The 144,179-nt window shown below is 41.8% G+C and overlaps 2 protein-coding genes across 9 annotated transcripts; both read right to left on the bottom strand.

Annotated features, from left to right (window-relative positions):
* Window positions 1–34,610: 34,610 nt before the first annotated feature.
* On the bottom strand, window positions 34,611–56,665 carry MELK (maternal embryonic leucine zipper kinase). 2 transcript variants are annotated; one of them, XM_034073281.1, is made up of 18 exons: window positions 56,604–56,665; window positions 56,133–56,234; window positions 55,757–55,842; window positions 54,925–55,041; window positions 54,230–54,373; window positions 52,572–52,640; window positions 51,254–51,346; window positions 50,060–50,158; window positions 46,410–46,484; window positions 45,788–45,886; window positions 44,814–44,900; window positions 43,397–43,525; window positions 41,056–41,202; window positions 40,120–40,345; window positions 38,287–38,380; window positions 37,678–37,846; window positions 36,135–36,238; window positions 34,611–35,027 (listed from the first exon to the last, which is right to left on the bottom strand). In XM_034073281.1, the coding sequence occupies exons 2-18, from the start codon at window positions 56,194–56,196 to the stop codon at window positions 34,850–34,852; spliced, it is 1,980 nt and encodes a 659-aa protein (XP_033929172.1). In that variant the 5' UTR covers window positions 56,197–56,234; window positions 56,604–56,665; the 3' UTR covers window positions 34,611–34,849. The 2 variants fall into 2 exon arrangements, with proteins under 2 accessions (XP_033929172.1, XP_033929173.1); XM_034073282.1 differs by having other exon boundaries at window positions 46,416–46,484.
* Window positions 56,666–58,025: 1,360 nt separating this feature from the next.
* On the bottom strand, window positions 58,026–121,193 carry CAST (calpastatin). Of its 7 annotated transcripts, none has more exons than XM_034072576.1 (29): window positions 121,123–121,193; window positions 115,431–115,496; window positions 105,927–105,998; window positions 88,930–88,989; window positions 84,002–84,052; window positions 81,102–81,206; window positions 79,429–79,524; window positions 78,835–78,933; window positions 77,983–78,063; window positions 77,833–77,886; window positions 77,172–77,264; window positions 76,935–77,030; window positions 75,854–75,949; window positions 74,636–74,719; window positions 73,011–73,058; window positions 71,387–71,491; window positions 70,988–71,095; window positions 70,196–70,297; window positions 69,078–69,161; window positions 68,297–68,344; window positions 68,039–68,134; window positions 67,374–67,472; window positions 64,390–64,482; window positions 63,865–63,918; window positions 63,331–63,420; window positions 61,964–62,071; window positions 61,506–61,574; window positions 60,317–60,383; window positions 58,026–59,253 (listed from the first exon to the last, which is right to left on the bottom strand). In XM_034072576.1, the coding sequence occupies exons 1-28, from the start codon at window positions 121,123–121,125 to the stop codon at window positions 60,333–60,335; spliced, it is 2,211 nt and encodes a 736-aa protein (XP_033928467.1). In that variant the 5' UTR covers window positions 121,126–121,193; the 3' UTR covers window positions 58,026–59,253; window positions 60,317–60,332. The 7 variants fall into 7 exon arrangements, with proteins under 7 accessions (XP_033928467.1, XP_033928465.1, XP_033928466.1 ...); XM_034072574.1 differs by lacking the exon at window positions 121,123–121,193 and adding an exon at window positions 120,723–120,906; XM_034072575.1 differs by lacking the exon at window positions 121,123–121,193 and adding an exon at window positions 120,419–120,504.
* Window positions 121,194–144,179: the final 22,986 nt, after the last annotated feature.

Genomic DNA, 144,179 nt, shown 5'->3' with positions numbered 1-144,179 from the left:
TCCTCTCTCCCACCTCACTGGGACTGCCATCAATTTCTTCCCATCAGCAGCAGTTACAGTAAATAGATTCATTTGTGGGCAATGGAAGCTGAGAGACAAAGGTGACAATATAATTAAGGTTTTTAATTCTATGCCTGAACAGTTAAGTCCAGAACTCATGATAATTAGCTGGCTGCAATGAAAGATCTTTAGTTTTTATCTTCCCTCTGTTTCATATAATTGTTCACTTTGGTCAGTTACATTTGTCCTTTAATCTGAATCCTTGCTCAATGAACTCTGCCTTTCCATCTATTCCCTGGGGCTGCAGGAAGCACATTAGTAGTGCAAGAATGTGTGACTAAAGAACATGGACACCAGGTAGCATCCCTGGCCACACACTGAAGCTGGTGTGTCTTGCACACATGCAGGGGAAGAAGCACTGCCAGAACAAGTTGGCCACATTGCTGGAGTGGCTGAGGAGTGAGAGGATGGAGAAACAGGGAAGAAGGAAGAAGGGAAAGCTCCTGATACCACAGCACCTAAAACAAAGCAGGTGCTGGTTTCAACACCATGGACCTGCATTTGCCTAGTGTGTAGCCCTCAGTTGCTTTAGTACTCATAGAGAAATGATTATCACAAAGCATCAGACATACTTCCTCACTTTATTGTTTTTCCTTTAAAATACTAACAGAAGTGGTAATTGCCTGGTTAGTCTGCTTGCTATTTTTATGCATTTGCATTCCATAACACAAACAATATATGTGGTTGAGCCACCACACTGCATGTACAAAGCAGCCTCATCAGTGCTGATGCCACAAGAAGGTTGTTTTTGAGGGCAAGGAGGTCAAAAACCTCTCCAACAATATCTCCATTAAAAGGAAGAAGGAGAAAATGCCCAAAGTATGCTTTTTAATACTGGGTAATAAAGATCTCTCAAGGCCTGACTTCTCCTCACTGGTTACACCACTGAGTCCTAACACTGCCCACAGAAAACCTTCATGCCTGTCTTCGACCTTGCAGAACCAGACTGCAAGGGCTACCACCACACACTGGATCAACCTTCATCCAGGATAAATCAGCCCAGTGGCCTGCAACATGGTACTTACAAATGCACAGGGGTATTCCCCAACATCTTCATGTTTAGTCTTGGCTTTTTGGTGTATGGGATCTGCACCTGTGGGAGACCTTACCCTTTCCTGCAGAGTCAAGTCCTAAGCCCTCCATTGAGAATTCTAGAGAAGGGTATTGCAGGCTCCAGACTTTAAGGTACTTTGCTCAGTATTAGTCAAAATATCTCATTCTTTTTAGGTGTTTAAGAGTTAGTTTTTCCTATCCACAGATCTAAAGAGCCATGTATTCAGTGAGTGTAAGCAAGAGCTCTTCTACTGAACCTGTGTTTAGTTACAAGTCAGAGGAGTACCAAGTGAAAGCAGGCATGTGTTGGGAGAAAACAGGAAAAAGAAGCAGGAATCAGTGAGCAAAAGCTAACATGCATTTGGAAAGTTTCAGCAGAAATAAGACAGTGGCAGCACTGCAGAAAGTGAATAATTCTATGCATTGCAGAAACAGTTACAAGAAGTACTGGGAGAATGTTATGCAACGCTAACTTTGACTTATCACATAACTTAGCACATAACACCAATAAGACCCTGCAGAGAGACTATTTTGGCAAGTAATTTGCCCTCTCTGACCTGCCTGTAATCCGTGATAGCACTCTCATTGCTTTAGCGCTGAGTGGACTGGAAAAGAGACAGAAAAGAATGTCTTCTGAAAAAAAGAAAAAGGGAAAAGTCATCCCTACAAAGGAAAATCAAACACTGACAAGTCACATAATGAGTAAGTAGAAAAGTTTCTGTCTACCTGCTCCTTTGTTATCTCTGGGTATGGCTTTTCCCCTGGACCCCTTTGCACCAATTCCTTTGCTTTTGGATAAAGTTTCAGCCAGGGGCACTGAGCAGTGTTTCAGAGGAGTTTCTAGTTTGGTTGCCTCCTTGTCCTAGGGGTTATGCAAAGGTTTTCCTGAACCTCAGAAGCGTGTCTTGGATGAGCTGGACAATATCTGTCACATAGGGGCAGGTCATCAGGGATCCAATTTCACAGTCATGCCAAAAACCAATTCAGACCTATGCTGACTATGGATAAATGAGCTGCCTAGGAATAAGAATATTGCTTTCTGTGAGAAGGAATATTTGCATATGGAGAATTAGCCAGTGGCAACTGGTCTGGCCATGTCTGTAGCTTTGTGTCCTACTCAGAGGTTGGATTCGAAGAGGAAAAACCTAAGGAATCTGAGCAACTCCAGCTTTCCACACCAAAACAACTTTTAAAATCTGTAAAGGTCTGCCTCAACATGCCAAAAATATATTTTTAGTCCTCATCTCCTTTTTTCCTTCTCCTCAGTAGCATTTTTAGGGAAGAGAGCATCTCCTAGGAAAATGTGTGCTCTCATTAAGATAAATTTGTTCTGATTCGGAGGCTCAGCCCAGCTTTTGTGACAGATCTCACCTCAGATCAGTGCAACTTATTCCTCTAAGATGGGATGGCACATCTGCCTATGGATTGTGAGCCCTTGGACGGACTGTGGCCAGTACTTGGGCTGGCAATTTCTTTCCTGTTGAGTTTTTATCAGGGGAACCTTACAAGCTCTATGCAGACACACAGAACAATGAACTGAAGTCTTTGACCAATGAAAAGGAGGGTGACACAAAAGGAACTGCAGAAAGCCTTCCTCCCTGAACTTTATGAACCACTCAGACCACTGGCAGCATCCAAATGCATTGCATGCAGCTCTGGCACACAGCTTGCCTCCTAGTTGCTGAGATGGGTTTCATTTTCCCTACGGCATTGCATCCACAAAAACAAGGTTTCTAATACTGTATGAATTAGGAGTGCCTGGTGTATAGGTTGGACACCTATCAAGCAGTAGCACAGAACACATGCCACACACCCTATTTCTAGAGGAATTCACCTGCTTTAGTTGCTGTCATACTGCTCCCCAGCTCTGCCAGGCACTCCTCTGCATCAACTGCTGTCTGCCAGCCCTTGTAGGGCTGGGATATGCTCCCAGACCAGTATTTCAAACCACTGATGCTCAGGAGACACAGGCATGTGCACACCGTCTCCTCAGAGTTTTCATCCCAAATGCTTGCTTATGCCTTCCTTTTTTCCCATCTCCTGGGCACATTCTTGAATCCTGCAGCAGGAGCTCATGTGTGCGTTCCCGTGCCCTTGAATCCATTAACTGTAGCAAAGTGATTAATTATTTTAGCCTCTTTATGGCATCACTGTTAACTTACTGCACGTTGATACTTCCAGTCATATAAATGATAATCTTAAAATAAGGACCTGTTATTGAACTATTTATAGTCAGAGCTGTATGGAGCAGAAAAAGATCCAAATGGGCATAAGAAAGCAACAAAAGTTAATGATTCAGAGACAAAATACTATATTTTAATCTACAGGGTGTGTGACAAACCCAAGTAATTAGAAGCTAAAAGGGTACAGGACCAAGACAAGAGCCTCAGGACGTGCCTTCAAACGCTGTAAAATTAGCACTGTCTCAGAGGGAGCTTTGCTATTGCTGAAACACACAAGTGAAAATGTGAAGACTCACCCTGCCCATACCCACAGCATTTATTTTCACAGGAGTCTCGGGGGAGGGAAGTGGGGAGGGGATGAGGAGATAGCTGCCCCTGCAGCTGAGAGGGGGCACGCCTGCCCAGGGTCCTCCCTACCTGGCCATGGAGATGGGGCTGCCCCACAGGCCTCGACACCCCAGGGGGAGTGCCGATTAATCCAGTCCTTGAGGGCTGTGCTTTGGCCAGGGGCTTTCCTCCTGGTCCTGCAAGCTGTCAGGTTAACCTGTGGGGGTTTTCTTCCCCCATTCTATCTCCACCTGTCTACACTGAACTGACAAACTTGATGGCAATGAAGGTTATACATACAAAATATTTATATATACTCTGTGCACCTTTCTACTGGCACATCTTCCTCCCACACAATGTTACTGAACACTCATACAAGGAGGTCTCCTAGAAACCTGCACATCCTCTCCTTACCTGTAACCATGTCTGCTTCTCTCCACAAATTGCTTAGACCAGGACCCTCTCTCCTGCATTGGCACACAGCTGTAGTGGGACACTTCTGCATGAAGCTGCCAGGACCAGAGGCCATACATGTAGTCCTCTCCTCCTGCCGTATTCACCCCATCCCCTCCTTGTATTTTGAGTTTGGGAATCATTCGTATGCAGAGAACCATCCAGCTGCTCAACTCTTCACTGCCCATAGCTCAGCAGGGGTCAGTGAGCGAACTCTGTGCTGTGGGACCCACAAGGGCACAACACAAAAGTCAAGCAAAACAAGCGCCTGTTTAGGAAAGATAGCTCAGAGGTTTTCACCCCATGATTCATTCAGCCTTATTCAGGTTATTTCCACTCACTAATGAGAGGGAAATGTGAGCGAGGACTGAGAACAATTAAAGCTTGAGCAGCTGTAAAGTGTTACACTAAGAGCAAGATATCTACTTTTTTTCAGTAATTAATTTCTAATTTTAAAATGTTGATTTCATATTCAGAACAGAATAGCATAGACTAGGCTAGGCTAGACTAGACCAGACGAGACTAGAAAAGAAGAACAGAACAAACAGAACACTTCTTTTTACCAACACTGCACTGTGACTAAGTGACATTTATTTAATTGCCTTCTTTTACTCTCAAAGTAGCTGAACCACTTCAGGGCATTGTAAGGCTAAATATATCTGGATTTCTTAGTTCATGTCTTCTCAACTAATGGAAAAATGCATAGTATTTTCATTTCTCCTTTTTCTTTTTTTCCCCTGGACTCCACTTAAACAAAACTGAAGTTCTGTAATACAATTGTTAAATACAGGTAAACCGTAAGAAATTAGTTGTACTTTATATGTACTACATGATATAACCAATGAAAAATTAATTACTGGAGTAAAACTAATGAGTGCTCTACACAAAACACAGGTCTTGAGCTGCACACTGGCTGGAACTGCTAATAAAGACCTCTCCAGGTCTTCCAAGGCAGCACTAGGTCTTCATACGTGGGGATCTGGCAGCATTGATGGGTAAGTTCCTCCCTAGGAGGGTGGTGGCGTGGCTTATGACATGCAGTGAGGATGCTTGCCACCAGGCCACTGAAAGTGCTGGTTTCCCCCACAAGGGGCTGGGGAAAGGAGTAAACACAAGTCAAGGAAGAGGAAAAAGAGTAAGGAAAAGGAGGGAAAGGAATGCTTTGAGTTGAGTTAGCTGAGTTCCTTTAACTGAGCTTTTTTGACTGGGTGGTTTTGCTTAGCATGAATAGTGTCTGAGCATGGGAAGCTGAAACTGCTGGAGCCTTAGACTAGTCAAGCAGCTAGCTCCACCTAGATAAAGCTGAACTTAATTTGAAGCCTTTGCTTAGTTATGTAAATTAAGACCTTGAAATCAGTGCAAACTGGAAGATGAAGGAACTGCATCCCTTAGCAAGGAACATTAAGCGGGAAAGTTAGGTAGGAATTTTGCAGCACCAAAGAAAGAACCCAGCAATGGACAAGCAGACTATTTGCACCAGAATTCAACACTGGATGAATGGTCTGGAGCCTGGAAGGTCAGAGTATAAAAACCCAGGGATTTCCTTGCTCTGGGTCCCTCTCCAAAGGCAACCAGCTTGAGCTGCTTCTATTCCTGTGGTACCTGCGAGCAGGGTATACTGCCAGGCAAGTTACCCTACATTTATGATGAACCTAGAGCTGCCTTTTGGCAGGAACCCAGTAGGAAAATCTGGAAAAGAGCCTACCAGTGGGGCTTTGCTGTGGGTGCAATGGAAAGACTGGCCGTGTGTTTTGGTCATTCTCCCGTCATACTAATTTCTCCCTTAATAAGTTCATGAAGGTGTCAAACCTGAGATCAAATGCAGCAGAAGTCACGCTAAAATTACTGGCTATGAACAAAGGCACAGCCTGGTTCAAGCCAGAGGACAAAGTGGGTCTATGTCTTGCTGAGCATCATGTTTCATGATATTTTGCTGCACTGCTCATAAAGTTTGAAAGCTGCATTTTTCTTCTGTGGAGATTTCAATTTCTTAAAAGCCTACCATTTTACCTGAATCCTAGATGCCTTTAAAGTTGAATTGTACTAAATAAATGACACCTGATCCCCACTGCCCCCCTTCAAAAAAAAAAAGAAAAAAAGAAAAAAAAAGGTAGACTGTAAAAATGTGTTTTGTTCTCTTTGGCTTGGGTCAGTGAAGGCATTTCTGATTAATTAGGGAGTTGATGTTCCCAATTTGCGAAAGGACACAAACCCACAAAAGTAAATGGAGAATGATAGCTGAAGTGAAAAGTGCTTCTTGGGCAGTTGTTCTTAGTTATCTTTTCACCACTTCAATTTGGGGAAGATTTTGACAAGCTGATGAGCAATTAATGCACAGGCAAAAGACACATATGTGTCATAAAAAGTATCTGTGAGTCTACAAGCATCCTCACCTCTGCACAGCAAAGTAATGTTCCCTTAATTGTCTTGAAACATCAGCTCCATAATTAGAGCAGAGGAACAACATGTGCAACAGGAAAGTACTAACTAGTATGTATGAGGTGTTTAGGGTTTAGGTGTGCACACAGTTGCTCCAGTCTGAGGTGGTGCAGAGCTGTAGCACAGACACTCACACCCTCCCACACAGGCAGCTCAGCATCCCTTCACCACAGCAGGGTGTTCTGCACCATGCACCAGACTGCAGAGCACACCATCACTACTCTGGGGTGCATAGGAAATGAGACCCATGTAGGTCCAGGCTGCACATCCGATACAACCCCACAAGCACCACCAGTGTCCCTGTACAATCCCAACAGAACACACCTAACTGTAATGTACACAAGTGTGAGAGGAGTAAAATCTTGCAAAGTCTGCCAAACATTGCAGGGTCACTTATCCAAGCCCTTTGTGCAAGAGGTAGACACAAACAGAAAATGGGATCTGAGGGAGCAGAAGCAAGGCGGTACTGGCTGGCTTACACTATGCAGGTCCATGCTCTCTAAACCTCAGAACTGTGAAAAGAGTACTCCTGGGCTTCTACTGTAAATCACAGTTTCTAGATGTCACTCAGATCCTTCAGAATTGAATTTTCATTTGATATTAGTTGAACTTCCCATCAGTCTGCCTGTACTTTGAATTCTGTCACTTGTAGTGTTTTGTCTGCTGTTTGTAGAGTTTGCTGTTCACAATTTAGTTGGAAGTCCTATCAATGCGATGAACACTACTGTTTTCTGAGATTTATATTGCTACCTTGTTCAAATGTATTACTTGAGCAACTACCCAGTACTAGCACAAGATTCACTTGCTGTGAGCACAGGAGATGAAGTCAGGAATGTACTCCAAGAAGTTGCTTTCTGCTGTGGCAGCAGCTGTAAAAAGGTTCTGTATAAACTTCAGATGTAAACTGCAGGCAAACCATACTCTTGTAATCAGCATGTGCATCACATCATAAAACTTTAAAAAAGTGCAGTGATGCTGCTTTCAAGAACAGTTCAAACAGAAGAATCTTTTCAGTGTAAACAGAAATACTAATCCAGTAATGATAAAAAATGTCTCCTTGATCAAAAGATGGAACTGGCTACTAGAAGTAGAAAGAGCAAGTTTGTTCCTGGGAGGTTCTCTAGCAAATGGAGAGAAAAGAGTCATTAATCCTGTTTAATTTTGTAGGAGTCCTGTACACATACACATATTATCGAGAACCACTTATGTTTTTCTTTAAAGAACCAGGAAGCAAAACATTGCAAATTGGCATTCCAAAATGAAATAGTTACTTCATTGGCCATTATTGGCACATATTGGGCTTCTGATCTATTCAGGAAGATACCAAATTCATACATTTGGTTTGTGATTATTGAGCAGAAATTGTATAAAGTGATGCAGGGTTTGGATTTATTCTAAGGAACATTTTGGTTTTGTTTCAATGAAAGCAATTTTATTTTTTCTGAGTTATGTAATGTTTTCTAGGCAGATGTTTCTACATAATTTGTACCCCAGATTTATCTACTGGACACAGAAAAATTGCATACCTGGTGTCCTGTCTACACAGTCATACATAATAAATGTCTCTATTTGAATACTTAATAGACACAGAGGGCAAGAGAGCAAGACTGTTCCTAGTTTTCAGGGTATAACAGAAGTGCCTTGCTCTGATTCCCCCTATCTTGCAGCAGGGCTGGAAACAGTGATTTCTGCAACCCGGTGTCACAGTCTCAGTCCAGCCTCCTCCCTTTGCACAGACACTTACTTGCAGCTATTGCATGTTCTGTCTCAGGTAGATACTGTGAAAACATTAAAGGATAAAACAAATTTGTGACAGAGACACTCATCACATAAGAAGGAAAAGTATGAAATCAGCATGGTTTAATTTGTTTGGTTTAATGATCCTATTTCTTCTTAGAGCAGTTGGGGTCCCCTCTTTCTGTTCAAAGCCTGACCCCTGTCCTCTGCTGCTCAGAGCGGGTCCCGGTTTGCTCTCCTGGTGCTGCCTGTCCTGCCCACTGGAGGAAGCCAGGCAAGGAGCTGACAGCAGGGCCGGCTGTCGATACTCAGGGGCTGTGGGTTTCTGGGGGCAGCAAGGGATTTCAAGGTGCACAGCAAGTTGCCGCTGGAGGGACGCAGTGAGTTCCTTTGCCCTGAGACAGTCTGAGGCTGGGTGCCCGTCCTTGAAGGTAGCTCTTGGCCCTTGGTGCCCACGTGTGCCTGGTGTGCCCCAGCCTTTCACACGCTTAAATCCTCCCAGTATGCTCAGCTCGTACAGCTTCAAAGTATCCATACTGCAGTCCAGCCCCCACCGACAGGTAACTGATTGGATTAGGAGTCCTGGCTGACAGCATGTCTGCTCAGCTGTGCGGGCTCATCAACCTCCCCATTCTGCTTGCTAATAAATCTGGCACCAGGGACCATTCCGCTTGATGATCTATCCTTGGGGAATTTTTAAGGATTCACTCTGAGGAAACTACTTGGAGTCTATTAAAATTGAAGCTCTGCTATTGTCGTGTTGTCCTAGAGAGTCACAGGAGGGGCTTGTCCTCCAGGTGGAGGTAGCTATTACATACTCAAGTGAAAAAATAGACCCTGCTTTTGGAAGACAGGCATCCCCACCTGCAAACGGAATGGAAGAACCCATGCTTATCTCCCAGCCTGTCACGTTAAGGCACGAGCCTGAGGAAAGAACACGATGCTGTATCACAGGCACTGCACTGTGGCTCTGCTGCTGAAGATATGTGCAATGCCTTTGCTGAAAGGATTAAACAAAAGGCTAACTATCATATCTGGGTTCTCAGTCATCAGCACAGCTCTGCCATTTATGCTCCTCAAATACGCATATTGCCAGAGAGCTTTCCAGGCTGCAGGAACCCAGCCTACTTCCCCAACCTGCTACAGGCCCTGCCTTCACTAAGGCTTCATGACTCAACCATGCCAGAGTTTGTATTGCTCTGCTTGCAGGGTGGGCTTCTGCTTTAATACATCTACTTGTAATCAGCTTGTAAAGGACACTACCTGAATGAACAGGAAGACAGCAGTTGTGGCATCTGTAATACCTGTATAGGAGATGTACAAATAAATTGGAGTTTTCATTCTTTTCTTGGACTTGCTTTTGGAGAACTAAAGGGAAGCAACCTGAGAAGCGCTGAATGCAGCAAACAATGGAAAATCTTCCAGGTTGTTAAGCTGCTGCAGCTTTTGACTCAACCTCCACATCAAAGTTCCATAAAATCCAATTTCCTTTGTTGTTTAAAGTTAATGAATGCAGAGTCACAGGCTGAGTTGTTGCAAAATATTACTGTGAGGTTTTAGCATTTGTTTTCACCAAGTAGCCTGCAGAAGCAAAGTCTGAATCCATGACAGGCTTGGGAGAACCTTACAGCATCCCTGTATCAATGAACCACCTGAAGCATTCAGGCTATTCAAATATCTGGCACATTGGTAATGCATTTGTAAATAACTCAGAAGGAAGGAAAAGTGTGTTTGATTAACCAGATTAGATTGTATAAATACTAAATAATTTAAAATTATGGACAGTCTTAATAACTAGAGAGAACTGTTCTTCCCTGAGCAAAGATCCATTTCTTTCTGAAGCTGAGCCACCCTCACGGAGGTTTCCTCAAATGCTTGGTGCTGTCTAGAGATTTGAGTTTGTGCCTGGATGCTGTCCCCGTGTCTCTGTCTCCCATTGAAGAGAGGCTTGAGTACTGGGGCTCTAGGAGGTTCTGAGCATGGGGTGGGGGCTCAAAGCAAGGGAAGCTGGTCTTTCTAAACACCTTGACATGAGTTGTGCCTCTAGATAGGAGGAATGAAGAAAGGAGAAACAGCAGAGGCGTTTTCTGTATCTAGAGAGCTTCTCTCCATGCTGTAGGCTTGGGACAACTGGGTCTTTTCCACTGGTAGGCCCTCTGCTGTTCTACTGTAGCTTCTTTCCTACCTGCTTCTTTTTTGGTAGATAGAAACTGAAAGCCCTTTTATTTATCAAGATGCCAATAACAGCTCTGCTCACTACAGTTTAAATTCCTGTGGATGCTCATGACAGCTATTACCTCCACAAACACAGGCATCTGTCTTCCAGAGTGCTTGGTGTGCTGAATGAAAACTCACTTTCTCTTAGTTTACTACAGTGGCAGAAAGAAGTCCCAGAAAATGTCCATGCTGTTGGGTTTTAGAAGTTCTGGAATAGCAATGGAAAACAACAAATATATGATAAGTTTTTTGCATATCACTTTATAAACTTCTTCTTAGATACTTAGAGCAGAAATCCAAAAGCCAAGGACTGCCTGTCATTGCATTATTTCAACTTTTCATCAGTTCAGCTGTGAGGAGCATACTAAGCTCAGCCTCCTTGCAGTGTGGGTGCAAATCTTGTCTGCTCACTGTGCATAGCTCAGCCTGAATTTAAAGTTTAGGTCCTTTTGCATATTGCAGCTAATCCCCGATAGAGCTGAATCTGGCCAGGGGCATCAAAGACAGCAAGAAGGGCTTTTATAAGTATATAGGAGACAAAAGGCAGACCAGGGAAAATGTGGGCCCATTGCTCAATGATATGGGAGACCTGGTTACACAGACATGGAAAAGGCTAAGGCACTGAATGCCTTCTTTGTCTCAGCCTTTACTAGCAAGACCAGCCTTCAGGAATTCCAGATCCCAGAAACCTGGTCAGGGTATGGAATACTTTAAGCAGACTGAACATACATAAGTCAAGTGTTGATATGTGCTGGTGTGGAGGGAGCTGGCAGATGTCATTGCAAGGCCACTCTCTTTTGTGCAAGGCCACATAATCTTTTGTCAATCACGGAGATGGGGAACATTGCTGTGGAGACTAGAGGAGTGCAAATGTCACTCCTGTCTTCAAGAAGGATGACCCAGGGAACCATGGGCTTATCAGCCTTACACTGATCCGTGGGAAAGTGATGGAGCAACTAACCTTGGAACACTGGACATTACAGGCAAAAACCCTCATCAGGAGTAGTCAGCATAGCTTCACCAAGGGGAGAAGAAGTGATTGGCTTGGTAGATAAATGGAGAGCAGTGGCTACTGTATACCTGGACTACAGTAAGGCCTTTGACACTGTTTCCAATAAGAAGTAGGAGCTGGCTGAGCAGTGTGTAGGGTTGAAAACTGGTTGACAGGCCAGGTCCAAAGGGTGGTAATCAATGGCATAAAATCTACTTGGAGTCCGTTATGTAACAATCTACCCAGGGGCCAATACTGGGTCCACTCCTGGTTAACATCTTCATTAGTGTTCTGGATGAGGAGGCAGAGCGTATTCTCAGCAAGTTTGCAGATGACACCAAACTGGGAGGAGTAGCTGATTTGTCAGCGAGTCATGCTGCCATCAAGAGGAACCTCAACAGGCTGGAAAAATGGGCACTCAAAAATCATGAAGTTCAGCAAGGGGAAGTGCAAAGTCCTGCACCTGAGGAGTAACATTTGCAGCCACTTGAATGGCAGGCACCTGCCTGGTGATGATTTCAGCAGGGAGGCAAGTGATCCACTGTGTATGCAGACATGTCATACTTAACAATTTGAAGACTCGGGTGAAGCTTGTATTGGGCAGGAAGAACCAAGACACTGCAAGAGGAGAACCATTTTATGAAGTTTTGATAGAAAATTTTGGGTCAGAGAAGCAGACTTGGGAGTAACAGGAAAGGGACCTGTGTGGGGTCCTTGGCATCTTCTTCATTTGAACACTCAGATACCTCAGGGAGGCACCAGAAGCACAACAGCAGGGTGCTCTCCAACAGGTTACAGAGAGACCCCTTGTGCAGCTTGTTTCATGGCTTTTGTTGCACTGGTGTCTCCAGAGTGGGCACAGGACAGTCAGGGCTGATCCTTCTTTTCCCATGCCCCCTGTGCTCTGCCTTCTCCTCTTGGTTCATCCTGTGATGGTCCATCTCAGCCTGCTCAGCACTGGGGTGGCTGGAGTCCCCTTTTCTTCCTCGGCACCCTTTGTGGCAGTGGGTGGGCTGCATACCAGTGGGATGCTGACTTCAGGGTGCAGGCAAGCTGCTAATGCCATGGCACTTCCGAGGTGCTTCAGCATGAGAAAGAGCTTCAGCCTCAGCCCAGGCACTGCCCAGTGCTTTACACAAGGCTGGTCTGTTGGGTGCATGCACACACATTCCCCATGTATATTCCTATCCAATGCCTTGTGCAAAACAACCCCGAATAGCATGTGACAGCTGAACCCACAGAGGGATGCTCACAGGTGTGGTTACAGGCAGGTGATGCCCACAGCATACATCCCATGCTGTGGCTGAAGTGGCTTTGGAAGGTAACTCAGGTGGTGATGGACAAACTGAGATGCCAGCCTATGCAAGACAGTCACCATGCCTTCTGAGCAGGACAAAGGAGAGAAGGAAATTCGCAAACACAGCACCTGAATAGAGTATGAGAGTATGAGGCTGCTGGAGTCTGGAACTGGAGTGCTTGCTTAATGTATGTATATAGTGATTAACCAATTAAAATGCATGCTGGTGAATGGTAACTGATAGAGAAAAAACTGGTGCCTTATATGAAGCTTTGAATCAGCTACTCACTGGGGTGAGGACAGCTGGGACTGCATCCAGAAAGCTGAAAAGCTGCTCCCCAGACCACTGTCTGGTCACCCACAAACTGCTTCTTTTCCCAACACCCTGTGGGTAGGTAGGAGTAAAGGATACCTTAGTGAAAATTCAATGTCAGAACAGGCCTGGTCAAGTGAGAGGAAGGCTGGAAAAAGCAAGGTTGTTTTTTTTTTGGTTGTTTTTTCTTTGTGGGTTTTTTTTTTGCCAGTAGCTTTTCTGCTACACCCTTGGAGGTGGTATCTGATAGCATCCTGGAGAGGCAGGTGCTGATGGGAAGTGTTCTTGGGGCTGTGTTTCAAAGGCCTCACTACAGGGGAAATAAATTGCACAGCATTTCAATGTGAGGGCTGTAGAAAGGCTGTTGAGCATTTTGGATGCCCCACAGAAAAAGCAAACCATCTGCTGGTGCACAGCCAGATATGGGAACATTCCCCGGCTGCTCTGGCTCTGGCTTGCCAAAGGCAGCTTCACTGGCGTGTCACACCCAAGCTGATCTGCATATGTGCAAATGCCTCCACAAATGTGTCATCAGCACAAGTCACTTAAAAAGTTTCTAATGGGTACCTGATATAAGTCTGGTATTGGTTTTAATTACTAAGTATGTAAAAGCTTCAGATGGAAACGGCATTCCTGAAAGACTGAAAATGAACTGTTTCACAGCTGAGCACACACCAGCTACTTGGCAGCAAACTGAGCAGAAGATGCAAGTAGAACTGCATTTTTTCTTTTGTGAAGACCTCCGCAGTAGCATCTGGTGCCTTATTACTAGGGGTGCACTTTATGAACAGCCTGGGCAGGATAGGCACAGCAATGTTAGCATCCTGTTCTTCCCTTGTTATGAGCAGCAGCAGCATGGGCACTCTGTGCTAATGAGCACAAAGAGAATTGGGTGGCTGATGGGGAACCACTGCCTTTGCCATTTGTTGTCACAGCAGGCTGACCAGACCACATGTCCTGTGGTGTGTCCTGGTGAGTGGTAAGAGCATGCACCTTTGACAGCAAGCACTGTGCACGGGGCTTGCATGATCCCTTCCTGATTTCATGGCTGCAGGTGCAATGCAGCAGTAGCAGCTCCACGCCTTGCGTCCATGGGGACTTGGTGCCTTGCTGTCCCTCCATGATGCTGAGATCCCTCCATGATCCACTGGCCTGGGATGGGGACCTATTTCAGACAGGAAAGTTACACTCTGTATTCTGCTAACCTGACCTTGCATAACCTGGATCCTGAAAGGAACAGAACCTTTCACAGAAGGAGCTTTGCAAAATTTATTTCTAAGACCAGTATTTTAGAGGAAGGGGGGAGGAGTTTCCATCTTTTGGTGCTGCTGTGTGCAGGTCCCAGGGAAGAAGCTTGGCATTGTGCCCCATTGCTGGGTTTGCTAAAAATGGGCATTAATTTTTGCAAAATTTGCAGCTTCCTTCAAACCCACCAGCATCTCTGGTATTTTTAAAGAGGAGCATGTAGTGACTGAAGTCAGGACATGAATGGTAAATGCCATGGCTGAGTGCAGGGTGCCTTGCCTGACTCAGGCTTCAAAGAAGAGAAATGCCCCTTCACACTTGTCCTGTCCAAGCCACCTGAGGAGATGATGCTGCCATTTGTTGCTGATGGCTCTGCTCAGTTACCACAGCTGCTGTTGGGGACGTGATGAGGATCATGCAGCACAAGGCCAACATGCAGAAGATGCACAGACAGACTTGCTACAGTGCCATCCATCACTCTAGCTCATTGGAGCAGGAAGGAAAAGGTGGCTTAATTTCATACCATTTCCCTCCCTGGAGTAATGAAGTCCAGCATTAAGAGGAAACCTGGGTATTATCAAGTGAACGTGAGACATGGAGCAAGTAAAACTCTGCCGCTGCACATTGTTTTTTTGGCTTTGAACCAGAGGAAGGGGAGAGCCAGCATAAATATAAGACACGCTGAGAATGAAAAGGCATGTGTTCCAAATCATATAGAGTGGTTTAGGTTGGAGAGGACCTTAAGATCACCAAGTTCCAACCCCCTGCCATGGGCAGTAACAGCTCGCACTAGAACATGTTGTGCAAGGCCCTGTCCAGGCTGGCCTTGAGCACTGCCAGAGGTGGAGCATTCACCACTTCTCTCAGCAGCCTGTTCCAGTGCCTCACCACCTTCACAGTAAAGAATTTTTTCATTATATCTAACCTAAATCTCCCCTGATTGAATTTGAACCCATTGCCCCTGGATAAATAGTTCAGTGCATACTTGTGCTGGCCTGCTTATGTCTGAGGGGCCCTCTTCTGGAGAACCAAGTATGTCCTGAAGAGGAAGAACAAAGTGCAAACTTTCTGTGCTCAGCTATTGCATGAAAGTCTTTTTCTCTCTGCTGTTGATAAGCCTGTAGTGGGGCAGGGGAGAGGAGAGGGAAAGGCTTGGAGAGGAAGGGGGTCTCCTGGATGTGATGGATCTTCTGCTGAGCACTGGAAACAGGTTGGGGTACTTAATGTCATACTGCAGCTTCCAGTCTTTAGCACTGAAGTTACACAGACAGGTCAGTGCTCAGCTTGCAGTGCTAGGCTGATAAGTTACTGAGATTTATATCTGAAAAAGAAATATGCACAAGTGTTTCTTCACTTGCTGTAATGCTGATCAGGATCAGATCTCATCCCCTTTAATTTTCTCACCTATCCTGAAACTTAAACCATTGCTGGAATAAAGCTGATGTATTTTCTCTGCAAAGTACCTTGGGAATGGAGGCCATGTCTCCTATGTCTTTTTCAGTGCATGTGTTAGCAGTTTTTTTCCAAGGAGAAAACGTTGGAAATCTGTCCTGTCAAAGCTGTCAGCGATACAGATGAGTACCTGCAGACCTCATGGCTGTCAGGTTGGCCTTGCCCTGTTCTCCCTCCTTCTTCTTCTTGCAGGATGCTCAGAGCTCACCTCCTGCCCTTGGGGCTGGTCAGGCACAGGAGACCACTGGCTCTGCTGCCACAGTCTGCACCACACGTAGGTATGCTCAGCAGGTCACCCTCAAGTGCATGTTCTGCTGTGCCTTGTACAACCTTTCTGCCCTACTCTTAAACAAGTCACTTATCTTCATTTACTCTTTCCAAGCTGATACCCATTTTGCTGATTTTACACCTTAAATTGGTCATTTTGGCCCAAATGGTTCTGGCACACTGCAACTCCCTTTTGGACTCTTTCCCCAGAGGGGAGATCCCCCTGCCACCCTTGCACTCTCCATTAGGCCCATCAGTTTCTCCTGGTTTTTCCTTGCTAGTTTAGCCTGTGGCTGGTGCAGGACAACCTTTCCCACTTCCACTGTCTACAAAGTCCAGTGGTTTCTTGCAGCATCACCTAGTTTAATCTCAGGATTCATGTGAAAAAAAGCATATGAGAGAAAGTTACAAGATCCCTAACCAAGTACTTGTTATTTAACATAAATATTTATGGCTTATAAATAATTTATGCTACTAGAATATCAAATACATAAATATACATTTATATAAATATTTGTATTTTAATATTTTTGTGTGTTTTTTCCAGTGCAGACACTATATGCATTCTCCTTTTGTTAACATCATTTTGATAATCAGTACCCTATGCTGTTCTTGTTTCATATAATGAAAATTTCTAACGCACTCACTGCTTGCTAAAAACCCCTGGAACTGGCAGTGCATGCTACCATGTCTACCTGCATTCCCTGTCCCTTAGTCTGCCACAGGCAGAGATAAGTTGCCTACAGGGCAGCTCTTAGAAGGCACTTCAGCTACCTCTATACGGCTCTGAAGCAAGCCCAGACCTCTGCTACAGCTGGGAAAAAGGCTCCTTGCTACTTAGACCTGACAGTATGCTTTGTTCATCCATGGTGACAAATCCTGGTCCAGCCACAGCTCACTGCTGGGACTGAACCTGACAGGAAAGGGCAGTCTGGGCACATGGGAGAGATTTTGCTGTTAATGAGAGTTGCTAAGGTTGTTCTCCAGGAATGCTGATGGGAGAAGAGGTCTCATAGCAGAGATGGTGGGGAAATTGTTTCTGTGGGACAAAATCTGAATCACCGCAAACAGCCTCCTTTCCCTGGAGCCTCTCTGTGTCCCAGTTCCCTGGCCACATCTATTGCCTGCCTGCCTCCTGGTCTGTCTCCAGGTTGAAGGCAGCACTAGCTACCCTCTCTTCTTCCACCATCCTCTGCAAGGAGTGGGATATGGCTCCTGGGCTGTGTGAGGGTCCCAAGTACCTGAGGCATGTGCAGAGGCTCCTGGGACCTGGCCACCATCGGAGCTCCTGACCGGTCATCCAGCATGGACCCTCCATGCCAGGAAGCTGCTGGCTTCCGGGGAGCTACCTACTGCCTGTAGGTCTGGAGCTTTTATCATGCACACCAAGAGGAGACATAATCAATTCCCCAGTTGGCACTTTGCACTGAATACCCACTTTTTCAGTCTGATAGCAGGACTAAATTAGTTATTTAGCAATGAGACCCTAATTTAAAGTGAGCAACTGCCCTGACAAGGATCATTGTTCAAGGCCATCCCCCCTTTGATTTCAGATGAGAGGCCCACCAATCCCTGGAAGGTGATAAATAGACAATTAGAAAATAGATATATTTTGTTAGTTGTACAAAGCTCCCTGGTGCTGTCAGGCTCACAACAAAGGGGGCTCCAGTAAATTGGTGGGCAATGAAAGCCAGCTGTATGGTCATCACTCCTACAGACACAAAGCCATATGTGGCCATTTACAGGATGTCCCTGAGAATAGATAGAGCCAGCAAGACCAGAGGGAACTAAAAATACTTGACAAACTTGGCTGCTCTTCATTTAACAAGAATAAAATATCTAATGGAGTGTAATAGAAGCCATCAATCACCCCTCTGTAAAGCGCAGCTTTAATACTCTACCTTTAACTATTAATGCAAGTTTTTATTCATCTGTAATAAGTCAGAAATTAGTATCTCCTGTGTGAAGCATGTGATGTTGTTCAAGGGCTCACAAATGGCACTGCTGCAAAGCAGATCCAGACCTAAAAACTGGGATGGAGAACACAAACAAAGAGGACCTAAGGCAAGAGCAGACAGCTCTTCAAAGATAATGGGAGATCCACAAGCCCTGCCTCGGAAATTTTCCATTTAGGGTTGCAAGTAAGTTGGCATTTCTTCGTTTTGCTTATCAGGCTCTTTCTAGGCAAGGGGATAGGAGTAGGTGTCAGGCAAAGTCCTTCAGTTGCCTGCTCATTAGGAAAAAATACTTGAAGTGCTTCTCCTGAAGGGAACAATCAGAAAGTTGGAAGCTCCTGGCATCTCCCCAGTTCCGCAAAGTGGGACTGTAGTGCAGAACTTAACTCTGGACCTGCATAACATCACGTGGATGTTGAGCATGAAATGGAGCCTGGTCACACCAGAGTGTTTGCTTCAAGCCATTCATCGCATGGGCATACCACTAATTCGGTAATCACAGCTATTTTAAGAAATTATTTCCTAATGCAAGCTATTGTTCAACCAAATGCCAGACTCCATTGTTGGGGGTCGAGCATGGGCGCTTTAACAGGCTTGCAGCAAGCTGTGAGAAAGTGAGCCTCTGACCCCAGGCTGGAAGAGGAAGCATCAAGGTCAGCAAAACAGGAGAGCAATAACAAGATGCCAGAAGCATGATGTAACGCTAAGCTGAAGCGAAGGTGTGAAACCAATCAGGAGAGGCAAAGTGGAGCGTGTACCTCTCGCGGGCAGAGTGAAGTAGCCAATCAAGTAGTGCGTGATTGCGTGTGGGACAGTATATTAAGAGCAGCCTTGTAATCAATAAACGGAGCATTTCGTGAACCTACATCGTGTCGGTGTTTTCTCCCCTCCACCTGGCCGCGGCACTCCATCAAAATAAAACTAAAAAAGCTTTCCTTGCATAAACCAGGAAAAATATAAAACAGGACCGATCGCTCCATCTCTCATTCTTATAGAATCACAGAATGGTTCAGGTTGGAAAGGACCTTAGGATCATCTAGTTCCAAACCCCCTGCCATGCACAGGTATGCCCCATACTAAACTATGTTGCCCAAGGCTCTGTCCAATCTGGCCTTGAACACTGACAAGGATGGAACATTCACAGCTTCCCTGGGCAACCCATTCCTGTGCCTCACCACCCTCATAGTAATGCACTTCTTCCTTACATCTAACCTGAACTTCTCCTGCCTAAGTTTAAACCCATTCTCCTTTGTCCTATTGCTACAGTCCCTAAAGCCAGTTCCTGTTCAGTTTCTCATTGATAACACAGGGCTACTCTTAATCACTTCTCCACCCAACCTGGGACCTTGCACTTTGCTTTGTTGAACTTCATGAGGTTGGCACTGGCCACCTCTCAAGCATGTCAAGGTCCCTCTGGATCCCATTCCTTTCCTTCAGTGTATCAACAAAACCACTCAGCTTAGTACCATCGGCAAATGTTGACCACGACTCTCTGTGTGTGGCCATCCAGCCAATTCTTGTGCAAGAGGTAGGCAGACAAAACTGTTACAAGGTGTGGAAAGTGGTATTCATTAAACAAAGAGCTATGGTCCCCTCATGAGATAAAAGCATACATCAGCAAGTCAGAACACGCTGGCTGTAGACATGAGTGTTCACACTCCCACCCCCATAAAGTCTTTGCCTGCATTTAAGGATGGCATATGCTGCAAGGTAACTGTCTGCTCTCTCTTGCCTATTTTTAGCTGCTTTCACAGGACAAGAATTGTAATTTATTTTGTAGAACACCAAATGTCACATCCTATGAGTACTTTGTTATACAAAATGCAATATAGTAGCTGGAGAAAAGTGACCTTCCATAATGGAAGTGTCCTATAGAACTAATAGAAAATGATAACCAATAGGTTTTACCAGATAATTATATCCCTCTTCTAGAACAGTTTTAAAAGCCAAGGACATCTCTTCTTCATAACATTGTACAGTTCAGGCTTGTTTGGTGTGGGATTTTTTTCACTCTTTCAATTTCATTAGAACTGAATTAATTTAATCTCCGGCCACATCTAAGAAAATCCGCACTGGTGGTGTCAGGAATGCAAGGCTTTTTCAAAAGAATACAGCCCTTTGACTCTGACTGACCAACCCATCCTTTCTGCATGTATCACAAGCTGACAACAACTACACCATCTTCCAAGTCTAGCTTAAACGATCTTAAATTGTTTTTATTTTCATGGGAATTGCTGACCAGGTAACAAATACACATTTCTTTATATGTGGCTACAGCCACACATGGATGCAGACTGTATCTCCTTTATTGCTGAACAATAACTGAACTGAACAATTGCTGAACATCCTGAACTGAAGCATCTTTTGTGAAGTTTATTTAGTCTGTTTTTTTGACAGATTTTAGTAGCTGCATGTGGTGATAATGCTGACTGAATCCTGACACAGGATTATCCGTGTCAGAGCAGACTAATAATTTATTCTCCAGGAATGTAAAAAACATTTTTAGGGAAAAACCCACCCTTTAATACACATCCACTATCCAGTCCTGCTACATCTTACTGAGATAACAAACATGGCTTTTTGTTGCAGCAGAATGAGGACAAAAAAAATTAATGCCCTCGTGGCATTGTGACAGAAATGGACAACCTTGCTTCAAGAAGTTTAGCTGGGGGATAGAAACAAATTCCCATCTAGACCTCACTGAAAGTGTTTTAGCAGCTTCCAAATAAGGGCCAGAATAATAACACATGTCAACATGTGTCAACAGTCCAGCACAAATAAGTGGATGTCCAGAACATGGAGCAGATCCTGGTTTGTGTCCCAGATTTTAAAGTTTTTAATGGTACTTAGTAATAATTTGTTTTGCGAGAAAAAACATTGCTTTCCTGTAGCTACCAAGTGCTGTATGGATATGCTTTTGATCAGCAGTCTCAGTCACCCACAAGCTCCTCTGTCAAGGTTTTTCTATTGCATAAGAAATCCCAGATGTGTTATCACCTTCTTGTAGAAGAAAGTATAAGTTCCTTTAAGTTGCTCTTTCCATGAAAATCCAGGGCAGGATCTCATAACACTGGAGGCTGGAAGGGACTCCTGGAGGTTGTCCAGTTTGGCTGCCTGCACAATCAGGGTCATCCAGAGCTGGTGACTAGGACCATGGCCAGTTGGGTTTTGGACATCTCAAAGGATGGAGACTCCACAACCTCCCTGGATCACTGCTCTGTCACCCTCAGTGTGAAAAAGTGTTTCTGATGTTCAGGAGGAACCTCTTGTGTTTCCTCATGTGCCCATTGCCTGTGGCCTTGTCACTGGCACCACTGAAAGGAGCCTGCTCCCTCATCTTCAAGCCTTCCATCACATATTTGTAGACATGGGCAAAGTCTGCCTGAGTCTTCACTTCTCCAGGCAGAATAGTCCCAGTTTTCTCAATATGTCCTCATAGGAGAGATGCTCCAGTCCCTTCATCACGTCTGTAGTTCTGGGAGGCCCTGCGTTGAACACAAAATTCCAGACGTGTCTCACCAGGATTAGTATAATGGAGGGCTCACCCCCCTCAGCCTTCTAGGGTGCTGCTGGCTTTCTTTGCTGGCTTATAGTCAACATTGAATTCATCAGGACTACCAGGGCTATTGCTGCTACCTCCCTTCCAGATGGGTGGTCACAGATGTTGCTCCTGCAACATCATCATATACTAGGATATCCCAGGGTTGCTCCTTCCTGGCAGCAGTACTTGACACTTATTGAACTTCATGAGGTTCCTTTTGTGCAGCTTGTTGACATCTAAACAGAGTGATAAAAAAAGAAAAAAATCTCTAGAGAAGTGTTTCATAACTGGACCTTGTGTTTGCAGCAGTCTGTAGTGTAGTAAGACCACACAGAGATGGTCTTACCTAAGGTGCAACTCTTGTAGGGATGGGACAACAAAAGTCAGTTTGCAAACACAGAAAAACACACACTGAGCATGTACTTGTATGTGCCTGTATGGACAGCATACAGTAAGAGCCTTGTGACAGCCCCTCACTGGGCCCACTGTGGTACCTGTTCCATCTGTATGCATAGTGACCTCTACTGAATAGCAACTGAGCTGGACTTGTTCTGTGTCAGGCAGAGGTGGGAGACATTGCTGGAAGTGGAGCCAAGGCTGGGGTGTTGGAAGGAGTCCCGCTGATGGCCCAGGATATAAAGCAGAACCCAGGTCTACTCTTCTGGCACAGGTGTGAAACAGGCAGCTTGGGCATTTTTCTACACTTTTCACACAGATGGGTCCCAGATCTTTGTGTTTCACAACAACCAACGTGTCTGGAGAAGAGGCCTATCCCAAACGGACCTTAGCTGGGGTCTTCATTCACAGACATGGGCTCAAATCCTCTGCTTTGCCTGCTTCAAAGCTAAAACCTGGTGCCAGGAAATGCTAAGAAAGCTGGTCTTTCAGGACTGGTCCAAGAGAAGCTCTTACCAGTCCCTAGTAACTACCAGAGGAACAGAGATATTTAGAAATAGGAGTAGTTTGCAAAGGAGGAAGGAGTTGCATTGTCTTTCAGATTCTGGCTCCTAGAAGCAAGAGATCATTGCAAACCCTTCACATGGAGTAAAACTGCATCTTCTGCCCTTCTGACAGCTGTGTGCATTTCCAGACTTGTCCTACCAACCTCCAGCCAACACTCAGGAGGGAAGCAGAGACAGGGACCTGCCTGGCTCCATGCAAAGGGTGAAATGGGACGGTGCTCCAGAGAGCTTCATGCAGCAAGCAGAGGGGAGACGCCTGTGAAGGAGAGCACTGAGACCAAAGGTGAAAGGAAGGGAAAAGCAAGATGTAATACAGACAGGAGTATTGCTCCAAAAGGGAACCTTGCACACATGTGGTCGTGCACACAGGAAAGCTCAGTGTCAGGGCCCTGAGGGCACTCGCAATCTCCTAAGCAGCTCCCCTGAAACTCAGCCCTGCCTGTGAACTGAATTCAGCTCCCTGAGCCATCTGCCTCTACCCCAGAGGCCATGTGGCGACCCTGCCTGGTGCTGCGCCGTCAGTCCTGGGAGCAATCACAAGCCATGGGCTGCTGGGAGATGTTAGAAAAGAGCCAGTGGTGACAGATGTGCTGTAAGGAGGACCACAGACAGGAAGGTGATGAAGGCCTATGGCAGAAGCAGGAGGCTTATGTGGTCATCTCTCATTGCCTTGCACATCATGGTGATCCCTAGGTGACCAGGTATTGCTCCAGCCTCAAGCTTTGCCAGGTCCTACTCAGCAGGGAGAAGGCCACAGTAGAGGACAGGGGTATCTCACACCTCCAAGGCAGCGTGCTCTGACCAGCCGTGAAAGGGCAGAGCTCATGAAGATGCTGATTTGCTCTTCCTAAAAGTGCAAAACCCTATGGAAAATGGAAATCCATTGGAGCTTCAAATGTGACAACACCTCTTTTCAGCAGAGGGCTCAACGATGATATTAGAGAAGATACATTCAAACCAATATTCAGATCACTTATTGCACAAAATACAACATAGTGCTCAGCATCCTGTGGGGGCAAGTTTTGCACACTGTTGGTAAATGGAGTTCTACTAATTATTTACAGGGCATCTCCTTAAAGATTTGTTGTATGATTAAATTAACATAAAATGTATTAATACACGAAAATCACCAAACAGGATGTATTTGCAAGAGAGTTTTTAAATTTTATTTACATTCGATAAGACATAATAAGGCCATCTTGGTGTTAATTGTGTTTCTGCTAGAGACATGATTCAAGAGCACAAACTACCATTGTGAATGAAATTGCCCGGAAAAAGTAATTGCTTTTGAGAATGAGCTTCTGCTCATTTGTATGATTATGATTTGTTGATTAACTTTTTTTTCTTTCTTTCTGTTCTGTGCATTGTAAGGAGGATCTTCTCCTCTTGTAACTCGATCATTTTAATAAACCTTGGCATGTCAGCAGCAACTGAGAGATCACCATGACCTGCACATCACCACCTGGGCCCTTCTTAATCAATTGAACTTATTTACCTTACACAACCCTTGCTATCAAGTTTATTCAGTTCCATTTGACACACCAAAAACTGACTGGCCACTCTTGTCGGGGAGTTGTAACAGCTTTTGAGTTTGTCTTTTTAGCAGAAATTAGTTTTTTTTTTTTTGTAAGAAAAACCTTTGCTAAGTGAAACCATGTACACGAAAAGTAGTTAGAACAACCTCTGTCAGCAAAGACAAAAAATAAAGGCAGCCATTCAGGTCCATTCAGGTCACTGTCTGTGACCAGTATAGGACATCCAGGGAAGAGTATAGCAAGACAGCAATCAATTTATGAAGATTTTACCTGAATATTCTCACATTAAGTAATGACTTACAGCTCATAAATCTCAGACACCTCATTTTCAGTGAATTTTCAGTCCAGCTTAGAAACAGGAGAAGGGGGTGGAGTACCCCACTGGTCCTCCAGTTTATTATAAATTGGTTGCAGGAAAATTACAGGGACAGGGAAAAAAAAGAAAATAAAAGAAGAAGAAAAGCTGAGTATAGATGACTGTACAACTTAAAGCCTGTCTAGAACTGAAGAGTCACAGCACACTGGAAAAAGCCACACACAAGGGGATGCAGGACTTGCAAGTAACTTGGACAACCAAGGCACCATCCCTAGCAGCCTGTGACACACTGGCTCCAAAGGTGTCACAGAAGTATCTCCAAGAGGGAGATTGCAGCTCTCCCTGGAGCTGATGCAGTTGCTCTGTTGCAGATGGATTAACCTCTGCAACAAACATAACCAAAATATTGGGGTGGTTTAACTTTTGTGGGTTTTTAAAATCAGCTGCGGCAGGTGTACTGAAATGACTTCTTTCCCCTTGCTACTGCATCAGCACCTTTCTGAGGGAGATCTATCTGCCTTGAAGTCAAGATATGCATTTTGCTTTAGCTTGAAAAAACATCTCTCCTGACCCTGAAAACATAAGTCAGGAAAAAACATGTTCTGCTTGCACCCAGAATTATGTGTGGTGGCTTCTGGCTAGCTTTTTATGGGGAAGGAAGACCAGCAGACAAAGCTGCTCTCGGGTCAGCTACGTGGAGCTGCTCCTGCCTCTGCGAGGACAGCTGTGCTCTTCAGCAGGGCACAGGAAAAACCCTTGCCAAGGAGTGAGTGCTGGCACCAGAGGAGCCCAGCGATCTGCAAATCTGCTCACGTTGCTTGGTCACCCCCCCCCACATCCCACCAGAATCCAAGTGACCAGTTTGCAGGCACCATCCCCTGCTGCTGTCGCCAACCTCATGACCAGCAGGGACCGGTCCAAACCCAGTGTTAATAACCACCCACCTGACACCTCACACATACACTTATCAGCTCTGCTGCTGGCAGCCCATTCATTGGTATGGCTGGGGGTGGCCACGGGCTCACAGATTTGGGAGCCAAGGGTTTTGGGGTTGGGGATACTTAAAAGAACTACTCAGAACCTTCAGTTCATGTGCAGGTTTTTCCCCAGTCTCCCAATTCACAGGCTGGAGACTACTGAACATGCAATTTGAACTGAGCCCCAGCCCTGAGGACCACTCATATAGTGCTGTCCTCAAGTGTAACTACTGCCAGCTCTGCCGCTGAGCCAGCAACACATCTTCTCCACAGCCCTGGGTACCGCCAGCAGTCCGGCTACCCACAGTAACAGCACAAACCTTTTTCTGCTGAGTCAGCACCTGCAATGGAGTAGAGCAGAGGGTCATGCACAGCACCAGAAAGCAGCAAGGCAGGGGCCTGCTTCCAGCTGCAGGGCACCCCCTTCTCCCCCCACCTTTCCTAAAATGCCTGTCAGCCTCACTGCAAAGAGGAAGCCTCCAAAACCCCCTTTTTTTAGCAGGAGCTCCCACAAGGAGAAGATCTTTGCTGCCACCCCTGGGTTCAGCATTCTCCATCAGACCACGTGCCTCACTACTGTAGTGGCTGCCCTTCGGGGGTCTGCATCTGAGACTGCTCATCTGATCCTGTGCCAGCACTCCACCAGGCCCTTTTGTAGTATGGTTTCCCTTTCCTTTCTATAAATACCCAGCAGTCACCTCTCATGGGCCTTTTTCTCTAAAATTGAGCATGTGTGCATAGTGTCATCGTATTGTTGTGGTTATTTTTGCTTTACAGTTTTGTCAAGTAGGTGTGTACTGAATAGGATTTTATCCAAGTAGACCAGATCCTAAGGTTAAACCTCCTTTTTATCACACAAATTAAACAAAACTGAAGATCTATTACTACATAATTAATTAAAAATGGATGAGTTTCTAACTGCTGAGTTTTAATGAAAAGAAAGCCTGTATTACCCTGAACATTTACATTAGGAGGCTGTAAAGTATCTCTGCACAGCTGATACTGAGAGTCTGGAAGATTTCACTGCAGATTTCCACTTTTCAAAATGAAGATGCTGCTACCAACAGCAGGAAATCACTTTGCTGTTCCTCATTTGGAAGCTTTGCTTTATCATATTTAAATCTCCCCTTGCTGGCACTGAAGGCCAACACATCCAGCAACTCGGTTGCATTTTCGCATCTGGCCTGTGAAGCTGTGAAAACGAATACTGGAGCAAGAATGAATAGTTGCTTGATAGTGAGCATGTTTTGAGGGTGTTTTTGTTCAAGGCCTTTGTTTTTGTTCAAGTGCCTTTTGTTCAAAGCACGTGCTCTGCCGGGGAGGAGGGGAGGCCGGGAGGAAGGAGAGACAGGACACCTGACCCAGGCTAGCCGATGAGGTATTCCATACCATAGCACGTGATGCCCAGGATGCAACTGGGAGAGAGGGAGGAGGAGGGGTAGAGCTCAGGAGGAAAATGGAGGAGGGAGCACGCGGTGCTCGGCCGGGCAGGGTGGAGTGAGTTATGGGTCGGTGGCTGGTGGGGTGTTGTATTCTTTTCGCTTGTTACTGGCTTTATCATTATTATTGTGTTATGCCTTAGCTATTAAACCGTTCTTATCTCAATCCGTGGGGGCTACATTCTTTGGATTCTCCTTCCTAACTCTCTGGGAGTTGGGGGACTTGGTTTAAACCACGACAGGTGGCAGTAACTTCAGAGGACTCAAGCCTGGACCAGGGGTGTGGGCAAGGGAGAAGGGGAGTCCAGGAAACTGAAATCTGTGAGGAGCAACAGAGTACCCAGAAGGGAGGTGGGATGTAAAGAGTACCTGGAGAAGGGAGGCTACAAGCCTACTTTGTGGGAAGGATTAGGATAGGAGGCAAAGGAGCTCAGAGCTGCCACAGACTGAGAACATCAAAGACTTCTGGAAGAAAGGGAGAACTGGTGGAGCAGGGAGAGAGAAGGAGGAAGAAGGTCATGCAGATGAGAAGGGTCTCAAGAGTGTGGGGCAGGATGTGTGTAGAAGGAAAACTTGCTACTGGTAAAAAAATCGTGTTTGAAGTGAACCAGCGCAGCTCTCTCAGCCTGTCTCCAGAGCAGAGCTGCTCCAGCCCTCCCAGCATCTCCATGGCCTCCTCTGGACTCACTCCAACAGCTCCACGTCCCTCTTGTGTTGTTGCCCCAGAGCTGGACACAGGACTGCAGGGGGGTTCTCCCCAGAGTGCAGCAGAGGGGGAGAATCCAGTCCCTCAGCCTGCTGCTCATGCTCTGGGGATGCAGCCCAGTACGTGAGGGGGTTCTGGGCTCAAGCACGCACTGAAGCTGGGTACTGGGGAGCTTCTCATCAACCAGCATCCCCAAGTCCTTCTCTTCAGGGCTGCTCCATCCAGCCTCTGCCCAGCCTGTCCCTCAGGGGGCAGCTGAAATAAAATTAGAACATGGGTGGTGCAAGAGACAAACTACTCGATTGCTTTTGGGGTCTTACTGAGCAAAAATTTATTTTATGTCACAATGGCTCAAGGCAATAGGAAGGCCTAAAGGAGAGTTCTTGTTAAAGCACAATTATAGCTCATCTGCTGTGGAATTACAATGAAATCTGCCCATTACTCTCAGTAAAATGTTTTTTTCCTTTCCTTCTGCAAAAGGAAGTCCCTTGAATTAACTTCATCTCAAAATATAAACATACTTTATTTTCCCAACACTTGAATAAACTTATTGTTTCCACCATTAATTTTTAACATTAAAATTTAATCGTTGTTAACCATAAAAAAATATTAAATGAGTACAGAACATTAAAAAAATTGGTAAGCATTTCAGAATGAGCACTTGAAAAGAAAATCTATGCATAGAAACAATGGAGAATTACAATTAAGAGCTCTAGGGATCTGTGAATGATTTGTCCAGCCATTACACAGTCATTTCAATTTAAACTAAAACTGTAACTATTTTCTAGTCTACTAAAAATATGTGGTGTCACATTAAGAGTTTTAATGGAGATCTCTCTACCGAATTTAGAAAAGCTGGTTAGTAGCACATAAATAACTAAATATTGGAAACTGAATAAATTCTCTGCGAAAGCCCCCTAATACTATAAAAACAGAAATGACAGAAGATTATTCTATTTTCTCTAAAAAAGCCCATCTCTCATGTTAAAACAAAAAAAGAGTTCACAGGGTGTCTGAGTCTACGTGATTTTGGCAGGTCTGACTGACAAAAATAAAAGAGATGTCTGCCCGATAAACATTTTCTTGCCTTGACAAACCCTTGTGTAAATTATGCTGTACATATGTACATATGCACATTACGTGGACATTGTTCACAAACCATGACAGTGTTATTGACCAGTACAAGCTTTATTTAAGTCTTCTTCAACATGAACATCCAACCAAACAAAACACAACCATAGAATCAGCTGGGGTGGAAAAGACCTTTAGGATCATCAACCTCAACCTTTACCTCAGCACTGCCAAGGCCACCACTAAACCATGTCACTAAGGCCCTCATCTATATAGTTTGTGAACACTTCCAGGGATGACGATTCCACCACTGCCCTGGGCAGCCTGTTCCAATGCCTGATGACCCTCTCAGGGAAGAAATTGTTCCTAACATTCAGTCTAAACCTCCCCTGGTACAGCTTGAGGCCATTTACTCTTGTCCTGTTGCTTGTAACTTGGGAAAAGAGACTGATCCCTACCTCACTACAACATCCTGATGTCAGAAAGTGGTTGGAAACAGCCAAGTGTTGCCAAATGTTATGGAAACAGAGCTCCCACACGCCCATGGAGCTTGGTGGGAAGAGCTAAAGGGGGTTGGTTGGTGACCTGAATATTGGTGATGGCTGAATGGAGTAGAAGTGAGCAATGTCATGTCCCTGTGCTCCTCCAGGCCTGGGGGTGCACTGGTTCCCAAGCCAGGAGATCCTGATTCTTCCACAGCCTCTGTTAACCCCCAACCTAACTAAAGCAGTTACCCCAAGTCAAATCAGCTTTCATGTGCACATGGATGGCCTTTGTAATTCAGAGGGTACCTGAGATCTGGAGTGCAAGCTGCTGTGCTGGAAGAAAAAGACAGGTTTCATAAAGAACAGAACAACATGTTTTGCCTGCTATGCTCAGCAGCTCCACACCTGTATTTCAAAGCAACACAAGGACTCTGCAGCTGGGATGGTCTGATCCCCAGTGCTCGAGGTGGGTTGGTGAGGTGTATCTCCTTGTACCATTATTAGCAGTTTGTTGTGGATCACAAACAAGCACCATCAAGTCCCATGGAATATCTGCACCTACATGAGCTTGTGGTGTGCTATGGGGGATGGATGGTAAATCCCATCTGAGCATGTGTGGAGGTATTTTGAGGTTGTGGAAAACATCTCCCAGGTGTTAAGCTCTGGAGACAGAACAGCATAATGCACAGTGTTTTAGAAGACAGTTTACTATTAGAGATCTCAAGCACTCAGAAATTAATGGTTTAGGGACTGGCGGCTACAATCAAATATGCTATAATGAAGCAACTAAAATTTTGTTTTGTTTCTCCCAACAAAGCCTGATGGCATTTAGATATTTTATAAGCTTTCCAAATGACATTCCTGCTTGTTCTTTTGAACTCTTCATTGTTGTAATAAATTACAGATGTCAGAACAGTAATTCCCTTAGTTAATATACTGACCTTAATCAACTAAAATACAGGGTTGGCAATTAGACTAATAGCCTCAACACAAAGTATGGAAAGCAAGTCTGTGTGGTCTTTCCTTGTTTCATGTCTATACCAACTCTCACTATATAGTCTTAATAACTAGCTTGGCTTCAATATGTAAACATCCATTGATTTTTCCTTCTCCTCAAAGTTTAATTTCATTTTTGCCTGCTCGTATAACATACATCTGTTTTAATCTTAACACAAGCCAGTTACAATTTCTGTCAGTTTCTTATTACCCTCGCACACGATCTGTCTACCTGCCTGCTCCTCCACAAAACCATCGACTGAACAAGTTCTAAATAAAAGAGGCAGAGAGAAGAAAAGCACTGAGAAGGTGATATTCAGTTTCTTCCATTATATTCAGTATCTTCCATGTTATAAATCTAAATTAGGGGCTTTAAAAAGTACTTTTACATCAAGCTTTGAATGGAAAAATAATTTAAACGTGAACAGATGGGCTGCAGGGGTAAAACAGGAAGGGCTCACTGCTTCTGTTCTTCAAAACCAAACCAACATGCACCATAGTTTTATTAAAATATCAAAACTAGTCCAGTCATTCTTTGGGGACTGGTTTTCTAAACAATATAAGGCAGAATTGATCTGCATTTCAGAAGGGTATTTCATACTGCAGCAGATAGGAAATACAATTACACTGGGAAGGATAGGGAATACTCCATGAATTACAAAGATAAAGGAGTCAAAGAGATGAAAGTTAATCTGCTGAAGATGGGAGAGCTACTAGTTGGTTTTCAGGCATTGGTCTGGGACTGCTGTTGTTGAGTATCATTATTCATGGCCTGGACACGAATGGTAGGTGTTACAGAAATTTGCTGATAGCACTAAGTTAGAGATCAGCAGAGGAACAGAAAGGAGGAACTGAGAACATGTGCAGTGGAAGGAATATGACTATCACAGGACAAAGTAATAGAAGCAGTAGTTCTGGTAGAAAGAGGACAAGGAGTGTTGCTATTACATGGAGTCTACATAGGGTCTTACAAGGCCAGGGGCCATTTGACCACCCGTTTTCAAAGAAAGATGAATAAAGGTCAGCCAGGGAAGTACTCAACGTGAGGATGATGAAATGAGAGCTAAGAGGATGCCCTAAGAGCTTCAATGTCACAGAACACACTTAGGTAAATCACAGTTACTCATATATTTGCACAAGTGGTAGCAAAGTGGTAAGGCTTAAACTTAGTGGTAATGCCAAGAGCATGTTCATGTACAATTGCCTGGCTACTAAGACCCACCCAGCTGCTCACTGACTCCTCTCAGTGTTAAAAGTGAGAAAACTTGTTTTCTGAGATAAAGGCAGTTCAATACATATAGCAAAAACTGTGCATGCAAGCAAAACAAAGAATCCATTCACCACTTCTCATTATCACATAGGTAGCTTTCAGCCACCTCTAAGCAGGGTTCCATCATTTGTAACAGTGCCATCACTCCAAATGTCCCCTTCTTCCTTCTCCTTCCCCAGCTTTATATGCTGAGCATAATGCTACATATATGGTCTCGAGTATCCCTTGGGTCAGGTGGGGCCAGCAGTCCTGATTGTGTCCTTTTCCAGCTCCTTGTGCACCCCCAGCCTGCTCGCTGGTGAGGGGTGTGAGAACCTGAAGAGTCCTTGAAGGACTACTTCAAGGACTACTTGGAAGAGAATTAACTCTGTCCCAGCTGAAACCAGGGCAACAGAGAAGATAAGTTTAGACTCTAAAAGTGGTTCCTAGAGAAGGGAGTAAAGTTAGGACAACCTTCTAGGTGTAGCATGCCAGTTGACTTCAAGAGTGACACATATGCATAACTTTATACAATCTGACTGCCTGCAAAAGGTGTAATCTGAACTCAGGGAAGCAAGACAAGCCTTCCAGTCCTGTGTTCTTCCCCAAGCTTGGCACGCAACCCATGGTCCTTGATATGCACACAGGTCCTTTATTTGTCAACCCTTGGTTTTGCCTTCTCTGAGTTCCACCTGAGATCCGCTGGAATGAATTTCCAGCAAACTCAGTAAAAATACCTATTGATAGTGTAGCAGCAGTTTGATTCAAAAAAAGCACAAACGAGTCTTGCTTCTTGCCCATTCTGATTCTGATCACCAAACAAACATCATTCACACCCAGCAAGGAATATTAGCAAAAAAAGTCAGGATGGTATCCTATGAGGAGGAACCTTATTTCACACATCAGAGGTTGTAAGACAACTTGAATTAATTATCTCCCAGTTGTTCTTAGCTTAAAAAGAAGGAAGGAACGAGACATCTTAATTACTGTTTGTCCTTTCATAACATTAGTCTTGTCACCACAGGGAGGAAATAGTTACACAGAATGGGCTTCTAAACAGTGGCAGTTCAGGTACTTCAGGGTACTTCTGTACTCATTCCTGAAATTAAAATTCCTTGAGTCAAGAACGTGAAAGCAAGTGAGCATTTCAATTTTTTGGTTCTTGGGCTTTGCGGTTGTGATTGGTGATCTAAAACACCTATGGTGTTATTCATTAGACAGACTGTTATCAATATGTTTCATTCAATCAGCCCTGTCATATTCTACTCCTGTTTCAATTCAGGTCAAGTTGCAAGCAAAAACCAAATTCTTTCTGAAAAGTTTGTATTCAAACAGCAAGCAAGCAAGCAAAAACCAGAGCTCACACAATACTGCAGTGCCTAGATATGTATCAGCTATAGCCCTCGGCAGCACTGCTGGCAATCTTTACTGCTTTCCAACTGATATTTAGCAGACTCAAATTTCAACATCCAAAATCTAAACAAGAGCCTAATACTGCAGCAGAAAGAGTCAGGTACAGAAAGTATTTAAGCACTGATATGAAGCTTTGAGCACTGATTTGTTAGAACAGTAAGTTAGGTATGCTTTTATCAACACAAACCCTTGATTCCTGTGCCAGTCATATACCACTTGTAAGATGTGCACTGTGGGCATCACCATTGAAATTTCTTTATTGGCAATTAAGGGATGCCAAGAACGTGGCTGCTTCATCCCATATGGGTCCCCCCAGTGCCATCACAGCCATTCTGCCACCTTGGCACCCCTGCCCATACCCCAGCCATCTGATGCTACAATGGGTCCCCCTCAGTGCTTGCTGCAAACATGCAGCAAACACACTCTCACTCCACCAGCACCCTAAACTCAGCACGGACCCTCTGCCCACCTCACACCCCTGCCCAGACTGGGGTCTCCTGCTCACCTCTGGCCCAGCTGCAGGTTTGCTGGTGAATACACGCGCACCCCACACACCCCTGCCCTGGGGAGGACACAGACATTCACCTCCCGCCCTGCAGCTGGCACCAGCCTGTGACCCCTCTGTGTCCTCCCATCAACTGGTACCATCCCACTGACCCCACCAGCACCCCAGACCCCCATGGGGCTGCCAGGCTCCCCAGATCCCACCTGCTGCTGCTACTGACCAGGTTTGCTTGCTGTTTTCCTGTCTGTCAGATGTGTATCCCTATATCTCTTAGTTCTGACTTCCCCTTTCCTTAGCATCCCATTTGACAAGGTCCCTAATCAAATGACCTTCCCAAAGTGAACATTACCACATTCCACACACCCTTATTAGTATAACTGACCAAGTCTGATTCTCATTACCGTCCCTTTTAGCAAAGGAACAACAAAGCAGCAAAGGAACAACTTGGCATTGGACGAAAATGATGGGACACTTCTACCTTGGTTAGTAATTTCTTTAATAAAGAGATCCTGAATGGAGGGTTTTGGATACTAAGTGGAGCTTTTATTAGCAGCCATCTCTCTTGTCTGTTCCTGTAAGGCTCCAACACACAACTATTCACCTACCCACCCCTCAATGGATAAGCCTCAAGCTCTATTTAAGGGGCAATAACATGGCATTCACATACAGCATATGCTACTGGTGCTTTAATGAGAAACACACTACCTTGTCTGGATAGTACTGGGCATCTTTGCACAGAGAAAGGCTTCAACATACACCTTCCCACTGCTGCTGCTGGGATTTACTCCAGCAAGGATAAAGGCATGAACACTGCTATGTGACAACACAAGTGCTTTGATCACGGTTAGGGTCTTTCTAAGTTGACACCCTAAAACCCCAACCAACCCCTGTCTGTACTTACTAGTTCTGCACATTTGAAATTTATTTCTGATACATTCTGTACCTGGTACAGTTAAAGGTGTCACTCTGAATTCCTTGTATATAGTGGGGGTTACAAATGCCTTGTCCATCCATAAGTGGGTTAAAGGTGGTATTGCTCTGAATAGCATGACAATCTGATGATCACTTAGAAGAAGAGCATCAGACAGTGCATATGCTTGTTAAGTATCACCAAGGTGTAGTAATGGAATACAGTAATGTTTTATATGGGATCACATTTTAAATCCTAGCACTCTTGACTTCACAGTTGTTGAAGACAGTCCTATTTTTTACAACACTGAGCATATAGTGTAACTCTGGGAACCACAGTTGTGACTTAATTAATGATCTCAATAAATCCTACTTAAGCAGAGACAAGGAAAGAATTATGCAAATGACTATTTTTGTAGCACATGTACTTGATAGCTAAATACATACCGAAATAAGCTTCTGCATACAAATACCAATACTTTTTAACCCACATATGTGAAAAATACACAAGAAGGGGAACAGCGTACAGAATTTTATTTCGAAGAATTGGAGCTGCAGAACATTTGTTACAAACTTGAACATACAGAAGGCATAACATACAAATAGGGGTGGTTAAAAACCCAAGAAAGGTAGCAGATTTTTGAAATACAGCTATGAATGTGACAAAGAATTACTTTTCTGAACACACCTATCTAAAACATTATGATTCAAGCCTCAGTCCAAAACTGCTGCTTTCCCAGCACATGCATCAGGCAGTCATACTTGGCAGCTGGACAAGATGTCTTCCATCAGTCTCTTGTAGACCCAAACATCCCCTTTAAGCCGCTGTCGCCGGATACCCACTACTTCAGGTCTGCTGAGCTGACACACTTCTAACACAAACTCCATAGTTACTTTGCCAACATGCGACCGTGTTTGACATTTGAGGGTATAACTGTACAAAACAAAGGAAACAAAATAATCATTGAAATATTTAATGTTTGTTTTGTAACACAATTTTGAATTAATAAAAGCACGTTATAGAAATTGTGCTATTGCTATTCAGACTGTAAGGAAACAACCCAGAATTCAGTCAACTGAGAGCTTTGAATACTGTAGTCCAAGAACACTATCTTTATGCCAAGTACCAGTGTGTGGCACCAATGTCCTACCCAGCCATATGAGCACCACTAGCCACAGACCCCCATTCTCAGAGTGCAGAGCTGGAAGGATGGTGACACTCCCCACTGTTTTTCCTGGACAAGACCACTCTCCTCTGCAGAAACACTGCTGCGAAGAGGCTGGTTACAGCTCAGCTAGTGTGAAAAGTGGGAAAACTGAATGGGAAGTATAACCATGACAATGGCAGAAGGTGCTTCAGTACAATTCAGTATCCTTCCAGATGCAGAGCTTGGAAAGGCATCAGCGGTTGAAGTATTATCTGATGTTCTACAATGACTATAATTTAAATATTGGAGACCTTCAGAAAATGTGTGTTATTAAGCACATTCTTTTCATGCACTGGGAAATCAGGAACCATGCATTCAGCTTTGGTCCAAACTAGGAATCAATCCTACTCTCAGTACCTTAATCTAGTTAGTCAATCCTACAAATTAAAATACAAATCCTACAAATTAAAACAAACCACACACAGGTGCATGAATTCTGTGCAGCTTTTAAAATATACTGATCTGGATAAAAAACGATGTCTTAACTGCCAAGAATGAGGGTTTAAAAGGTGCCCACATTATCTCCCAAAACTGCCTGATTGAGTCATGTGACTGTACCCTACACAGTTTCACAAAAGAGATCAAATTCACATCACCCTCCAAGAACTTCCTCACTATTCTCAGTTCATATCTATCAAAGAACTCTATTAGAACTCACTTAACCTTGCTTTGCAATGGGTAGACAAGTTTTCTTGCACACATTCATTTAGTGCTCTGTACACTTTTGATAAAATTACGCAGGGCTGAGAAAGTAAATTTAAATATTTTGCTTTATCAAGGATGTCTAAATATTTAGACAAATACAAGTTAAAGTCATCATACTTTACACTTACCCCTTCTGAACATATGCCACATGCTTCTTTGAAAGAACAGTGATTATTTCATTCAAAAGCTGGTCTGGATTCAGTAGCTGAGTGGAGGTAACATTGTAGTGTGCCTAAAAGTTAAAAAAGAAAATAATAAAAACTTCTGAAAAGTTTTCTTAAAGAACAGCTAACCGTAGTGAAAAATGCTCCAACTTGCCAATACTATTATAATGAACCCATTGTGGTAGCAACAGGAGTACTAAACAACTGCCGGACAATTAATACCAAAGCACATCCAAGCTAGAAAGCATCCTAAAATCCAATGGAGCAGTGATAGGCCAGGGTGACTGTCAGAAGTCTTGTACATAACCAGAGGTGGTTCCTGGAGCGGCCTAATGAATACAGCTATTTGGCTGTGCTTACAGCTCCCTGCAGCACATGCAACAGCCCTGAGATCACCTACAGTGTCCTCCCTCACTGAAGCTGAGTGCTCCTCATACCAAGGAACAGGCAAGGCACTATGCAGCTCTTCTAGGACTGAAGCACCAAAATGTTTAAAGAAAAATGGTAAATCACAACTCAAACATATCGCACCTAACACATCATATAATGCACTTGGCTTGTAAGTGACTTCTTGAACAACTTTCAGGCACCCATATGTAATGAAAAGTGCATGCCAACTATAACATGACAAACGCTCTATCCAGCTTCTGAAGTCTCAGAAGCAGCTGAGAGAAAATAATAAAATAGCTTGAGAAATGAACACAGGTTGAAGATGCAAGGTCAGTTTAAAACAGTGGTTCTTACAGTTCTCATTCAGCCTAAAATATGTGTAATGGCCTACCATTAACTGCTGTAACACTGTGAAATAAAGTTCTAACTTTCCCTGTTGTACTCCAGTGTCCCTAGACATGCATCAGTAATTTTGCACATACTATTGACAAAGCAAACTGGTGCAGAAGGATAAAAACTTTTAGAGACAGAAAGTTTAGCTTTTGTTTCCATTGCCCTGGTCCCTGAATTATTTGCAAAGTCTGGACTCCTGTCCAACGAGTTGGTCAGGTTTGTAGGCCAACATACGTCCTGAACTTGTAAGAGTGACACTTGCTCTCACAAGTGCCTCTTGGAAAAGCTGCCAACAACAGTAGCTGAATTACATTTACACAGGTTGCAAAACATAAAATGGTCCTTCTACTGACAGACAGCTCTTACTGTACATCAGGTGTCTTAAGAGCTGCAGCTCGAGGAGCCAGTCAGCTGAAAATATACATCACATTTTTATGGAACTGTTTACACCTCAGTAACAGTCTTGCCTCTTTCATGTTAATCATGTTTTTCAAACATGTCATCTACAGATGCAAGTATAAATTCCTCCTTAAGTTCTGAAGTATGTCAGTTGCTGTTTGTGAGGTGTACAATTCTGTTCAGCACACTAGTATCACACCAATGCATAAGAGCAACTGCACTTTACTGTACAATGCCAGCAAGTGACATCACAGAAGGTTTCAGTTCACTTACAGACCATTTCTAAAGGTATTTGATGTTTTCAATCACACTTCCAGCAGCATACCTTAAGTTTCCTTGGGTGATCTCTAGTGGATCGTTTCTTTTTGCTTGGTGTGAGCATTGTGATCACTTTATCTAGGCTTCTTTCAAGACTTCCAAATATTTTGGTTTTTCTCTTCTTTTGGCTGCTACCCACATGAGTTAGGTCCATATCTAATTCCACAGAGTGACATCTGTTACATGAATGAATTAATGTTATTCTTTGTCAGTATTTTAGACATCAGTTACTTCAGATACATCACTAAATTATTCCAGACTTGACTGAATGAAGAAAACTAAAGCAAGTGTAGTGTATTATGAGAATTCTTGTTGGAAAGGCAGTTGGGATCTAAACCCAGAGATGTATATAGAAACTGCAGCTTTCTGGGGAACTGGAGTAAGAAGGAACTTACACTATGAGGACAGGAATATATTCTGCAGATAACTGAGTAATAAAGTCTTAAAACTTTTCTCTGCCATCAGTGTTTTCTAGTGAATGTAGAAAAAGGTTTTAGGAAGTGTTATACCAAGACAATGGAAATAACAGCTTACTGTTGTAACAATGCTTCCTAGGCAGTACATGGATTAAGGTAGCCTTCTTCTAAATCAGAAGTGCCCACAACCAGACATTCACCTTTTTTTTGGAAGCACCTCAGCTGCTGTCAATTCATCTGTGTTTGTCAGGTTTCTGGTTTTCTCAGCTGGGGTGACTGCAGTGAACTGATTTTCTGGAAGAAAGCATCCAAGCCAAAGCAGGTATGTTTTTGCATAAAGGATTTACTTTTCTTCAGAAAGGATTTTTTTGTGATTAATACTTTATTTCTAAAACCAGCCTCTAACTCAGGTCTGTATCTTTGGAATGATAAAATAAGTTTTTAATATCAGAATAACACTACTCCTACTTTAGAAGTTCTACAAGTAAAACTGCAAATGTTTTCCCCAGGGCTCTACAAGTCAAAGCCTAGAGTGAACAATTCAGTTCACTATTAGAAATTTGGAAAGGAAGAGGATTAGCTTTGTTGCTCTGCCACTGGAACCAGAATAAAAACTCAGCAAATTACTGTGTCCAATTGTTGCATTCTTTACCAAGCCATTTTCCTTATATGAAGAGTGTAAGTTCATATAGCCACGTTTAGCAGTGCACACTACATAATGGCCTAAAAAGTTCTACTACTCACACATTGACAGAGATCTGCAGAGCATGGTTTTGAATGTGCAGAAGCAAACACCAAGTGCAACAGTGAGCAAGTGAGTTTTTACAATTAAACCTGACTTCAGCGTTCAAAATTTCAGCTCTCTACAGAATTGCACCTGGCCCCAAATAATGCTGATCCAAGTTCCAATGGATACTTGCTATTAGTATTAATACTAACTGCCTTGAATCAAAGATCTTTCAATGAAACAAAGAATGAGCTTTTAATTGTTTAATCCTCAGAAATATCTCACTAAAATGAGCTGAAACAGCGTTTCTGCGTTTCCCACTTCAGAAAGAATACCTACTTTTGCTTTCTAAGCTCGCCATGAAGACAAACTTCTTAAGTCACTACATACAATCTTAAGAGGGGGGGGGGAATAAAATAAAAATTCAAGCTCATAAGTAACCTGGTGTTCTAGTGAACTTTCTTAAAGCCTTTACAAAGGATGTCATTGAACAGCAGTTCTTCCAAGATTCTATATAACTTGAATCAGCCTGCAAAGACTGCTTCTTAACAACATTCCTTAGCATCTAGAACATAAGAGTCTCCTATTGTAAGGAGTCCTTGGCATTTGAAGGAGAGTTTGCATTTACAGTATCAACACCAAAACTTTTACGTTGAACAGAATGGCACTGTACATACAGGAGCCCTGATTTTTCATAAGAATTGACTAGTCAGGCTGAGGACAAAGTTTCTGGTAACTCAGAAAAGGTGACAATTTAGACAAATTAGTTGTGTATCACATTACTGTAAGATCTACATCACCGTTAACACTGTTACATATATAAGTATTTTCACTGGCACATAGGACTGGTTACTGTGAAAATGTTAATATGATACCATCAGAAATGCAAGTTAGATTTCTCTTAGAAGTACCAATAAAAGCATACTTAACTAAAAGTATACCTTTATTTTCACTTAAGGTAATAACAAAGAAAAAGTGTTAAGGAACTTGTGTTCTCAGCCTTCACAGAAAAGTGGAACCAGATGGAATTTCAAGAACACGGAACTTAGCTCCATGTCCGAGCATGCCAAAAGGCATGCATGTGTGACTTTAAGCAACAATGACTTCTGTAATTAACATAAAAGTAACATGCCCTGATGTATGCTTAAGCCTCTTGGAGCACCTTACCAGAGTTACTAGAACAACCAGGCTGGTGAATAAAGGAAAAAAAGTCTTCCAGAAACAAGCATTGTGTTCATATTTGAATTTACACTAATTCCTAAGCAATACGTATGTTCTAAGTTTTCATTAGTTAAATGCAATGTACCTTTGAATGCAGGTGCCTGAAAGGGTACAGTTTGTAACTGTGTCTCAATCTGATGCTTCGCAAATGGAGTGTTTGGAGCACGAAGTGCAAATATGCTCTCAATACTTAAAGGTGATGCTGTACCAACATTCTCTTTGTTTTCATGCTTCTTTGATGCCATTTTCCTTGTAACTGGAGTTGACAGTGTGAATTCTGTACCATCCAGCTGAGCATGAAGCCTTGAATGCTACAAGAGATGCAACAAAAAAAATCCAAAGATATTCTTTGCTGTATTCCAATCACATTCAGAAAGGTAACAGACAAGGCAATTCTAAAATTGGAGCAGGTTAAAAATACCATGCAGTGCTTGCCTAATGAGCAAAATAGATAAAAACTCTTCAATACTTCTGATTAGCTCAGTAACTTGAGATGTTTATTAGTAATTTGCCATTTGTTTATCTGCTCTTCTAAATTCTTTAGCTTGTGCATCTAAGACTATTCCTTACCAACTCATCTAAACACAGCTAAGAATTTTCATTTAGTTTAACTGTATAATTCCAATTGTTTCATCATATTTTCTTGTCCAATACAGGTTGAAGTTTTTCAAAGACGTGTACAACTCTAGCCTAGCTCTGAGATCTTGTGTGCTGTACCTTATTGTTTTCCCATCCATTTTAAAATTTTCATTGCCTCATTTATTCATTCCTTAAGCGCTATTTTTATGCAAATCAAATGTCAAAGCTCAAGTTCTCATCAAATGAATCATGACCTACAGCTAGAGAAGTCACAATTTGTGTTCAGTTATGTATTTAAAACATTTCTTCACTCTGTTTGTAACTCCCCTTGGCCAGGGTCCACCAAACATTTAAATACATAGCAAGCTTTATGTACATTGACAGTAGGATTTTTTTGATTAAGAATTTTTTTTTAAGGAACTAGTATTTATTCTTCAAAAACCTGCTTTATTCTGTGAGTATTCAGAATAGATTCTTCTAATGGAGACTCTTCAAGCAATGAAGCTGCATTAGAAAATTCCATGGATCCAGATGCATATGGCACTTCACTGCAGTTTGGAGTATCTTCATATATCGTAGTGTTTTCAGACTGAAAAGAAAGATTCAGTTGAGACTCCACTTCATGACTGTACGTAAGATTTCATCAAAAAAGTGTCACTAAAATATAAATCTTATAGTTAGAAACTTAAAAACGGTAAACAGCTAATGGAAGTTGAGTTAATGGAAGCCAAATCTTTTAATATGACTTTCATATTGTCATTGTGGATTTGTCATTTTTGTCAAAAGCAGATGTGAAATTATTCTCAAAGCACCATTATTACCAAGTCATCTGTCATGACCTGTGTCAAGAGAAGTAACTAGCAAAAACCCCTGCCTTTGATTTCAAGACTTGGATCACAAGCTCTTTTCACTGGAAGCCAAACAATACGCTGGAAAGTACCCAATAAAAGAATGCAGTAAAGTCTGAAAGGGGGCTTGATAAAGGTAAATACATTAAATCCAAAACATACAACTCTAGAATCTGCAACAGTATTTGAACTAGCACCCATAAACCTTCACCTAATTGCTAGACCTGAAAAAAAAGTAGTTGTCTATTAAATCACAGGATTTGTTACTTCAGCCAAGATTGCTAACCTTCGTGGCCATATCACACATAGTCAAGATGTGTATCACAGCCAAGAAGCTAAAAGCCCAATATTGTACCTGAATCATGTTTCATTACAACATGAATGCCTGAATAGAATTCCTTGCCTACCATGCTTCAGATGAAATTCATGTCATGGTGAATTTTCTGGAATACTTTTCTCCATCAAATTGCTTGAAATAAGGCAGTATTATGTACAAGCTTGTGCCACCCAATTCAGAAACTAAGTTATAAGTTAAAGGTTCCCTTTTGCTTGGTTGTCTTCACATTAGACTAGCTCTAGCTAGAGAACTTTGTTAGTTGGGTACTTCAAATTCACTTGACATTCACTCACAGTAGATACATGCAGGTAAACTAAATATGTTCCCAGTGCTTTAGAAAGACTATGGATTGTTGTCTTCTATAAGACATTATTTTCACAATCAGCTGGGAAGGCATAATGCATATGCTAAACTCGAAATCTGACATTAACCAGATCAGTTTACCTAGGACACCACTAGAGATGAAGTAACTTCACAGCATCAGCACTGCTAAACCTAGAGAAACTCTACCTTAAAATCATCTGAGTGTAGAAGACTAACCCACTGTGATCATGAAAATCACATTATACATTCAGCAAGTTATGATTTGTGATCTGTTACACAGTGTTGGTAATCCTAAAATTGTCATCTGTGTTTTAAAGCAGTTGTACAAGTGAACTGAAATTATTTACATGCCATTGAATCAGCTACATAAGTATTCACTCTGAGTGCTTGTCTCTCTGCAGAGAACAGCACATTTGGACAGCTAGCTAACAATTTTTTACAGACGCCTACTGTTCAAGGGATAACGGCTAATATGAAGCCTGACAGTTTACTGAATGCTTTGAGTTTGTCAAACACAGATGAGTATCACCAACATCACATATAGCTGCACATTGTATATTATATTGCAAGCAATTTAGCAACTTTAGACAAGTTCTGAAGTGCCCTATTTGCACTTTGCTACAAAACCACAGGAACAGAAATTACCATGAGATAAACAGTCCTTTCTGAGATTCTGTTTTGAACAGATGAGGAAGGAAAAGGTCCCTCCACTTTAACCACCACCTTATGTAGTGTCCATGTCATCTCAGCATAGGCTGCCCATGTCCATGTCCTGATACGCCAGGACACTGGACTTGATGACCTTTGAAGGTCCCTTCCAACCCAAACTATTCAATGATTCTATGATGTTTCAGAAGACTTCCCTTACTAGACTACGCTAAATGCAGCTAGCAAGGTACAAAAATATTTAGACAAATGTGAAACAGTGCAGTAAGAAGTTAGGCATCATAGAGGAAAATCTGTAATGATCACACAGGCCAGAGAATGGGCAATTTTAGTCCATTTTCATGAGTAACCAAGAGGAGATCCTGTGCGGTTCTCATAATGCACCATGTCCTCCCAGGCAGAATTCCAGTAATATCAATTCACAGAAGCAGCCCAGAGTTATAAATATTTTAATGAGGAGACGGAACTGTTTAATGACCAAGACTTTGGCTGTCTTCACAAATGCTTGCTTACCGATGTTTAGATCACCAGTCTGTTCTCTCAGGCAGGGTTTTGTCAATGCAGAGCATTTTAGTCAGTATTTTGTCCTGCTGAATTAAAAAACTTACCTCAAGGCCTGCCAATTGTGTTCTACTTGCATGCCCCATCGGACATGGAACCCTTAAGGAAATATGCTTGCCACGAGCCTTCTTTGATTGAAGCAAGAGATATGTTGCTGATATTTGGTCATATTTCCACTGGGAGAGAAGAAAAAAAAAAAAGAATAAAGACTATTTCAGTTTCCTCTTAGGAAACACTTTAACTACAAACCATGGTTAGCCTTCAAAAATTTCTGTGTGTTGCAAGTTTTTCTACCTGATGTGCATCCCTAATGTTTGATCACCTATGTGTAATTTCAGACTTCAGTTGATTCACATTATGTGTTCAAGATCAAGAAGCATTCTGTGGTGTTTGTCTTTTGTTACTTAATCTGTAGTGCATGCACTGGGGTGAAAACTGATGCTAGGACCACAATCTTTCTACAGAAGTGAATGGGAAATCAATACAGTTTGTAAAATACTTCAACCAGAGTCTCCATTTTTTGGAAGCTGTTGTTCCTGCCTCCACTCCTGCCCAAGCAGAAGCAACAAAAAATGGCATGTTTTTCAGCAACAGTCTACTCGTAACATGGGTGCAACACCAGACTGGTTTGCAGCATAGTACAATTAGTTTCAATTATTTATAAGAGATTAAAAGTCCTCCAGTAAAGGACCATGCAAACACCACAAAAAAAAAGTTAAAGCTGGAGTATGCATCATGTTTAAATCATGGCTTTAAATCATGTTTAAATACAGACTACAATGTCATTGCTAACATACGTGCAATTCTTCTGGAAAGCTGATTCAACTTTTGTCATTTGTATTCAAAAATTACTAAACATATTCATATTTTTAAAATGTGTGAAGAGTAACTCCAAAAAAATGTATAGTCTGTCTGGGTGATGCTCTCATTTTTATCTTACCTCTTACTTATTGAACCATGTCAAAGCAAACAGCTAATCCAGCAGATATCATCTGTTGTTTAAATTTCTGTCTAGTTGTGGCTACCCCATCCCTGGCAGTGTTTAAGGCCAGGTTGGACAGGGCTTGAGTCAAGCTGCTCTAGTGGAAGGTCTCCCTGCCCCTTGCAGGGGGTTGGAATTGGATGAGCTTCAAGATCCCTTCCAAGCAAAATCATTCTATGATACTGTAATACTATTTTGGTTTTAAGAGATTTAGAATGATTTTACCGTGATGGGAAATAACAGTAAGGTTCAAGAAACATCATGAACGCAACTGAAGGAGGAAAAGGGGAGAAAAAAAAATTGACATTTAGAGATGTATTTATAAGTTACATACAGATTCTGGAGTTCTGTAGTGGGTCCTTTAATCTAGTATTAAAAATATCATAGTTGAGAATAAATGAGCATTAGTCTGATAATACAGTAAGTTTATTTACTATATAATTGTGTTTCATTACTGCTAAATACTGATGTATACTTCTTACCTCTGATATTAATTCCAAAATGCTCTCCCTGCTCTGTTTATGAAACACAGAAAGCTCTGTAACGCAATCTTCATCAAGATGTCCCAGCTGCAAGAAAATAACAGATAATGAAGCATGAGACATTCAAGTTATTTCATAATTCATATCTTACTGTGACACTGTCATGAAACCCAGTGGGTTGAGTCAATAATCAACCAAGATTTTAGATCCTATATTTTAAATAATTAGCATTAGAGTGAAATATTGTAGGGAGCAGACTGAAAATATCATATGAATTCAACAACATCACAGTCTGGCCCCTCCTTTGTGAGAGGTTGTGAATTCAAACAAGAAATCCTGAAAGTAGATGAAATTTTTATGAGAATGGCAGCTACACTTTCATCTCTCCATAAGTATCCAAAGCTATCAGACATGCACGTCTTTTCTACAGCCAGTTAGAACTGAGATGCTCACATAGTAAAGCTGCTCTTTACCTAGAGAAACAGTGGCATCCAGTGGCCAAGGTAAAGCACTGGCTGATAATGTGTAGGAACTTCTCAGTATTACTGACAGCTAGATTGTTTGGTTTTTTACTTGTTTGGGGTTTTCCCCACATACTGCCTTACTCTTACAGTAAAACAAGCATCAGAGAGACAGGACAAACATGTTATTCAAACTAGCAATTTTCAGTGAGGACTAGATACAAGATAAACCATACCACATCTAACATGCTTTTCAGAACATTTGCATTTTGCACCTTAAATTATTTACCAAGCAGCCTGGGGAATCAGCCAGTCATTAGTACATGCAAATTAAGCATCAGCTTAAGATAAAGTAATAACATTTTGACAGCAAGAAGAATCAGAAAAGAACCATGGCCCTCTCAAAAGTTCATCCCCAGAGAAATGTCTTCACACCTCCGTAATGTAAGGAAGGTAGTAAGCCAGTAAAGATTACATTAAATACTTCAGTATTCATCTGAGAAGTGTACTTACTGGGTAGTTACTTTGCCACTGAACAGCATCAGAATAACCTTGCATGAGCCAAGGGTGACTTAATAGATGTTTAACTGTAATCCGCTTCTTTGGGTCCACCTAGTGGGCAATAAAAATCAAACTGATATATGGAGAACAACTTAAGAAACTATGCCTTCTACATGGAATTTTAGGGTGGTTAAGAAGCACAGTTTGAGCTTCATAGCTCCACCAAAAGGAAGGACAAATATATGAGCTGTAAAAAGCTGTTATTGCAAGTGTAGGTTACAATATTTTCGAGGAATGTTTAGCATTGGCTAGTTGCTTAGATGTAGCCCAAATGCATACACCGTATGTCTGGCTTCATTACTAAAAAAAAACCATGCTATTCAACTGCTATACATAGACCAGTTAAGAACAACCAAATCCAGGCTGCTTGAAGACTTGGTTCAACATTGCAGAGTTGTTTCTGTATCAAACCATTCTCAGAATTTTCAGCAGAAGACAATATTAATATTTCTCTCAAAAATGTGTGAGATTAAACATCTTGTTTAAAACTGAGTATTTTTTAAGTATTTCACCAATGTAAAGTTTTGACCTATGCAGTCATACTTTATACAGACTTACTGAACAGAAACGATACCTTTACCTGCAGCATTTGGTTAAGTAGTAGCGTACTGCTAGGAGAAAGCCATTTTGGAATACTGTATTTTCCCCTCTGCAGAAAAGAAGAGAGGTTTAGAATGAACCTTGAACACCTAGCTCAAAAGAAACTGCTAACTTACTTGGATGACAGCGACATCTGTATTTGGTCAAAAAGGAAAAATAGCAGGCACATGCAAATTTAGCTTTACAAATGACTTGAATAAATGGTGGTCTTAAAACCCCATGGCATTAGTACAGAAAATCCTGTGTTTGAATTATTGGCTGCAGTTTTCACCCACTCAGCTTATGTGACATTTCAATTTCAGTCCACTTTTGCAGCTAATTTACTCTTTATATATTGAATTGTTTCATCAAATCAACTTGATATTGAGTTGGAGCCTGAATGACTAATACTAGCACTTTGAAATGTGAATATTCATTGAAATCATTACTTTTCAGACACTAAAAACCAAAATTATACTCATCATTTAGCTATTCTTTTCTTTTTAAACAGGTTATATCTCATGCTAGAGTTTCAATAACTACCCAAACTACAGAGAAGAAAATGGTTACAGATCTAGCAGGTTAAGTTTTTTTCAATCAAATTATTTAGTGTGCATGGGTAATGCTTGATTAGCAGAAAACTGACAGTGGCTTTCAGATTCAAGGTACAAAAACAGTAGATAAAAACCAAACCAAATACACCAAGAATAATTTACTTCTCAATGAAAATTGAAAAAAGAACAGAAATCAGTAAACAAGCTATTGTTTATAATAATCATAATAATCAATTTGTCATGGCAATTTTCTTTCTACAAATAAATACCTCAATAACAAACCAGCTAGTATTATACACAGCACACATTTCTAAGCTGAGTATGTGTTGCTTTAACATCACAGGTTAAAAATTTGAGTTATTTATTTACAGACAGTATTAATGAGCTATTTTAAATAGTCTGTAGGCTGTTTCACAATGCAGTTTTACTCTGAAACCAAGTCAAGTCAAGTAACACATGCAGTCTGCATTTTGTTTTTAACACATCGCTACAGAACACGAGACATGGAAAACCAGAAGTAGCATCTGCTGGACTGATGGCAATGCTAGAAGATAAATGGCTTGCAAAAACTACCAGATGCATAAGATCACACCAGAAATAAGTTTTGTTTTTTTTTTTTTTTAATCTGTCACATGTTTGATTTTTCATTCAAAAAGTAAAAGCATTTATTCGTGTGTTCCCAAATGAAGAGATGTGGAACATTCCAGGGAAAGAAACATTGTAAGTAAATCATACAATCCTAATTAGCTTCAAGCAGCAGATTATTACACTGACTTGGAACAACAGTTCTGACTTGACATTGCAATAGATTTTATTATCTATAATGTGTGACATTATATTCCACCATAGTGTTTAGTATGATCAGAAGGCTGGCACAGCTCTGCTCTGGAAACAGGTTGAGGGAGCTGGGCTTGCTCAGTCTGAAAAAGAGAAGGCTCCACGGAGACCTTAAAGCAGCTTCCAGCACCAAAAGGGCCAACAAGAAAGCTGGACAAGGGGTTTTGAAAAAGGCAGGTAAGGATAGAATAAGGAGAAATGGCTTTAAACTGATAAGGGGGGAGATTCAGATTAGTTATTAAGAAAAGTTCTTCCCTTTGAGGGTGCTGAGGCCCTAGCACAGGATGCCCACAGAAGCTGTGGCTGCCCCATTCCCAGCAGTGTTCAAGGCCAGGCTGCACAGGGCATGGACCAACCTGGTCTAGTGGAATATGTCCCTGCACGTGGCAAGCGGCTAGACCTAGATGGTCCTTAAGGTCCCTCCCAATGCAAACCAGTCTAAGATTCTGTGGTCCTCATTTCAAGCAATTTTCAGTTTGCAGTCACATAAAATTAAAACAAATTCAGAGCAGAAATAACAAGCCTACATCTTAACACACGTGTGACATTATTGGTTTTTGACTGCACCAAGAGTAACTTTTAGAACTTGGTCATCTCAGTTCAACTAAAAAATTTTCACTGGCCAACTTCCTCTCATCCAAACAACTCAGCACCCAGATCCTGTGCATGTTAGACAACTGTAGCTATGCAGAAACCATCTGTGATGATCTTAAGGTCTCTATTCCACATCTAAGCTCTCTGTTCACGCTTCGACTATTGACAAGTTCGCCAGTTATATTGTACACCTTGGTGTAAAGACCAGCATAAAGGATTTGTTGTTCTACAGATAGACAACTCCTTATTGTATACTAACCTTATAGGCATACAACACAATTCACACCACAAGCAGATAAGGTAGCTCAAGTCTGACAATCTAGGTGATTCACCCTAAACAGTGATTTTACTGAGAAACTGCAAGTGTTGCTAACATTACCTGGACAACACTAAGACATTATGGTTTAGTTTCAGGTAGTACTGTGAGAAGGGAGTTGTAATCAATGATCCTCATGGGTCCCCTTCCAACTCAAGATATTCTTTGATCATGCAAGTAAGAAATTTGTATCATTTTAGTGATGACTTACCTAAATATCATCACCTTTACACGATCTCTTTACATCAGTTAGCCACTGGGTTTTTTTGTTTTTGTTGTTTTCTTTTTTTAAAGAAGTTCTTTAAAACAGCTTAAACTGAGCTTCCTACAGATCTCCTGTCAAGGTACCCAAGTCCACTCTCCAATTCCAGACTAACAAGTCATACTGTGTGCTGAGCTAATCCTACGTTTTATAGAGCTCTGACAGCTACACACCCCAGAAACACTCCTGGTGTAGACCAACTGTCAGCTGCTTCCTACCAGAGTAGTACCTGAACATTCTTGAATTTTTTGGGGGCGCTGTTTCAGGGTTTTCTTTTTGCTGTTTTTTTTTTTTTTAGTTTGGTTGGTTTTGTTGGGAGCTTTTTTATGGTCTGTTTGTTGTTTTTTGTCTGTTTGTTTTTTAGACAAAGGACACTCTGGGAAAGAGAAGGAGAAAGAAGTAGAGGTAGCCAAAATCCTTAACTAACACTGCTACTCCTCACCCCACTCACTTTACTGGAAGCTTTATCAACATAAATTTTATGGCAGCTTAAAAGTGCTTGATAGAGGTGCACATATGATGTGGAACAGCAGCTGCTTAGTTGAATCAAGAGGAACTTACAGGGAAACAGAACCAACTACTAAATTATATTACTTATTATTTATTATCTTTTTTCTCTGCTGATTATGGTGTGTTACGTTTCCTCCTCACTTTGGAGGAGGAAAGCATAACAGCAGATGCAGAATCCCACTTTTCCAAGACATGAGAATAGTTGACATTTAAAAATATTATTTTGGGTGAATCAAATGACGTATTTGCAATTCTATCCAATGCAATACAGGAGAAGTCACATAAAGGCTCATGTAAAAAAAATGCCACCCACCAGCAAGAAAATGTTGCTCCTGAAACCCTATTTCCTATCATTTTATAGTACCAAGAATACTGCAAATGCTCATCAGTAAAAGATGGAAACAAACCCCCAAAATACTGATGAGAAAAGTAGCGAAGTGTAACATAATTCAGTAGATATGCCTTTTTGCTCTAGACACAGCTCAACAGGTCCTGCCATCAGAAAAGCAAAAACCTCTCGTAATGCTTAGAAATGTCTGGTTTTAGTGTATTCTAGCACCATCAGTACATACCATTATCTTCCTGTAGACAGCCATGACATTGTCATCATCAAAAGGGAGATAGCCACACAGCAGAGCATACAGCAGTACTCCCATACTCCAAATATCTGCCTAAAAAAACAAAATTAGTGGAAGTTTACGAAACTGATCTATCTAAAATGACTTAGAGACAGGTAATAATCATCCTTCTTTGGTAAATTCCACATACAACTCATGAAAAGCAGGTTCCTTAGTTCTGGACAGAACTCTTACATTGCAAGTGAAAGCATGCAACCCAAATTCCATTTTCAATTCACTCAAGCTAGAGTAATAGTAAAACCAATATCCTCTTCCCACATCACCAAATTGCTGCATTACCTTGAATCTTCAAGGATTTTGCTGGCAAAAATGAAATCAAACTCATTACAAGGAATTTCATACAGTAACATTATTGATTACAGCTGTCAGCAATGTTACAATCAACTTTAAGGCAGCACTGCTTCTTTGTATGAGCATGACAAGGACCTTATACTGCAATACCCATTTAGACCATAAACAAAAAGGTGGTTTGAAAAGCACTGGACTTCATGGAGAACAAAATAAAAAAAGAAAGCAGGAACACAAGTACAGCGGTGCAAAGACTTACTCCACCCAACAGCACAGCCATTTAGGAATTCTGAGGGGGACTGCACTTACAGTATTTTGAATGCATTGACAAAGGCAAGTATCAGGTCCTAACGTTCCAGACATGGAATCAAAGCTGGATAAACTCCACCTTTTTTCTTCTCTCAAATTTTACTACACTGTGCAGTACAAAGGGAGTAAAGTTTCATGCACAAATTTCCAGCTAAAGACAAGACACCCAGCGTGCACAAATTTGCGACAGGAGTTGGATAATTAACAAACTAATTGCTACTTGAAAGGATGTGCAGTATAATGAAAGAGTTTAAATTACTGTTTTGTAGGTCACTAAAATACAGAGCAACAAATGGAGATAGTGAAGGGTTAGTCAGAGACAAGCTAAACAGCTACATGACCTGTGGCGAAGAGCGCTATGTGCTATTCCAAACTGTGACCGCTGTGGTTAAGTAACACAGCTTCTGAAAACAACTGAGGTTTTCCAGTGGTATTTGACAGAAAAACCATGTGAGCATATCTGAACTTCACCACGTTTAAATACATGGTGGGAGAAGTGGGGAACAACTTACCCAGAACTGTGCTACATACCTCTGATCCAATATATGCTTTGCCCTGAATCAGCTCTGGTGCTGCGTAAGCTGGGCTTCCACAACATGTGTTCAGATGGTAATCAAGGCCACCCTAGAATAACACAGGAAATCAATCCCACAGAAGAACTGGCTTTAACAAAGCTTAAGCCTTCTAGCAACAACCTTTTAGAGGCCTGAGGCTGTGCATCTACATTCACATTGTATTTCACTTTGGTGTGATTCACTAGACCAAAACTGTCTTAAGAGCGTGAATAATAAACATTCAGATCCCAAATTGCTCGATCGCCTATTACCCTAGCAGTCATTTCTGCAGCTCCTTTTCTCATAAGAATACTTCCCTTCATCATTGCAAAAAGAGATGAAACCTGAGAAAAAGTGACCCCTGTTCATGAGGCTAGCTGGTTATTTATAACAATATTTAATGCAGTAACAGCATGAAGAATCACTAAAACTACTTGTTATTTCTTTTCCTAGGCTTTGTCCTTGTCCTGTCACCTGTTACTTGACAGAAGAGACTGACCCCTGCCTCCCAGCTCCATTCACCTTTCTGGTAGTTGTAGTGAGTGATAAGGTCCCTCCAAGCCTTCTCTGCTCCAGACTAAACACCCCAGTTCCCTCAACTGTTCCTCATAAGACTTGCTCTTCAGACCAGCTTTGCTTCTCTTCTCTGGACCCACTCCAGCACCTCAAAGTCTCTTTTGTAGGGAGGGGCCCAGAACTGATCACAGAATTCAAGGGAAACAATTGCTGCCCTGCCACTGCTGGCCAAACTATTTCTCATATAGACCATGACACCGGTGGCCTCCTTGGCTGCCTGAGCACAAGCTGGCTCATGTTCAGCAGCTATCAGTCAGCACCCTTAGGTCCTTTTTCAACAAAATAAGATGACATTATACCACCAAGATGATGGTAATGATCGCCTGCAGAGTGTTCTAAACTCAGTCAAGTAAATTCACATTGAGGACAAGCGACTGTATTTGGGTCAGTAAGACTTTTTTCCTATTAAATTGTTTTTTAACAGGACCCACCTCACACATTATGCTGACAAACAGAAAAAGCTCCTAGGAACCAATTTTCAACTCAGAAAACAACTCAGTACAAGCATATGGAAGCAGAGGATTTGTAATTTTAACTGGAATAAACTACTTGATTTGATCCACACATATACAAATCTTTTGCAAAAAAGTCGGATGACAGCTAGGTAGGCAGGGTCTTTAGGCAAGTCTCCACACTGCACTCTGAAATCAAACATACATTTTTACATGGGTGCAGTAGTTGGTTTAGCCCTACTCTGTGAAAGCAAATTATACTCTTACCTTTGGTTTTGCACAAAGTCCAAAGTCTATCAGCTTCAAATTATGTTCCTCATCAATCAACAGATTTTCCTGGTAAATGAGAAAGTAATAATGAATGCTTCTATAATCCAAGTAACCAAGAAACCACATTTTCTTTCACCTTATTTCTTCTTGTCATTAGCAGCTAGAATTTCATAGAATGTTCAGGTTGGAAAGAACCTTAAGATCATCCAGTTCCAACCACATTGCCATGGGCAGGAACACCTTCCACTAGACCAGGCTGCTCTCCCATGTTTTGAATTTACCTAAAGCTCTCCTCCTGAGATTGTGATTGGTTGCTAACAAATATATCGCATGTTCCAGATGGGCAACACTAGTTTGTATGTGCTGAGAAGGACCTGGGAACAGGGAGAGCATTGACAGCCAGCAAGCTGAACATTGGGCAGCAGTGTGCTCTGGCAGAAGAGCAGCCAGCAATATCACGAACTGTTTTAAGAGGACCACAGCTAGTAGATTCGGGCAGGTTGCTCTATTCCTCTGCTCTGCATAGCTAGAATACTGCATCTACTTTCTGCTCCAACACAGGAAAGACATCAAACTGAAGTAAGAATGATGGATGGCCATCAGCCTGCTCAGGGGGCTCTAGCACTTGACTCAGTGAGAGAAGGCTGAAGGAAAGACATTTGTTCAGGCGGTAGAGGAGAAAGGTTCAGTGCAGACCTCACAGCAGCCTTTTACTACCTACAGGAGGACAAAAAGACAGAGCCAGTTTCTTCACAGCAGTGCATGGTGGGATAATGACAGACAAGAGGCTTCGAGAGACATTCAGACTGGAAATAAGTAAAAGTCTTTCTGCTCATAAGGACAGCAAAGAGATGCACAGGTTGCCCAGAGAGACGGCGTTGTCTCATGCCAGGAAGATGTGACTGGACAAAGCCCCAAGAACCTTGGTCTGATGCTGCTTTGAGCACGAGGTTCAAGTAGAATCCTCTAGATGCCAGTTCCCACCCAAGATACCACATGATACTGTGAGTAGGCCACCTCCTACAAAAAGGTACATACAAGGCTTTGGAAGCAAAGATTTCACAAGGTGTCAAGGAAAATGCTTGTGCACTAAGAACTGGCTTTTCTCAGAGACGCCAGGATCTCTAAAACTGCAACTGTGGAAACCCTTGAAGGGCAAATGGACTCAGGCCTTCCACACCTTAAAAGAATGCTTCAACTCTGCAACGACAGCAATGCCACAGGATGGGCCCAGTAGCATGCACCACCCCCTACACCTTGTGTCTACACACCACTCGTTTCAACTACTGGTGTCCCTTTTGCCTTTGGGCATGAAAACAGAACACTTTGAACAACAGAGTGGAGCCACAAAGACTCTATCCAGCTATAAGCTGGAATAAAGGAGAAAACATAACAGCCAAAGCAACATTCCAAGTCAGACTTTTTGCTTCACTCCCAGCTGGAATGTATTGTTCCGCCTCTCTTTGAAAGGAAGCTCCTTCCTCAGACATAACCACATCCAGCCTAGCTGAGGCATGTAGTAGTGAGTAGAAATAATGCTCTTTCAGAAGAAAGCAGGAGAATGGAGAAGGACTAACTGACGCCAGCTCCTAAAGAAGAAATGAATGTTGGTGTTCACTATGACTTATACAAATCTGACAACTGTTCAGGCTTACTGGTTTGAGATCCCGGTGGGCATATCCCTGACTATGAACATAAGCAATTGCCGAAACAATCTGCCGAAAAAACACACGAGCTTCCTCTTCTGAAAGGTGGTCTTTAGAAATTATGTAGTCAAACAGCTCTCCTCCAGGACAGTACTGCATGAAGATAGGAAAAAGAAAGCACCTTTAGAACACAGTAATGAAACCTAAACGAGCCTGAGTGCCCTCAGCAGCACTACAGGACACTCTTCCATTCCCTCTGCTTCATCACAGTAGCAGCTGCTGCCAAATACCCCAGGTCAGTGCTAGGGCAGACCAAACAAGCTGACTCCTGCCTGATGTGTTGCAATGGATACAGCATGCTAATGTCGCCAGCAGTACAAATTGCCCAGGAGCCAATAACCACACAGGAGTTCTGGGGACCCATATGTCCCACTGATGCTATTTGAAAAGAACAGAAGCACAAGGTAGTTATTAGTTATATTTAATTATTGATTAATAATAAGTAATTCCCGTAAACAGTGAAGGGCAGCTTTTACAAGATACAACATAGCAGATATTACCAGCTTCATTTCCAAACTGAAGCACCTTCAACATGCTCATCACTGACACAATTTCTTAAGAATTATTTCATTTGAGCTCTGTTATTACCTATTATGACAGCAAAACCCAGGAACCTTCGCTGTGGCAGAAACACCATTTCTTACCTCCAAGACCATGAATATCTTCTTGGATGTCTCTATCACGTGATACAGCTGACAAATATGCTGGTGACTTAAGTTCTTCATAGCATCAATTTCTGTTTTAACACGAGGCAAGTCATCCTATGAGACCACAACAGCAAATTGTGAACTTGCCACCTACTTTGACAGATGTTAGGTAAGCACTGCGTGACACAGTTTCACAGCATGGACAGGACTGCATACAGGTCAAATTCAGGCCAACACCAGCCCTGCTGTTACCCTCCTACAGTTCTGGCACATGGATCAGCATAACCCAGTGGAGTAAATGTAAAATACCTAGTACTCTCACCAGCATTCTCTTTCAGTTACTGTAATAATCTTTAACTTCCTCAGTTTTACAGCCAGAGAACCTTGCCCCCTTCATAGGGCACAAGATCTGTGGTCTTTTGTTACAGTTCTTTTAAGGCTGTAGCATCGCACCAACAGAACAAAGCAGCAGAACAAGGAGGCGCCAATTCAACATGTCACTGTGTTCTTGAGAACTGCAGCAGATCAGCAGATGTCAGAATCATTTAGGTTGGAAAAGACCTTTAAGCTCATCAAATCCAGCCACTAACTGAGCACTGCCAAGGCCACCATTAAATCATGTCCTAAAGCGCCACACCTCAACATCTTTTTAATACGTCTTTAACACGTCCAGGGATGGCAATTCCACCACTTCCCTGTACAGCCCATTCCAATGCTTGACAATCCTTCTGGGGAAGAAATTTTCCCTAATATCCAATCTAAACCTCCCCTGATGCAGCTTGAGGCCACTTCCAATATGCTATGAACTTTTAAGTATCTTTTGGCTTACCCCTAGAGCAAGTTTGTCCATGATTTTTATTGCAACTTTTTCCCCAGTGAGAAGATGGCGTCCAAGTTTTACCTTTGCAAACCCACCTAAAATTCCAAAAAGAAACAAATTCAAAGCTCAGCATGATGACATGCGTTCTTGCCTGCAATCTCACAGCTACATTGCAGTATGTAGCAGGCACAGCATGCAGTGTGTTCACTTGAGGAAAAAAGGAATCACTACTACACCTTCTGAGTCCATTTTCAGAATTCTGTCCCCCAAAGCACACCGTTGAAACATGACCTATAGATTCTGCAGTAGCAGCTGATCTACACTCAGGTAAATACCGAAGCAGTTAGACCACACGCATTTGTTTGCATTAACAGACGAAGCCTACCTGTTCCAATTGTTTCACGTAACTCATAGTACTTGAGAATCTCCTCACGGTCACTGACAGACATACTGAGAGGTACGGGGATCTAGCACTCCTTCCCAGCACCTGCAGGGCGGAAGCGTGGACAGCGGTCATGATTTTCCACTCGGAACGTACTCAAACACGGAAAGCACATTCGCTGCAGCCTACACGCTTAGCAATAACTCCTCTAGGCAACGAAGTCCGAACACCGCAGGCTAAGGTCACAAAAGACGGTCATCTTCCAGGGACTCCTCAGCAATCCCTAGCAGCAGCAGCAGGAACATTCCTGCTGCTGCCCCGCGCTCGCGGCCAGGGCTGAACATGCCAGGGCTGCCCAGCGAGAAGCGCCGAACGCGCCCCAGTCCTCCCCGAAGCCCTACCGCCAGGGAATGGCGAAAACCACCCAGCGATAACCGGCGGCTGCATGGCGCGAGCAGAAGAAACTGCACTCACCGCCTGAAGAGCCACCTCCCGGTGAGGCCGTTACCGTTCAAATCTCCTGCCGTAGAGCCCACTTCCGCTCACGACTGCCGAGGGGCCAATCACCGCGCAGCGCCTCATCGGAACAGGTGGGGCCAGGAGAGCAGAGCGGGCGCCGCCACAGTGGAATTACTATCCTACCACCTGACGGCTGGCGGGATGGCTTCCACTTCAGCTGCGCCCGGTCCCTACAGAGATGAGAAACAGAGCCCGCTACCGCTGTGAACCCATGCTGCCTTCCACGGCCGATGGCGACGGGAGAGGCGGCTGCGCCGTCAGGGGTGTCGCCACGCACAAGATGGCTGCCGCGCCTGTCTCTCTAGTGGGACTGCTCGCTTCAGCATATAGAGGCTGGTGGAACATATTATTTCTGTAAATTGTCTGCTTTGCAGCCTTCCCAGACAAAGTCTTTACCGGATAAAGAGATTTACATTTCCGGGGATAGGGTTCAATTTTCTCCCCAGTGAAAAAAAAAAAAAAAAAAAAAAAAAGTCGGAATCCGGAAGTTAAATCTGGCCTGTTAACTGCAATACATCTGTGAAAACCAAAGAAAAGGGGGGAAAGCGGTAGCCGGATCTCGATTGTGAGTGCCTTCATGAACCATGATAACTATTTTGCAAGAGTTTTTCTAAACACATCATATTGTTATAAAAATATACCGCAAACCGGGTTTTGTCCCAATCGATTTTATTCACAATTGATTAGAAATTTAAGAGAGGCAATAAGCAAAACAGCGCTGGGTGCGCAGGGGAGTCTCCGCTCCACCAGCAACGCACACCGGGATCTTTGGAGTACAGTCTCTTATACTTCTGAGTCTTGGGTTTTAGCCAATCCTGTTGTCTTCTTTACCCGAATGTCGACGTGGCCCCTTTCCTTTGTTCTTTTCTTGTTTGCTGGGGTCTTTCTCCAGTGAAGACGTTGTTGAATTTTCTTAGTAATGTATTAACAGAAAAATGCTTACAAGCTTAGCGTAGTCTTAACATTTTGTTCTATACCTTATATGGTTATTTGCCTAGTACCCAAGTTCGCAACATCCTGTAACAAAATGTATCTCTTGGTTATCTAATCTCCTTAGGCCAATCAAACCGTTAAACGGAAGTCCCCTTTGAAAAACAAAGCGATTGATTAGGAGAGATTATCCCCTTTGTTTCTCCTTATTAACAGGAGTACTTATGATAATCACGGTCACAAAGGAGGGCTGGTTTCACACAAAGTGCAATGGCGACAAGGACGCCTAAATTCCTGACACGAATCATTCCTGTATGTTTCACAATATTCAATTTACTTTTGTTTGTGGGTTTTCATTAATTCTAGGGTTTTTTTCTGTCTTACAATAGCCAGTCAGGTATCAGCAGTAATAAATGGAAAGCAATGAATGAAAAACAGATACTGTAATTCATTCTTAAAGACTTTATTAGTGTGACACAGGTTCTTAGTACAGACTGCAAAGTACAGTCAAAAGTCTAAATATCCCCAGTTTAAATCTCCGGGCTGTCTCCGTCTGCAATGCTACATACCAGAGACAGAGTTTGGTATCGACGGTTGTCATGGCCTTCCTCTGCAAGCACACAGAAGCAGTACACACGTGAGGACAGAATAAACCACATGGAGGCACTTGGCCACCTCTGTGGGACAGCCCGGTCTGCAACAGACTTGCAAAAGGCACCTACTTGTGCCTGTTCATGGCAGAGCAGGTGAACATGATGTTTGTTGAAGCACAAACAACTGCTCTACATTCCCTGCTGGAGCCTGAGGAACAGAGGCAAGGACTAGAAACAGTGCAAATTAAAATAAAATAAATAGGAGTGCACCTGTTGAACTTCTCTTTAATCTTTGCTAATGCTTGTGTACCTTTTTTATTTCCTTTGCTGTGATAGTAAGGGTGGCATTGTTACACTAGAATTTATATTTGTTCAATACAGGAGACTCCTGAAATTACAAAGTAACAGTACAGATACCACTGGAAGTAGAAACTTAAAATTTGTATCTCGTGTGTTTTTCTCGCTTTAACTACAAATAAGGCAGCATCCAAAATACCTCTCTAATTCCTACATGTGCTTGATGAAGCAGTTAATCCCCAGTTTTTCAGTCTTTAGCTACCACACCTTACTTACAGTCTACCAGGAACTGGCTTGCAGAAAGAATGCACAGCCAGCCTGAGGATAACTAAAGCTCAATATATTCCAGAATACTTAATGCATTCACTGCAATGTTAAAAATGCTAGCACATACAAATTCTTCTGAGATTTACAGGCACTATGTGGAGATTATGTGCAAAAGTCTGCAGTTTTTCTTCTTTGGCATTGCTATTATAAAATATAGTATTTCTTGCAAATATAAAGCATCCTTTCCCTCTGAAAACTTAAGAAAATTACAAAAAATGTTAAGTATATGAGTGTAATAATATTAATGGCTAGAGTGGGAGAAAAAAAACAACAAAAAAAACCAAACCTAATACAACTTAGTCCACTACTGGGAAAAAAGAAAATATGGAAAAAGACCAGCAAGTTTCACCATACAGAGACCATCCAGCATAACCATATGTTTTTTGCATGAGCTTTTGTTCTTCAGGAATTATTATCCACCAAGAGAAAGAAGGCGTTTTATGTGATGCACAAAGACCCTGGGGGGAAGAAAGGAAAAAAAGTTAAGAGTGCTTATCTTCTTTGAGAAAAACTTCACAAAATAAATCTGGGATGAATTATCAGAAACAAGTCTCCAGACAGAAAGAAATCCAGGAAGACTTAGTATCACAAGACATTTGGTATTGTTTGAAAGTGATACTGTGGTGAGGACAGCTGCCTGCTGCAGGCAGCAGTAATGATGCATCTCTGTCTTGCTCATTTGAGGTCAGTTGCCAAATCTCCACATAGGATTTTGCCACATACACCACATACAGTCACGCCTCCTCCCAGGGGAGCCAGGACCACCTCTTGCAAAACGGCTCCCCTCAGGTTCTTCAGGGTGCTAGAGCTGAGACACTCCTGGCTGGCATGTGGTGGATGGACCCAGCTCAGGCTGTGCTTCAGCCTCTCCCCTCCATGCCCCAGGAAACCCCCCAGCGTGAAGCACATGTATCAAGCATTGAGGTGTACTTAAATGAATGCCCCCATGAACTAACAGTGATGTTTAAAGACTCCAATTACTTTCTGTTACGTTACAGGTGTGATCAAGACAAGTACAAAGAAGTATGTGGCATCAGGTGGAACATGTGCATAGAAGGAGGCTGTATTTGTGCCAGGAAAGCTGAGAGCAGAGCACTGAAACTGCTCTACCTGCCAGTTTATCTGTGGGGATTTTTACACCTGCCCTGCCTGCTGTTCTGAAATTAGCTGGGTGAAGAAGTACTGACAATAGTCACTGTCCTAAAAATAGAAACAAGCAGCTGAGATGTGCTTGTTCTTCAGTAGTCTAAAAAGGGCTTAAGGTGGAAGCACAATGTCATGCCTTGGAATCCTCAGCTGCAGAAACCTAAAGGAATGCACCTACGTATAAGTATGGACATAGGGTGTGAAGAAAAATCAAGGCTTCCTCTGCCCAGGAGCACTGAGCTTCAAAGTCATTGCAGGTGTGTGTCTAACAGTGTCTTTAACCATGTCTAGGTTAGTAAAAGGCTGTGAGCAAAACTTGGCTTCAGTAACACTGAGTTGTCTTTGTGATAGTTAAGAGACAGGAAGAAATCTTACCCAATAATGTTAACGTTTAGCTTGTTTTCTGCTTTTCAGATTTGCTGCTGGAGGACTGTCCCTTTGCCTGAAGAGCAAGAGAAACATAGCATAGTAAGAAACTGCAAACTACATTTCTGAAATAAAACAGTGACAGATACTTTTCAGAAGGCACAGTTCAGACATAAGTATGATCTGCACTTAAAATGCAAAAAGTTTAGTAACTGTATTTGTAACTTCTGTTGTGTCTATGTATTTTAATTTTTCAATGAATACTTTTATCTTTCAGATATGCCCTTTTCATATCCTACTTCTGAACATCCTTTTACCCATGCTAGTGATCCAGTCACAACTCAGAATATTAAAAAATACATCCTCCGGAAAAGGAGTTAAAGACACATCCCACCCCCGTCTCAACATAAAAAATTGAGAAGTATTTCTGTTGTTCCACAAAGGCATGTATGGCAATTTCATAATACAGAAAAATACCATTACTTGAAATATGAAACATAAGATTTCCTGATCAGGTATTAACCATCTGATTCAGGCACCTACCTGCACTTATCCTGTGAGAGAACATGATGGGAAAAATCCATTTTCTGTATTTGTGGATGACAAAGGCCAAGCTGACCTTTTCTTTTTTTTGTTTTTTTTAAAGATAAATAGAATCAACTGCCTTCCTTTTCCCACCAGATTCATTCTGCATATTTCTTTATAAGTAAAGGTAGGGGTTCATTCTTTTTTTTCACAACAAATAATAATAATGTAAGAAACAGACATGCGATTGAAGGTGTATACCATAATAACTTTTAGACTGCTGCTGTTTAAAGGAGAAGAGACGTGGATCCTAGAGGCAGCCGCAGGCACATGAAGTGTGACTTGAGTATCAGCAAATATGGGAATGAAGAGCTTGTGAAGCATGCACTGAGCCCCCTGTAGAATACTATACTCTCTCTGAAAGAAACATATTTTAGCCCCCTTTTATTCAACATTTTCCTTGTAACAGAAAGGTGCTTTTATCCTATATATATGCTTACAAAAATTGGTTAAGTTCAACCTAGCCATGTAAAATTCTCCCCAGAGTAACAGCCATGTAATACAAATCCAAAATCCAGTTGCCACATTTTACTTATAGTGTATGATATATAGCCCACGTTTATTTATAGTGTATGATAACCATGATTTTCCATATTGTAACATATGTTTCTACCGTTTTAGGGTCTTTGGGTTTTCCTTTAGCCTTCGGGGTTGGCTTAGTGGTTTCCTTTCCACTTCTGTCCTACACTCCAGAGAAAAAAAATAATTACAGTTACAAATAAAATAGAGAATTGATGGCTCCTACTTCAACATCTGCCATAACACATTTTTTTTAAATGCAGCTGGTAGGGTGGGAGAGAGCTCAACACAGGATGCATGCGTGTAATTACTGCCACTAGTCCATTGCAAGGTGGAATCTGGAGCTTCATTTAATACTGGGGAGATGAGGGTACCAGAAAGCACACTGAGATAAAAAAAAAAATCTGGTATATGGGCATATTTTATATTTACTACAAAGCAATAATGTCACAGCAGCAGATTTAGCAGATTCAGTTTATAACCAAACAAAACAGCTCTTCAAACACCAAGTTTGTCTTAAGCCATATGAGGATTTGGTGTCACGGTAAGCACCTGGGCAGTACTGCAGTGGCCAGAAGAGCTATTTGGAAACACAGGTATTTCATCCCAGGAATTACATCTGATGTTAACTTCAGTTTGCAGGCTGCTGCTTTTTGACCCCTGAGAGAGGAACAAACACGTCATAAAAGCAGAGATAATCAACATTTTAAGTATGGACAAACTTGTAATTCAGTCTTGGTAACTGGGTGCCTTGTAGTATATGCTTAAAGAAATTAATGTAAAAGTTCACCTGGAAACTGGTTATGCTTCCATACATGGGTCTATCCAAAGGATTTAATTTTTGACTGCTAATATACTGGTTTGGTCAAAGATCAAAGATCTTGTAACTTCAAGCTATATTTTTCATTTCTCCTTGCAGGAAGCAGGCAGGGATAGACTGGCAGAAATCAGCAGCTCGAGAGACAACAGCAGGTGCTTTACCCAGCTAAGTACAAAAAGTATTCATCATTTTAAAAAATGTGTATCAGTCCCTCTGTCTGCAGGTGAGAGATCAGGCCACATCACATCACAGAACCACACACTGGATTGGGCTGGAAGCGATCTTAAAGCTCATCTAGTTCCAAACCTGTGCCATGGGCAGAGACACCTTCCACTAGACAAGGCTTCTCCAAGCCCCACCCAGCCTGGCCTTAAACAGTGCCAGGAATGTGGCAGCCACAGCTTCTCTGGGCAACCTGTGCCAGGGCCTCACCACAGGGAAGAACTTCTGCCTAAGATTTCATCTCAATCTTCCTTCCCTCTGTCAGGTTAGAGCCATTCCCCCTTGTCGTGGCCCTACAGACCTTTGTCCAAAGCCCCTCTCCAGCTTTCTTGTAGCTCCTTTAGGCACTGGCAGCTGCTCTACGTTCTCCCTTCAAGGAGCCGTATTTTCTCCAGGCTGGACGAGCCAAGCTCTCTCAGCCTGTCTCCAGAGCAGAGCTGCTCCAGCCCTCACAGCATCTCTCTGGCCTCCTCTGGACTCTCTCCAATGGCTCCATATCCCTCTTGCGTTGTTGCCCCAGAGCTGGATGCAGGACTGCAGAGGGGGTTTCCCCAGAGCACAGCAGAGGGGCAGAATCCCCTCCCTCAACCTGCTACTCTGGGGATGCAGTACAGCACAAGGGGGCAGTTCTGGGCTCAGGCGCACATGGCCATGTCATGGGGAGACTCTACGTATCACAAAATCTTCCCTTTTCCAAACATTTAGTACACAACAAGATGCATGAAATTTCCATCATAGTAGTAAGACAACCACTTTGGACAGTATTTTCCAAAGAGTCTAGCTCAAAACCTAAACTGAGCCACTGCAAAAAGTGAGAAACTTTCGTAGAGTAGTGAAAAACTGTTTATTTTCCAAGTTATTAGAGAAAATGTCCTACCTTTGAGTGCTGTGGTGTAGCAGGAGCCCTTGCACTCGTATCAAAGTCACCTGATAGGGCATCGATAGCTGCAGAGTCATCCACTGGCTTCTGCAATAATTTTAATTCTGAAGTCACACAATATGCAGTACTTCCCACAGTCAATGTTTCAGGGATTTGTGCCTGCTTTAATTACACTTTTCTAAAAAAAAAAAAAAAAATCCAAAAAAAAACCCAAAACGAAACAAACTATATCTGGGCTCTACACATATGTTAGGACAGAGATGTCTATTTGAGGTTTCCAAGACACACGGTTTCTTTCAGTACTGGACCTGAACATTCATGTCATTAGTTGCATATAAAAACTGCAATTATCGTGAACAGTTTATCTTCACAGAAGTTTTACCATCCACGCAGTTAATATTACTTACTCCATTCAATAGCATTTATGAGAACCTGGAATGAATCACGCCTTGAGCTTACAATGACATTACTTTTGAAAACAGATCAGAGGACACAGCATGCAACACAAAGCAAAAATACCATAAATGTTACCTCTGGTTCTTTACGTTTCACACTGCCCTTTGCCGTTGGCTTTTTTGGTTTACCCTTGGGAAGAAGAAAGATTACATCCTCACTTTGAACTGCTTAGATAAGGTTCAAGATACACGTATACTTATGTATGACATTGGGAGTTTACAGACCATGAAGAAAGTTGATTTCTTTGTTTCTTGTGCTGTGTACTCAAAGACAGTTCATGGTATCTTTTCATGGTCTGCTATTACATTTACAGTATCATCTTTCTATGTAGCCTACTGGAGAAGCAATTTTCTGATCCAAAACGTACTGATCAAAACCTACTTTTTTCTTGTTTTTTGAATTAAACGCATGCAAGGATATAACAGAGCTACTCTATCTGTAGGATATTTACATGTTTAACACAAATATGAAAGTATAGTACACACTTCCTCAGCTTCCCTGTTCTTATAAAACCAACAAGGACAGACTGGCTCGTACATGCAGATTTATGGTGTTATAAGTCCAAACTAACAAAAGTTAACAAAACTAACTTTTCCTTACCTGCTCACCTGACTCCAGAAGTTCTTGATAGTCAGGTGGGATAGTATCATCTCTTTCTCCAAGTTTGTCTCTGTGTTCAGATTTAGCCTTTTCCTGAAAGCATTTAAGTTTTTAACAACTGAATACTTATGTTAGAAATATTAGCAGACACTAGTCAAGAGTACTCAAACTTAGGGAAGAACCTTTTCTAAATATAAAATTTTTCAACCATCAGAAATAACCCTATATATTTATTTCACTGTGAAGTGTGTTTCATGCCTGAAAGTTTTAAAATTACTAGCTCTCAGTAAGTGTACACATTTAGTAAGTTAGACATACATAAACAGCAGCATGCCAAAATAAAGAAGTCATGTCAGTTTTCAGTTTTGCTTTTCAACAATATGGCTAAAAGAAGCCATTCCATACTTCTGCATCAAATCTCATCCATGTACTGTATCTTTAACACAATGCCAACATTCCTGCAATGTCTTACCCGTGAATGCATCCCAGTACCTTCAGCAGAACCCAGGGTACGTATCCACCTCATGCCCAAACTGATCAAGAGTGGCCTACACTTCTCATCAGACTTCAAAGCCAGGCTCAGTTTCAAATCCAACACAACTCGAAGCCACAGCAGCACAAGCTCTGGAGACTCCATCAAGGAGGGAAGCATTCCTTTCACTATATTTATTTTTCAATTTAAGCTGCACAGATATCTGACAAATATACCAGAAATGTCCCAAACAAAACACTTGGTTTGCATACAAGTAGGTCTTTTAGCACATTGCTGAAGAGCACTTTTGTATTTGTTAATGAAGACATTTTAACTATTTTTTTTTTACTTTTTGAACATAGGCATTTTCCATGCCTTTTATAAAGAACAACACATGAAGAAAGCTAGGCTCCTACAGCTCCACTGAATCACAGCAGCTGCTGAGATCCCACACATCAAGCATTTACTCCTCTGCTATGGCAAGAGACAATGCTGCTCAGACTGCCTATTGCCTATTTCCAAGGCAGCCAATAATCTCTGCACAGTAACCTGTCTGAGATTAATCTCCTTCTAGATTCCAGACTGAATTTATCAATGGGCATCTTATGGTGTTTTTTTTTTCCCCAGTAGCATCCTTTTTCTTAATTATTTCAGTTAGCAATTTACTATTATGCAGAAATGTGCCTGATTTTCTTATTACAGACAAGATCTTTATACAGTTATATGAAGAAAGACTGAATGAAGACAAAGCAAGCAGAAACAAGCAAGTTAAAAAATGGAACTGATTAAATGAAGACATCTGCTGATGAACTTGTCTTTTGTGGGGTTATACAAGTCCAAGTTTGACAAAAAGAAGGCTACAAAATTAATTTTTTGAGAAGACACCAGAGAAGACACCTGAAAAATAATTAGAATAACAATAACAGGCACTGAAACCAAATTATTGCAAATTTCCTGTAATATTTCGACACTCACCCCTAAGTGACTAATGTATATTTATCTAATTCAACATTTGTCACAAAACACACAAGTAATCCAGTTGGCTCAAGAGTGGCTGACATGCCTACTTTTAGGACAACATAAAAGTATGGTTTTTTTACTAGGAATCTTTCTTCTGTATCTAAAATGGCATGCCATATGCTCCTATAAATGTGTAAGACATACTGCAGTATTAAAAAAAATGTATAAAAAACTCCAAATCATCCAACAAGTAAGATAAGTAACTCAGATTTTGCTCGTTTGGGTTTTTTCTTTTGTTAGGGTGTTTTTTCAGTTGTTTAGTTTAGTTTCCCCACCAGACTGCACAAGTTTCAGAATGTCTTTTGTTACATTTACTTTGTCCACAACTGGTTTGTTCTCATCAAGGTCAGGTTCCCTCTGTCCTAGGGAATTAGACAGGAGACCCAAGGCTTCATCCATCTCTTTCCCTCCCTAACAAAGTATAAACGTATTCATGAACACAAATCTGCTGTAAAAATAATTCAATTCTCCGAGCTAATACAAGTACTGACTAATGAACTGTCAACTTCAGTAAAAAATGACCAATCAGCTCTCCTTTTGTAATTACAGTGTAGAGCAATACTGGGGAAAACAATTAAAGAATATTTAGACCTACAGAAAACATAATTTCAAGAAGGGGTTATGGAATTTATTTTAATGACTTTCTTTTGTTACACATAGGCCTAAATGATTTAATGAGAACAGTTGTATGAAAAGATTGGGTTTTGGCAAATGCCATTAATTTTGCAAACATCATTATCACTGCAGATTAGCTCTTAAAGAAGTGTCAATCTGAATTAAAACTCATTCACATTCTTATCTTCACAATATATATTGTCTTTTGCTTATTCATACTAGCTTTATTCAAAAAATGGTTAGGAAAAAAAAGCCCTTAAAAACAATAATAACCCAGGCAGGAGGAGCTTTATAGTTCCCTCTCAAATTAGGCTGGAAACACTAGTTAGTGCACAACTGCACAGATCAAACTGGGTTAAAAAATGATCCAGGCAACATGACAACTAAACGTGAGGAAGGGAAGTTCTGGTATTAAAAGAAGGTGCTGGTGCTGCCTGTCCCATCTTTAATCTTGAACTTCTTCTTTTATAAGCTTAACAAATGACTTTGCTGCTATGGTGATGACTACACTATTATTATTTTAAATGTTCTCATAATGTTCCTTTCCAAACCAGGAAAAAAATGGTGTTTTGCTAAGGGCCCAAGCCTCAAAATGAAACCACTTGCACATAGGTAACTACCTGCACTGACCCATAGAAAGGAAATGCAGACATCCTCCAATGTGCTCTGTAACTCGGTCCAGAAATTCATACTTTCCCTCCCACTCCCCTCCCCTCCCAGGGGGAACATTTTCTTTCCTCCCAGTTGCCATTAGTAGCAACAAATTGTTTAACTGTGCAATAGTCTGTATCAATAAAACTGTTTGGATCAGGCTCTCATCTCTCTTCATTAGTCAATTCTGAATTTCAGAATAGGATTTACAGAAAAGGTTGCTTACGGAGACAGAAGCTAGAGGAGCTGCTGAGCGCATTGAAGAAACTGTAGCAGCAGAGACAATGTCAGAAGAATCTGCAGAATTTTTGGCCTTCTTGGTTTTCTGAAAAAAGACAGCATTACTAGTATTACTAACACAGAGGTTTAAAATAAAAACATACATCAAATTCTACACCTCTAAAATGCAATACCCATCCTCTTTATTTCTAGGACTTTATTTTTTTTCAAAGCTCTACTTATTTCAGATTGAAACTTCTTTCTGTGAAGCACTGCATAACTGTTTTGCATCTTAGTTTGTTCATGTTCAATCTTCCCCCCTAACTACTTGGTTAAACCTTGTCATAGCTTAAGTCAGAGGCAAGTTTAATATAGCTTCAGAGGAGCTAAGACTTCACCAAGCCCATCTATATTCCCAAGTAACACTTTTAAAATTCTCAACTGCAAAGCATTACTTATGCAAGCAGCTGTTAAAAGATGACAACTAACTTACCTAGTTTTTTTCCTCATTATTAAAATCCTGCTCTCCTATTAATTTGTTGCAAAAATATTTTAAAATTTTAGTTACTGAATTTGATTAGAGAAAGCTTACATGAACTTTGAGGAAAACATGAAATATTAAGATTGTTGAAACAATCTGAAAATAAATTTTCAGAAATCAAATATACTCACCTTCATTACAGCTGGTGTAGGTGATGGTGCAGATGGAGACGGAGAATAGGAAAATCCTTGTGACAACCCCTCTAAAAGATCATTTTCACTCATAGGCTAACATTAAGAACAAAAAGAAAGAGGCTTGTAAGCATTTTCATCTACTAAAAAGTGAGCAGGTAACATGGTCTATCTCCATTTTTAAACTGAAATCTGGGGAACCTTACTGACATTTAGGTAAGTAATGAATGAAACACTCTGAATATTCACTTTTTTTACCTGGGACTTTTCTTCTGGTTTTGGTAAGAGTGGTTTTCCTTCTTTATCCTACAAAATAAAAACCCCCTTGTATTAAGCAATCTGAGAGCACTCAGCAAACAGAGAGTATTACACAAGAAAACGACATTACTAACCAACCTCTTCCATCTCTTGCTGTTATTCAAAGTGTCATTTAATAAATCCAGGTTCTGTAACTTAAAAATATCTGAGTGCTGGAAAGTGATTCAGTGTGGGATTCTGAGCTTCCCTAGTTAATGTTTCAGTTTCCACAGAAACAGCACAAGTAATAAATAAAATACCAGCCTCTATCAACACTGGTAACAATAATCCTGGACACAGATTTCAGAAAGGAATCTTTTCACAATGGCAGCTGTGGCAGATTTTGTGCAAATCTTAGCTATACCTAAGCTACCCATTTATGTCAAATGAGTCATGTGGTGATGTCTGCAAGCATACCACCTTGAAGCATTTTTTAACAGCTTTGAGCAATCACAATTTACTAATTACTAGAATACAGAAAGCTAATGAAAGATTTCAGAGCACTAATCTCAGACTTAATTACTCATGTGTAGGTACTTACATCCAAACCACTTCTGTGCCTATTTCGGCATGTAATGATAGATGTCAGATATTCAGAAACTACAAACTGGAATTTTTATACGCTAAAAATATGGCTGAACTAAACACCAACTTATAAAAATGAAATGGAGTTTCAGTTTCATCTACATATTCTTAGGAATGGAAGGAAAGTAAGAGTAAGACAGCACATTAAATAAACTACTTTTGCTTCTGTTAATCTGTACTCTGGAGGAATTGTTTCTTCATCTTCACCCAGTTTTTTGTGTTGCTCCTGTTTGGTTTTCTCCTGTGAAGGCAAAATCAAAATAATACTGATAAAAACAAATAACTACATTCCAACAGAAATGCAGATGAGCAAGCTTTTGAGGTCTTTGGTCTCCTGACTCAAATTAGTCTTTCTAATCCAACTACCAGTTAAAAACCTCAAGAAAATTAGAAGAAAGCCTATTCTCTTGAGAAAGCCTTTATTTCTCTGCCTGTTTCTTCCTGTGTATATCAGAAGTACCTCTACCTATGTCAATGGAGATCAACAGAGTTAGTGAAGAGACAACCACAGACCAATCTAAAATAGATTTATACCTGAGTCTTAACTCTTGACTCCTTTTGAAATCCTTTCAACAGCTGTCTGGGCTGTGCGCAAAGGAAGACTGAACAGAGAAATCTGTAGCCAACTTCAAAAAGCACTATCCCCTTACAAGGTATGTTGGAAGATCGCAACTAGGAAAAGGTAGTAAAGCCAGCTTTGGGAACTTCTATTTGATGGAGTTACAGCTCACTCAAAATGCTGTCCTTCCTAGTTTTGGCTCCAGTCAATACCACCTGGTCCATGGTTTGGGGTGGCAAATGGGGGTATTCAGACTGGGACTATGATCTCAGAATACACATATTTGAGTGTGTTGCTTAAGGCTCCCTGTTAAAATAGCAAGATAAGTGGCAAAAAATTGTTTTATGTATAATTTGTAATTAAAACAACTCATCAAAATCTGGTACCTTTTGAAAGAAGGTTGCTACCTATGATGTACATGTTAATTCTGCTTTGGTTCAGCAGTAAGACACTAAACAAATGCAGTTTTCAGAAGCTGAGGGAACTGTTGTGCTGTAATAAGCAAAATTATCAAGAAAATACACTCCCTGTACCAAAAGCCTACTAGTACTTCCTAAGCAAAACACAACTGGTTTCACAAGTAAATTCTGTTTTCTTTTTTAAAAAGAAAAAAGTTAAATTATTACCTCTAAATTGTTTCTAGCCTGAGAAAATACAGTAACACTGAAGATAATTAAATCAACAGTCTGTTTTTTGAGGTCTGATTGTTTTTCTACCTTAATTTTGTCCACAGCAGGCTTCTTTTCATCTGGATCAGGTTCCATCTTTCCTAGGGTACTGGATAAGGCTTCCAGTGCTTCATCTGCCACTTGGCCAACCTGTTGGGGTATTGATACAGTAAAAAACAATTCTTAGTTTGCAGTTCAGCTGCATCTGAATAAACCTTTTCACATACAAGCCACACATTCCTTAAGGTAAAAACTGAGAAGTAACCCCAAAAACAGTAATGCTTTTTTTCCTAATTGCTTTCACATACTTGGGATCTGCGGGGTTCAAGGCATAAGGAAACTTTGTTAGAGGTTGCTCTGTAAACAGACCTCTCCTTTCCAAAGACTTAATCACAGCTAAAATGTTTCACAGGGAGGTTGTTTGCTTTGTTTTCTTTTTTAATAAAATCATATATATTCTGCAAACTGGTGCAAGAATGTCAGCCTTTAATGTCATCTTCCTTCCAAATATTCAGCAGGACAATTGTTGTTTTTTTGTAGAAACTGTCTTTTCCTTCAAGTATCTAGTAAGTTCACAAGCAACATCCCTTTTACAGCTGTAAGTGCTAGAGTAGACCACAAGAACTGTCAGTTTGATTTCCCCTATTAAAGGTCACTGATCTTCCTCATTCAGTTTGTGTTTGACTTTTTTATTTTTTTTGTTTGAAAGCACATTGCCTTTGTGACTTACCTCTAAGGAGGAATAATATGAAATACTGGAACAAGAATCTTGAAAACATGTTATACCATTGCATAAATGAAGCACTGAATCTTGCTTCATTTCCAGCTAAGACTACTCACTGAAGACACAGCTGTTGCAGCTGAAGACTGCAGAGTGCAAGCTGTGGCACAAGGGACTGCTTCATCTTCATCCTCAGTAGTTTTTGCAGCCACAGAATCTGAAGGTGTCTGAAACAGAACAATTACACTACATTTTACTGATTATGCCTAGAAACCCAAAAGGTGTCTGTTAAGTGCTGCACCCACCCCCCCCCCCCCTTTTTTAATACAGTACAGACCAAGAAAGAAAAATCTAAAGGCAGAAACCCTTCAGTTAAGGCCTAACTGCCAATCCTCCGTGCAATCGGGGGTTGGGGGACAGGACCAAAACCAGAATATTTTTAATGAAAGAATAGTAACATCATCCACTCTTAGCAAAACTATCACTGTCAGCATCTTTAGTGAACTAGAAAGACATACTTTGGACATGCTGATGGGCTTTGATGGTTTGGACTGGACTGCAGGCTGGGCAGGGCACGCAAAGTCTTTTGAAAATTCATCAACAAGATCAGATTCACTCAAAGGCTGCAAAAAAAACCCAAAAAACCCCATGTGGTAGAGGTGAGTCACTGCCTAGTTTTATCTTTCCAAGAATTATATTTCAAGTACTTAGAGAGAAGGAAAACTTTTCTCATCAACACCAAAATATCTTTAACATTTATGTGCAACAAAACAACATGAGTTTTATGGTGCATAAAGAAAGAAAATAGCTTTTCAGAGTGAGTCAGTTGCTTTGTTATCAAAAGTCAGTATAATGCAAAGAGCATGATGTTCAATACTGTTTACAGGGCTACTGAAAGGAAAATGCAACCTTTTAGCTAGAAAAAGAAAATATTTAACAGAACAACTTACAGAACAACTACTGAATTATATTTGGGTCTCTGACTGATAAAGATGAAAGAGCACAGAAATACTTATTCTACCAACCACTTAATTCTTCTGGCATAAGACTTTATGATTCTGAGTTCATCTTCTGCTTTGGTTTTGCACTGGACTTTAGCCAAGCCGTGAACCAACCTCCTTTAACTCGTGCCAAGCTCCTCTTCTGGAGCTTTTCTGCTTTTTGTGTCCTTCTCTTTTGTGCTCCCTGTGAAACAGGAATGCTTGTCTCCTAAACATCAGTGCCTGCCTCCATGAGAACTGTTCTCCCTTTTTTTCCTATGACATGATTGGCAGATGTTCCTTCTGTGCAGCTCTCGCACATCACCCACTACAGACAATTCCATATCTAAGAACCAACAGACGAATTTCTAGAAAAGTCTTCTACACCACTGCCTTTGCATTCCTCTATACTTCAAGATTGAATAAGATAAATGAGTTCGCATTCATGCTAAAAGGCATGGTGTCACTCTTGCTTAGATTGGTCCTGACTCATTTTAGAAGAACAGGGGTTTCTTGCACTTATCCAATTTGGCAGCTCTCAACAACTCACAGTATTTGCAAAGTGAAGCCCTCAGTTTCTTCAGTGCACAGTTCCTTTTTTTCCCCTAATCTTTGCTTTCTTCCTGTGCATTTTAAATTTAAAAAACTTTTGTAACTTCCAATCTTTTAATTCTATCTTGCACTTCCTAGGCCACAATGGATACTTTTTGTAAAGTTCAAGTTGTTCTTCGTGATTAGGAAAATGTTCACAGTGGCTTTTTCCCTCTTTCCAGTCATATTCCTTTATATGTGATGACTAATGAAAGGGAACTGTCAAGAAAATAGAAGATTTTTCTGCCTTGCCTCTTCTCTCTCTGTCCTTCTCCAACAGACTTCTACAGAATACCTTAAACTAACACCCCACACAGCTTTTATTTGCGTCAGCAGTCATTTCTGTAATTCTCTCCTGTGGCAGTTACCTCTAAACTTCTTACTTTCTCTTCATTCACAGCCAGTGAATTTCAAGAAATCCAACTTTCACTTGACACTTCAGCAGGTTTTGCGGAAGGCAGTAAACACACAATCAGACCAAAAGACTTACATAACGGCAGAGAGAGAAGTGACAACAGAGGAGAAAACAGGGTATCTATTCACACTCTCTCAACATTGTCGGTTTTCTAACCTTAGGTTTTTCTTCAGGCTTTGGCAATACTGGTTTTCCATCTTTATCCTAGAAGTAAAGTAAGTATAATTGACATTTTCCCATTGTTTTAAGAATTTCCATACTCCATAATTATCAGCAAAACAACACAAAGTAAATGATAAAACAAATGCAGCAAAATGCATCAAAATGAATGTGACCAGCAGGGTGAAGGTGATCCTGACACTCTTGATCTGCTCTTGTGAGATGCCACTTGAAGTACTGCATGGAGTTCTGCTGTTCTCAACGTAAGAGGCACATGGAGCTGCTGAAGCAAACCCAGAGGAGGGCCATGAGGGTGATAAGGTGGCTGGCAGAACTTCCCATAAGAAGACAGGCTGAAAACGTTGGGGCTGTTCAGCCTGGAGAAGAGAAGGATGCATGGAGACCTCATAGCAGCCTTCCAGTATTTGAAGGGGGCCTACAAGGATGCTGGAGAGGAACTCTTCATCAAGGACTGCAGCAATAGAATAAAGCGTGATGGGTTTACACTTGAACAGGGAAGTTCATGTTAGATATAAGGAAGAAGTTCTTTACTGTGAGGGTGGTGAGGCACTGGAATGGGTTGCCCAGAGAAGTGATAAATGCCCCATTCCTGGCAGTGTTCAAGGTCAGGTTGGCAGAGCCTTGGGTGTCCTGGTCTAGTGTGAGCTGACCCTGCCCATAGCAGGGAGGTTGGAACTATATGATCTTAAGGTTCTTTCCAAACCAAACCAATGTATGATTCTATGTTACTATGATAACACAAGATGAAACCAGTAACATAGTTACAGGAAATCGTCTAAACAGGGCAAATTCTTATATGGCCAGGTAAATGGATAAAACAAGTAAATATGATGTTAGCACAACACAAATAGGCCAAGAGACCAGAAAGAGTTCATTCCTGTCTGTATCAACTTGCAGCAGGAATTAATTCCCTAGTAAACTATCAAGAGTTCATCTAGTAGTAAAACAAGCTTTGAGTGCAAAAGATAAACTTTTGTACTCAACAAATAGGGGGTTAAATCCCAGGTCTGTAGTCAGGTAGTCTTGAAATCTCTAAAAAGAGGGGTAAAACTACTCTTTTCACAACAGAATGTTAATATCCAGCTCTAGCAAGACAATTTTATATAGCAACCTTGGTAACATCAGTTAAACTGCTGCAAAAACTTCCAGTTCTGAACTTGATGGAAAACACATCTCAGTTCTATGTTTTTTTTTTTCACCTTGAGAAAAATCTCCATCACTTGGAAGTGACATTCTTAAAAAAAAAAAGTTTAATTTTCATACCATTTTACAACAGTGTTCCAAGGTTACATTACAAAGTGATACCTACCAGCACTTCTGTAAAGGGATGGATTTTACCATATTGAGTTTTAGTATGAGAAACAAGTAACACCACTCTTGGAGAAACAGTATGTCATTTGGGAAGATCTTTGCTCAGATGCCTGAGAAACCAACTCATGCCCACAAAGGGAAGGAAACTAGAGATACAGAAATCACCAGCAGGAAAAAGCTGCTGATTAAACACTAGTTTTGCTTGGTTTTCCCATATTCTTTCCCCCTCTGAGACAAAAGTGTCAGACACGTGCCCTATTTACAAGGTAATGAAGATACAAAAAACTTACCAACTTCGGTGTTAACCTGTATTCAGGAGGTATCGTATCATCAAGTTCTCCAGTCTTTTTTTCCTTTTTCTCCTTAGCTTTAGCCTTAAAAAGAACAAAAAAAAACAATCACAGAAATTAAAATAAGAACTCCAAAGTGCACTCAACTTCAGTTTCAAGATTTGACGGCTTATTGTTTGAAGAAGAATTGGTATCAGATAAAATTATTGCATATAGTAAGATATTAAAATTCCTAAATTTATTCCTATCAAATTTATGTGGTAAAATCATCATGGTTTAAGAAACAATGCCATATGTGAACACAACTGTACTATTTTAAATTCTAAAAATCTACTCAGAGCCATAACTTTGTGACACATATGTAGACAATTTCTGTGTGTACAAAACCCTCAGGTTTCCTTGGATTTCATTACTTAGATTATAGAAGCCATAATTTTGTATCTTTTTCCATCACTGCTACTGAAATGCAGCCTTTAATTTGCTGGATATCCTTCCAGAATTAAGGCATCCACTATGTAATCCGAAGTCCCAGGCTGAATTAACCTGCACTACTACATGCCCTTTTTTGTAAAAATTGAGCTTGGACATTTTTTCTCAGCAACAAATGATTCTCTGCTATTTCCCTGTCATTTGTTTGCTCTGAGCTGTAAGTGAATACAGGGGAAAATAACTGCTAGTGGTAGAGTTATAGGCAGAGTTTGCAAAACTAAACTAAAAAGTCAAAGTTTAACATGCAAACACAGGGCTACTGTTAAAAAAAATTCTTAGAAGTCAGAGTGAATGGCAAAACCCAAATCAGAAAATAATGGGGTCTGATGGATAAAGGAGCACATGCACTAAACACCTGAAAAGTCAATTAAAAATGGAATTATAAACACGTGCAAAACAAAAGCTTGCTATAAATTTTACCCAATGCTTGGAGAGAACAACCAGAGTTATAATTAACACAGTGAAAGGTGTATGTATGTAAGCTTGTACAGTCAAATGAAATGCTTATAATTTTCCAAACCATCTTACATTTTGGTTCTTTTTTTTTTTTTACTTGTATCCACTCAGGATTTCTTCACTTCTTGATTTTCTTAATCATGTAAGAGTCAGACATTCCTTAGGCCTCTGATATGAAAGTCTATTTTGCATATTTGTACAGTATCTAACAAAGAGGTCTTATGATTCCATGGGAGAGTATGAGAACTGCTGTATAAGCTAGCAAGACTATACCTCTGCCACCTCTACAACAGGGGTGTGATCTTCAGGTTCAAGTTCAGGTCCACCAAGAGTATCAAGAAGAACTTCCATTACATCATCTTTAATTTTCTGCATTTAAGAAAATTCATAAATCATTCAATTACTAATTTAAATTGACAAAGGTTTTACTTCATAGATCTTTAATGCTGTATATGAAACAAACAGCCAGCACCAGACTGGTCATTTCTGTTTGGCTTTAACTGATTTCCTTAACATCACATTGGAGGACATTGTAAATCATGTGGTAAGATTAATGCAGTCTAATCAATATGTATCTCCTCTAAGGAGAGAGGAAAAGGAAAAAAAAGGGGGAAGGGGGAGAAGGGAGGGAGTACAATATCATGTAATACAATTGTGAAATGCTTTGACATGGTAAACCCAGAATGTATAAGATCATATTGCTCTCTACAGAGGAAACAAGAAAGGTTTTTTAAACATGAGAAAAGTGCATCAGATAAAAGATCTAAACACGCCTCACACAGCTAAGAAAACGTAAGTTTTTCTACTCTTGCTCACAGCCAGAAGAACCACTGTTTTTCTGCAGAATGCAGAAAGAAAGTAATCTGACCCACTGAGGTACAGCAGAATCTGAGCAATGACAATTCCTATTATTCCTATAATTCCTTTGATAAACAGGATTTACAGCTGAAAATCAGGATGATCATAGGATCACAGAATGGTTTGAGTTGGAAGGGACCTTAAGGCTCATCCAGTTGCAACCCCCTGCCATGGGCAGAGACATCTTCCATTAGACCAGGTTGCTCCAAGCCCCATCCACCCTGGCCTTGAACACTGCCAGGGATGGGGCAGCCAAAGTTTCTGTGGGCAATCTGTGCCAGGGCCTCACCACCCTCACAGGGAAAACTCAAGCTCCCCACTGTCAGGCTAAAGCCATTCTCCCTTGTCCTGTCCCTGCAGGGCCTTGTCAAAAGCCCCTCTTCAAAGTTTTTATTAGCCCTCTTTACATCTTTACAAGATCACACACACATAAAACACAACATGTGCTTGTAATTTTTAATTAGAAGTCAGCTACTCAATGAATAACTATGTATACCTCTTTTGATTTTGTTTTCTTCTCCTTAGGAGGAACTGAGGTCTTTACTGAACTTACTGCTTGTGCTTGTACAATTTCTCCTTCCTTACTTGGTTTCTATGAGAGATATAACATCACAGGCAAATTAAAAAAAAAAAAGATAAAATTGTCAAGATCATTTTGAAGTGACCTACTAAGATAACAATGGCAATGTTTAATTGCAGTAAAGGCAATTAATTGCAAGAAAAATATCAATACCTCTGTCAGACTTGTCTTTTCTTCAGCAGAAGCAGCACTACAGGTAAAGTCTGATGACAAGGCCTCTGCAAGCTCATCATCTGTCATTGGTTTCTGAGCAAGAAATTACAAACTAGGTTATGACTATTAAATTTCAAGTATCAATAGTGTCAAACTTGGTTTAAAATCTGAGTGCACTCCCTGCTTACTCACACAATGACCTCATAACAACATGATGGCATTACAGAAAAATTGTATTTCCCCTCAACAGTAGATTCATTTTTCAGATAAGCTTTATTTTTATTATGTTAAACTTATAAAACAGTAAAATTAAGCTGGCTTACAAAATTATCCTTTGAAGCACACAAATACAAGTTGCCTTTGCTAAAGACATATGCACGGCTACTATTTCTTCCTTTTGTTACTATTATGGCTAATATCTCTATGACCATTTATCTGACTTGCTTCAGCTTCAGTCAGTGCTCTGAAAATTCTTACTTTTTTATTAAAATCATCTATGCCAAAGTCTAATTTCTGTGACAAGTTTTAGCAACATCTACATTATCTGGCACCTCACAGACCTCTCCCACTTGCTGGGATTTTTGGAAGCCAGGCAACACTTAGGAATCAAATTATAACTGGGTTATTTTCACCTTCCAATTTTTTTTAACAGGTAACTTACTTCCTCTCGTTCATCTGCTTTTGTTGGGAATCCATCTTTGCCACTCCCTTTGCTCTAAAATGAGAATTAATTTTGTAGTAAATGGTAAACAGAAACTTACAATATAAGAGAAAACACACATGATGAATATGCTTTTTTTAAGTCACTAACCTTCAACAATTTAACATATTCTGGAGGGAGACTACCTTCTCGTTTACCCAGTTCTTCCAGGTATCTTGAAGATATATCTTCCTATGAAAAGAATGCACACCTTAATGTCATTGTACTCTTGCTTACTGAAATAAATTTCTAAATAAATTTTTAATGTAGAACTATCTACGGTGATAATTCTGTAAAGAAAACACAAGAGTTGGCTAGGTCACAGGGACAATCCTGGACAGTCACTACAGTGTCTTTCAGACCTAGTGTCATGCATGTAGCATCTCGACTAGCTGCAACAGTGCACAGCACCTAACAAAACTTTGCCTCTCCAGATTTCTTCTGTATTAATATAAGCCATTTCCGTGTCTCCAGCCACAGAATGTACTGCTGTACCTAAACTGAATTCTAAATACTGATAAAAGTCCAAAACTTTCATCACAGCTGAGTACTGCTTTTAATCTTCATTCTTCTTATGCTACTTTCCCAAACTAACTCAGAAAAGTACGCATCCTTCCCCAAATTCTCAAGTATTACTCTTTCTCAAGTAGAAATGAAATTTCCTCGATTGCTTATGCTCCCTTATATCTCTATCATTACCTTTTGTAGATTCATTGGAGACCATGCTTGGAAGTCAGCTAAAAAAACAACAACTGTCTTTACTGACCCTGTTTTCTACTGCCACACATTCATAACTGTATCATTTCTGTTTTAGAAAACAGCACTGAAATGCAACTGTGCAAACTCTATTTCACCTTTTAGCAGATCTAAGCAACAAATACTGTATCAATGTAGTAGTGAGCAACTACAGACATATTTTAGGGATTAATCTTCTAAAAAGTAAAAATTAAAAATGCTACATACCGTAACTTCTGGACCAGTGTTAACAGGACTAGTAGGCACATCTTCAGGTCCACCCAGGGTATCTATTAGGCTATCTAGTGCTGACTTATCCATTCCAGGCTAAAAAAAAAAAAAAAGGCAAACCATTCTAGAAGTTACCATGCTGTACAAAAAGAAAAAAAAAAAATCTGAATCATTTGGTGAATCTGTAGAAAACGCCTGGTAATGAGACTAAAAGCTTCCTGCACTTGCCAAATTTTTCAGTGAGAAATGTTCTTCCACTTTTTCCCTAGTGTCAGTAACAGACTCATTTGTATTCACATACCAGCTCAGATGCAGGCATATACAAACATAACTGAAGATAAAGAGTAATTAAGTGTATGCTAGTTGTGGTAAAATTGATTCTAAACAGGCCCTATTTGACAAAGCATAAATGACATGTAAGTAGTTTATTACCTATTCCTTCAGATACTCTTTCATTACCATACGTAACTATTATATAGTAGTACTTTAGCAGTTACCGATTTTTTTTCTGAAACTGAAGTGCTTCAGAGAGAGAAACACCTTCCAAGTCATTTTTACATGGAAGCATTTATCTGGACTCTGTTTACCAACCTCACTGCTTGACTTATCAGCCACAGGAATTACACTTGCACCAGCTGCACCTGCACTGGCTGCAGCAGCCTCTGTGGACATTTTCTCAGACTTGGGCTGGCGAATTAAGGGAAAAAAAAAAAGAAGGAAAGAGACAGCTTCATTATACAGCCCTATGTTAAAAACTCAAGAGACAAAACAAAGTAAACCAGAGATCTTCTACACAGGCATGGGTATCTATTTGCCCTCTTCATCTACACTTTGAATAAGAAGCTGGTTCTACCTATTAGCTGGGTGGTCTGGAAGCTGAGTAGCTGCACACTGTGTGATAGATACTGAGCCCAGCCTAAAACATCCAACTCCAAGGCTGCATGTATTTTTTTTAACTCAGGAACTAATGAACCTGCCCAGTGTCCAGATAGTGGGTCAGAGCAAGCTACCATCTACCTTCAATACTACAGAGGCATTCTCCATTTCCAGAGTGGTTTTGCTGCAAGAAAGGAAGCATGCCATTTTAAACAGTCTACCCCGTTTTACTTCACCAGCAAAAGAAATCTCCAGTGCAGAAAGACTATGAGGCTCCTTCCATGTCTCTTTTGAAAGCTTTTACTTATACCTCATAGTTCTCAATATACCATAAACACCAGCAGCAAATACTGTTCAAATAAGAAGGGTGAAAACTGCTTCAGTGAGTTAGGTGCAGGCACAACGCCAACACAAAATGAAGAATTTCTCATTTACTGCAAAAAAGTGGGTTACAACAGAACAGCAGTAGTCCTTCATGTTACACTGGCCTTATCACCCAGATATGTGCAAATCATAAGACCAAAAGATCAAGATCCTGACTCAACCATACACTTTTACTTCAGATTTTTCTCCACTTGCCCCTCTGAAAATGACTGCACCCCAAGTTTTCCTCCAACCTTTCTCTTTCTTGTAGTCAGGGTTTATGGGCTACCTCATTGAAAACCTGTAACCTGTTGACTTACTAAATATAGAGCCAACACTGCTACTACATATATGCCTGGAAGCCCATAGATGAATGAACTCTATGATGGCAATGCTCATATAAACAAAGCTTGACTGACCAGACAATCCCTTCTATTTACCTTCTGCAAGGAAGGGGCAAGGGAAAAGACTGGCAAAATACTGATTATAACCACATAGCTGCAAAAAACTTGCAAAAAGCTTGCTTGAACAGCAGAGGAGCCCCAAACACAGAACACATGGAAACAGACCTATATTTGTGAGGATATTAAAATCACTTGCTTGGCTAACAGGCAAGTGTTGGAAAAACTGATGTATGAAGAGGACAGCAAAAGGTGAACACACATCAAGATCACCAAAGAACCAGTGCAAACTACCCATACCATGTGGCTGGGTGGCTCAATCTGCAGCCAATGCTTATCCTCTAATGCTGTTATGGGTTAGCTGGAAGTGGTATATTCAGGATGGGGTTTAAGTTACTTAATGGGTAAAATGTGAAGTTTCTAAGTCTCAGACTTTAAAGCAGCACAAGGAGGTTTGTCATAGCCACCTCTAATCACAAGACAGCTCTTAAGCTTTTCTACATTGTGAATTTTGGGAGTGCAGTCTCACTTCCAATATTCAGGATAAGAATACATCTTGAAATGAATTTTTAAACCCTATAATAATATAAACAATAAAAATTTGATTTGCTCTTTTAACCATACCTTTGCTGTCTCTATGAAGATTGCTTGTGGAGGCTGGCCAGCTTGAGCTGTAGTTACTTTTTCTGCATTATTTGTTGTCAGAGAAGGGGAAGTTTGGCTTTTTGCCTGTGTAGAGACAAACTTATTAGATACAAAAATGCTTATCAGATGGATTTGGGTTTTGGTGTAGTTTTGTTTGTTCATGGTTTTTGTGGTTTTTTTTTTTTAGGGAGGGAGGGTAGGAAGGAGGGAAAGAGGAAGGGAGGCAGACAGGAAGGAAGGGAGGAAGAAAGGGCAGAAGGAAAGAAAAGAGGAAGGAAGGGAGAAAGGGAGGAAGGCAAAGAAGCAGACAAGGAGGAAGGGAGGGAGTGAAATACCACTGCAGTCTTCTTTTTCTTTTTTTTTAAAAAAGATGAGAGAAAACCTGTACAACTTACACCACTGGGTTCCTTTTCACAGAATCACAGAATCCCGAGGGTTGGAAGGGACCTCAAAAGATCATCTAGTCCAACCCCCCTGCAAGAGCAGGGTAACCTAGAGTACATCACACAGGAACTTGTCCAGATGGGCCTTGAATATCTCCAACGTAGGAGACTCCACAACCCCCATGGGCAACCTGTTCCAGTGCTTTGTCACTCTTACAGTAAAGAAGTTCTTCCTGATGTTAACGTGGAACCTCTTATGCTCCAGTTTACACCCATTGCTCCTTGTCCTATCACTGGATATCACTGAAAAAAGCCTAGCTCCATCATCCTTACACCCACCCTTTACATATTTGTAAACACTGATGAGGTGACCCCTCAGCCTCCTCTTCTCCAAGCTAAAGAGACCCAGCTCCCTCAGCTTCTCCTCATAAGGGAGGTGTTCCCCTCCTTTAATCATCTTAAGCAATTCCCTGTCCTTCTTGAACTGAGGGGCCCAGAACTGGACGCAATATTCCAGATGCAGCTTCACCAAGGCAGAGTAGAGGGGGAGGACAACCTCTCTTGCCCTACTAACCACATCCTTTCTAATGCACCCTAGGATGCCATTTGCCTTCTTGGCCACAAGGGCACATTGCTGGCTCATGGTCATCCTCCTATCCACCAGGACCCCCAGGTCCCTTTCCCCTTCACTCCTTTCCAGCAGGTCAAGCCCCAACCTGTACTGGTACATGGGGTTGTTCTTCTCCAGATGCAAGACTCTACACTTGCTCTTGTTGAATTTCATCAAGTTTCTCCCTGCCCAACTCTCCAGCCTGTCCAGGTCTCGCTGAATGGCAACACAGCCTTCTGGTGTGTCAGCCACTCCTCCCAATTTAGTGCCATCAGAGAACTTGCTGAGGGTACACTCAGTTCCCTCATCCAGGTCATTGATGAAAATATTAAACAGCACTGGTCCCAGCACCGACCCCTGAGGGACTCCACTAGTCACAGACCTCCAGCTAGATTCTGCCCCATTGACCACAACTCTCTGCCTTCTTCCTTTCAACCAGTTCTTGATCCACCCCACTACCTGATCGTCAAGCCCACACTTTCTTAGCTTATCTACGAGAATGCTGTGGGAGACGGTATCAAATGCCTTACTGAAATCAAGAAAAACCACATCTACCACTCTACCATCATCCCTCCACCTAGTCACTTCCTCATAGAAGGCTGTAAGGTTGGTCAAACATGACTTCCCCCTGGTAAAACCATGCTGGCTGTTCTTAATAACCCCCTCAACCTTGATACGCCTAGAGATGGAGTCAAGAATAAGTTGTTCCATCACCTTTCCAGGGATGGAGGTAAGGCTGACCAGTCTATAATTAGCTGGGTCCTCCTTCTTGCCTTTCTTATAGACTGGTGTGACATTTGCCATCTTCCAATCCTCAGGTACCTCTCCCATTTCCCATGATTTACCAAAGATGATGGAGAGTGGCCTAGCAATGACCTCCGCCAGCTCCCTCACCACCCGTGGGTGCATTCCATCTGGACCCATTGATTTATAGATGTCCAGATTGCATAGCTGATCCCTAACCCAATCGTCATCTACCAAAGCAAACTCCTCCTTTGTCCTGACTCCTTCTGGGGCTACAGGAATCTGGGGCCCCTGGGGAGAGTCTGCAGGAGTAAAGACAGAGGCAAAGAAAGCATTCAGCACTTCTGCCTTCTTTGTATCCTCTGTCTCCAGGGCACCCACCTCGTTCAACAGTGGGCTTATATTGCCTCTTGTGTTAGTTTTATTTGCTATGTATTTGAAGAAGCCCTTTCTATTGTCCTTAATCCGACTTGCAAGATAGAGTTCCAAGGAGGCCTTAGCTGTCCTAATTGCCTCCCTACATCCTCTAACAACTGTCCTATATTTCTCCCAAGTGGCCAGCCCCTCTTTCCATAATCCATAGATTCTCCTTTTCCACTTGAGTTTGCCCAGCAGCTCATTGTTTAACCACACTGGTCTCCTACATCCCTTACTTGATTTCCTACTCATTGGGATGCTCTGATCCTGAGCTTGGAAGAAGTGGTCCTTGAATGCTGACCAACTATCATGAGCTCCTTTACCACCTAGTACCCTTTCCCATGGGACTTCCCTTAGCAGTTGATTGAACAGGCCAAAGTTGGCCCTTTTGCCTCTCTTCATACAGCTGTTTGAGAGTCTGCTGGCTGTCATAAAATAAAAAATTTAGATAATTTACCCTTACCAGCATTCAATGCTATGGATCGTGATCTACACTGGTTCAAATAAGCACAAGACAGATTAAATTTGGTTAACAACACCTCCTGAGCTACTGCATTTCCACACCTGTTTGCTCCTTGCTCTTGTGCACACAGGAATATTACAATGTTACTAATACCATGACAGTTTCAGGTGGCACAGCAGTGGCAAAGAGTTTAGCCTCTTTTAAAAAAGTTAGTCATAATCCAAAGTACAACACTTGCCAAAGGTGAAAGGTAAGTATTTACCTTGGTTGACTGCGTGTTTTTTCCAGACTCTGTTATGGTTGTTGGTGCAGGCTGAAATATAAGTAACATATATTCAGATGGAGATTAAAATACTTAGTCATTTCTAAGGAGCTGACTTAGAAGAATATCAGGTTCATACTTGTGAGCACTTACGCTATGTAACTAATATACAGTGCCCTGATCTAATAGTTTACAACATTCCAACACAGACCTCCACTCTAGTGACCAAAGGTCAAATGTGTGCAAACATACATATACATACATTCCTCATACAAAGGATAGAAAAGAGAGGGAAAGAATGTGTCAAACAAATATAATGAACAGTTCGATTTACACTTGCAAACCTTCTGCAGCCATGACACAAAATTGATTCCTGTGATTCACCTCATGTCAAAGTACAGTAACCCAACAGATTTCTACTAGTAGAAACACAAACACTGAAAAATTCAAGAAGTTATATTTGATAAGAAGAAAGAAAAACTGAAATGCTAGCCTCCTCACTGTATTTTTCTACTCTATTTTCCTCCTCATACTTCTTCAGCGGTGCTACGATTAACACAAAAAGAGCCAGCCAGCCAGAATTCTTCCCTATCCCCTCTATCCTACCAATACATTGAGCACATTTAAAAGATACTAAGAGACAAATAGTTAGTTCTTTTTTTTCCCAGTAGCCTATTAAAAGTCAGTGAACAATCAAAAGAAAAGAAAACAACCCAACTATTAGGCAGTAATTATAGATTTCTTCATTGTTGTAATGCTCTCATAATTTCAGCTGCCAAGTATTAATTCACCTTGCTATATTTTCAGCTTCTCTTTTCTAGCTGACCACATTTGCCACATTTGTTTATCATGTGTTATGCAAGTATTCACACCCCCACAATGAACCACAGACACTTGGTTGGGAAATCCTGAACGCACATAAAAACACAGATACCTGGGCGTAAGATTTGCAAAGATCTCAAGGCTGTACATCATAGTGAAGAACACACCACCATCACAAGTCAGTCACAACATGGAAAATATTGATAGAGAAGGAGGGCAAAAATTTTCCAAAATCCAAAGTTGAGAAAAAAATAATATTAAAAAAAAATCACTTAACCTCTCAAGATTCCCTGCTTTTGATTTTCTCTTGATGTCTAACTTGATTAAAAAACACATATAGTATGATTCAACCATGCTGTATATGCTCCCACTTGTACATCCTCATTACATGACTACCATGTGGTTAACTCAAAGACACATACATCCACCATTTGTGTACCTGTAAATAATCCTATGTGGAAAAGGTAATCCTAGATTTTCAGATTTTAAGCTAAAAAACGTTGGTCATGTTTATGTAGCATCTAAAGCAAAGAGTCAGTGAGACATAAGACATCCTTCAGCTGCAAGGCTGCAGAGAAACATAACAGATGTGCAAGCTTGAGGTTCAAGAAACAGAGTTCGACTTTTGCTGCCGTGGGACTGTTGTAGACATATAGATAAAAAAAAAAAAAGGGGGGACTTTTTATACATACATAGTTAAAAACTGGAACCTGTGTCACTATGGAAAAGCCTGAACAGATACAGGGGCCTTCCTCAGAGGTCAGGGTGACCTGGGAAAAACCCTAATGAAGATAACTGCCAGCCAGGGAGGAGGCACTGGCCTTGTGTAGGTGGAATGAGAAAAACAGAACTGAGAAAAACAGGACTAACAAACCTCTGATCAGTAAAAGCTTATTATTGAAGACCGGTACATCCTGAAAGCACATGGACACTATCAAGGTATGACTCTAATGTATCAGCATAACATGGATTAGCATGTTATTTTGGTGAACTATCCTCATTATAACATCATCTCTTAAACTAAAAATCACTCTCACAACTCAAAAGACTCCTGCCAGGTCAGAAGACCCTTCCCCGAGCAGTAGTACAAAAACAAATGATGTCATCTTATGTAAATTAACTGACCAGTCATTAAATGTGGGAGGGTTACAGGGGGTTACTAACCTGAGCTAAACTGTATAAAAATGTGAATTTTATGGGGTGGTGAGCTAGCTCAGTGGGATACTACCTAGCACCCCTTTTTGAGCAAACTTGGAATAAACACATATCTTGGCTCTGTGTGTGAGAACTGGCTATTGCACACTTGGCTACCACAGGTCCTGCTTTTGGGACAACATGACTCAGGACTTTAAGTACCCTGCTGCTAGAGCACAAATTCAGGTTTTCCTTTTGTGGTTTTCAGAAGAAGAGCTAATAACCCTTTTCTGCAGGACATTAAAACATATTTACTTGCATTTCTGTCAATATATGACAACAGTTGTATAGAACATAAATTCAAATTCTCAGCCTGCCAAACCAGTTATTAGCAACTGCATGATTTTTTTTAATATTGTAAATATTATTATACTAAAGACTTAATGTGTTTTAGGTTTTTTTTTCAGGGTATGCATTATTCACAAGATTTTCATATCTTTCAAACTGTGCAGAACTGCTCATACTATAAATTTACCTGTGACAATGCTGAAGAATATATGGACCCAAACACATGGTCATGAACACATACATACACACACATCTATTCAGGTACACTTCTAGCAGTAACAGAACTACAATTGAATAAATAAAGAAAAAATTATTACCAGGCAAGTCAAACCCAAATTTTAGTATGAGATTATATATATTCAAAGGCAACAATTCAGTCATCCTTTAAATAGTCAGCTCTGAGCAATCACAGCCTGAAGGCAGAACACCAGTTTACACTGAGTATACACTGATCTGTGGAGAAAAAGATTTTCCCTTTCCCCTCTTACTGCCTGCTTCGACCTGCACTGCACCAGTACCTGAAAGGCCACATTTTAAACTGACTCAGGAAACTGAAAAATAGCCTGGAAAAGGAAATTAGGACTTTTTAACTATTTACCAAGGTTACGGTGCAGTTGCACAACCACATGCAAAGAAAAGAAAGCTGGATGGGATCTGGTTTTGCTGATGGCAGTACCCAGCTCCCTCCACTCTTCCAGCGAAAGCCATCGGGTGCTGGCTCTCCACCCTAGTCCTCCAACCTTCCCACCTAACCCCTGGGGCTTCACCTACAGAACAAGAAGTTCCACATTCCTTCCTCTGCTGCAGTAACTCACAGTTTTCTCAGAGGGGTATGATACTGAGGATTAATCTTGAGGCAAAGGATTCAGATACAGAGAACTGGAAGCTAAAGACAGGTCCTGAGCATGTCAAAGGGTACTAGCACACTAGTGAGACTCTAGGAAATATAACCACCTCATTTGTATCAAACAATCAGGAAAGAGATGGTAATTTGCAAGAAATTTAGGACTAGAAATGAAAGTGACTCAGCAACCACATTTCTTTTCAAAGAAGTCTACTGTCAGAATGCAGATGACAGGAAGAAGACATTAATAATGCAACAGACATTAAAAGAAAACATCAATTGTCTTACACATGCAAATGCACGACTTGGTTTCAAAGGGATTTGTGTCTACCAGTCTCACAGCACTGGAGTATGACTCTGCCACTCTATTCCTGTCTCATCTTGCAAACACAGGTTTTAAAGATCTAATTAGAAATCTACCATATTCTTCTGAGTGTTATTTCGAATTTCAAGTAAAGAAAGAACATAAACATTTTTAGACAGCTGACTGGGAAAACATGATACAAATGAGTTTGCTCACAAATGTGATAGGAACATGAAACCAGAGATCTGCAGTACCTTAATTTATGAATAATGGTGATTGTGCAGTAATGGAAAAGGTTTAGTTGTCATACAGCTCACTGCTACCAGTATGTCTTACACGTGTTCACAGAGGAAAAAGGTTTTAAAAGGTGGAGGGGAACGAAATGGCTAACTCCAAGTACAGAAAAGATGGAACGAGGCTGTCTTCACGGATGAACACTAAAAGGGCAAGAGGAAACACATACAACTTGCAGTAAATCATGGAATCACACACTGGTTTGGGTTGGAAAGGCCCTTATAGATCACCTAGTTCTGACCCCCTACCACAGGCAGGGACACCTTCCACTGGACCAGCGTGCTCCAAGGCCTGTCCAAACTGGCCTTGAACACTGCCAGGGATGGGGCAGGGGAACTTCCTATTTCATAAAAGAAAAAAAATCACCATCATGAAGGTAGCAAAACATTAGTCATAGCTACCCAGAGATGTTGTGTAATCTGCACAACTGCATGTATTCCAAGCTCGTCTAGCAATGCTGTGAGGTGTCTGTTTTACCTACAGTGTGGCTCCGCCAGGACTAGAGGACCTCCACTATTCTACAGGTTCCTTCACTTGCATGTACACAAGTCCTGGCTGGCCTAGTTTGGTATTCAAGACTTTTGTTGTTTTCACTGTTACGATTATGGAAAATGACAGAGGGAGAGATTCATTAATCGTTTGTTTAAACAATATTCACACATTCTGTCAGGCAACAGAAGCATAAGGGAGGATTACAGTTCTTGTCTAACAAGTCAAGTACATGACTGATGACACAGGTTCGGCACTAAAAAGTTCCAGCATAAGGCAAGACAGAACAAGCATAAAGGACAAAGGCAGAGAAGCTGTCAGACAGACAAAGATAAGAAATTAACAAGAAGATGCAGTTGTACATACATTAAAAGCTGAAACTTGTCCTGAATTCTTTGAATATGAGAATTTCCATTAGGTAAATAACCCTGTAATTACATTGGGGGGAGCTCTATACATGTCACAAAATGTGACTGACCAAAATTAGAAATTTGGATTTTTTTTTGTTTTATTGATGTTATAAAATCCTCTGAGTGCTTTATATGGCATTTTTAGGTATTTTTAAAGAGAAAAATAAGATACAGATCAGACATACAAAGTAAAGCTACTCAGTAACAAAGTGTTACAAAATGACTTCCATTTCTTCATGTAGCTGTGCTTAACTGCAAGCATGAATTTCTGAGGAATTCATACCTTTGTTTCAGATGGCTTCATGATTTGGGGTTTTGATACATCCACAGCAGGGGACTGCTTCTAAAAGGGAAAAATACAAACAAATTAATTTCACCTTTGTTATACATACTTCTATTGAGCAAGCACAGCCAACCTGAACTAAACCAGCTCTAAACTAAAGCTCTCAACTAAACCAACCAGCTAAAAGTTAAAAAATTACTGAAAATCAGACCTATCATTTTATATCTTCTGTCTTGCCTGTATTTCTACAATAAACATAGGTAGGATTTCGACAGCATGATGCCTGTAGATCTCACAACGTTTTTTTCTCTTAACTTGTGCTGAAAACAAATTTCGTATGAAATACCAAAACAAGCTCAATTCCTGGTCTCATACTGAAGCATACATACTGGCTGTGCAAGAGCTGTCCATATTTCTTTTTTTCTTTTCTTTTGTACAAAATGGTACTTTTGAATTTACTAGTTTGTTACATAAAATACTTAACACTACATTAACAAACTCAAGTATTTTGAGTTAAAAAGGAATAATTTATCTGTATGTAACAAACACAGCAGTGTTTCTACCTATCATGCAACCCTGTTGGAAAAGCTGCAAATGAAATGGTCTGTTTTTCTAGCTTTAGTGATATTAATCTGAGAACAGCCTGTTTTAATTCTGCTGTGACTGTATCAAACTTTAAAGCTCAGACATTAATATTCCAATTGTCTCATCAATACTTTATACAGATGTAATACTACATGTATAAACATGTAATGTTCCTGCCTCACATTCCTCTGCTCAAAGCTTTATTTGCCATCTTGATCACAGCAACACATTCATAGTTCACATTTAAATAAACAGCACAAGTTACTGCCTTTTCTATATTTCTTATGTTTATTATACCATTTGCTATATGAAAACACACAATTTAAATAAACTCAGAAGCCATTTCACAAGTTCATACCTAGGGTGACTTCTTACTCCCCCAATGAAAATCTTCTAATTTCCATAACTTTTCATAGTACAAGCATTTCTCAATGGTAAGGCAAAAGATGGACAGGATTTAAAAGGTACGCTACGATGGTGTGATGGCAGTGTGCTCTCCCAATGGGCATATGTTGTATCTTGCACATCTTAGTAAGAGGTTTGATTAAAAATATGCTAGACAGGATTTGCAAACAGTAATATTACAGAAATATAAGCAAGTAATACCTGCCTCCATGTATGTATGTAGGTATAGATTGACTAATAATAGATGTATGGGTGGAATGTATACACAGGAATGTATAATGCCTCCTATGTCAGGACAAGAACAAGTTTTTTTAAGAACATGTTTATGTATTGGTCGGTGTTGGTCAATGAGAAAATGAACATGATCTGGCTTCAGTGTGCACTCACAGCCCAGAAAGCCAACTGTATCCTGGGCTGCACCAAAAGCAGTGTGATCTCGAAGGAGGTGATGCTGCCCCTCTAACTCTGCTCTTGCCAGACCTCACTTGGTGTATTATGTACAGTTCTGGTGTCCTCATCATAAAAAGGACATGGAATGTTGGAACAAGTCCAGATGAGGGCCACAAGGATGATCAGGGGACTGGAGAACCTCCTGTATGAGTACAGGCTGAGAAAGTTGGGGCTGTTCAGCCTGGAGAAGGCTGCATGGAGACCTCATAGCAGCCTTCCAGTATCTGAAGGCGGCCTGCAGGGATGCTGGAGAGGGAGTCTTCATTACGCACTGCAGTGGTAGCACAAGGGGTGACAGGTTAAAACTTAAAACATGGAAAGTTTAGATTGGATATAAAGAGGAAGTTCTTTACTGTAAGGGTGGTGAGGCACTGGAACAGGTTGCCCAAGGAAGTTGTGAATGCTACATCCCTGGCAGTGTTCAAGGCCAGATTGGACAGAGCCTTGGGTGGCATGGTTTAGTGTTCCAACGCCCCTGCCATGGGCAGGGGCGTTGGAACTAGATGATCTTAAGGTCCTTTCCAACCCTAACTGTTCTATGATTCTGTATATTACCATTGGGTAATCTGTAGGCAATACTATATTTTCTTAATTGGCTAATAGTTTTTCCTTTTCTTTCTTCTCCGTGGAATTAATCCAGATTTCTTCTACATGACTAACAAGTAGGTATGTCTTCTGTATCTTATTAGTCACCCTAGTTCCTGTCTATTTAACAAAAACACATTTACCTGATCCCTTCTGCCTTTAGCCCTCCCCACCAAGCCATTTTCCTATGATACACTGAAAAGTTCACTCCCAAGTTGCAGCAAAGCAGCACCACTATGACCTGCAGAGACTAGTGAAAACCTCCCAAAGAATCTAGCTGTTTCTTTTTACTCTATCCAGCTGGACTAGAGCTACTAGCAGCAATTAGATGAGTTTAAATGCTCAAGGAGGAAGATGAATAGTCTGGGGACAGACAAGAGTGTAATGCACACCTGCTGCTCAGAACTATGGATAATGCCACCCTATCCTCCCTGTAAAGACTCAGGACTGATTTGGGGAAACAAGATCCTGCTCTGGGGAGCTTGGGGGGAAAGCAGGAAGGGTGGCAGGTAGCAGAGGGCACCCTCCTACAGACAGGCAGTGCTGTGCCACCCTGGTCTGTGGGCTTCCTCAGGGGTATTGCATGCCCCACTTGTCACTTCCTCCCTGGATTCCACAATATTCAAGGGCTCTTACAGCATGTGTCTCCAAGCACACTGCACCTGGCAGACTTCCAAAACAAGAAGCTGCGAGGTCCAACCCCCCTCATTTGGCAGTCACTGCACAGCTGGGCAACACCACCCTGACTCTGTGGACAGCTTATCACTGTGGTTGTTGTGGTTTTTCTCTTCCGAGGGCTGTGTTCTATGGCCAGCTATGCCAACTGTCAACTGGCTGCACTTGCTGCAGCCCGACAGTCAGACTGCAGAAAGGCGGAAGCAACACACAGATGCCTGTCAGGCATGGAGGTAAATAGTAAATTGTTGCCTAGCAACAGGCATAATAACTGCCTGATGCACAGTTCTCACCATGGAGGTGCAAACCCCTGCTGAGTCTGGGCCAGACACACCCTCACAAACGGTGAAGCTGCCAAACAGAACAGCAAGAACAAAGAAAGTTCAACTCATCCTGGCAGTCAGGGATTGGCAGACAAAGCCAGGCAGCGCTCCCATCAAGAGAGTCAGGTGTTTGTTGTGTTGTTAGGGATCCCTTGGGATGGAAACATGAGCGTCACTGGTGCTGATGCCTGTTCTTCCTGTGTCTGCACCCCTGTAGGTCCTGCCCAGACACAGGTACGGATGCTAAGGATCCCATTCCAGCCCCAGCCCTGAATGGGGAGGGAGCTGATGGAGGTCTCAGCCTGTGCGACTGTTGCTGCATGGCTTTTCATAAAGCACCTCTGCAAATTTGGTGAGGAGGCAAACTGTACAGCAAAGTACTCAGGACCACAATGATTCATGGGCAAGGAGCATGACCACCTGCACAGGAGCCCACCAACAGCACAAGACCACCACAACAGGGGCTCAAAAGACAAAAAAGAGGTTACAGGCTAACACTGATTGAACAGAGGCTGGTAACTTAATTACCCACAGCAGGGTCACAGCCTGTGCTCTCACCAACCCACCTGGCAGGCAGGAGACATGGACAGACAAGCACAGGAACTGACCAGTACACCTCAGATGCTCTTGGCAATGAGTCAGAGGATGGCTTACCAGGAAGGGCTGATGAAAAGTCTTGGATCTAATTTCATAAGAGAAGGAATACCCTTAGAAACTCATTTGTCAAATTAGCAAGGAAGTTGACATGCTACTCTTGAAACGAGAACAGTCACAAAAGCCAAGAAGTGGGTTAGTAAAATGACAAAACAAAAAAAGCTGACCAAAACCTGGTTATCTAGCTTCACTGCATGTACTGAGAAAAAAAAATAGTAAAAGTGACAAACATCACAATAAAGTAATTTTAACTGTGCAGAGAACTGGATGGAAACACCCTCTGGAAAAACGCAAGTGAAGAAATCCATGAGAGCACTGGTCATGGAGACCACCCCATATACAATCTGGTGAGAGCTATCGGCAACTAAAACTATTGATTTGGGGAATTCCTGAAAAAGGTTTATAAGACTGAGGAAGGTCAGTGCCCACCTTTACAAAGGAGCCCAATTCACCAATTGGCTACCTTCAAAACCAGAAGAGATGCTGGAAAAATGTACCAAGCAACTAACACATGAACATTTAGCTGACAACGTGGGAATAAACAAGAATCAAAAGACTGATAAAGAATAAGGCACATAAAGACAGTGCAACACTTAATACACACAAACATGGAAGCTCAGCAAACAGACCTAGGACGTGTTGTCACTGCAACTTCACATAGTACTTGAGGTGACATTTTCTTGAAAGAAATGGGGAAGGTGTTTACCTATGGTTACAATGGTACAGGCTGACATACACTTGCAAAATAAAACCAAGAGAAGAGGAATCTGAGATAGAAATTGTTACCATGACAACACAAATATAAAATATGGGAATAACTTTCCACCCTTTTTGGCTTATGGTTCTCTAGGTCAAGTGCTAGGACAGTTTTGGCAGTCACACTGCTATACAGATGAATAAAGAAATATCTGAGGATATGTTTAGGGGGAAAAAAAAAATTGTATGAGGAACTTAGCGACAGCAAAAGCAAGTCAGCACCTGATGTGTCTTCCTACAGTTAAAGGACCAAGAAAATAGGAAAACAAGAAAATGGCTTATTCTACAACAAGAGTCTCTCAAGTGAGAGCTTCAAGATCTTCCTGGGAGATGAGTTGCTCCATAGCAGACGCCATACAGACGAAGCAGGGGCCTGCAGCCCTGGCAGCCTTTGGGCCAGCTTATATTTTCTCTATGAACAGAGTACTGAAGAGCCACACAAGTATCCTTCTGGGCTTACACATGTTACATCTGAGGAAACTGGGGCTGTTTCTCAGACTAATGTCAACTTCACTATTTCAGTATTACTAACTTACAGAGTTACTTCAATACAGCTGTGCAATGCAAAGCAAAACCTAGTCTAGCTGACTACAAATGGTTGCTTCTTTACATTAATGGTTCTGGTACTAAACTTTAATTAACAGTGTTTGTAATAGATCGACAGCTAATGCTCTTTGGAGAACTTTTGTGAAAAATAACGGATTATTTCACTGAAGTGTAAAATACCACTTGAGCTGTTACGAGTTAAACCTCTCACACTGGCATGTGGTAATGGCTGTGCAATCCTCACTTACCCAGCCACACAAAGGAAGTCAGCAGACAGAAAGCAGGCCAGGGATCATAGAATGGTTTAGGTTGGAAAGGATCTTAGAGATAATCCAGTTCCTTGAACACTTGCAAGGATGGCACCAAGAAGACATTCAATCCCCTCACAATGCCCTTCATAACACAGCAAGCAAAGAAACATGCAGTCTTCAAAATATCTTTGAACTGGAGAATCAATACGTTGATACATGGTATAAACAGAACTCCATTAATTTTCCACTAAATTTGAGTTGCAAGAAATAATCTGAACCAACATCTGTGTGTATATACAAATATATATATATACACATATCAAATACATATGTCATAAGTATATGTATTATAGAATACATAAAAATACATAATATATATGTAAATGTACACACATACAGAAAAAAATATAAGCATATATATATTTAAAGCTACACAGCAACTAATATATGCAGTGATTTAATAGCCAAGTTGAAAATTAAAAATTTGAGAGCTCAAGTGTAATTTTCTATCCCAAGCAATGCTGGAAACGTTATTTTGCAATTACTGTTCTTAACAATTTAGTTGCAGAACTATGTGTAAGAGAAATGACACCTTTTTAAGTGAAAGACAAAATCCCCATACACAACCAAGAGAGCACTATTTTTTCCAAGATTTCAGCATTCAGTTAATTTTGTTGAGTTTTAATATTGACAACTTGATGAAATGGAAGAGCAGGGTATAGGTTTCCAGTACATTATACACACACTGGTATATTTACTTTAAACATTCCTACTATATATGCCACTATGTTGTCCTGTTTTGACGAGTTTCATTGTAGACGTATCACCATCATTTATTTTCTGAGCAATTTACATCGTAATTTTTAATTACTTACTTTTGCACATATGACTATATGCAAGCCTGTCTTATCTACCAGGGAGGGGAGGAATCTTGGAGGTCAGTTACTTTTTCTGTAGCTCAATTCTAATTCAGTCTAAAATTCTTTGCTAATGTTGTTACTTTGCTGCCTCTGAGCTCATTACTGCCCTGACCCAGCAAAGTCCCCCAGCTTTGCACTGGCTGCCATATAGCAAAGCAAATTAAAGAGGATTTAGAATGTAAGCAATGAGATCCACTTGAATAGGCAGTTTGCTGAATTCATGCTTTTGTGGTTCAGCTCTTCAATATACATGGTTTTAAATCTCCATCTTAAAAAAGCCCAAACCAAAACCAAACCAAACCAAAAAACCCCAAACAAAACCAAAACAAAAAAAAAATCCCACAAAACAACAACAAAAAAAACAAACTAAAACCACCACCGCCTATCTCTTGGGATGCTTCCTGTGTTAAAAACATTCACATCTTCAGCTGGGGTGACTATAACCTGAAAACATATAAAAACTGTTACTATTATTACAGATTAAATTTCTACAACTTGACAAAGATCACAAGTAAGGAAATTTTAGAGATAAAATGACACCCCTTAGAGCTAAGAAACTTCATACCACCTAGAAACAAACTGATCTGCCCAACCATCCCTAGATCAGATGTCTGGTTTTAGGTTTCTGGATTTCAGCAACCTATGTCAAAGTCCAAAACACATTGGTACTTATGTCTTTATTTTAGTAACTATTAAGTCACAATTAGGACTCTCAAACAGCTTTATGCTTGAATAATTAAAAACAAAAACAACAAAAAACAAACCACAAAAAACCTGAGGGCTGTGAGTAACAAGTGACTTTAAATAATTTTTGTACCATTTGATTTTTTTTCTTGAACTTCCAACACCTCACTTTATGCTTATTTATATGCAGGAAGTTAGGGATACACAGAAAAATCTAGAACTATCCCACAGCACCTCCCTGCCATCTCTTACTGTGTCTAATACTTTCATAGTTTTTTTTGTTTGACTCTACTTCATTCAGAAGCAGTAGAAAAGAATTTGCTAGTTGGTCAGAGGGTACGCACAGTACCAAAACATCAAGAACTTTTATGTACACGTCAGCTGAACCTGTAGCCAGAAAAAATTATTTAGACTTCAGTATGTAGCATAGCTACTGCTCTATATCCCTTACTTATACAATGGCAACTTCTATTCCATGTCCTTCCATGATTACTACAAGTGATCTGGAAGGAAAGTCAGTAAATACTGAGCAGAGTAACGGAGTTCATCTGCTGCCTTCAGATTCTGCCTGTATGCAAACAAACCACCACTTCAGTATCACAGGAAAAACACTCCTTTGTTCTTTTAAATGGAGTGAAAAGCAAAACCACAAACTTGCTCTGGTTTTATATGCAGATTATACCTATCCAGCATCAAATGGAGGCTTTGTTTCACTGGAAAAGCTTTTTAACTGAAGCACCAGGCAAGAAAAAAGTGTTTTATTTTCAGACTTATTTTTCATTATCAAAGATGTTCATTTTGCTGTAATTTTAATGAAGAGTGATCTCAGTATTTCCACTTGATCACAGAATGGGTTGTCTAATCTGAAATTTCCCTCAGCTATGTGTGGAGAAATACTCAGAAAAGCTATACTTTAGAGCAGGTAAAACTCCTCACTGCACATACGTAAGTACATGAAAAGAGTTCTGACAGCAATAATTTGTTTAAAAGTCCCCACTCTTATTTCTTAGAATGTGCTCTTCAATCACCTACTGTTTCCATCACAGTAAATTCTACAAGCTAGCACATACTGAAATTTCACTTTCATTCAGTCATATTCAAATATTAGAAGCAGCGCACCAGTACTGTCACCACTCTTCTCAGGTTCCCACAGAGCATTACAGAAATGTACAAGCTGCTTGCAGCTGTAGCAAAGCTCTCCTCTTTTATAGGTAGCTCAAAATCTTCAATTCTACGTCCTGCAGAAGGTTAGTATTTATCTGTCATTACTACAGCTAACTGCTTCAATTTCTGCATGCTGTTTTAAACAGCAGAATGTTCCAAAGCTATCGGCAGCTGCAAACTGTGAGCTGATAACACCATGAACACACACAATTAGATGCCAGCCACATGCCACACACTGCTGCTGAGCTCAGCTACGATTTGTGTCGCTTGGTCTGCAGAATCGCCCAGGGACAGCACGCCAAGAGGGACAGCATGCAAAGACCTTCTCAACAGACCTGGAATAGAAATGGGGAATTACAAACAAGACTGGTATTCTTTAAAGAGGAAGTTACTAAGATCGAAGTGTTGTGTAAAAGAGACCTTAATCTTAATGCTGGAGACCTCCAAGGTTATAATCTTGGTTATTTTCACTGCAATAATTAAACTAGGCAGTACTCAAAATGGGTGGCTGGCAGTCACAGAGCGATTCTCTGCATTAGACATGGTATTTCTCTGCTCCAGGATGCAGCAATAAAATGTTACTCACAAAGCCATGTAAACTGATACATTGTCACAATGGCATTGGCCATCAAAGTGGACAGAAAATTATATAGGGGGATAAACAAAAATTGCCAAGACAAGGAATCTTCATAGAACTTTGCTGTTGAAATATAATCTAAGGGTAATACTGCATAACCTGGGAGGGGTGTTGCTATTTTTCCATACATCATTTTAGAAAAAACACAACACTGTTCTTCTATTACTACTTTAAAAGAAGAAGACTGGGGCACTTCTTGCTTCAGCATTGCCTCTTAACTCAGGTTTTCTTGAAATCGCTTTGGAAGGGCCCCCTGCATACTCTGGAGGAAGAGACATGTTATTGATCAGTTAAAAAACCAGAATCTCCCCCTTCATGAGGTTTTGTCCTCTCACACAAAAGTTTCCTTCCTGGGGATCAAAAATGTTAGTTTTCTAGGTGGTTGGTTCAAGCACTAAGCAAGGCATAAAGGCAGGCACAAAGCCTACTTCTTCCAGAACCAGGAAGTATCAGTTCCTTAAAGCTCAGAACTTAGGTTTCTGAGCCTTAAAGTTGTTTCTGAGGAGCTCAGGAGGCCACTGGCCTCCTTACAAGGTTCTTTGTTTGGCAGAAGAGACTTTGGGCAAGGTTCCAAGCTCTTGCTAGTGCAGGTTCTCCTCCCTCAGGAAAGCAGAAAGCAAATCTAGTAAGAATGAACATGCTGGAGACCAACTGAAAAAGCAGTTCCTTTACTTTCCAGGGACAGAAGCTTCTCCTCTGTCCCCATTCCCAGTACTCCAAAAGCTACCACCTTTTAGATAATACAGCTTCGTCTGGGTTTGTTACTGGGAGCGTCTGCTTAAGGAGCAAAGCTCCAACACTAGAGCTGTGAGAAATACTGGCTAAGGAACTCATCCCTGAAACTCCAAGATCATGAAGAGAATTTTCTGCAAGCTCTACATACCCCATGTATCTAACCACACCAATAAAAACAAACAAACAAAACAAAGGAAAGCCAAACAAAAGCACTATCTTACAGAAGAATCTGACCATAAGAAATACATTAGCCTAGAAAAGAAAATGCCTTACATAGAAGAAATTACTACCCAGCATGCTTTACCTCAATGAAGAAAAATACAGCATGAAGAAAACTAGCTGCAAAAAAAGAAAACAAATAAGAACTCAGCAGGGGTGTCTGCAATGGTCAAGAACTCTCTGTTACTCAACACACTATATTCACTTTCTCCAAACAGGAGTTAGTATACTAGTAGCAATAATAAAACAATGGCATAGCCATTATTATAATAATAATCTAATTTCTACTATTAAAGAAAGAGCAATAACATTAAATTTATTGAAAAGTAGTATTTTCCCAGATGTTGGTTGTATCTGATATTTTAGCATCTTTTAGGTATCAAGTATAATAATCTCTTTTTGCCAGTAAGTTATTGATACCTAAGCACAACTCAGCCACCAAGTTGCTCATACAGATCCCTACACCCTGACTGCGCAGTATTTTCTATGTACCATAGGCTTACCAAGCTCTTGCATCTGTATGCCAAAAAAGTACAAGGGTTTTTGAAGCAAGAGTGTGGGTTGCTCTTGTTTTAAGCAAATAAAAATAAAACCAAAAGAAATTACAAACAAAACCAAATCCCAAACAAAAATACACAGAACTTAGACACTGCTTTAAAACTGCTCTTCTTCATCCCTCCCTTTTTCAAAAATAATGTAAACTACTTATTGTGTAATGTGTAAAACATGGAGTCTCACACAACGCCTAAAATTACTCTTTCCAGGATGTTAAAATCCCTTAAAAGTCTATTCACTACACACAGACAGTTTCAAAGTGCTGCTGATGACACGATCATGCTGGAAGCCCTGGAAGTCAGCAGGGGCTGACTATTGTGTTGCTTCAGCCCACAGAACTCCCGGAAGAGGAAAAAAAAAAAAAAAAAAAGAAAGAGAACTGCAAAATAAACGTAAATCAGCCTAAAACAGAGGCAGAAGGGAAGCAAAGCCAGTACGAATAGCAAACTTAGTACTTCTGTACCTCCTGCTTCCAGCAGGAATGTCAGGACACGGCTTCTTCTCGCGCCAGCCGCAGTTTTTGTTTTCCCAAGGTGCCGGCCAAGCCCTCGGCGAGCCCGTGTGCTAACAGCGCTCCCCTCCCAGCAGCACGGCCGCCCCACCTCCGTGACACACCGCCTGCGCCAGCGAACGGAACCCGAGCGAGCAGGTCCAGGCCCCGACAGCGCCACGGAAGTGCCAACGCAGAGGAGCTCTGCCCTCTGCCCCGCAGTGCTCTGCTGCATCCGGCATGAAGCCACAGTGAGCAAACCCATCGCCTTCTGAGGGCGCGTCTGCACGAGGTTTGAAGAAGTTTACCCACTGCACATGGCTGTCATTAAGCGTACAGATCGCACGGGGAGCCATGTGGAAAAACAGGGATGAAATGCCTGCCAGGATGGCACAACTCAGGGATGGTGCTACTTTCAGCTTTCAATAAACAGTATTTGTCTTCCACCCCTTGAGTCAGCAGCATTGTTGCCAAGGGGAAGAACCTACCCATTTCCCCTCAACAGACTGATGTTTCTGTCAGAAGTTTATGGGACACGCCCTCTCTAAATCTGGACTGATTATCCAGACTCCTAGAGTACATAAATGTTACTAATCTAAAGAAATTGACATGACTGAGCCCATTAAGGCTGCTGAAACTTGACTAATTAAGACTGTTATTAAGCATAACAAATCAAAATAGTTCATATGAATTTTAAAGGCACTTCCGGAGGTACCAATAGTGCCTGCTCTTTATAACTGTATTTTTTTCTAAATAATCAAATTGTCAACACCTGTTGTATTGGAGGGGCTTTTATAGGTTGTGAGGTTGTTTTACATTTGTTAAAGACACCCCCCCCCCAACAAACCTTTCAACCATTTGTTTCTTAGTAGCCTCTATGCCTCCCTTTATCACAAGAGAGTAAGAACAAGTCAGCCCTAGAAAGGGAAGTAGAAAGGGGAAAACAAGATATGACACAGGCTGATGAGAAAAACATCCCATTTTTGAGCTAAGTACCGAGTACATTTTTGTTAAACAATGTATTATTTTGACTGCTGCACAGCTTTACAAGTTGCAACTTTTGCAGTGGTCTCCAGATCAGAGGCTTCTTTCATAACCCTGCTTTTTAAACAAGATGACTTTAGGTGATGGATGCCACATGCTATGATGTTACACAAAACCAGCTCTTCCATGCAGGAGAGCTTCCAATTTTTAATATTTTAGTCTATTTTTGGCATGCCTCTGTGTGGACTAATGGGGGAAATTACAGACACACCACCCCGATCCTCAAAGTTATAACATCAAGGAAATTTTTGGATAAAATGCAACAGGTACTTCCAGGATGGAATGAGGTTGATACACACAGAATCCACCCTATGACAGCACCCCAAGCAACCCTGAGACATTGGCATATGGTCTCAGCATACATAAACTGAGCAGAGGATGGAATGGAGCCAACACATCATGGCCAGGCTCTCTTACAATCCCTGCAGGAGGGGGAACATGTACATAAACCACCTCACAGACGATGAAGGAAGCTATGTTTTTATTGTAGAATTTCAAACCAACCATTAACAAAATGTGTACTACTAGAGCCACTCAAGCTCAATAGGCATTTAGATAAAGCTCCATAACATAGAATTAAAAAAAAAATGAAACTTGTATTACTATGTAAAACCTGAACAGATACAAGGGCCTCCTAGAAGATCAGGAAACCTGAGAAACCAACACTGATTTATGATGAGAACTGAGAGCTGAAGAGTCGTTGCCCTTATGTAGGCAGACCAAGAAAAACAAGACTAACGAACCACTAATCAGGAAAGACTTTTCCTTGAGGTCTGAACCTGGACATCTATCTGAATCACAGAACCACAGGATGGTTTGGTTTGGAAGAGATCTTAAATGCTTATCTAGTTCCAATCTCCCTGCCTCCCTTCCACTAGACCAAGTTGCTCAAAGCCCCATCCAACCTGTCTTCAAGGGTCAGCAAAACATGATTAGGGTGTCCTTTTGGTAAACTATCCTCTTTATAATCTCATTTTAACAATAAAAATCACACCCACAGCTCAGAAGACCCCGTGCAGGCTAGGAGGCCCTTCCCTAAGCATGTGTACCAAGACAACCGTTATGTAAACTTATATAAGTCAGTTAACCAACTTGTAAATGGTGGGGTTATGGAGAGTTACTAATTTGAATTAAATCATATAAATGTGAAAAACTGAGGAGAGAAAATTAGGAAAGACTCCATCATGACTGCTGGGATCAACTGATGAACTGAACCTGTCTTCTCCCCCCACAGGAACACCAGATTGGTACGAGCTGTATGTACTTCATGTGCATTTAATGATCAGTTTTTAGCTGGCTTTATGTATGTTATTTTCACACTTGCTCTTGCAGTTACCATATTATATTATCAACAGCAATCTTTGAACTTTAAGCTATCACTGAGTTATATAATAGAAATTCTCAGCTGAGATCTATTTTGTGTGCATTTCTGGAGACTTCAAATGAAATGAAATTGACTTAAAATTGGCTTTAAAAATTGACTTAAATTTTTAACTCAATGGGTGAATCTGTTCCCATGAATTCTGAATAGGATGGCCAAATCACTCTCTGATACATTGTGCTGTCTGGTTGAATGCCTGCTGAAGGCTCTGACAAGCAGATCGGATACAAGGATCTACCCTTTCCTGGGATGGTAACAAACCCATCAAACTTACAAGTGAAGGGGTAAGATCTTCTCCCTTCTTGGAGGTAAACCACTTACTGAGGTAAAGACCCCTTAATGTGACACTGCTACCAAGATAATCAGCACTGTTCTTCACACGGACATGGTTCTTGTGATTTTCATGTGCTGGCAACAGCCCTGAGAGCAGTTTGCAAGAACAGTCTCATGGATTGCCATGGTCTTGCTGCAAAACACCTATAAATGATGATCTGTGCACCACGACACACATCTACTCTAAGGAGAACATGAAGTGGAAGTTCTCAGACCATTTAAATATTTTCCTGAATAACCCCCAGATTAAGAGATAGCCTTTTCAACCTTCACACTATAACTAGTAACACATAAATAAATTTAAGCATTTCCGTGGATGTTCCCAATCAGTAACGTGAGTTCACATGATTTCTGCTCAAAAATTCTTTGCTTCACAATAAGGTGCCTACAAAGCTCACAAAATCATAGAATCATAGAACTATAAAATAGTTAGGGCTGGAAAGGACCATAGGATAAAAATTTAGTCACAGTTAAATAAGGTATGCAGCAGAAAAAAATCCTAGCAAATAGACTGATAGTAGGCATCACTTTTGATGATAATCGAGACAAATCTGTGACAAAATTCCCAGTCTGCTGAATAAACAGTAGGTATTCACTCAAAGACATTCAGTAATTGTTCTTTTTTTCTTGTCATTTTCCTGTTTGTTGCAGAATAAAGCAGATTGAATCCCCCTTTAAAACAGTGTTAATTTGTATGCAAGCTGAAAGTATCTAACCTTATATTTCTTAAATTATCAAGATCAAGAAGCTTTCTCTGAAAATATTCAAGATCAGTCAAGTCAGAAATAAAAATAATTCTCACTAAATTACAACTGTTGTTGAATTCTTGCAGCACTGCTTCAATAAATTGTCCAGGAAAGTAGTATGAACAAAAATTCTCACTTCACTAAGCTATAGAGGCCAGCAACAAAAAGAAAATTATTACTCATTAAGAGCAATGCTAAAAAATCTACTACATAAAAAGCAGCAAAATGTCATTTGGTATCAACAGAATTACCATATAGGAACACAAAGATCCAAGAAAGATCACTGGATCTGGCTGAGTGCAAATATTAGTGCCTATTTATAGCTATAATTGAACACTGAGTTAGAAATTTGCTTTCCTGTTGGCTACATAACTGGCAAAACCAATTTAAAACACTGTAAAGAAAACACAGCTGCTGGTAGGGTAACTTTTGCAGAGGAAGGAGCTTAGTTCAGCTTTAATTCCTCACTGCTGCCTGCTAATAATGGTAGCAATGATTCCCTAGTGTGTGCACCTTGGCAGTGATGAAAGATGCTGCCCACAAGCAACGAGGATTGTGGGAGATTGTTAAATTTAGAAGATATAATTAAGAGAAGGTTTAGCCTAAATGAAGGAAAGTATTCATGGTCAAGTAGAAACTAAAAAGGTTAAACTTGAAATGGCTATTAAGAGTCAATTTTAAGAGCATGAAGTCAGTATTTTCATAGTACTGGAGAAACACCAAGTACTAATAAAACGCACAGCCCAAGTTGCTATAACCTAATATAAAACAATTCCTGGCAATTACATTACATCACATTTTTTTCATGATGCTTAACAGCATCACAGGAAATCATGCCTTGCAAACTTAATGTAAATGATATGCTTATAATAGAAAGAACACATACAGAAAGAAAAAAAAGACATAAAAGATGTGTCGGTTAGCAAACCGAACATGAGCTTCCACATGCAGTGCATCCAACTGGCAAATGGCATGCCAGAAGACTGTACTTGAGCCTGGCCCACTCCTTGCAGCTCTCATGGGAACTCCAGACGCACGACTATAATCAGCTTAACTAGCAGGAGACAGGCCCTCCCAAACTGTAAGGAACACACATAAAAGCAACAAAAATATTGGGCTGTCTTCAGCAATAGACAAATGTATTGAAAGAGGGGGACAACAGGATTTATATATCCTTGTGTCCTACTTCTTTGACTAGAAAATAAAAATAATTACTTAGGTGGCATAGAGATATCTGCAAGAATATTATTTTACAAAATCGTTTATTAATAATAAAAACCCCATTAGTTCAAAAGCAGAAACACTTCCTGCTGACAGAATCTTTTAAATTATGGGGTATCTCCAGATATGGAATACTGTGGCACATGCAAGTGACTTTTTGCTGTCAGGCTAAGGAGCAGACAGCCTCATGTCTTGCATGGAACTATCACAATGGAAAGCCCTTTGCACACATACAAGGGAGTGAAAGTGTCTTAAAGAATACTTTGAAGAGTGGTTTTGAAACCTAAAAGTGCAAGATAACCAAAGAACAAGATACCAGAGCAAGACAGTCTCATCTATACTACCAACTAGCAGCCCATACATCAGTCTGTAAGTACTACCACCAGTATTGGCATAGTGTGAATTGCACTGGACTGCATGCCAAATCACTCTCCTCTTGAGTAGGTTTTGAGAGTAGAGCAACTCTCTAGGTTAGAGATTCATTACCTGAGACTAAGAGATCCTTCCTTACCCAAGACAGAGAGATCCCTTACCCATTACAGATCCTTGATAAGTGACTGATAGCATGCTGAATTAATGCTGTCAAACATTACTAATCCATATAATTAATCAATATTATTATAAACATTGAATGGATAATTCCATTAGACACTAACCATTGTTCAAGCCTGAGACTAATGGACCCAGTTTCAGAGAGGCTCCAAAAGGAGTTCAGAAAGCAAGAGTGTCCACTTCTGGCTCACTTGAGGGGCCCTCTTTACTCTATGTGTCTCTAGTCTCTGTGTGAATCATTCTAACTCAATTCTGACTCAACCTTCTTTCCTATGTTTCTTCTATGCAGTAATTAATGAAGTGAACCTTGCCATCAAACTCACTGAATTGTGTCAAAGCACTGTTAAACTTTGTTAAATTCCATCAAACTTGCTGAATTGTCAACTTATTATTTTACCTCAGTAAACCATATGGCTACTTCTCTCTGAATCTTGAGTGAGGTGCATTCCACTTACCCATGACAAATTCGCACAAAACAGTGACTATCAACTAAAGCCACTAGCTCACGCGTGATCACCATGAGAAAGTGTACTTTCAGCACCCTATTTCAAACTTCAATGCTCTGTAAGACATCAGCACACTTAAAGTGATCCCTGCTTCTCTTCAGGAACCATGAACTGTGCTCCTATGCAAGTCATCTTTTAATACCTTAGACGGTAACTTCCTGACTGACTGAATTGTTCCAGGAGCTATGAAAGCAGAGCCAGTTCTCACTGCTTCAGAGTCATCAGGTCCACTGAGTAAAGAGAATCCAAACATCCAAACAACACTGAACAGTGAGAAAAGAACCATAGCCCTGTAACTCAAATGAACTTTGCCACTGATACCAATGGGACCAGGATTTTAAAAAGAGACTAACAAAGAACATGTGAAAGGAAAGAATGTAACCATATCTATTTCTTCAAAAAGTCAGTGCTGGAATTTTGCTGACCTACACTCCTCTTTAATTTCAATTCACTATATAAAGAGCATTGCAGTGTTCCTAAATGCTCACAAACTAACCATTTTCTGTCTCGTTGCAGGGGATGAAGTCATACCATATCCTTTTCATTTCTTAAAGAGACAATTCCTGTAAGTATGCATTACCTTAATAGCAGAAGGTGCTTCACTTGTCTGTGTTTTGAGGGGTTGGCTAACACTACCACTTGCTGGTTTCTTCTAAAAAAGAAAATAGAAAGAAAGACATAATAAAGGTCAGAAATGTTGATGAAGAAGGAAAAAAGCCAAGCAGAACTGCAAACAAACAAAACAGTATATAAAAAGGTACACTAAAAAACTTGCCCATTATAACATTTTATACAAGGCAAGTCATCCAGAAATAATTTCCATGTAACTTTTATTGACACAAATTCATTTCAATTTTGCTTCGAACAGAAAAAGCTGTTATCTTGCACTTAAATCTGTGCCATTTCCTGCAGCAAAGTGACTCCATTTTAATGAACAGTTAAAGCAACAGTAACCGTATATACTTTAATGAAAAGTATCAATTAAAATAAGATTGGTAAGATATTGCTGTATAGACTTAACTTGAACCACCAAGCAGAAGTTAACATTATACCTCGGGAAGTAAAGATATAAAGACAAAGGCAGAATAATGGGGTTTCTAGTCAATAAATATTCTTTCAACTGAAACAAAGCCATGACAACCTCCCATTTTTTACCAATGCAATGCCATTATCATCAAATACCATCAGGTACCGCTGCAAAAACTCAGCAACTGCTGAAACCACATCTAACAAAGTCTGAAAAAATAAGATTGGCAATGAATGCAGCAAAACGCTTTTTCAGATTCTTGGAGGCAGCAGATGAGTAAGACCTATTCATTTTCTCTGGTAAGCTGAAGCTGAAAATTCACAACACAACTAAAGAGTACAGACTTACACTACCCTCTACAGGCAGGGAAGTCTACAGAATGACCAGAGATTCAACAACCAACCTCATATGCAAACTCAGAAACACCAGTTTTCAACTGATGGGACGCTAGGTACTGTAACAGACTGAGAGACTCTGTCATTAAAGACCTCTTTCATTAATTCCACTTCTTGCTCTCTTTCAAATTTAGGTCCAAAACCAGAACAGCATCTCAGATAAACAAACTGCACATTTAACAGTCACCCTCCAGCCACAGCCTGGGGCAGTGGGCCACCCCTATGCAAGATTAACATCACAAAAATGTGGCCCAGACTGACAAAAAGTGGAGTATTTACATTAAGGATTTCACACTTCCAACTGGAAACAATGACAACCAAGTAAGACTTCACAGCCTTTTTAAAAAAACAAGTGTAATAGTGATTTTTCCAGTTAGAGGGGTGTTAGGAGTGTGACTGCCTTTACCAGACACCCCACCCCAGGCACTCCTGCCTGACCCACAGTGCTGCCGAGTACAGACCAGTACTACCCAGTGCAGACCTGCATAGCTCCTGGGGCCCAGCCCAACGCCAGGCTGACGGGTGGGGTTCCAAGTTCACACAGGAACAAAACTAAGCACGTATCCCAGAGACAGATGAGCAGGCAGGACACTGGCACAGCCAGCTGTGCTGCTGTCCAGTAGCACTCACGCACATCCAACTCACCATAACACACCAGCACCCCCAGCCACATCCGTTCCTCTGGGGCTCCAGAGGCAGGAGGTCACTAGTGCAATCACACATGCAGCACCCTCCGGGCTTATGAGCGTGGGCACTGTCGTGGGTCCCCTCAGCACTGTCATGGCCATTCTGCCACCTTGGCACCCCTGCCCATACCCCAGCCATCTGATGCTACAATGGGTCCCCCTCAGTGCTTGCTGCAAACATGCAGCAAACACACTCTCATTCCACCAGCACCCCAAACTCAGCACAGACCCTCTGCCCACCTCACACCCCTGCCCAGACTGGGGTCTCCTGCTCACCTCTGGCCCAGCTGCAGGTTTGCTGGTGAATACACGCACACCCCACACACCCCTGCCCTGGGGAGGACACAGACATTCACCTCCCGCCCTGCAGCTGGCACCAGCCTGTGACTCCTCTGTGTCCTCCCATCAGCTCATACCATTCCACTGACCCCACCTGCACCCCAGACCCCAATCGGGCTGCCAGCCTCAGCAGCTGCAAAGTCCAGCTCTCCTGCAGCCTCCCCAGAGCCCACCCACTGCTGCCACTGCCCAGGTTTATTTCTGGTTGTTGCCTCCACTGACACTAATTGCTCAGGTTTGATATCTCTGCACTGCTGCCCCTTCCCTTCCAGCTGAGGATATCTTTATGCCCAAGCAGCCAGGTTTGTTCTTGTTGCAGCCTCCCTCATCTTATTTACATGACCAAGTAGTCAGGTTTGTCTTGCTATTTTCTCCTCATGGCTCCTTTGACCAGACACGCCTAAAACAGCAGACACTCTCCATCCACACACCCTTCAACCCTCATTACAATGAACATTACTAATGCCCTTCAGAAACCAGCAGACCTCCAGCTCTAGGTGGCAATGCTTCTGAAGGCAGGTGACGGAGGTGTGATGCACTGCAGTTTTCTAGAGACAGTACCAAGATGCAGAACACCTTGGGTTTTACTGATGTAGTGCATTAAAGACTCAGTAGAAAATATTAGTCATAAATGCTTCAACTTTTAAATAAGTTAAGCTGCTGAAGGAACAGAAAATTTTAAGTGCCATACCCTTCAATTTAAAGAAAAAAAAAAGTCAAAAAAGAGCAGACCTCAGAAGAACAATCTGTATACCAGGTATACCTTCCTTATTACAGCTCCCAGCTTCCACCGCAGGCTCAACCTTTGGTTCAGGACCTCATAGTCATGGTATTCAGAGCTTACCTCTGGTACATATGTATTTCTAATGTATCTATGATGCTCTGAAAATCAACAAATAAATTACTGTTTTGAAGAGGGAGTTTTTGTAACACCTACCAACATATCAAAAAATTCAGGCACAAGGTGTGGCAGCCTGACCCTAGCTGGATGCCTCATGCCCACCTAGCTGCTCTGTCACTGCCCTCCTCAGCTGGACAGGGGAGAGAAAATACAACAAAAGCGTTGTGGGTAAAGGTGAGGGTAGGGAGATCACTCACTCATTACTGTCACGGGCAAAACAGACTCGACTTGGGGAAATTAGTTTAATTTAACTAGTTGGCTCCTTTTATTACTAATCACACTAGAGTAGGTCAACGAGGAATAAAACCAAATCATACAAAACCTTCTCTCCACCCCTCCCTTCTTCCAGGGCTCAATTTCACTTCTGAATTCCCTACCTCCTCTCCCTGCAGCAGCACAGGGAGATGGGGAAAGGGGACTGTGGTTAGTTTGTCACTTGTAGCATCTGCTGCAATGTCTCCTCAGGGGATCACAAACTGTTCCAGGGAGGGTCCCCTATAGGGTGCAGCCCTTCTGGAACAGAGGGCTTCAGTGTGGGTCCCCCACCAGGTCACAGGTCCTGCCACCAAACCTGCTCCACTGTGGGCTCCTGTCTCCATGGGGCCACAGGTCCTGCCAGCAGCCTGCTCCAGCATGGGCTTCCCAAAGCATCACAGTCTTCTTCAGGCCTACCCCTGCTCCAGCATTGGGTCCTCCCTAGGTTGCAGATGGATATCTGCTCCACCGTGGGCTGCAAGGCACAGCCTGCCTTACCATGGTCTGCACCACAGGCTGCAGGGGAATCAGTCTTTGCTCTGGCACCTGGAACACATCCTCCCTCCTTCCTTACTGACCTTTGGTTCTGCAGAGCTGCTGCTCTCATGTATTCTCACTCCTCTCTCTGGCTGCAGTTGCACACACATTTTTTCCATCTTCGCATATATGCTATCTCAGAGATGCTACCACTGTTACTTACAGGCTCAGCCTTGGCAAGCAGAGGATCTGTCTTGGGTCTGGCTTCATTGGGTCCATGAGACATAGGGAAGTTTCTGGCATCTTCTCACAGAAGCCACCCCTGTAGCCCCTCTGCTATCAAAACCTTGCCATATGAAACCAATACACAAGTCTAGCCTCTTTCCCCACACCCCCTCCAAGCATGAACTAGGAAAAAACGTAACAGAGTGAAATAAATCCTTGTCCTGAACATGAAATTCTGTTAATCAGTATGAAGGAAAAATTCTTAATGTATACATTTTGCTGTTTCATGGTAAGTGGAACAGCAATAAAGATACACAGGTAAGAGAGACAGAAGAAAAAGAAGCAAATAAATTCTTTGGAGTAGAGAAAGCCTACCTAGAAATAAGCTACATGGAAAGTTAAGCCACCACAGCAAATCAGTATGCTTTGCTGAATACTGATCACAGCAGGCTGAGTAATACATTTCGGTTCCCAGGGTTATCTTTCAACAGTAACTTCTTTGGTATTTACCCCTTAATGCATTTGTAAAAGCAGAAAAATTCACCACATCATGCTGCTATGTTCATCCTTCTTTAACACTTATTGAAATAATGGTTTTATGGGCTTCCTAGCATCCTCCCCACAATGCCCCCTCTAGGCAAACCAGCTCTGACCATCCTTTATCAACAAATCCATTAGAGCTGTTCCCATCTTTTCCCCTTCCTAGAAAGACACAATCAGCTGAAGAATTGCACCTGTACAATTGTACACCTTGCAGCTGTACTCACGTCTCACTTCCCAACCTGATAATAATAGGCTAATGAATTATCAAAGCTTAGCTTCTTTAGAAGAATCAAGAGCCTGAAAGGGTGCATGAAGGAATGAAAGCTCTGGCACACAGGTACTTATAACCTTACTCTTCATTGTTAGCAACGACTTCAGAACAAAAAGCCAAAACATTGCTTCAGAGTGAAATATTAATTCCCCACGTTTAATAAAGGGGAGATAAAACATGTATCTCTTATGTAGATTTTCTGAAGGAAGACATGCAGTAAGACTGATGTCTAGAGATAAGGATTAAATATTCATTTTGGACTGTAACATTCAAGTGTTATAACACTGCAAAGAGAATGCATATAGTTGTTTTGAATTAAAAAAAAGAAAATCACATGAGGAAAGAACGTGCAGTCTCTGTCTTTGAAATGCTTTTGACAACTACTTTTTGCATCTTGGCTGAAGAAGAACAAAACCAGGAAAGTAAGACAGGGAAGGAAGCTGGTTCTGTACTGCTCAGAAACCCTCCACTCCTCCACTGAGGATCATACTCCCCTGCCGCCATCAGGTGCTCTTGCAGCGGATAAAAACCCAACCAATGCAGTTTAAAATAAATAATTTGGTACCAAAATGCAAAGAAGCCTCACAAACACTCCAGTCAAAGTTATTTATGCACTTCCATAACCCAGATTAGTACTGGCACCCCAACAGATTTTTATCACTCATGAAGTCATTACTCAGTGTTATACCCCTGGACTCTGAGTAACTGAATCCTGCATGACAAGCATCAAGATTAAAAACTATCCCAGAAATTCTGAGGTCAGAGCAAAGAATTAACTCCAAAAGGAAAGTGATGCCTCAGTGCCAATTACCACTGTCATCTTTTCAAACTAAAGATAATATTTCCCATTAAGAATAATGAGCTGAGCTAGCAGCATGTATTTTGTCTACACTGCTGTAAAGCATGAATCAAAATGGCGCGATGCATCAGGGAGGGTCTTGTTTCATACCATAGCTGGTAAAACACAGCTCCACTCTAAGCTAGGGCTTCAAATTCCTAGAATATATGATTCTGTCTTCCTTTTAATATACCACATTTTTATGTTCAGATGTCAACAATTCACAGGCTAGTTTTTTTGACTGATACAGAAGCTCTCCTCAGTTTTTCTCTCTATGACAGTAAAAAGAGGATAGATCTTTCCAGTGAAGGAAAAGGAAATTTCCTATTCCATATACTTTGCAATACCATGCCACAAACATGTTGACTCAGAACCACAATATCAAAACACAGTGAGAAAACAGGCAGATATGTGAAAACAGCAGCACATCACTTACTTTTACTGGATTCAGGTGCATCTCAGCTGCAAATATGGAGCAACTTCAAGTGCCTGAGCAACCCACCAATTCCAACAACAATCTTTCCTGCTAACATCTACCAGACACACATCCACAAGGAATCAAAACGTTTCATTAAAGCTGATTTAGATCACGAAGTCTCCTCTTCTTCTTAGAATGTGAATTCAACAAATGTAAGGTTCTAACAACCAAGACATTATATCCTTGTGACTGGAAACTTTGTCCTTGAGCAATGACTAACACAACCGTAACACACACACACTTTCATGGTCAGCTACGCTGATAAAGAAGCATGTATCTTCTTTTGATTACATATTCTAGCACACCTGCAGTTTCCAGCTTTGTCCCTCCAGCAAATCTTTCGCCTCTGGCTACAAGACACCAGGTATATATACACATTCAGTTGCTCATCACTGGACTAACAGATTATGTGTATTTCAACCTAAAGCTGACCATTCCTGTGGCAAAGTAGATCCCCCTGTCTGTCTAGATGTGCTTGAGTAGCATCACTGAAATGAGGCAAAACAGTGTGAGTGTCTTTCCTTTGCTAACAGGTAATGAAGTGAAGATCAATCTTTCCAAGAGCAACATGGCCTATGAAGTAGGATTCTGAAACCCTTCCACAATACCTCTCTCTTGTGCTACGTGCAATGCACTGAGTATTAATGCAACCAAAGGGCTTCCAAGTAACTGCCACAGGCTACTGTGAAGGATCAGAGTTAAAGTAAAAAGGGTATATTAAACTTAAGGCCACATCTTAGTTTTTGTTTCCAGAAATTAAACAGACTACATTTAGTATTCTAGAAGGAAGAGTTGGAACCCTAGTACGACATTAAACTTCATGTTTCCAGTCACTGAGCAGAAGAGGTGAGAGCTGGACCCTTGGGAAGAGCGGCAGGGAAGGACTGTGTGCATCCTTTACTTTCCAGCCTGCACAGCCATTCAGCAGAATGGAGGCTGCTGGAAACTGCTGCTGAACTCACCTGCTGTCTGTTTCTTCCAGTCAGTCAGAAGGCTCTAGCTGTGCAGCTTAAGTGTCAGCACCTTCAGTGCAGTAGAACAGAGTGGATTTTAGAAGCTGCATTTTTAAGTGAGGAGTAAACACAAACTACAGCTGCCAGCTGTGCTACCAGTACCATGCAGAAAAGAGGCCTGTTCCATGATTCAGAGGGAAAGGCTCACTGCCTTCAGGGAGTTCAAGGCTTCGCCTCTGAGCTTAGAGTATGCTGTTTATTACACACTGAGTGGATCAGCCTGGTACTTGGTGACCTGATTTCTTTTCTGTCCTTTTGAGCAGCTGGATGACCTTAAGTGAGTCAAATCCAGCTCTATGCTTCAGCATCTCCCATTCCCCACATTTGTCTAAGTCACTCAGGTAATATGTCTAGTCTTCTTTTGTACAATACTGGAAGATCTAAGGATGAAAGGACTGTGTGATAGTTAAGCAATAAGCTACTGGAAACAAAAAGTAAATACTTCTGGAAGGAACAATCTTATGAACTAACGTGTTAGTACATCACAGATAAAATGCACATACTCCCCGTTATGATTGTATGTAATTCCAAAGCTATATTAAATAGATATCCTTCACACTCGTAACTCCTAACTCTTTTACAGCATTATTTTCTTTTACCATATTATGATGCCAGAAATGAAAAAATGTAATGGAGCCATCAAATCTCCTCCACACCTCTGTCCAAGTACATGTTTTGCCAAGCAGGTTTTTATTTACGGTAAACCTGCTGGGTTTTTTTCAATCTACTTTTAAGTCACTAGGAATGAAAGGTTTGAGAAGTCCATTCTATGCCTTATTAATTTTGAGCTCTCCTTGATGACATAGTTTATTAGCATTTCCCACTCACTATATAACCAAAGAATCAGAGGAACAAAGCTATTATGATTTTTAGCTACACAATGAGTATACAGGCTTTTACAATTTTCCCTTCAATATGAATATGAATTCGTCAAAGACCTTCATGTTTCCTTGTCATTTTTATAATGCATTACCAAACATTTTCTTGTAGGGAGGTGAACAAACTCAATATGCTAGACGAGGTTATCTACAGGTATCTACAGATAGATTATAAATTTCTGCTTCAAAAAGCAGGCATAATCTCTGACTTTTAGATAAAAATATGACATTAAAGACTCTTAAGAAAGCTGTACAAATATTTTAATTGCTATCTCAACTGCTTAAAAAAATCAGAGTGCTTTGGAGGTGGACGTGAACCAAGGTGGACCTGAAGCTGTTCAGTGGGCCTAAGGAAAAGCAATTTGATCTACTTTCCCTTTTAAGCATTGTAAAATGAATGAGGAACAAGTCAAATATAAAAATAAGTTCACAAGAGGAAACACAAATGCAGGATTCTAAGGACTCAGAAAGCAAAAACTTTCTAGCTAGAAATAATGTTCCCAGTGAAAGGTCAGAAGCAGTAACTCCACAACCCAAACTATGGGCTTCAACTCCTAGCCTTCCCAAGAAGTCAGCACTTCTATATTCAGAACATGCAAAGAATTTGGCATTAAACTTAGAATGTATAAAAGAACAATGTTATTTAAGCAGTAATTAAAACTGCCCGGAGAGGAAAGGAGGAACATGTTTCCAGGCTAGACAAGCCTTCCTTGGTATGTGGACAGGAAAGAAAGGTAATTGCTTTAATCATCCACTTCAGAGGATGGCAGTAAAAGCATTCACTGGCCTTGATTTTCACTGCAGTTAAAGGTATCACAGCTTAGACAAAGTTATTTTCTGCATAGCTTCTGCTGTGAATACAGTACCAGCCACACCTGTTTCTAGCTTCACTGTATCAGTGACTGACATTTGAAGCCAACATGTAGACAATTAGTAACTGGGGTACATACAAATTCTTCTCTTTCTGTATCTAATGTTAGCCTTCCTTAGGGAGGGTCTGCTCCTGCTTGCAATAGAAGAGATTCTTGGGGAACTAATTATCAGTACCCGGACTCACATTCTGACGTGGACACCTTCTCTTTGTAATACCAGCCTGACTCACTGGCACACAAGGACCTACCTCCCAGTGGCTACAGGGAGACAGCTGACCTTTCCAAGTACTGTTCCTAACACTGCCTTTAACCCATATTGCTTCTGACTATAAAATTGCTTCTATAAATCCAGTGTTATAACCCAGCAGGGACTCTTGAATCAGTTCCTGAGAAGGCAGGACAAATAAATATATTTTCTAATATACAACATGGCCCACATATTTACAAGTATGTCAGGAAATGGCAGACATCTGTGCAACATCTATGTATGAATTTGGATCTGTATCTTTGGAAGAAAAGCCAGGATACAGACAGGGTGAAAAGCATCACAGTGCACTTGCTTCATCCCTGTTTCTGGACAACTGAAAAACTAGGCTCATCAGATGCATCCCACAGCTACCTGCACTGCAGAACAGACATATCTACAGAGATCATTTCCATCAATACAAATGTGAAGTATTTGTGAAAGGATCAACAGAACAAAGAAATATTTTCAGCAGGCTGCTCAGCAGCACAGGACAGAACTATACATTCCTGGAATGAATGAGTGACTACAGTCACCAGTTAATTACCTGAAAACTACCACTTTGCTATCAAAACACAAAAACCTGTATGGGGGGAAATTCACTACCAACAATTCTTAGCATGTTCAAATACTTGAATTTACCTCTGCCACATCTGCTTCTTTCTCTCCTGATTTGGAAGAAGCTCCACCTGCCTTCTTGTCACCATGCTGTTAAACAGAGAAAATAAATGCGTAGTTATTAAGGTTTTACAGTATACCTTCTATGTAGAGAAATTCCCAAACATCTTGGTGCATGTATGATACCTTTCACCTACCACAATACAACAGAAAATAACATCGTTAAGTTTTCCTTCTCACTAATGGACAGGATTTTTAAATGACCTGCTGAGTATCTTCAAGCAAAATCACAAAGTCATGCCAGGACAGTACATGTAACATGATTGCTCCTGTGACAAGTTCTGGAAGATACTAAGCTTATCACTCATTCCTCACCAGCACACCACTCTTCAATACTGGCTTCAGAAACACTGTTCCACCAGCCTCAGCAGAAACTGAACATCTCTCAGAGAGACCAACGTGATATACGCTATCACGAGCACTCCAACACCTGCTTAGACACGTTAGAATGCTTGTCATGCACAGCCTTCTTTACCTGGAAGAAAGCTGTTACTATTATCTCCAGAATTCTGCTGCTGATATGCAAGAACTAAATTTTGTAGCAGTGCAGGCACAGGTACACATTAGGAAATACAGTTCTTCCATATCTCCCAAACCTCCTTCATCCCCTCCAACACTTAAACCTCTGCTTCATCTAGCCTTATGTGCAATCCCATCTGCTGCCCACGTGCCGCAGATGTACAGTGTACAGAAGGACAGTTTGTTCAGCATGCACACTGGCATCCAGCGCATGTTTTACTCTCTGCATCTCTGGTGAGAGGTGAATATGGCCCCTCAGAAAATTTTTTTTCAAAAGCGAATTGTTTAATCTTTAGAACAGTAAAAAAGTAAAAAACGAAACATTTTACCACAAATACAGAAGTCACTGTTATCTAATAGCCAGCTGTAACTTCCAAAAGTAACTGAGACATCTGGGAATGAGGATTCATGTCCAGTTTGTTTTGTTGAGTAAATAGAGGAGATGATTTGAGACCCATTTATTCCCTTCTGTTTCGAGGACTGAGCAGCAGGAGGTACAGTTTGCTAACCCACTAATGTAACAAGTTTGCACAGATTTTTCTTTACATGGCTACAGGGAGAAAGTGATGATCCATGTATGACTGCACTATTTTCAACAGGAACATGTTCAAGCACATCAGCAGACACTCTGGGAAAATACTATAACTTAACGAACAAGTAAGACTAAAAAAAAACTAGCATGTGTCTAATCTGTTTCCACTATTTTGGTCTACAACAACATTTTCAAAAATTGTTTTAGTCAACTTCTAACAATTCAAGATTTTAAAATTAGTTTGGCATGAGTAAGATAATTGACAAGTTTTAAAACTGAAAATACTATTCTCATATTCCAATTGTGCCTCTTCAGAGGAAAAACAATCCTTGTAGGTTGTTGTTTAATATGAGATGAATTGAGTCAGTGTCCTGTAATAGCACTTTCAGTATAGACACAATTAGCCCCATTATCTGCACTTTTTAGTGATACAATAAAAGCCCACACCACATACACACCTCTGAAAGCAATGTCAATATGTGTGTTCTTATTTACAAAGTGGTAAGTCCAGAGCCAGCACTGCTACACACTCAGGAACCACAGCTCCTGCCCAGCAAAACTTTGTTGTGTGGACCAGCTCTCTTCCTAAACAGATACCCTTGGCACAAAGTGTTACCTAGATTCAGCTACTAAAACAAGTATGCCTTTCTGTACCCTGCACATATTTTATTGCTTTTATTCATTTGCTTCTTCAACTTCGGCCATAGCTTTAAAAGCAGCAACACCATTTAAAGCTTAGATTGTTGGAGTTTTTTTTTCTTTTGATAAAACAACTCACAGAATGCAGGAGTCTTACTTACCTCCTAAAGAGTGTGCCAGGCTTTTACCAGGGCCAAATCTGGTGTTACAATTTCTCCCTAATTAATCTCCTTGTCTTCACATCAAGGAAACCCATACCACACAGGACCACCGCATCAACAGGGCTTCCAATCTCAAGACTACAAAGAGGAAGATAATGCTGTGTCCCAGTGAGTCACAGAGCTCAGGGTGTGCTCTCTTGGGTGCTCAGACTTCTGTGTTTGCCTGCCTCAGCATCCACTTTTCCTCTTTTCCCATCCTCAACTCGACAGCAAGGCACAGCCATCTATGCTGCCTGCAGAGGGCAGGACAAGGGGGCAGCATTCCCTCAACCAGGGTATCAAAGCCATGTTCCAGAAGGACCCCAGAGCAGCTTTACTGGCTAGAGAGGAACAGGAATGGACCAGGACAATGGCCACAACTTTACTACCCCTAAATTCAAGTCAGAGAGAGATTAAATGTCTTCCTTCTAGAAGGCTGTGCCAAGTAACGTCTACAACAATGAGGCTGTGACTTAAAGGCCAAATACTGCTCATCACATATGGCCTGACCAAAGTAATTTTCTATCCAATCAGTTGGAGTGACGCACTGTGTGCACATTCAGCAGTGATACTCTCTGGATTTGGATAATAAAACAGCCTATGAAAGTATTACCTCACCTGAAAGTCTGCCATCCTGAGGAGGTAACCTGGGAATGCAACTTCCTAATACACCTGAGAAGGCCACACTGGTTCCCTGAACAGCTGATGCTTGAGACAAAAAGAGACCCTGTTTCAAAAATGCCTTTCAGCAAGTGTTTTCTGCTCTATATTTCCAAGCTTTGAACCTTCTACTAAAAAAAGGAAAAAAAAATATAAAAGCAAATCAATTAATCTGCTTAGCAAGAGACTAAGCAAGCTTAGGTTTTTCAGGACTGTATGCATCCATCACTCTTTTACATTCTCAAGTGGATGACAGAGTTGCCTTTTCCTTTAGGCACTCTTTCTTTTTTTGCACTCATCTTTCCTTATATTGCCAAAGGAATATATCCATAACCAAGCCAGAGGACAGGAGCAGCTCCAGTTCTGTCACAGAGACAGTGGCCATACAGTTGAAGTTACATTTCTAGTTCAACTAAGGAACTAACAAGAATTCCTTACAGTTGTTAAAGTTGGCTCAAAATATTTTCCATCTTTAATAACTAAAACTGAAACACATAAACCCACTCTTAATCACATGTTCAGAAAATACAGAGAAGTATCATGAACCAGAACATTTATCCTGAGATATTCATCCTGTTCAACAGTGCACAAAAATGTCATGACACTATTGTTTTATAGACACAACTTTAACTTCTTATTCAAAGAGTATTCATAAACTAGAAAGAAATTGGCCTCGGTGTAAAACACAGGGCAAAATTCTAAAAACTGAACACAAAACTACATTCTCAGCCCACGCTTGCACAAATCACATCTCAACTAAAGGTCTTGCATCAAGAAATTCCTACTAAACCTCAGGGGCCCCATAAGCATAAATGAACTTTTGATTCAAAGACATTGAGCAGCATCTCAGAGGACTGCAGTGACAACACACTCAGTCACTGGGTGAGAAGGGAAGCCTCCTTGCAAGCCTCTCATATTAAGTCAACCAACTTTGCACTGCAGATATTAAAGGAGATGTATCATTTCATGCAGAGAGGAATCTGACCTATTGTTTTCAGTTAGAACTGAGAATGCAGCAGATTGTTGATGCTGCTCAGGAGACTGCCAAATAGAAAGAGGTGCCAGGGGAACTACAATCAAGCAATGTAAGGAATGGAAAGGTGAAACCTAGATTCTTATTAAAGCCATCCTGTTCTGCTTTAAATGCACAACCCAGTAAAAGCCTTGGTAGAGAGACCAGTGAATCTTTTTTGTGCCTTTTCTTCTCTCTTACCTTTTCTGCCTTCCTTACTTATCCTTTAGGAAGGTCTTCCAGGCAGAAACTGCCCTGTGCACTGGGCCAGAGCAGGCTGCAGTCCCACATAGAGGCCTGCAGGTGCTGTTCTGGTGCCAAAACTGTAACCAGAGGTTTACTACAGAGCACGTGGGTCTGCGGTTTCCTTACCTGATCACAGATAGCAGCACACTGTCTTAGCATCTTTTTGTACGTTAGATTCAGTGACCCAGGGCAAACGAGGCCTTTAACATTCATGTCATCACTTAACACAGCAATTCCCAAACATTCCTCCTTGTAACTCGGTGTCCTCCACTACACTGTATCACTGATTTGACTTGACACAACAAACAATACTCAAAAACGTTTCTAAACACCTATAGAAGCTACTTACAGCAATTTAAAAGTAGTTATAAATTTAACAAATACCATTTACCTGATCATATATTCTGGAAATACATTAAGTTTTTTTTCTGAAACCTACCTTACACAGTGCATACTTTCCATAAAACTTTAACATAACGCAAACTCTTTTTCACTACTCTGTAGAGACCAACTGTTTCCACATATGACTAATAAACTATAAAGAAAACTTTCAACAACAATTGCAGGTTTATAATGACTAACGGCCTAAATCCAGCCAAATCACGTGGAGCTATCAGACAGCTGTGGTTTACTCAGGGAGAATCTAGCAAGCTACAGCTATTCCTGGCAACTCCTCTACCTACCTGCAGTTAAGAATATGTCCCTGAGAACAGACACACTATGAAGGTTTTTCCAAAGCAGAAACAATCCCATAAAAAATCTGCCTTATGTCACACATGGCTGTGTTTTGACCGAGTGGTGCAGTTTTCGTCAGCTAGCAAGCTTTGCCTTACTTCAGAAGATGACATAAACTGCCAAATCCCTGTTTTTTTCAGGGTCACTTATCCGCAGCGGGATGATGGACGTAAAACCAGAGTACACCACGTTCTCATTTGACCTGAAACTCTACCGCACGAAAGCTTTGGGAAAAAAAAAAAAAAAAAAAAAAAAAGCGCTGATGTACCTTCTGTCACCGTAAAATCCTTTCCTAAGCCTTAAAGACAGAGAGTGGAGGCCGCTCGCGGGAGCGGCACGCCACCGCCCCCTTCTCTCCCCCGGGGGTGGCCCAGGCTACCCGGCCTTCCCGCCGCACCCCTGCATTTACCGTGGCGTACCACCACCGCGCGAAAGCCATGGCGCTGCCCTCTGCTTGCTGCTCTCTGCCGCCCAACTCGGCTCGGCTCGTCAAGGCCTGGGCCGCACCCCGCCCCACCAGCCACCTCCACCCCAGGGCGGCACCGCCGCAGCAGCGGCCTCCCACTGCCGGGCCCCGCGGCCCCAGGGTGGCATCCGCGGCCCCGCCGAGCCCGTGGGGCAGCCCGGGCAGCACCCCTGGGGCTCGCCACTGCCATCCCCACAGCGCCCCGGGGGCTACAGCCACCCGGACCGCCGGCCGAGCCCCACCTTACCGCGGCGGGGGGCGGGTGCCTCGCCGTTCCGGGCTGAGACATAGCGGCGGGACTCCCTGCCGCCTGCCCCGGTGCGGCTCCAGGCCACGGAGAAGCGAGGGTCGGCCCGGCGAAGCGAAAGGGAGCGACAGATCTAGGGACGCGACGACCCCAGTGCCACAGCTTTCTGGGACGGCGGCGGATCCTCCTCTTTCTTCCGGGACCGGGGGGGGGCGCGGGAGGAAGAGGGCTGAGGATCGCGGCGATAGCTTGGGTCCGGAGGAAGCAGCGGGCCTGCCCACTACTCGCAAGTGCCGAGGCAGGGAATGCTCACCCGAAACTAGAGTGTCTTGAATAGAGAAGGTCTGAGGGCGAGGGGGGAAAGGACCAGATTCTTTTCTTTTGCTGCGAAAGACTTTACCATTGGAAGAGCGTTGGGTATGGGCACCCGACCCTCAGGTGGAGATTGGCGCTGAGGCAGCTCGTGTCAGATATCCTGCCTCCGTGGCTTTCCCCTAGATGGAGCCGGGCAGTGCGTGTCTTGTGCGTACTCTGTCATCCCGGGTCCTCTGCCAGCCTCCAGCCTTTGCCAGAGCCTTGGCCTGAACTCACACTAAAGAAGGGGAACATCTTCACACCTTCCTGCAAAACCGTGCCCTTGGTTTTGAAGTTGGTCATACATCCTGTGGGTTGCTGGGGTGGTAATGCTCGTGTTTAGGGAATTTAGCATAGCTAGGGCTGTTAAATGTAAAAGCTTTCTGGGTCTGATCTTTATTTGAGAGTGAGTCCCAAACATCTCTGTCCGTGTAAATCTACACAAATGAGCCGTGTGGGGTGTAGTGATGGTTCTTCCAAGCTACTGCAGGAACAGATCATGGTCAGTCAGAGCTGAAAGAATCATAGAATCATAGAATGGTTTGTGTTAGAAGGGACTTTAAAGCTCATCCAGTTCAACACCCTGCCGTGGGCAGGGACCCCTCCCACAAGTCCAGGTTGCTCCAAGCCCACTCCAGCCTCGCCTTGGACACTGCCAGGGATGGGGCAGCCACAGCTTCTCAGGGCACCCTGTGCCAGGGCCTCAGCAACCTCACAGGAAAGAAATTCTGCCTGAGAGCTCATTTCAGTCTCCCCTCTGTCAGGTTAAAGCCATTCCCCCTTGTCCTGTCCCTAAAGGCTCTTGTCCAAAGCACCCTCCAGGTCTCTTGCAGCACTTTTAGGCACTGGCAGCTGCTGTAAGGTCTCCCCTTATGGAGCCGTAAGGGGGAGCCATATTTTCTCCAGGCTGAACCAGCCCAGCTCTCAGCCTGTCTCCAGAGCAGAGCTGCTCCAGCCCTTGCAGAATCTTCATGGCCTCCTCTGGACTCACTCCAACAGCTCCATGTCCCTCCTGTGTTGTTGCCCCAGAGCTGGATGCAGGACTGCAGTGGGGGGTCTACCCAGAGTGTAGCAGAGGGACAGAATCCGCTCCCTGACTTACTGCTCATGCTCTGGGGATGCAGGCCAGCACGCAGAAGATCTGGGCTCAAGTGTGCATTGAAGCTGGGTCATAGGAAGCTTCTCATCAGCCAACACCCCGAAGTCCTTCTCAGGAAGGAAGGTGAAGCACATCCAAGCCGCCATGACCAAAACCTGGAAAATGCTCTCTGAGCAGGAATGGTGTAATCCTAAGCCTGGTTTGGCCAAATCTGTTCATGTGGATATGTAGCTGGAATGAAAAACTAATCATTTACCAACAGTGCTACTCTGAGGCCCCCTCAGTAAAGTGACTTCTTGAAGCATTATGGCAAGAATGATGAATTATAACCTAAGTCAACCTCCAGTGAAAGAGGTTCAAAATGCAATAGATGACTTGCTGCCTGTAGGTAAACGCAGGTCGCATGCAGGAATTGGCACAGTTCATCAGTTTTATCCTGCCCAGGTCTTGTTTATGCACAGCTTAAGTAAAATTATAAGGTGTTTTGGTTGTTCTGTGCTAGGAAATCCCAAGTTTAGGCTGGTTGGGTGGAAAAGCCATTGGATGAGCTGTGTTACTCTGAAGAGGTAACAGCAGCAGTGGTTCGTGCTCAGGAGCTTGGGCGAGGAGGCTGTGTCTATCAGCAGAAGGAAGCAAAAGTGTCTGAGTCTTCGGTGAGGCAAGAGGGCAAGCCACATAGTGGAAAGTCTGTAAAGCCAGTTAGTGCTTTGAGTGAGTGGACCCCTTGAGGCCTTGGGGATTGACTTCAGTCTCCAGAGATGAAGGATGGTTCAGATGTGTCATATGCCTAAAGCAGTCACTGCTCTTCCTTGTGATTAGCTATGTGCAGATTTACAGCTAGTCTCTGAAGTATTCCAGCCTGTGACGTGTCCAGGGTTTGCATTCCACTTGGTGGGTTACCTGCCTAAAACTTTCAGTATGCATTATATCTGTCTGTGGAAGTATAAAGCAGTTACACGTGACCATCTTACAAGGATGTGCATCTAGGCAAGGTGCTCTGGAAGAGACCAAGGCAAGGGCCATACTTAATGCATAGCTTTCATGGTGGGGTCTTGTGTGCTTTTTTACCTGCAGTCACTCTGACAGGTCTAACAGATTATACTGCATTCCTCAGCTGCAGGCAGCAGGCCCTCCCTGCTGAGACAGTGCTCCAGGAAGCCTCCAGCAAGCTTTACTTTGCTCATTACTACGTGCCTGATGACCAGCAACTGGAGCTGACAGTAGCTGAAACTGTGGAGTTCACGGTAATGAGGCAGTAGTACATTAAATCCTTGGTGATGTCAGTCTGTATCATACTGGGCCAATGTTGAAGGTTCTGCTGATCCAGATGCACATTGTTAATTCTAAGCTCCCCTAGTAGGGAGTTAGATGGTGAATTAGATGAGTATTAATAAGATTTGAGCACTTGGTAGCTGCACGGAGGAGAGCTGCCTGGACATTGCCTCCAGTTCCACGGTCACTGCGTGCTTCTGCAGCAATTTGGAAAATGACTGGGCTCTTGCCTTGCAAGGAAATCTGGCTATAAGTGAAGGGCTTTGGCACTGTTGTTTCTATTAGAAGGCTCATGTAGCTTGCCACTGCTTTAAGAAGCCATTTTTTATTGGCAGTTTCTGCATACGTTTATTTTTAACTAGTTTAGATTACTTTTATATGTAATGGAGGTAGACAGCACACGCTTACCAGGGAATGGAAATGCAGGTACTCATTCCTCTTACAGAAGTGATCTCAACTGGCAGGTGCCTGAGTCAGGTCTTCAAATACTTCAGGCCTAAACACCACCCCAGCAGTTTGCTCAGTTGGGTAAAGATTTTTGTATCTGCTTGGAAGAGTTGCTAGTAATTATCCCAATCAGTCTGACTCTTCTTATGTTTAATTGGGAAAATAAAGTTTTTCTTGCAGCTTCAGTAGCATACAGCATACAGGTGTATCATTTCAAAGACACATTCTGTTTTTCATTTTCTGCATAACTCTTTCCGATCATCTGCAGGAAAACAAACCTGCTAAAGCCTGCAGAGATTTGACATGGTATTGGTAGGCAAGTTCTGCAGAGGGTTGACCAGAAACAGATGCAGGAGAAGATGAATAATACAGACTTAGGCCTGTTCAATGCATATTGGTTGGAGCAACAGCAGGTGGCCACATTGGTTATTTACTCTGATAATGTGTAATATAAACAACTATTTAAAAATATTTTGTATGCTTTTAATAGTCATTTAGAGTTATGGTTAATGGATATGTTTACATGTAATTGAAGTTATTTGGAGTTTAAAATTGGAATCTAGAATAGAAGACTCATTTTTCCCCACCATATTCCTGTCTCCAAAGGGCACCAGTTGATGTCAAATGCCTCTGAATAAAAAGGTGCTCTAAATTCTGGCAGGATCAGATGAAATTTTTTCCAAGCATACATATTTTATTAGTATAGCTTGCATAACAGCACTACTGCAAGCTTATGAGTCATTCACCAAATTTACAAAATAAAGTACAAAAGTTCTTGTGTAACTGGATTTTTATCCAGAGTAGTTAAAAAAGAAGTCTAAAACAAAGTATAAAAATGAGTCAAACAAGTTGTTTCTTTAATCTCTGGTTTACTGAGGAACTTGTCACGAGTTTTCATTATGTTCTCTTTCTCACAACACTAATGTCATCAGGATTTACTTTTTTTTTTAATTTTATGCATGCAGTTCCATCCTGTTTCAACATATCAACAGTAACGAAGACAAACAGCTACATTTAATTTCTTCATCTACTGCTTTTGTTCACAAAGTGTTCAGTAAATGGAAATTAGAATTTTCAGTTATGGAAACCCTCTATGTTGAAAAGAATGAGTAGTTTGATAAATCTTTGCTCTGTAACTCAATAAGCAATAATTAAAATCCTTGGTATTAAAAGAAGGGTTTATTTCCTAATATAAGACCCCATATTTCGGTACATGTTGTAAACATGTTCTTTTTCATCATATAAATGGTGTGTCCTCTTGTTTGTTTGGTGTGGTTTGAAGGTTTCCTGCTTGACTCTATCCCACTGCTGAGTGGAAATTTCTTTTCCACAGACAGAAAGTCCAAAGCTTTGACACCAACCAGGGGAAGATTGGAGCTGATTCCATAGTCTTCCTTGGGGCTTTTTATTTTATAAAGCTGTAGATACTGAGCTGAGTCTTGATTAAGAAAAAAACCAAACAAACAAAAGGAAAAAACCCCTTTGAAATTAATTTTTAATAATTACTGGAGCTCAATTTGGGTTATATGTACAAAAGTTTTTATTTATCCAGAAGTCCCATTTCATTCTTGGAGTGGCTATGGGTACAGATGGCACAAGGTTGACTCCAGATTCGGGTCCAAAAGGAAGTCCAGTGTGACAAGGTAGGCATTACCCCGATGAATGTCAAGCATTGCAGCTATGTAGGAGTGGGCAACCTGCAGCTCATTTCTGTCTGCTGGTATTACAAAAAAGCGAAAAACTTTCCTGAAATGAGGTATATTCTCTCAAGTGTAAACTAAATTGTAAAATTACACCAAGAATGTACATCCTAAAAATTTCTGATTTTTATAAACCTGATTTATAAAGATTAATACATATGAAAATTACAGTGCCATTTCTCTCAGACTCTCAGACTGAAGGCTTAGATTAGTCTCTAAGTAGAAACTGCAAGTAAAGAAAACTTTGGTGAGCTCTGTGTGAGGTGGGACAAAAATGTATTTATGAATTAATGTCCTGGGTTTAAGACTTTAAAGTCTTTAAACCTATAAATTTTTAAAATCTATAGAAAATCATGCTAATAAAATTAAACACATACATTTTAAGCACAGTTTCTATGTTTAACATGCAGAATTTTTAAAATCTTTTGGCTGTGTCAGTGCTGTATCTTGCAAATCATAAAACCCATGCAAGAGATTGAAACTTTTGCATACTTTTTGGGCATTTTCTCAGTTTATCTCCATTTGTCACAAAAACTATGATTTCCTTGAGGGTGGTAGCATTCCCTCCAGTGCAGTGCTGCACTTGCCTTTTATCATCAGGGTGCATAATAGTTCCCAAGGGGCAAGTTTCCTTCAGATTAAATTATTCCTGAAAATCTTGGGCTTAATAGAGACTTCACAGAAGAAAGGTTAAAAAAACAGCTCTGGTTTTCTGAAACACATCCTGTAAAACAAGCTAAAAATTGCATTGGTTTGAAAAGATGCAGTAAGACATTTAAAAAGGTGACTTTTTTTCCTAGGGTAACAAAGAAAAGGTTTTACATGACAACACATCTCTTTATATTTTACATTTTTTCATTCTCACTACCTTACCCAGGCACAGATATACACACAATTAGGGCTGAAGAGGCCCAAGACAGATCAAAGTATAGTTTATAACTAATCCAAAAGCAAAAATAAAACAGACACTCAGTGCTGTATATGTAGTATGTATATGCATTCATGCATACATAGATGTATCTATGTCTGTCTTGTAGCTGTTTTATAGATGATGTAACACATCGTATGATTAACCAACATTCCCATGATTCCCAGAAAAAATAAGAGACTAGTGACTGAAGACTAAGGATTAATAACTTAAAACAGCACTTAAAGGTATAATTAATTTATATTTAATTATATCTTTATATTATAATTAAATATTGAACTTACACAAAGTATTAATTTAAGACTGAAGTTTGATAAGAAACTTTGGGGATTCTCTAGGGCCAGGAAAGGGAGAAAAGTACCTCCTCCTATCTCCATTCAGCCTTACTAAGGGGCAGCCACAGCATAAGCCTGTAGTTGATATCATCTGTGGCTACTAGTGGCACAAGCAGAATCTGGTGCCCTTCTTAATACCACAAACAACAGCTGTTCTTTGGGGCCTTATAGGAACATGCTGCTAGGATGCTACTGGACACTACTGGTAGTTAGAAAACACAACATTATCTTTTGCCAGTGATGTTGAATGTCTTTTTTGCTTCCTGCTAGGGTTTGAAAACGGTTCCCAGTGCTGTGTTATCTGTGTGGTGATGCTTCTTCTCATACACTTTCAGCAGCTGCCTGTGAAACAAGATGTCAGTAATTACAGCTTTACTTCCATAGTATTTCCCTCTGTACCCGTGACAGGTTATGAAAAAACCTCTGGCAAACAAGAAATTCCTGTTGAGAAAGAAGGAAATGACAGTTCTGGTCTCTGGCAGCTGTTGTGAGTTGTAATATATCTGTCATTCCTACAGCTTGCAGTCCTGTGATGACAGGTTCAAAGACCCCAGGCTTTGATTCACACTTTTGGGGAAGGCTGTTGTCTTTGCTGCTGATAAACTGAGGCTCAGGAGGACTGAGGGATGTGAAGGGTCACACAGGGCATTTGTAGCAGATAAAAACATCAACCCTGAGTTTGGTTTATGTGCAATCTTTTCAGACACACTGCATTTCTGATCTGATTATCAAACTTAAAAACATGGGTGTATCAACAATGAAAAGAAGTTATTGCTTGTATAGCTTGTCCTCCCTATTTTGCCAACCATGAGAAACCTAACTGGCTTTCATCAAAGCATGCACTCATGCATAATGGCCTTGTTATGTCTGCAAGGTATATTTGTATGCAGGTGCACACATATGTGCAATCAGAAACACATTTTAAATGTATACACAATTTATTTATTACACTCTACAGTTAGAAAAAATACTTTGCCAAATACTTTGCCAATCACAACTGCATAATATACCTGGAAATGGAGATAAAAGCAAACAGTAGTGTTCCTTAGGAGAGCATTGCAATGCTCAAAACCTGTAGATCAGCTTGATCACAGTTGGTGGATGTTGTGCATTTAGCAGCCTTGTTAGCATCTGATTCATCCTGTACTTGTTTGATCAGTGCCAAGTCTGAAGGTGAGACTTACATGTTAAAAGCTGCATTAATATTAACAACCACATCATCAAAAAATAGGTCTGCTTACAGTGTGGCGTTCCTGAATCCATTATAGCAGTCTGCTGCTTTGCCCTTACGTCCCTGCTCAGAATTTTTCTCAATTGCATAGTTCAGGCTCTTTTTAATCACTGGTGAGTGTATGCCTTTTGCAGGAGTAGGGTCTCTTCTTAGATTAGCACTATACTTTCTGCCTTTTAAAAAGCACAGCTTCCAGTCAAAACAACAGAGAGGAAGTCTTGAGTACAAGCTGGTTCAGAAATGTTTAATGGAAAATTGCGACACTGCTTCACAGGAAACTCTTTCCTGTTTCAGAAAAGTGAGGAAATAAGAAACTGAAATTGGTCAGAAGGGAAACAGGTAATGCGGAAAATATTTTACAGCTCTATGCCATTTTGAGGGCAGTATAAATTTTTCATAATTAAAAAAGAGAAAGCAAACTGAAATAACATTGGGCAGAAGCAGAGATAAGTGAGCACTTGAAAGTAAGACCTCAGCACCCAGTGCAGCTTGGCTTGACATTTAGCTCAAAGCAAGGAAAAAACCTCACCTTTTACTTGTTTCATTGTATGCTGAACAGATAGTTCCCACCTTAGCAACAGATTGCAGCTATTTTGTAGCTGCAGAATAGCACAATAATAAAAAGCGCTGATTCACCTGAGTGGCCAAGCAGCAGTGACAGGGTGAGGGTGCATTGCTCAGGGACATCCCTGCTTGCGGTAGCTCCAGCTTATGCTCCTCTGAAAACATGCGCAGCATTAATGGAGCTGAAGTGTGGACAACTCCTTCCCAGCACGCACAGCTCTCCATTGGGAGTAGTTCTTTCTATTTTAAGCTGTGCATTTGTCCTGAGAAGTGCCATGGAGCAGCCCTGCATTGCAGTGAGACCTGTTCCTGTGCATGTTCAGGACCAGGCATCAGCACAGAAGTGTGGGGGGGATTTGGTTTGTGGTTGAATTGCTTAGTAGCAGCCCAGCTCAATTTTAATGCAGCTGATATGCAGCAGTGTGAGAGGTAAGAGAGTTTTGTTTTGTGCATCACAAAACCCAACATCTGTCATTTGTATCCAGAGGAATCTGCTGCTCTTCCAAGGTTGGCTGATGGAGTCAGTCAGCCATCAGCCAAGATGATGCTCTGCTCTCTCTGGGCAGCGGCCATTTGAATGCCGTGTGTGGATAGCTGGGTGCCCTTTGCAACGCAGCACAGGCTGCCCTGGGCGTCCCAGGCTTGTGTGATGGAAACTCTGCAAATACACAGTGACTCGCAAATGCCATCCACATTTGGGTGGATGGCAAATGCACAAGCAGCTCTGCAGGAACTTACATTTTGTACGCATCAGCCCCAAACTTCGCAAAACCATGGGTCAGCAGAGTGGTAATAGCTGAGGGGAAGTTCTTTGCTTGAGAAAATGCATTTGTTTAGTGTGGAGTGACTTGTGATAACACTGCCCAGGATAGGCTCACCATGCCCAGGCTTGTCCTGCCACAGCCAGCCTGACACCCCAACTCACAGTTGTGCTGTGCTCTGCCCCTTCCCCAGCACAAGAAGCACACCACTGCCTCATTTCCAAAACCCAAGGCTCACAGGCTACTTCCTGATTCCCAGGACAAGGGGCAGGGCAGTAGGGCTGGACAGCAGGTGTCTGTGCTTGAACATGGATTGCACACTTTCCCCATGCAAGCTACTCCCCTCATACCTCTGCTGTGACTCACCCCAGAGAGATCAGTGACAAATCTGCCCTGTTCTGCTCTCATGAGGCCCCTGGCCAGCAGCAGAGCAGCTCTGGGGTGGAGAAATAAGCTGAAGAATTAATGTGCGATTATTAAATGTGACAAAAACCTGGCCTTGAGGAAGAAAGTAAACGTTTCCTGCCACAAGACCCTGAAAACTGGGGGAAGGTATTTGCAAACAGTACATGAGTTCAAGTGCCTACCTCCCGCACCAGGCACTGGGGAAATGAAAATCCTCCTTTGCCACTCAAAATTTGGCATAACTGGAGGAAATGTGGTCACTTGTCCTTGCCAGGAACCTGCTTCAAACTTCACTGCAAGTAATGGCTTACAGCTGCCCTGAGTGAGATTTAGAACAAGTCCGAAAAAAACATTATTTCTGCAGCAGTACCGCAACAGTAGAGTATGGTGACAGTACTTTACATGAGCCAGGTCCATATACCTCCATATGTGAAAATCACCCATGTAGGGGAAATATTGGTAAAAAGGTGTACAAATCAGGACACCAAAGTCCAGTATCCCTTTAAAAAAGACTCTAGAAAGCTCTGCCAGCATTACATACTGTTTTCAGAAAACACTGGATGATTTTTGATAGATGATTACACCCAAGCTGGCTGTCATTATGTTGCAGGCATGCTGATATTTGTGGTAAGCAAACACTTAAGTGGTAGTTTGCCTGTATCTGTGCAGTGATACCAGCACAGGCATTTCCTCCACAACCTCTGCCTCTGCTGCTAAAGCACATGGCTTACAGCTAAAGTCTGGGGACATGCTTCGCATTGCCCTGTAAAGACAACTCCCATGCCTGGGGACCCAGGTCACACAGGAGGTAAAACTAAACACAGCCCATAAAGATGGAAGTGGGAAAGGGAGTCCCAAAGGACAGGCGGGCATGGAGGGATGATGACAGTGGCCTGCAATGGAGAGCAGCATTGCCCTCATCTCAGCCCAGCCCTGCCCTTTCAGGCCAATGGCATGTCACTGGTGAGAAGTTTGTTTGCACCGTTTCCAGGGTTTGCCGGAGTTGGTGTTTGGCTTCCAGCAGATTTTCTTGCCTCTGACCGCAATCCTGCCGCTCTCGTCTGGTCCTCTCTCTCTGCACCCTGGAGTGTTTACTGCAGGGCTGCAGACCAGATCTTGAAGAGATGAACAAAGCATGACTCACCCGTGTTGGAGCCAAAGTGTGGCAGTGCTGGATTGTTAAACCAGAAACTTCCTTTTCATAGTACCCTGACTCTACAGATGAGCTGGGTCCTCCTGTGCAGACCTGTCAATATGACTGTGCTTGTGCTCCCTTGTTTTTGTTGTTTGTCTTCCCAGAAATATTTTACAGAAAGCTTTGCAACAGGTATTCTGCATTGGCTCTGAATTTCTGAGCATAGGGCAACAATGTACTTGGGGTGAGTCAGACACTACAGCGCTCACATTGTTGGGGGCATTTCCTGCCCATCGGTGGGCTGTGCTGCCTCTGTCCTCTCCATCTCCCCACCATGTGTACCAAGGCTCTGATAACCACCCAAAAAGCCATCAGATGCACCACATGCTCAGGAAATCTCCATGTGAAGTACTAGATTTTATTCCCTCAACTTTCACAGTTGGTGTTGTCTGTGAAGACCTGTCTAGATTTTGAAAGATTAATTTCACTGCAGTCTTCTCACCTCTTTTTGGACTGTTGCTTGCTTAGAAATGTCCTCTGACAAGTACAGGTTCTTCCAAGGTGACACATACCTGGGTTAGTGTTCGCTGTACACAATCTTGCTTCTCCTCCAACACTGTGTCCTTCTGAAGTGGTCTGTGAAGTTGCCCTGGTTTCGACCCCTCCCATTAGGCATCAAAACAGCATCCACTAAGGATCATTAATAAGTTTGGTTACACAACATTATTCAGCATTATTTTTTCTGATATTCTGATGACATCCAGGAGTCTCAAGCCCATGCCTGTACCAAGAAATACTGAAAGATGTGTCAGAAAGACAGAATCTGAGGAATTTAAGCTCTAAAACCTACACAGCCCTTTCTATTGCTCAAAATGGCTCCTAACATCCGTTGCACGATGGCACTGGTTTCTTGCTGCCCCACAGTGCATTTAGCCTAGCCTATATCTCTTTCTCTTCAGGGTGTCCCAGATTTTTTCTGCCTATTCTCTGGGGAACTCCCTGTGCCCACCTTGGGCCATGACTCATTTCCTTGCATGGCTCATCTCATCCTGTGTGCCTGCAGCTTGCTCATCCCCTCTGCAGGAACAAAACTTGTTACAAAACACAGTGAAGCTATCACATTGTCAGAAATCTTGCTCTTTTTTCCTGTGACACGCAGAGAGCCTCGTCCGTAGCACCTTATAGAGGCTTCATATACTGTCCGATATATAAGGAAAGGTGGGGGAAATGTGTTTTTTTCCATATAGACCCATTCTAAACTCATTTTATTACTTGTTGCGCAAGCATGCAGAGGGTTTTCAGCAATAATAACTGGGGAAGTAAAGCAGCCAGAGACTTCAGTCCCAGAATTTCAGTATGGATGGGAAGCTGAAAGTGAAAGCAGAAATCACCGGGTTGTCAGTGCCACCTGCTGGGGTGCTTGCGGTGGGAGGCACCTTCCTGAAAGTGAATTGTTAGGAAAATCAGGGTGCACATTCCCTGCTCTGTGTGCCAGACCCTTTCCCCATACATGTCGAGTACACCAGAAAGTCAGTCTTTATTTTTTCTCAAGATATGTGATCTTTTCTTTGCCAAAGAAACAGATCCCATGAGGGACTGAAAGCATGAAAATTCGTAGAAACATAGGATCACAGAATGGTTTGGGTTGGAAAGGACCTTAGGATCACCAAGTTCTAAACCCCCTGCCATGGACAGGGATGCCTTACTCTAGACCATGTCGCCCAAGGTTCTGCTCAACCTGGCCTTGAACACTGCCAGGTACAGAGCATTTTCTGCTTCCTTGGGCAACCTGTTCCAGTGCCTCACCACCCTCACAATAAAGAACTTCTTCCTTATATCTAAGATGAACTTCTCCTCTTTAAGTTTAAAACCATCATCCTTTATTCAATAACTACAAAGGGATGAAAAGTGTCTCTCCAGCATCCTTGTAGGCCCCCTTTCAGATACCAGAGGGCTGCTTTGAGGTCTCCACGCAGCCTCCACTACTCCAGGCTGAAGAGCCCCAACTTTCTCTGCCTGTCTTCATACGGGAGGTGCTCCAGCCCTATATCATCCTCTTGGCCTTCTCTAGACTTGCTCCAGCAGCTCCGTGTCCTTCTTATGTTGAGGATACCACATCACACAGTGCTCCAAGTGGGTCTCTTGCCTTTCTTAGATTAATTTTCATCTGTCACTCAGAAACAAATTGTGCCATTATTTATATCACTTTCAGGACAGAAGACCAAGAAAACTGAGTGGCAGGAATCCTTAAATCATATAATCTCCATAAACAATATCTGGGATTTGTCTTCCTACCACTGCAGGGAAAAATAAGGATTTTTTTCATCCATTTGAATAGCCCACTGGTGATGTGCTAGTGAGTTTTTGTGCTGCTGTGAGAAGTTAATAGACCTTGCCATGTCCAAAGAGATGTGCTCATGCATTCTGCAGTGGGATGTGAAGTATTGCTGTCATATTGGGCCTAACGCACAACACAGCAGGACTGTGAAAGGGTACAGAAATGGAAATCAGCCTGCTAAGTCAGTGTCCAGGCTGATCTTGGGTTGTGTGGGAGGAGAAACACATCTGGAAACTACCTGTCCTCTAGATTAGCAGTCTTTATAACTAAGAAACTACAAACATCAGACACATCCTATTTTTTCACAGTCTTCAGTTCAGTTTTAACAAACAGAACATGGTGCTGTAGTAGTGATGGGTTTTTGCTATAGGAAAAACCACCAGAGATATGGGCTGAAGCAGTGCAAACTGTCATACTGTGTTTCAGCGTGTGTGCGTTTGTGTGCTTTTGTGCTGCCTGGGAGAATTAACACTTTCCAATTGCAACATGGGCACCTAATTTCTTTAGGAATTGTCAAAATAAATCAATCAGAATTGCAGGGTGCCTTGGAGGTAAACCAACCTGAGTAACATCTGAATAACCAAAACCAGAGGGATGGTTCTCCAGGTTGAAAGCTCCTTGGACAGGATATTTGTGCTAGCATATTTATCTGCAGCATTCCAACTTCACAACTGACTGCAGTTAAAATCTGATGCACAAGGAGAGGCAGTTCTTCCAGTATACATGAAAGGACATGTCTGTAACACCAATAATGCAGAGCCCATTTTTTTGTTTGTTTTTATACATTTAATACTAATTACAAGCTGGAGAAAAACTGGTAGAAGAGAGATGAGGTCATGTTGGCAACGTCTGTTAGTTCATTCCTCATTTTCTCTTGAAACAGTGAAATTTGTACCATCTCATGAGGTCATGGGTTTTGTACGCTTTTCCCTTTCTTTTTACTTCTTTTTTTTTCCTTCTTTTTCTTTTTAACTTTGCTTTTTTTATCTCTTACTTTTTTCCTTTTTCTTTTTTCTCTTTTCCTTTTCATTTTCCTTTTTCTTTTTCTTCCTCTTTTTCCTTCTTTTCCTCTCCCTTTGGAGGCAGAGCAAAAGGCTAAAATCTAATCCATGAGCAAGAAATTCCTGCATTCAGCTATGTGCATACACACCTCAACTCTAACCTGATGCTTTCAGCCCATTGCTGAAGCAAGCCAAGGAAAAGCACTTATGCAGAGCTTCATTTCGGAGTGAGGGATCAGTTATGGGGAGTGAGACAGATCTCTGGTTCAGGCCCAGGAGGACCCTTGCTGTGCTTCTGCTCAGGTGGTACCCAGAACATTTAGCTTACTCCTGGGAGTAAGGCACTGCTCCTTCAGTGACAGGTGCTGGCCAGGGAACAGCCTGTCTCAATGGATGTAGGACAAGAGCCCTCCAAAGACAATACAGTTTACAGAAGTGCTCTGTTCTTTCTCTCTTGTGCAATAGCTCAGGAGGACTTCCATTATAATCTGTGTTTCCTTCAGAATAGCAGCTAAGACGTATCAAAAGCTAGTCCTGGCTTCTGGGAAGAGGATGAATTTGGAACACTGAGTTACAGGACACACCTTTTCATACTGACCTGACCATATTAGAAATATGTCATTATACTCTTGGGCCTCTCTTGATCCTGTTTTTAAACTAATCACTGCTTTAAACTGTGGTTCAGTGATGGGATCTGCTAATATCTGCCTCATGTAATCAAGGAACATAAAACTTTGTGAAATACAGGTTATATCTGATGCTTATTACCAGCTGACATTTTGTGTCAGGTTGAGCATCATGGCAGAGTGTGCTTTGTTCTTAAGAGTTTGTGCTTCCACTATATCCTTAAAGGTAAAAATATTATTAAAAGCCCAAAACTTGGGAAAAAATTGCTTATTTTCAATCCATTTAAAACTACATACAGTTCATAGACTGCTTTAGATGTGTGAATCCCTGATCAGCATGGCAACAAGGAATATTTTTTCATTGCCTTTTGATGTTACTTGCAGCCTGTTTTGAGCATTTTCCCAACATGACCAACAGCACGGGAACCTTCTGACTACATTGCCCTTCCTCCCTCTGTGTGCCAGGAGGACTTCTAGGGTTACAGTCCTCAGGGCTCTTTGCCATGCAATAACCAGTTTCTCTGTCATTCTTGATCAACAGATTGGTGGAAAACTGGCTATGCCCAGGACCTGCACCCCAGAAAGGAATTCTGTGCAGAGTAGTAGCTACAAGCTGTCTTGCAGTGAAGGTATGGCCAAAAGATCTTCAGAAGCAAACAAATCAAGAGATGGCCAGCTGAACTGTCAACTAGTGCAAGCCCAAATCAGGAAATGATATAGAGCATTAGTGTTTTGTTGCAATGTTTTGTCAAAAGCAGCAGGCTGCTTTTCCTAAAACTTTTCCCATCTCATCATTAGAGGAGTGGTGACAGAGACTATGTGATGTGAAACTTGCAGTAGAGAAACTATGAGCAAAAGGGAAAAAAAATCCTCTTGACTTAGCCTAGTGTTAGACCTCCATGGTTGTCCTGCCTTTTATCTTTTGGGCATTATTACTGCTTGCTGGTATGCAGGAAAACTTCTACCTTGGGTCAGTTACTGTATTACCATACCATGGAATATGGCCCTGGAGATACTGAAAACAGTATCTCCATGGAGAGATATGGAGAACACATGAAGATAGCTGAAAACAGATAAGAGTGTGGCTGGAGATGCTCAGCTGCAGCAATCCTCTCTCCCCAGACCTGGGCAGTGCCCCATGACCACTGCTGAGCACCAATGTGGTTTCAGCCAGAAATATGTGTATATTGGCATCCATCCACCCAGCTAGTGTGAGCCTTACAACCTGCAGAAACAGCAGATCTGGGTGAGAAATTAGGGTTTTGAGTCACCGTCCTCCCTCCACATGCTGCAATGTGTCTGTCACCTGCCTGCTCTGTACTCAGTGGCAATTAATTTCCAGTAAAATGAAAATTAAACACACATTACAAAAAATCTCAAGCATGAAACAAATATGTGCAGACTTTAATTTGACATTTCATAAAGCTTTTCAGGCAAGATGAGGAAGACAACATCTGATTAATCTAATATGCAAATATAAGCCTGTTAGCAATTCATGCTATCAAGTATGAGTAAGAGAGTGACAGACCTGAGGTTTATTCCTGTGTGATGTAAAGTAATCCATCTCAGTCCTTAAGAAATGTTCAGAGAGGCACTGGCTTTGAAGAAGAAAGACTGAGGGAGGTTTTCAGAGTGGAATCTTGGGGTTTACAAAGAGAATATTTAAAGACAGAAGATCTGCTGGACAGGTCAGAGCATCCTCTTCACTCACTCATGAAGGACCAGTAACTGGGCACAAAACTAAGTGTTTGTGCACATAAAAGAGATATTTGTTTCCAGTGTGAATGGAGGTGGATGTTCTAAGAGGTCCAGGGTCCTGGTTAGGAACTGATTAGGAAAATTGAGGAAAAGAAAAAAAAATGAAAAGCTGCTATGGTATTATAACCTTTTTAATGTTTCATGGCATTTTCCTTTATCAGGCAAAAAGACTTCCTGAAATTTTACCCCTTTTTTATTGCTGATAGATGGATAGAAGTCTCGAAGCCCTTTCCTCAAAACGTTTTGAATCCTTGCTGCTGTGATCTAGGTCTCTTCATATTCCTCTACTTTCTGCCCCTTGCCTGCAGCAGAGGGGCATTGAAAATTCTGCCAGGAGCCCTGGGACAATTTGTGCTGCTTTGTGCAGGGTCTCCTGTATCAACCTCACAGATAAAAGAAATCAATGTGAGATGGGGGGGCTTGTGAAGGAGCCAAGGTGGGGAGAGGAAGGAAGGAACAAAAATACAGCATGACAATCTCAAACGTATGCATCACTGAGGAGTCAGCAACATACAAGGCTTGGATACCCAGCATAAGGACAGAGCAGGCACTTTGCTGCTTTATGACACAGAGCTGTTTTCCCCTGTTTGTAGTACAAATTCTGGTGTTTGCTCTGAGGAGGATGCTAAGGGCTCCCCTTGCCAGTATTGCCTTTCTACCTCCATTTTTAAGTAACTTTGAAAGGCTAAGGAGTGCATATGAGGAATGGGGAAATAAATTAGTCAGATTTTAATTAATATTATTTTTAGGGCTCCCTCTCCATGCCGAAATCCACCTTCCACAGCAAAGCTTTGGAGCTAGGGTCAGAGCTTCTCCTGCCTTCTCTGCCCCACGCAAGATATCACTGCAGCCCCAGCTTGCAGGCAGAGGAGGCTGCAGACTGGCAGCCCTGGCAGAGTTCATCTTTTCCTTTTTCCCTCTCTGGAGTGGCTCACCTTGTAGCCATGGCAACTCTCTGCCAGGCACAGGCAGGCCCTGGAGCTGGTGCTCCTGGATGTGGCTTCCCACTCACAGTGAGTTACAGCATCCCTCTGTGTGCCACAGCATCCATTCATGGGATGCATTGATGACACAGAATCAGATGCTTGGAAGAAAAGGATCTGGGGGTGCTGATTGAAGGATACTGAACATGAGCCAGTTTGTGTCCAGACAGCCAAGAAGGCCACTGGCATCTATATCAGTACCAGCGTGGCAGCAGGGCCAAGGCAGTGATGATCCCCCTGTACTGGGCACTGATGAGGCTACACATTGAAACCTGTGTTCAGTTCTGGGCCCTCACTGCAAGAGAGACATTGAGGTCCTGGAGCTGGTCCAGAGAAGGGCAACAGAGCTGGTGAAGGGCCTGGAGCACAGATGTGAATAGGAACTGCTGATGGACCTGGGGTGGAGGTTTAGTCTGGAGAAGGGTCAGGGGGGAACTTATTGCTCTCTACAACTGAAAGGAGGATGGAGCCAGGAGGTGGCTGTTCTCTTTTCCCAAGGAACACATGATAAGAGAAGAGGAAACAGCCTGAAGCTGCATCAGGGGAGGTTTAGACTGGAGATTAAGAACAATTGCCCACTGAAAGGGTGTTCAGGTATTATAACAGGCTGCCCAGGGCAGTAGTGGAATAACCATCACTAGAAGTGTTCACAAACTGTGTAGACAAGGCCCTTGGTGGTTTAGTGGTGGCCTTGACAGCGCTGGGGCAAGAGCTGGACTTTGTGATCTTAAAAGTCTTTTCCAGCTTATTTGATCCTATGATTCATGGGACACAGCATCCCCTCATGGGCTGCTCCCACACCTGTACCTGGGGTATGGGGCCAAAGATATGGGACAAGACTCCCCATTAAATCTGACCAGAGGACTAGGTCCGTTTTCTTCAGAAGAGGTGTTAGCAGCATTTAGGTTTGCTGCTGTCACAAACAGCCCTGTGTCACACTGCATTCTCTCTTTCTCAAAGAATATCCTCTTAAGATGTACATTCTGGGGTGAAAAAGGCTTGATCCTGCTCTAGCAACTAGCTTAAAGGTGCAAAAGTGATGAAGTCGCACAGCCTGGGATTTTGCTCTTAGGCTTTTTGCTACTTTTTGTTATTACAGACATTTGTTATGCTCTGCATTAGTCAGGTTGTCCTCTAAGATACCTTCTTATTATGGCAACAATCTTCCTTACTGAAAAATTCTTAAGGAAGATTTCTTAATGAAAACCTTTCATTAAGATTTCCAGTAGGTTTCTCTTCTTTATGTATATGGGCAGTGCAAACCCTTTCTTTTCCCTGCCTTCAGCTGTTCTCCTGAGGGGAGAGGAAACAGAACATAAGAGAAAAGGAAACTCACATGCTCTCTTGATCCCAACATCTTATTAGGGCTGAGAGTTGAAATGGGGGCAGCTTCCTTGTGGAGGCCTGTGGTGATGTGTTGATATAATAGGCACATCCTAACCCAAGCCAGCACAGCAGCAGCCTGGGGTTAAGGCACAGCTCCTGATCCTGCCACCCACCTCCTGCAGTTCATCTGCTACCCAAAAACATTAATACAATCAGGAGCTGCAACTCCAGAAGTCGTAGAATAGTATAGAATCATAAGGGTTGGAAAGGACCTTAAGATCATCTAGTTCCAACTCACCTGCCATGGGCAGGGACACCTCACACTAAACCATATCACCCAAGGCTTCATCCAACCTGGCCTTGAGCACTGCCAGGGATGCAGCATTCACAACTTCCCTGGGCAAGCCATTCCAGTGCCTCACCACCCTAACAGGAAAGAACTTCTTCCTTATATCCAATCTAAACCTCCCCTGTTTAAGTTTTAACCCATTACCCCTTCTCCTGTCACTACAGTCCCTAATGAAGACTCCCTCTCCAGCATCCCTATAGCCCCCCTTCAGATACTGGAAGGCTGCTATGAGGTCTCCACGCAACCTTCTCTTCTCCAGGCTAAACAGCCCCAACTTTCTCAGCCTGTCTTCATACAGGAGGTGCTCCAGTCCCCTGAGCATCCTCGTGGCCCTCTTTTGGACTTGTTCCAACAGTTCCATGTCCTTTTTATGTTAAGTCTCCACATTGCTGCCTTGGGAGCTGTTCTGGCTTTGCTGGGAGAGGAAATGCTTTGCCTGCAGAGCAGTGCTTTCCAAAAGCCAGCAAAAAGGCTGTGCAGGAGCCTCAAATCTGCATTAGCTATCATCTGCAGTGCTGCCATTTCTGTGTGTGCCCAAGTACTCACCCCTCGGTTTCACTCCAAGGTCTGTTTCTAATATAATGGTACCTCTGGAAAAGGGGAAATTTCCAGATTTAGTTACATTTAAATGAGAACTGAACACAGGATGCAAGGTGCAGCCTCACTGATGCCCAGTACAGGGGGCCATCACTGCCCTAGTTGGGAAGTTATCTTCCACACACCCTAGGAACATCCTAGACTGTTTCCTTTCTGCTGTACTCTATTTCCAGCAGTCATCTGATAGGTTGATGTCTGCCATGAGAACAAGGACTAGTGATGGTAAGACTTCTCTCAGCTGCCTAAAGAATATTTCACCTGCCTCTTCAGTGCCCATATGTATCTGTGACTGTACTCATCAGAGCTGGGCAGTAATATAGAAACATTTGTAACCATATCATGACAGGAAATTAAGCTTAGTTTCTGCTTAGTGTAAAATAACTTTTTTTTTCTTTTTAAATCTTCAGTGAGCTTGATCTTTGTTATATTTTATCAGCAATTTCCTTTTTGCTTCTAGGCTTTCTGTAGCATTACTTCAGCGTATTGATCATTAAAGAGATGCATCTGCTCACTGCTATACAATGGCAATGGGGAGGAAAGACATTTCCACTGAGAATACATTGAGTCCATTTCACAGATCAGTGTTCAAAAATCAGATGAAAGCTGGCATTTTCCTCATATGCATTTGAGCTCGGTAAGTATGAAAACTGACATCAACATTGGTGCTTAAAATAAAAATGGAATTACCACCTAAACCAAAATCTCAGAAAACATTTGTTTTACGAATATTTCAGAATAATTCAGAGGAGATAATTTTTAGGCATTTTTTCCTTGATGAACAAAAGAGGAAGCAGCTGCAGTGATGTATAGCCACATATATGGTCAACGCTAGGTGATACCAACACACGGTTGTACCACTGTTTCCCCAGAGTAGTTTTAACTCTACTATCACAGTTCTCCTCATTCTGCTTGTCAGTGCATTGAAACTAAATCTGCATCTAATTCTCATGAAAACTTTGCATTCAGTGATGACACTGATTCTTTCATCCTGGTTATGTTGTGTTTGTACTCGACACACCAATGTTATTGCCTATTGAGACACCTGTACTCCATGGAAACACAGCAGCCGTTTTGGGTCATAGTTGTATGCCCACATTTTCAATGTTTGTCTCGTTCTTGTGATCTGTAATATTTAATCTTCAATGCATGCTACAGGCTTTTATCGCAGCTCTTCAGCTACTTTGAGGACAATGAAGTGTTGGTTATACATATATAAGGACTTCTGAGCTCTTTGCCAGTGTTTGCATTTTCTGCTGGAGAAGATAACAGCTGAACGAGAACAAGCCAAACAGGGATAAGGAAGGTAAGGTTCCAACATGATAACTACTGGTTCATACCTTTTTCTAGCTCCTTACAAATGCAATCCAGCAGAGTAACACATGGAGCAAGGGTGACACTCTGTGATAATCTAGAAGTACAGGGGCTTTTTGTTTGTCTGTCTTCTCCTCATTGGTCAGGATAGCTACAAATCCACATCAGATGGGCTTCCTTCACTGTGGTTCAGGTCCAGGTGAACGTCCTCCTCCTGGTGTCTGTGACTACCAAGATCAGCATGTCAACAGGAACAAGCAAAGTATCACAAGCGAGAAGGCAACATGTTAGGTAAAGCACAGGCTCTGTTCATATTAGCAAGAATGTGTCCTCTCTTAAGGAACAGAAAAGCAATATTAAAATTTAAGATGAATGTTCCTAAGCGAAATCCAATAAAACAAGTTGCTCCACGATGCTGGGTATGGAAGGTGCCTTATTCTCTATAAATTTGTGGCTTCTACTTGATCCTTTCCTACTGACTTGTAATGAAGTTGTAGCAGAAGGACATGCCATGCTAGATATTAAAGGATGTATATGCTGAAGGTCAGACACATCTGGAGAGGCTTCAGCCTTTTAGATACAAAAATGCCTTTCTAAACATCAAAAAGAAGTTAGGAGAGAAACTGAGCAGAGCCTTTTCTAGCACTCAGCAAACTGTGAACTCTGAAGGAAATGTCACTTTCAACTAACACCAGTTCTAACAGCAGCTGAAATCAGCTAGGCATTATTCCTAGCATGGGCAGTCTATACATGGTCTTCTGCCACTGGGTCTGTTGTACTTCTTGTACAACTAGGGAAAAAAACCTCAAAACAGGGTTTCACAGAATTCAAAGCTTGTTAGGAAATTAGGCTAAGAACACCAGATAGAATTTGCTTTATGATAATAATAGCCCAGAAAAAAAAATATTTTGGACTTTCATTCAGATTCAGCTGGTTTCCACTGTTGCTTTGGATATTGGCTGTCTTTTAGAGGAGCCTTAAACTGGCATTTTCACCATCCATGAACTACCCATATCTTTAAAAATAGCAGGTCATAGAGTATGGCTTCTGTGACCAAAGGTGTTGGGTTACATTTGGAAATGCAGAGACCCCCTAACCCTGAAAGTGTGCTCTATGCCTCCCCACAAAAGAAGCCAAGCTACTTTCCAGCATCCTTGCTGAGAAAAAGCCTTGAGCTACTGCTGATGGATGAGGATGAAGTAGAGCTTCATCTCTCAGAGCACCACAGGACTGAACTCTGTCCTGGAGATACAGCTGAATGATGTTGCCTGATTTCTATCATTTGCAGAAATGTAAGGTCTTTCTGACAGAAAAAGGGCAGCAGTATATGGGAACTCCTTCCCTTGAATAAACTTAATTTTTGAGAGGTTTTGTTCAGATCAGGATGAGAAATCTGGTATCAGTTCTCATCATGCCTTCTGTTGTGAAACAGAGGCTTTCCTGAATCACGTGACATTCATACTGACTGTATAAATAACCGCTGTGCCTTCATTCTTTGTCAGGTTTGCATTATTAGCCATTGCTGGTTTTACTGTGGAGCTTCATTGATCATTTGAACCTTACAGAAGCAATACAACTGGAGAGTAAAGGAATTTCACCAGTGGGTCTGCAAGTGATTTGCATTTTGTGCCTACTGCAACAGAAGTGCAGAATATATTTTATCCTGAATTCCTTTCATCAGGGCTCCTCACTGTTAATGGTACATTTGTCTCTTTCAGCATCAAATATTTTATTGAACAATTCCAACTAATGTTGTGTTATATTTTCTTTCCAACTTCTCCACTCTTAATAAGTACTACAAATTTGAGTGGATGATGATAAGCTAAAAATTTTTTTCTTTGTCCTGCCCTGGATCTTTGGAAATGCTCTGGACTGTTGCTGGAAATACACCTTAAACTAGTTTTTTATAAAAGGTGTAATCCTGGAAGATTGAATCTGTTACCTCCCTGCTTACATACCTCTGGAGAGACAGTCACTTCACTAAGTAGGAGCAAGAAAAACCTGTTCTACTCACCATTCTTTTTTAACCAGTGGATACATTTGTGGGTTGTTAGCAGAGCGCTGGCTGCCTCTCTGCAGGCTGCCAGACTGCCACAGTAGTTTCTAACCCAGCCTTTTCCCCACACCATCATGGGAGAGCTGTTAATTAGAGTGGCTGGCTGTCCTAGAGGTTTTAGGATGAACTTCTCTGCTATGTGCATGTCAAAAGGATGTGGCTTTTCACAGAGACTGCAGCAGCTTTGAATACAACCACTATGATGTGCAAACAACTTTTCTGTTAAAACAGGCTGTTTCATCTGCTTCCCTCCTCTTTTACTGGGTGCTAAACTTACTAAAAGAGATCAGATGGATCAGGAAAATTTCAGCAGCAGGCAGGGGTGGTCAATAATTTTGCAGTAGCTCTACTTGAGGTCAGCCTCTAAGGACGAGGGTCATCGGGGTATCAGCAGACAGAGCTACAAAGCTTCAGTGGGGATCACTTGCACCATGGAACAACCTGGAGAAGCCCAGTGTGCATTATGTGGGGTTTGGTCCTGCCACCTTTCATGTAGGTTGGAGTAGGAGCACCAAGCAGTCCCATTGGCTATGGCTTCATCCAATCCTAACAACAAAGATATCACGAAACTCACTTTCTCCATGCTGAGGATGCTTTACTTTTTCTTCTAGGTAAGCCTGATTCAAAAAGGGAGTTTTGGTCTGACTGAAGTTAATGAGGCGGGATTTTAACGTCATCTTTCTGGCCACTGAGATACTTTTGAGTACTGCCTGTTGTCTTTGCTGCTCTTCTGCTAATGCACCTTTTACCCCAGTTTCATTTAAGGTTTGTTCATTCCAATTTGTGCAGAAAATGTTTCTGCCCGGTAATTCTATCTCATAATCCCTTCCATGCCTGCTAGAGTTATGTTGCCTCAAATCTCCCCTGATCTTTTCAAAGCA

This window comes from Melopsittacus undulatus, chromosome Z (genome assembly GCF_012275295.1).
Source record: "Melopsittacus undulatus isolate bMelUnd1 chromosome Z, bMelUnd1.mat.Z, whole genome shotgun sequence".
Classification (NCBI taxonomy): domain Eukaryota; kingdom Metazoa; phylum Chordata; class Aves; order Psittaciformes; family Psittaculidae; genus Melopsittacus; species Melopsittacus undulatus.
The sequence above is the reverse complement of the archived record's forward strand: the minus strand, read 5'-3'. Positions and strand labels throughout refer to the sequence as shown.

What these genes read in the sequence shown, in the direction of transcription:
- MELK (XM_034073281.1), bottom strand. Translation starts at nt 56,196, where the DNA reads ATGTCTGTCAGTGACCGTGAGGAGATTCTCAAGTACTATGAGTTACGT. An exon ending in CCCACCGGGATCTCAAACCA is followed by an intron (nt 52,641 to 54,229) that starts GTAAGCCTGAAC and finishes CTCATTTACCAG; the next exon opens with GAAAATCTGTTGATTGATGA. An exon ending in TTTTGGAATTAATATCAGAG is followed by an intron (nt 43,526 to 44,813) that starts GTAAGAAGTATA and finishes CTTCTCTCCCAG; the next exon opens with TGGAAATATGACCAAATATC.
- CAST (XM_034072574.1), bottom strand. Translation starts at nt 120,764, where the DNA reads ATGTCTCAGCCCGGAACGGCGAGGCACCCGCCCCCCGCCGCG. An exon ending in CTACACCACAGCACTCAAAG is followed by an intron (nt 62,072 to 63,330) that starts GTAGGACATTTT and finishes TTCCTCTCTCAG; the next exon opens with GGGTCAAAAAGCAGCAGCCT. An exon ending in GCCACTGCAGTACTGCCCAG is followed by an intron (nt 61,575 to 61,963) that starts GTGCTTACCGTG and finishes TCTGGAGTGTAG; the next exon opens with GACAGAAGTGGAAAGGAAAC.